This window comes from Lonchura striata, chromosome 7, assembly GCF_050655825.1.
Source record: "Lonchura striata isolate lonStrDom1 chromosome 7, ASM5065582v1, whole genome shotgun sequence".
Lineage (NCBI taxonomy): Eukaryota > Metazoa > Chordata > Aves > Passeriformes > Estrildidae > Lonchura > Lonchura striata.
Genome location: NC_140709.1, coordinates 14,567,194 through 14,705,869, shown reverse-complemented (window position 1 = coordinate 14,705,869; position 138,676 = coordinate 14,567,194). Strand labels below are relative to the sequence as shown.

Here is a 138,676-nt window from a genome sequence, read left to right as displayed (position 1 = left end):
GCTGCTTTGTCATTTTTGAATATCGATGGTGATGGCAGGTTGGAAAAGACCTCTGAGATCATCGAGTCCCACCTACACCCAAACACCACCATGTCAACCACACCGTGGCACTGAGTGCCACCTCCAGGCTTTCCTTAAACACCTCCAGGGACGGTGACTCCACCACCGCCCTGGGCAGCCCGTTCCAATGTCTGATCACCCTTTCGGTGAAGAAATTCTTCCTAATATCCAACCTATCCTGGTGCAGCTTGGGGCTGTGTCATCCTGTCCTTGGCTGCCTGCACCAGCTGCAATCTCCTTTCAGGTGGTTTCAGAGACTGATAAGGTCTCCCCTGAGCCTCCTTTTCTCCAGGCTAAACCCCCCCAGCTCCCTCACCTGCTCCTCACAGTACTTGTGCTCTGGAGCCCTCACAGCTCTTGTCTGGACTCACTCCAGCACCTCAGTGTCCTTCCTGAGTTCAGTGGCTCAGAAATGGTCACAGCACTCAAGATGTATCACCAGTGCTGAGTACAGGGGGACAATCACTGCCCTGGTCCCGCTGGCCACACTATTCCTGAAACAGGCCAGGTGCCATTGGCCTTGGCCATTCGGGCACACACTGGCTCATGTTCAGCTGCTGTCAACCAGCACCCCCGGGTCCTTTTCCACTGGGCAGCTTTTCAGCCATTCTGCCCCCATCCTGTAGCACTGCCTGGGGTTATTGTGGGTGAAGTGCCAGGCCTGACACTTGGTCATGTTGAATGTCATACCCCAGTCTCAGCCCATTTATCCAACATGCCCAGCTTTCTCTGCAGAGTGACAGTCCAACCCAACTTGGTGTAGTCCACAAATTTGCTAATGGTGAACTTGATCCTCTCATCCAGATTGCCAGTTAACAGGACCAGGCCCAACACTGATCCCTGGAGACACTACTAGTGACCAGGCAGATGAGGGGATGTGCCTGGAGGCTGGAAGAGGAGAGATGTCAGGGCTTTCTCCAAGCAGAACACCAGAAACAACAGGTCCATTAGAATTACTCCAGGCCCTTGGAAAGTCTTCCAAGAAACAATCACAAAGCAAATGAAGTAGGTGATTGGGAAAGCCAGCACAGATTTATTAGAGGGAAATCACAGAAGATTAATCTGATAACTTTCTACAGCTAAATGACATTTTCTGTCTACATGGGAAGAGTAGTGGAGGTTGTTAACCTGGACTTCAGCACAATATTTGACCATATTTCCCATGGCCTCCTCCTGGATGAGTTGACCAGATAGGCTGAAGCGGGGGGATCTGTGAAATGGGTAGGGAATTGGCTTCCAGGCCACAGCAGAAGGCAGCAATCAATGGTTTTTATGCAGACTGGCACTAGCAGCCTGTCACAAGTGCAGTCCCTCAGGGAGTAACACTGTGTCCTATGCTGCTCAAGAAATTACACTGGAAGAGGTGTCATCTTGAAATGAGAAAGGAATTTTTTTGCATTGAGAACAATCAATAATTGAAACAACTTCCCCAGGGACATAGTGGGACCCCCATCGTGGAAGGTTTTTAAGATCCAATTGGACAGAATGATAGAAAACCTCATCTTGGCTCCCTTTCCCACAAAGGGTTAGATCAGATGGTCTTTTGAGGTGCTTTCCAGCTTGGGCTGGTTTATGATTTTGTGCACATCTTCAAAATAGGGTGATTACTCATAGTTGCATCAGTTAAAATAAAAGGGCCTCCCAGGGTTTTAATTGTACATAGGGCTTGATCATACATGTCAAGATGCCTTTCCTGAACTGTCATGTTCCTCATGTGGGTGACCAGAGCAGTAGCTGAGGAGAAAGCAGAGAAAAGGCCCTGGGGAACACCATAATCCCCTCCCATCTCAGAACTTTACTACCCTGCCCAGTGGCAGCCCCAGAGCTGTCATCCTTGTCCCCAGACACCATTTTCTCTCACCTGACAGGCCCTTTGGCTCGGGACACTAAAGCCAGCTGGCTGTTTTACAGTTTATTCATTCTTCTCTTCTAGTTAATTAGAAAAGGTTATCATTAAATTGCTTCCTGATTAAGCAGCAGCGACTGCCATTAGTCAGGAGCTTGTCAGCCTGAGAAAAACAAGGCAGGCAGGAAGAGTGAGGTGCAACTCAGCACACACCACAACCCTGAGAGTGCTGTTCCTCACCTGGGAATCACATGCAGGCATAAGCACACCACATGCACGCAGGCACTTCCAAACACACCACTTTTAAAGAAAGCTAAAGGCTAAGGAGACATCTGGGTCCAGGGTTTTGTCCCAGCTTCTCTCAAGCAAAAAAATCAAACCTTTTTGCACGTTTCAGGTCCTCTTGCTGCAGAGCATGTTTGCATAGCCCCATGGGCCCTGTCCAGATCTTCTGCCATTGCCCTTTCTTCCCCTGCAAGCCAGCAGACGCCAGGTGGCTACACAGCAGAGAGAGAAAGGAGTGGATGAGAGACCTTTTTTCTCTCTTTCTTGGCACACTTTTAACTGCCCAGAGCTAAACCAGATCCCAGTGTCACATATGGATGAGAGAGGGAACATGCCGAGCATAACCCCGCAACTGTTTCCAGGCACCTTCTCCCTGCCAGCAGCTACCCAGTTCCAGGTCTCTAGAGATGGCTCCTTATGCTTTGAGAGATCTTGTACCAGCAACTTGGGAAGAGTGAGAAAAGCCCCATCCAAGGATTGTCCCCAGCTCATGCAAATATTGAGAGCAGAGCATGGTTTGCAGAGAGCTCTGGGCTTGCACGGTCAGGCAGACACAGACAGACGTTGAAGCATTTGCTTCATATGGCACAAGTTCAGCGAGACACAAGGAACAGCCCGGCCATGCAGAGAACAGACCTACAAAATGAGAGGCCACTTGCAAGCAGTTTGCTGGTACACTCCAGGTGTCCTTTCAGTCAGAACATGCTTCCAGCAGTGGCTTGGACTCACCCTCCACATACTGGGTCAGGAGCAGAGATGCAGAGTGAAAATCCTGGGAGGGATAGTGCACCCCAGCTCTGCTGCAGAGAAAATGGTTCACATCCTTCCAAAGAAATGCTCCCACCAGTGAAAAAAGTTAATGAGATTCTCACTGTTGTTCTTAGGAGGAACTTTGTCTCATTTGGATCATGCTCTAAACCTCCTTTCAGGGGCTGGGCTGGCTGACTGCTGGCTTCAAATGAGACAGAACTGCCTGTATTGTGCATCTTATATGAGCAGCAGCTAATATCTGAACTATGAGTCTTCCCAAACTCTGGAGCCATTCTGGAATCTCATGGATTATCCTTTGAGTGGTCTTAGGCTGCTCTTTAGAGGTCCTACTACTGTCATATTGAAAATATTTGCCCCATTTTACCACTTTGCCAATACACCTTGGTGGTTCTCCACATGAACAGAGCTCACTTCCTTCCTCTTCGATGTGTGGCCAGCCTGCATGCTCTGCTGGGGCTGAATTGCATGCAGGGCTGCTGTGTGTAGCAATGTTATCCAACAGAGAACTGGAAATCAGCCCAGGATAAGGATCCTGAGATGCCCAGGCTTCTGGGAGGGTTTTGGTAGTCCTTACTGAGCTCAGAGACACCAGTCTTTGACTAGCTGCAGAGAACTTGTAGTTGCACCTTCTAAAATAAATTAATCCCATGTTATCAGTTCATACATAGCTAAGACCAGTCAAGTGGTTGGACTGGGGACATACAGGTCACCTTTTAAGAGAAGGTTGTGGTGCAGGAAAGTCAGAGAAAGGCCTCTGGAATGTCAGAGCTTGTTCCAGATGGAGAAACCTTTATTTTGGGGTGCTAGGGTCTGACCTGAATGCTCTTTACAAGACCTGTCCTCTGTAGGCTGAAGGGTTATGTTTCCTCTGCCCTGCTTTGGGATTCTCAAGGAGGTAAAAGCCGACAAATAGGGAATTTAAGCCCTGGGCTTGGAAGGCCAGGGTGTGCTTGGGTTTGGAGAGGTGCTGACCCTGAATCTCTTACAATTCCCTGGATTTCTTTTCTTAGACAGCTGTAAATCCCCTCAACTTTCCCTCTTCCATTGAGAACCATGGCCTCCTGGCCCATTTGTCAGCCTTAGGCCCTTTCCCTGAGCATCTTTGTAGGACCAAAGACAAAATTTGGACAAAATTTGCTGAATTCTGCTATCCTTGAAACTCTGATGAAAGTGCACCTGCAGAGGCTTTTCAGTGAGTTTTTCTAGCATGAGAAAGTTGCTCCACTACTCTGACTGCCAGCTCAGTGAAGACCACTTCTTTTTCCATGCTTTTTGGCCAGCCAGTGCAAGAAAAATTAGTCACTCTCCATTCTTTTGAAGCAGCCTCTTTTATCTACACAGCTTGTTCTTCCCTGGCATGCTGAAGCCTTCCTGCTCTTGTTTATAGTACAACCCCTCCAACAGATTGCAGGGTCTCTTTTCTGCCTTCTGTCCTTCTTGGCTGGATTCCCCTCCATAGCTCCAGTCCAGAGCAATGGTCTGCACAGCACATGGCCCCTGCTTTGCTGCCAGGCCACTGCCTCACAGAGCTGCTGCAAAGTTGAGTCTGCTTGTGATCTTTTGTGTGATGCAGCCCAGGTGTGAGGGGCAGCTCACTGGCACCCAGAACAAAAATTTGAAAGAGAAAAAAACCCCACATCCTACATTGAGAGTCAAACAGCATTTCCAAGCTTCTGTGCCACCAGCATTTAACACAATATGAGCTGTGATCCAGCTGGGGTGAGGGCACTGGCAATGTAGACTCTCCAGTATCTTATGCTTAAGACTGAACAAAGCACACCCTTCTGCTCTGCATGACTGGTTGGGATTTTTTGTTCAGATGCTCAACAGAACTTTATCTTTGTGAAACACAGTTGAACTGGCAGAAGGGTCGAAAGTTAGAAGGAAAGGCCTGTGTGCACACAGAGACAATTTAACTGCATAAGCTTTATTTCTTTAGGAAATGAGGTTAAATAAATCAAAGTGGCATTCCTAGTTCTATTCTAGAGCTTAAATTATTGGCCTAGTTTTCAAGCTCAGAATAAGCAGCTATTCCTACAGCCTTGTGTTTATATGAAGCCAAGTATTGAGATCCTGTTTGTTAAAGCTAGCCACAGTTCTCTGCCCTTTTTCCTCCTGGTGCTTAAGAGACCCAGAGATATGGAGATATCCTTTAAACAGTAGAATCAGAGGTCACTGTAGAATCAGAGGTGTGATATTACACCAATGTAATATTAGTGGTCCTTTGCTCTTTCACAGGAGCAGCATCTTTCCTTGAAGGACCTCAAAGCATAATCCTGACCAAAAGGAGTTGGCAGAGCACCTCTGGAGTTCTGTGGGGTGCAAGGTCTGATGCCAAGGGGTCTTCCAAGAGACAGACTCAGACCTGTGGCATGCTCAAGACTTTCCTAAAAGCCCTGAGCTTACAGTGGGTTTGTTTGCCATCCTCTGCTGTGGCTTAGATGGGAGCAACATAAGACCAATGCTTGAATTAGGAATGTGGACTCAGCAGAGGACTCTCTTCTACCCCAATCTTTGCTCAACCAATGATGCAGGAAGGTTGCTCTCATCTCAGAAACCTCTGTGAGTGCAATTCTTGGAAAGTGAGCCAGAATCTGGCCTTGACAAACACCACACTTAAGCACATGCTCAACTTGAAGTGTGTGCTTAAGCTTGTTAAGCCTGCTTCTTCAACAGAGAAGATTTTTCTTTGTGTTGGGAATCTCATCTGCTAAAGAGGGAGGAAGTCACAAGGTGATTTGTTTGTTATATTTTGTATAGCAGCCTGATCTAGAAAACACTTGCTGTCAGCTGCAGTATTTTGCTACCAGCTTGTCTCAGTGATTTCCACTGGGCTCCATGGGATGCCAATTATTCCACAACAGGGAGTGCTCTTGAAGTGTCAGGGCAGTGTGCTTGCAAGGTACTGCTGCAATCTGCCCATACGTCTCTTATTATAAACACCAAGGGTCATAGGCAATGGGAGCACACGTGCTTTTTTTAGGGAGGGCATTTCCTCTTTCTGATCCTAGTAAAAATTGTAATAGCCAGATCCTGAGAAACAGCCATAAAGGTTCTGTTTAAAAGATTGAGACTACAGAAAGCAGATGCTCATCAAGTTAAATAAGGAATTTAATTAGCCAGCATTTTATCTTGTTTTCAGCAACATGATGACAAATCGTATCTTAATAAAATAACATTAGGGAGCAGCACAATTCCAGTTCTTCAGGAAATGAGAAGCAGTATAAGTTATAGGCCTATTCCCACCAAAGAAGTCATTCCCATTCAGAAATCTGACAGGCTGTTAAGATGGATAGTGTTTTAGCAAAATGGTCCTCTGGCATTTAGAAAGATTTACACCACTTTTGGCTTTAAAAGGCATAATACGAGGTGGTGAAAGAGGAGTGGCATAAATAGCTTGATGGACTGGTAATGCAATTAATAATTTTTTATTCCTGTTGTGGCATAGGTATGCAGGGTTCTTCACAAGTGAGTAGAACAAAGTTGTACTTTCCTCAGTGGGGCTATAAATAAACAGAGATGTTATACATTGTACAATAAGTAGCACATTTAGTGTTTGTCATATCAAAATTCAACTACAAGTTCTCATTTGATGTTTTGTGTAACATACTGATTCTTGCCTAACAATGAGAAAGGTTTATGAAGGATCTACAGAAAGTTTGCTCATGACCTGGTTTGAGATTCACAAAAGTTTATCTTAGCTCAGCTTTTGGGACCCAAGAAACTACTGTTGTTTGGAATATTTATGTCCAGTAAAAAGGATTACAAAGCATAAAAATGACAACAATTACAGATGAGAAGAATTAGCTTAATTATACAAGAATAAAGGAATTACTTTTCCCATTCAGCATGTCTGTCCACTGAATCCTTTTTTTGTCTGTACCAGGGATCAGACCCAAGTTTTAGGTGACAGATCATGTGATTATCACATAGCTGTCTACTATAAAATGCACATTTTGATCCTAGATTATATATTGAGGCAATACATTTCCCTTGCTGATCATATGCTTTAGCAACAGTTATTTCTGATGATGTATTTGACATTTTCCATCTTTCATATTCAGAAGTTGCTCCATAGAGCAACTGTTCATATTGCTCCATAGAAAGGAGGAAAGTGCAAGAATTGTCTGATTGGATCTCTTTGTCATGCGAGGGTGCACACACACAGAGAGTACAAACACTGAGTTTATTGAATCAAAGACAGACAGTGCCGAAGTGTGGGTTGGGAGTGGGTCTCCTATTTTAACAGGCAAGAAATTTCTTTTAGGATTATCTTGCAGGAGCTTCATTTAAGACTGAGTGTGGAAAAGTGAGGTTTTCTCCTCTCTCTTTCAGTGGAAAAAAATTGAAATGTATTGACCTGGAAAATCCAAGCGCAGAAGCAGCAGCTGGGTTTTCAGCAAGTCCCTTGATTCTTTCCCTGTTGTCCATCTGGTTTCACTGTAACACAGAGAAATCAAGCACTGCCTCTGAGGTCAGGTGAAGTTTGGAAATGGCCACCATTTCCATACAATTTTGTGAGGATGGGAGGTGCTGCTCCATGCTCTGAGAGCACTGCTGGATGTCAAGGTCTCTAAGCAGTGGTGGGTATGACTGCTCATTTGCAGAGCTGTTTGGAGAACTGGACCCTAAGCCCTCCTGGAGTGAATTGTGAAGCAATGCACAAATCAAATCAAGATGCTGACTGAGATTTCATCATGGCACAATATCATGCTGACAGAATTTGAGGCTAAAACCAGTGACATTCATGTCCTACAATGTCTAATGCATTGTAAGGTTGTAAAATGACAACTGAGTCTTGGAGGATGAAGACTAACCCCCATGTGGCCTGCAAATACTTTCCAGTCCACAGACAAGTTAAAGTCCAGGTCTTCAAAATCTTCTGATCAGCACCTGAACTTGATCTCTTAACAGCAGAACATGTAGTTCCCTTTGAATTTGCAGATGCTGTCAGGTTTTATTCATGGGCATGACATCTTGCAGTATTAATGTTCCCTGTGGATGCTGCCACCTTTTTTTATAGATTTTTCACACTTCCATTAATTACTTAATTGGCACTCTGTAGTATAATAATTGAAGTGTATTCCTATAGGGCAGTCATACTTTAGACAGGTACCATCTATTTGCAAGCTGAATTAAAAACAACTGGGAAAAGCATTTTCAGTTGTCCCTGCTTCATCCCTGATTTCAGCAACAAAGCTGATATATTGCCAGGTACTGATCCCACTACCTGGGATTTGTCCAGGTTGAGAACTTATTAGTGTTTATTTGAGGGAAGAGGGAGAGAGAGTGAGAACACAGCTTGTATAAATCAGATTAAAGTATTGACAACTCCTAAGCAATGCTCATTCTAGGAACAAGTTCACTGTGTGATAACACCACTGCTATAAAAGAATTGCATTTTGAATGCATGCCACTCTGCAAATACCTGGTGGGTCATGAGTTCTTGAGGCTTAGCTCCTAGAAGAGAAAACAGGATTGCTTAAAAATTTAAATACTCTAGATGGAGATTGTGTGAATGATTTAATGTGTAGGAAACTTCACAGCTGTTGGACCCTGCCCTAGCTAATGATTCAGAGGCATCTTGGATTAGAGAAGAGTAGAAATCATTGCAGGTGATACAGACTACATGAAAAAATCCAGGTCTTGGCCCAAGCCTAGTGAGCAAAGAACTCCACTGTGTGCCATGAGTAACCTTGGCTTGCACATTTCAGTGGGAAGGCATGGTTAAATGCAAACCCAAAAGCATAAACTCCTGTCTCTTCTCTCTGTGTGGATGTTACAACTATGAAATATAATAGTCAGTGTGTGTTGAGAGTCCTCCTCTCTGCCTGGTCCACAGTTAATGTATGTCTGTCTTTGATTTCAGCTATGGAGCTCAGCTTGGGCTGCAGACATTGGTGCTTTTCTCTTGGGAGCCCTCGATGCACTCAGCAGCAATGCAGCTTTGCCTGCATTTTAACTGGTGTTAAGTCTGGGCTTGGCTTCCCGACTGTCGGCATCTTCTATCAGCACTAAAAAGCCCTGTGTTATTTTTATTTGATACCTTTTTTTTTTTAATTGTCACAAAGCAAAATGCATATGGATAGCAATGGATAGCAGGGTAGTAGGAAGCAGAATGAATATGGGGAGCTGTGGATAGCAGGGTAGTAGGAAGAAAAGGGGACAGCTACAGTTGCAAGTAGAGAGCTCTCCAGGGCTCTACCAGTATCCCAGCCCCTTTCCCCACCCCTCTTTCACACGCACACAGAGGCAGTTGAGCAGTGGCAGTTGGGGAAAGAAAATAGATAAATAAAAGTGTCAGCAGGATGGATTGATTTGCGCTTGGTCTCCTCTCATCTCTCTGCATATGTCTGCTGGTATGTAAAGATCACACAAGCAAGGGAGTTAGCGCTGACCTGGAAAATTTATATCACTGAACATAAAAATGAATCAAGAAGAAAAATGTAGGAAGGAGGTGGTCAGGGAAGAGAACAAAAGGAGATTAATTTTTTTTCCCTTGTACATCAGGATTTCATTGGGACAGTGATTTTACGGGATCACGTGGTGCCAGTGCTACTGCAGGTGCAGCTCTGCTTCAGAGAAAAGAGACCATGTGGGCAGTATCCTGTGCTGAGATCCCTTGAGGTTTTGATCCTTTTCTGCCTAAATGAGGGTTCCTCAAAAGGCATCAGAGCCAGTCAGGGGTAGGCTCAGCAGCAGAGTCCCAACATATGATGGCTCTGAATAGAAAAGACTCCATTTCTGTCTGCACATTCTCCTGATACTCAGGAGGCTTTACCAGTACCTCCACACACCCAAAAAACTTCAGGGAGAACAGGAGAATACATCTCAGTGTACTCTGGGCCAATTCTTCTATGATTTTGCAGTTTTTAATTAAGTCTTCATGCTTAGAATGAAAGTCATATCCAGGATCACCCAGGCAGGTTCAACAGTGGAATAAGGTTCAAATTTGACCTATGTTTTATTGCACAAAAACCTTCATTTTTAGAAAATGCTGGAAACATTTTTCCTAAGGCACCATTCTCCAAGGCATCCTTGCCTCCTTTTCATTACTAGCTTCTACACAAATGCAGGATCTTTGGGGCTTAGTCACTCTACTGTTCCTGCTGTTTATTGCCTCCAACAGGCATAATTCTCTGCTTAGGAGACCTTTGCGAGTTGCTGCGGAGGAGCCGTGGGCTGTTGTCATCCCGTTTCCAGGGGGCAATAAACAGCAGCAGTCAAACTTCCATGGAAGAAAGATTGTGCGATTATTCAGTCATAAAAAGAGGGAAGAAAAATAGAGATATATTGCATGTGTTCTTACTTGCACATCACACAAGGATATGAGAATTGATCTCAAAGAGAGCCGTGCTATGAGGGAAAATAGTTCCCTACGCAGCGCTTCGCTGCTGACTCAAAGGAGGAATTCTCTTTCCTGTGCCTCAGTTTCCCAATATAAATCAAAGGGATTGTAGCTCTTCCCATCTAGCTTAAGTGCTTTCAGGGCCAGGAATTAATTTACCCTTACAGGGCAGGGCAGTAAGGTAGGGTTGTGAGTTTGGCAATGGCGCAGGGAGAGGAGTTTCCTGGGGTTGACAGCTTGTGTTTTCCCCCTCTTCTTGAATGAGAGCACATTGTCTGGGAGGAAGATCCAGAGAGACCACCCTAATCTTAAGATGGAAAGGACTGGTATTAGAGTCAGCTCATCTCTAAAATGCTCCCCCACACAAAAATGTAATTACAAAACTCTTTAACTACATAAGCTTCTAAATCAATTAATTATCTTGGTGAGAAAATGTGTATGGTTTTGAAATCTCACTTTAATTAACATAAAGTACATTAGGAAGCAGTAGATCTGGGCCATCACTTGGACATAACAGTCTCTCACTTCATGTGCTCCTGAGGCTCTAAGAGATGTGATGTTTAAGCTCCCTTTCAAATACTGTGTCTGGGCCACGTGCAAGGCCAAGACCTCCTTTTCAAAACAAAGTTTCCATTCTGAGGTACTATTGGGGGATGCTCCTTAGAAATGCAATGGTCAAAAATCAATTCCTGTTTCCTAAGATCTTAGGATTTCAAGGTATGTAAATCCATTAATTTTTCCCACTCACCGCTCTTCTATTTCCCTCTGCTTTCATTGTCTGCATTATGCCACTTCCAACAGCCCTGCCTTTAAATCCACACTCTTCTCTTCCTGATGGAGCCTTCAGTTCATGCATTGACAGACACTGCACTTGTCCCTTGTGCAAAGGTGTGGGGAGAGGTCACCAGAGTGATACCTGCCAGTGGAACCCTTGTGCACTTACTAGTGACAGTTGTGAGCTTTCCTGTGTTTCTGATGTGTGTTGGAGCATATTCAGGGCAAGAGCGAGAGACAGCACAATATCTTAACAGGCTGTGGGTCAGCCCAGTGCTTTGTGCCTGACATTTACAAGCAGATGTGGAAGCCTACTGCCTTCTTGTGTGAAAATGACGTGGAGCTGGTGCATACAGTGAGGAAATTTCAGCACAGGGAGACACTAGGATGTCCTCCTGAAATGTACTTCAGTGTGCCTTTCTCTCATCTCGATTGTCCCTGCTCTTCTCAAGACCCATTTTATGCAACAAAGATTGTTTAGGAGACACCTAAAAAGGTCTCCTCATGTCTGGGTCTTGGCCTCTATCAACATGGAAACTCACCTACTGCTGATGAAGCTAAGGAGATTTTCTGGCTTGTAAGCAACTTCACTACCTGCACTGTACTTAAGCAGCATGTGTATATCTGCCTGCTAATCCAGAAACAAACTACTGTAGATGGGGAAGCTATCTGGGCACCCTAAGATGTAGAGATACAGTCTCAAACATCCAAATGTTCATTATACGGGAGGAGAATTGTTGCTTAAAAAGGCTCTTAGCTCAGCACAGTATTCACAGGATTCATAGGAAATCTCCTGGACATTGTGGTGGTGTCTCCATGCACTACCCTTTATGCCAGGTACAGATCCTCCTGAGGACAGACTATCAATCTTCCCATGCAAACAGTTGTTTTTTTCTTGATTATGGCAGTGTTGTGGCAGATGATGATCTTAGGGGGAATACCCTCAGTGTTACTGTGTCTGAATCCTGGTAACTGAGCAAATGCTGGATGACATGCTAGATCCTTTCTGTTCACCTGGATTTGGAGAGCATGGGCTATCTCTCAGGATGAGCCCCTAATTGGGTTGTTTAACAACATTGGTTTTTCCCTAAATCCATCAGACAAGTGTAAGCTAGTTGTATGACTCTTGTGTGTCACTAAAATAACATGCATCTGATAATGCAATTAGAGACTTGAAACAAATTTGACTTGACTTAGGAGAGTAGGGGTAATATCCATATTTCCATATCCATATTATACTTTTCTTTTTAATGTGTAATTTTCAGATCCTTGTAGGCTTGAGATTTCATGACAATTACTACATTCCTGGATAGTTAAATCCACTCAGCATTTGGCTGAATGCCTTCTGAAGATATCCTGAAACACACCGTCTATTGCAGCTGCTCTGTTCCAGTCACAGTTCTGACTAGTCATCTAAGGGGACAAGGAATTCCTTTTGTAGGAGGTAGTGTAGGACTTGTTACCAGGAAAGCTCCATGTTTGAATTTGTCTAGTCCTGGAGAGAAGTGCTGTGGCACTGCAAGTTTGAATTTTAATTCCAGAGCCTAAAGAAGGAAAGGTGGGGGCTGTCCCCATCAGCAATAGTATCTTCTCACCCACATTCTCCTGCACATTGACTGGCCTCAAGCCTGCTTTTAGAGAAAGCTCTAAAACAAAGACATGGGTTTCTTCCTGAACCCAGGCAAAAAGATGTGCAGTTGTACTTTGCTTTGCCTGGGGGTCTTCTTGCTGGACATGCCTGATTTTTCAAAAATAAACCAATCCTTTTCTCTCCCCTTTGTAGAGAGGAAGCTTCCTTGGAAATAGAAAAATTTGCTCTGCATCAACTCAGAGACAGACCATGACTTTTTCAGGAAGAGAGCAAGTGGAAGTTCAGTCCCTGCCTGGGGAGAAAGCAGTAGCACAGGAACTCCCTGTGTGCAGAATGCAATGACTTTAGCTCCAGTCCAAGACAGCAGATACACCAAGGCACAGAACCCCAGAAATTATTTGTGATCTCCTCTGAGAAGATTATTCCAATCAATATATAGATTATTTCTGAATGTTTATAAGATGCATTACCCCCACCTGCTCAGCCCAGCTTTCCATCAGCAACATTCTTTGCATCAGCACATTAACAACTGCCCAGAAAGAAAGAGGGATTAAAAAACAAAACAAACAAAAAAAAAAAAAAAAAAAAAAAAAAAGTTACAGAGCTGCTCCCTCTGGCCCCTGGCTGCATCTGCCCACAAGCTTCCTCAACTGAGTTATGGTAATTACATCACTTGAGATTTATTTAATATCTCTGTCCAGGAAAAAGAACTAGGAAGTCTGGCTGTGACAAGCAATCAGAGGGTACTCAGCTGATGAGCAGCTCCCCATCACTGAGAGAGCAGCAGGAACCTTCAATGTATTGGATTTAAGTAATGGTTTGCCAGAGGGATGGGGCCCATGCCACAGCAATCAAAGCTACTCTGCACCATTAAGGAGCTGTAAGTGGAGCAGGAGGCGCAGTGCAGCTATTGACCGAGTAGGTGGGCATGAAAATTGGTTTAGGTAACTGTTTCCTGAGAGATGGAAAACACAAAGGAATGTTTCTCTGGCAGCTTTCTGGCTCCCCGATCCTCTCTGTCCACATCAGCATTTATATTGTCTGTCTCTCACATGCTTGTGCACAATGACCAGTGTGGTGAGTTCAAGCTGTTCAGCTGCAGTCCACATAATGCTTTCCTGCTTGCATTTGCCCTCTCACTATCTCTGACATTTAAAAAAATCCCTGAACTAACAACATAAAAAAATAAATATAAAAATTTGCTTATATGATTTTATATCAAGCTGCCACACAGGCAGACCAAGTATTGATGCAGTTTTAGCCACTCTTTTACTTGCTTCCTCCACCCCCTCTGTGCTGAGCTATGGCTTGTACAGAGAGGTGAAGAGGAGGCACATGAATAGCAATACTTTTTTTGTCCTTGGTGAGGGAGTAGCTAAGGGCAAATGGGCCCACACTGTGCTTTAGATAACCAGTGTTAGAGTGTCTTCTGTGAGACCAACCTGCAGCCTCACACTTGAATCCTTCTATAACAAACAGGCTTGCCAAGATGCCTGGACATCTCCCCAGTCTAATTTCCTAGTCAGTAGCTTGGATGTAAACAACCAAGAGAAACCAGTTATCCACTCTTAGCTGATTGAGTCATGTGTATTTTCTTCCTCTTTCTGTACCCGAGGAGGGCAGAGGTAGTGTCTGCTGGAGGTGATGCCTCCCATAGTTATCCTCCCTATATTAACCTCTTGCTTCTTAGTGGGCTCAAGAGACAATGGATCAGCACTCCCAGAAACAGGTTCTTCTGCAAAAGAAGGTGCTGCCCATCATTTGCTGCACATTGCTTCCTGTGAAGCAAAATTAGGAAGGCTGAATTGGCCTCCTAACAGCTCCTGACTCTCAATGGGATCTCACCAAAGTGTCTTGGGCCAGCTATTTCCAGTGCAAGCATTTTAAGAGAGACACCTTGATCCATACCAAAGGGCCTGAATGCAGCATCCAAGTGTGAAAACATTGGCAGCTGTCCTATTTACCAAAACAGAAATAATACCCGCTCACCTCTGGGAAGCATATGGAGCATTTCCGATTTATTATTTGTTTTATTTATTTTGTCACATTTATCAGCCATTCAACTCTCTGGGCACACAGCCCATACATTAAAACCCAGAGTATAACACAAAGATCTCCTCTAGCCTGAGAATATCCTTTCTGCAAAACCAGGCATGGGCAGGAGGGAAGGATGAAAGATGCTTTACACAAGCAAAGGATGACAACAATATATTTTTCTCCAATTCTATTATTGATGGAACCATTCTGAAAATGTTGGTGACATCAAGAAAAGAAGATGGGAGCAATAAAAAGCATGGGGGGTGGTGGTGGAAAGCCATCCTGGAGCATGGACACAGAGACTCAGCCTGCAGCCAGCCTGTCTCACACACAGGAAGTTTCTAAAATGCTCTTTCCATTATTATTTCTCTAATGACCCCATTAGACACGTATGAAATTCTGAGAAGCTTTAATATGTTGTAGAAAGCCACACTGGCAAATCTGCCCAGCTTTTCTGAGGAAAGGCAGGCTGCACTGATGAATGTTTTAAAGCATCCCAATGTGTAATTTATTTCCTGGAAATTAATTGCATGTACTGGTTTCATTTTCCTGTAGCAAATAATCAGTCTGCTCCTTTTTAATTAGGTAACAACACAGATTCCTCTACTAATCATGACACGGTGTTTTATGCATGTCATGTCTTTTTCTATGGGAAACAATTTCAAATGTTTGTCTAGGGTCCAGAACAACTTTCAAGAGACATGAGATTATTTATCAGCAGTACTGTCTGGGTCACTGCCAATGAAGACCTTGTACACAAGACCACTAGAGAACCCAGACTGGGCATTGGTGCAGGCAATGGCCTCCTCAATGATAAGTTTAAGGAAGAAACCAATTTAAATGAAATTTCAATGGCATTGACATGATGTCAGACCCAGGTGCCAAGAGGTGTGTCTCATCTTGCAGGTATTCACTGGTTCCTGAGCTGAGACATTCCACTAACATTAGCCATATTGCACAGACTGTATCAAATAACACTTTTGGTCCACATCTAACTCAGCACCTTTGTCAGCTCTTCCAGCTAGAATGGCAAATACCAAGTTCCAATGGAGACCTGGGTCTGCATGGACACACATAGCAGGATGGGGTGAGGAAAGCCACTTCTGCTGATGATTGCAGAGAAAAGCTAATGGCCTCCAACAGCTGCTACTTAAAATTTTCTAACAGGCTGAGAGAGTAAAAACTATTGGCCTTGGCATCCATTCATTACTTGCAGCAAAACTCTAATTAAGCAATAGTGTTCAGTCATATTTACCCTCCATTGGGCTACAAGGAACCCATATATCTACTGAAATACACGCTACTGAAACAAAACAAATCTATCAGCAAAAAACGCTGCTGGAGTAAAATGTAATAATGATATCATAGCTATTAGACCGTGAAAACCTCTGCAACAAATTAATCTGCTAGAGAAAAGTTTGTTGGTGGGGTTTCGGCTTCCTGCTGGGAACCTGTAAAACCCGCACCACTGCCCGAGACATCGCCGCACCTACGGCCTGCCTCTTCCCCCTGGAGGTTCCCGTGTGTCACAGGTCCCCGCAGCGGCCGGTGGGGGCTGGAAGCCCGCTTGGAACATGCCGGGGCGCAGAGGCTTCGCCGCCTTCCGGGTGCCCTTCGGCGGCGGGGCCGCTTCCCGCAGGGCCGGGCTCGGTAGGGCCGGTGCGGGGTTCGGCGGGGCCGGTGGAAGCTCGGTGGGGCTGGTGCGGGGCCGGTGGAAGCTCGGTGGGGCTGGTGCGGGGCCGGTGCGGACTCGGCGGTGCAGGCCGGGGGCTCGGCGGGGCCGGTGCAGAGCTCGGCGGGGCCGGTGCGGGGCCGGTGCGGGGCCGGTGCGGGGCCGGTGCGGGCTCGGCGGGGCCGGTGCGGGGCCGGTGCGGGGCCGGTGCGGGGCCGGTGCGGGGCCGGTGCGGGCTCGGCGGGGCCGGTGCGGGGCCGGTGCGGGGCCGGTGCGGGGCCGGTGCGGGGCCGGTGCGGGCTCGGCGGGGCCGGTGCGGGGCCGGTGCGGGGCCGGTGCGGGGCCGGTGCGGGCTCGGCGGGGCCGGTGCGGGCTCGGCGGGGCCGGTGCGGGGCCGGTGCGGGCTCGGCGGGCGGGCCGGGGGCGCAGCGCCGGCGGAGCCTCCCCGCCCCGCCCCGCCCCGCCCGGCGGAGCTGTCCGCGCCCCGTGGTGCTGAAGCCGCAGCGCCCGCCCAGCCCCTTCCCCGCCCCTCCTCCCTTCCTCCCCGGCGTGGGCTCTCGCAGGCAGCCGGCAGCTCGGGGCATCAAAGGTTGGGAAGGGCTCCATTCCTCGCTTTGATTCTCTCCCTCTCACCCCGCCTTTTTGCTTATTATTTCTCTCCTTTATTTTTTTCTTCTTTTTTTTTTTTTTTTTCCCTCAAGCTGGGGGAGGAAGAAGAGCGCGGCCACGTCCCACCCCTCCCTTCCTGCAAATCCCCGCTCGCACTGCAAACAATCTGCCTTCCCCATTGCATCCAAGGGAGATAGCAACAGCAACATCATCACGGCAAGCCGGATGGGAGAGCGGAGAGGAGGCTGCTGCTGAGGGAGGAAGGCACACACGCACACACCAGCTCGATGTTGCCAAAGCGGTAGGAACCGCACGAAAAATAAGCCATGCTGCCCCATGTGTCTGGCGCATTGTGCTCCATCCGAGCCTTTTAGGAGGAAGAAGAGAATTATCTGCTCCGATTTTTTTCCCCTGCCAGCGAGAGTGCGACAGACTTGCGATGGTTGAATGTCAATGCCTGTGAGAGAGAGCAACAGTGAGAGCAGGAGGAGGACAGAAGGGGAGGAAAATGAAGGTGGGGACGGTGGAGGAGAGAAAGAAGGAGCCTCGTCCAATGCATCAAAAGGAGGTCCCTGCAATTGCTGATAGAGCCCTGACCACCTCGCCATCCACAATGGTCTGTACAAGCTGCCAATGCGTTTGATGACGTTCCTGTTTTGTGAAAGGAGGAAACGTGACCATGTAAGATCCACGTTTCCCCGGTCAATTACATGCGAAGAATAGATCCGATTTCGACGTGGGTTTCTGGTCCAGGATGGTAACAGCTTAGGGAATAATACAGCCGCCTTCCCTCATCAATTTCGACCTGATTTTTTTTTTTTTTTTTTTTTTTTTTTTTTTTTTTTGTGTGGTCCAGACAGCTGCTGGAATAGAGAAGGTCAGAATATATAAATATATATAAAATATATATGATATATATATTATATATATAAAAATATATTTGTCTCAGTACATCTGGGATTAAGCTCATTGAATGCTAATTATTTCTTTCCGGACTTCTAATATTTACAATGAAATCTTTTAAAGGCGACGGTAAAATCTGAAGCCACCTGGGAGCACAGTGTTGAAAACGTAGGGTGTTTTCCCACAAACAATGTGAAGGTCTTTTTTGTCAAAGAGGCAATTTTGATAATAACAACGGCTACCAATTTTGCATTTTGATAGCTAGACCAGCTGCTATTTTGTCTGGATGCACACCGGGATTCGTGTGATCGGATTTTATTTTTTATTTGAAGAAAAAATTATTATAAAATAGAAGAAAAAGGAAAATTACTTGAGATGCCAAATACTGTCGAGAGAACCATATTCTCTCTCCTCCCCACACCCACTGGAGACGTGGACCCTTCTTTTTTACAGGCTTAGGAGTTGCGAGAGCAGATCGGGGGCTTTCTCCCGAGACCGCCGCCTGCGCCCCTGGACCCTCGGGCGTGGGAGATTTATTTCCTCCTCCCGCTGATTTCTAAGCAAACTTGTGGAGGGGGGGAAAGGATCCCTCGGCAGCACAGAGTCTGTTTTTTTCCTGGCGTGGATTTTTTTTTTTTCAATTGCCGTCCCCCCCGGGTTGCAGCGGGCTGCCGGGGACTTCGCCCCTCGTCCTCCGGCTCTGCTTTTGTGCGTTCCCCGGCGGCCAGCGCAGCCCTCCCGGCACTGCGGCCGCCGCGGAGCCCCCCCGGCCGCGGGGCGCCCGGCTCCTGCCCTTTTCTTTCCCCCGTGCCCGCCTGCCAAGGAAAGGCACATGTTAATTCCACCCGGCGCGGGCATTTTCTGCTACTGCTGCTGCGGGCTCCTCCGTCCGAGACAGATGTTGCGAAACCAAGGCCTCCTCAAGTGCCGCTGCCGCATGCTCTTCAATGACCTGAAGGTCTTCCTGCTGCGGAGACCCCCCGCGCCGCCGCCGCCCTCCCCGCCGCCGCCGCTCCCCATGCCCGGCGGCGCAGAGGCGGCGGCGGGGGCCGCTCCGCCCGGGGGGCGCGGGCCCGGCTGGCGGGCGGCGGGCGGCGGCGGCGGCGGCGCGGGCAGCCCGGCCGCCGAGGAGTGGGGCAGCCCCGCCGGGGAGCCGCCCGCCTCCCTGCCCAGCAGCACCTCCTCGGATGACTTCGGCAAGGGCAAGGCCGAGGACCGCTACTCGCTGGGCAGCAGCGTCGACAGCGGCATCCGCACCCCGCTCTGCAGGATCTGCTTCCAGGGGCCCGAGCAGGTGAGCGGCCGCGGGCGGTGGGCGCTGGGGTGGGGGCCGCGACGGTGGCAGCGATGCTCCGGTCCGACGGAGCCGGGGCCTGCTGCTTGAGGGGCTCTCCCTGTTGCCCGGAACAGGAGCCCAAACCCACAGAGGCTCTGCTTTCTGCCCAGGCCCCGGGCTCCAGATTTCGCACCTCGGTGGTGTTTCCCACGGAGGTGTGGGGTGGAGGCGGGCTCCGTGCTTTTCTGCTTCCCGGCAGCCTTGCCCCGGGCGCTCATGCCCGGCCTGAGAGCCGGACAGCTGTGGCATGGGAGGAGGGACATGCTGGCACCTTCATGGAGCGGGGCACATCTCAGCAAGGGGGGCTGTTTGGTGCTTTGTGGGCAACCAGTTCTGATGATTCCGAAAGTGATGCAAAGGAGGAGTTTAATGTGCTCTTTGCTTTTAAAAATACAACTTCAGTCTGTACAAAACACGTGGCACGAGACAATCCCCCTTCAGTGTTTCCCAGGGGATAGCTGACAGGAACTGTGCAGGTGCTCCACTGCTTCTGTGCTCCCAGTTGCACTATCTGCAGGAGAAGCATGGCTGGCTACGAGTGTACCTGCTGAAGCTGCAGCCTTGAGATGCTCCATGATACAGACTGAGGTTAGGCCACTGAAGTTTCCCTCCACCACACAGGAGAATGAAACACATGCAACCATGCTAGAATGTAAGATGCCACCCTGGAGCATTATACTCCATATTTAATGACAATTAAAAGCATCTCGTGTATTTTCAGGCTGGCAACTTCCTTACAGTGATGTACCCAGCAACATTTGTACCTAACATGACACATGCAGGTGCAATGAAGGCTGCAGACCTCTACTTGTGGGATCAAGCCCATATGTACAGATAACTATTATTACTCAGGATAATTCCATTACCTATCTTTAATAGGGGATCCTTGTATGAAAAAGTGTTGCAAAGTTCAACTCGACTATTTCCATTTTGGGCACAGATTCTGGCGTGTAAGGTGATACGTTGAAATCTTACACAAAATGGGATTTACCCCAGGTGTTCTTTCCCCTTCATGGACCTGTGTGCTCTGCTAAGGAGAAAACCAGTTCTTATTTGAAAGTGGCCATGCTCTGGCACACATCTTGCCTTTCCCAAAGTTGCCTACATCTGTAATGTAGTGATTGGGCCTTCCCTTATGTTGGTTTGAGGATGGTGGTGATGGGTGCTGAAAAGTGGGGAATGGGCTCCCATTCTTCCTTGGGAGCAGCAGGGTCTGCCACCAGCCAGTCCCAATATCCACAGCCCTGCTGGATATGTCATACCAAGGGTTCCATAAGTCACAGCTCAGTGCTCAATGGACTGTAGCTTCTTTAATGGTTTATGCAGCTGGCAGATAGCTGTGAAACACTGTTTTCACCATAGGCTTTCAGATGGGAGTGGAGAAAAGAATCCTTTTTTTGGAGATACTGTACACCTTCTTCTCTTGCTTGTCTTGTCCCCATCTCTTCTAAAAGTTGGAAGTCATGCAATTCACTTCCTGGGAATTTGCATTATTCCACATTTCTAGTACTCTTCCCTGGCTTGCCATTCTGCCTGTGTACACAAGACATAGGCACCTGCGAGATTGGCTTACGTGTCAGAGCAAATAGAGCCTAAGCACAATTAAAAGGTAGCTTGCTTCCTTGGAGAACATTAATGCTTGAAAATAACTGGATGTTAATTTTCACATTGAAAACCAGTGTAGGTTGCATTGTAAAAGTGAGTCTATTTGCTGACCATCTGCCAGCCTACCTGAGTGAGGAGCTGAGATGTGACTGGCATCTCATAAGACTTTCACCAGGATTTATCTTTTTTAAGTCTCAGTTTCTGACCAATACAATAAGATATTTGCAGCTGTATTCTGCTACTCCTCCTTGAGCAGCACCTTATTCCACAGATAATTTTTTGTTCACCAGCATTGCTTGAAGAGTATTTGAAACCTTTTGCCCCTGCAGCAGCTGGGAAGCACAAGTCATTATGGAGGCCCAAACTGTGGGGTTGAAAAGCACAGCCAGATCCTGACACAGCTTCCTGGAAGTACAGTTCAGAAAAACTGAGCACTGAATTGGTGCAGCTGATGTCAAGACCTGCAGTTTGGTTTATTTGGCGCTTATGTCAATAAAACTCCAACAGGGATAAATCCCACATTCCTTGTGGGTGTGGTGTTTGTTACTGGTTTAGCCTTTATTTCCCATTTTTTTTTACAGCTCAACAGCTGACCAAAGACTCTTCATATTTTGGACCCTCACAACTGTAAGAGTCATAGATGTGCATTATTCTATACCACCCCTGCCAAGATCATAATGAAAATTTATATGCTTGGAAACAAAATCTAATTGCTATTTCTTTACTCTGCAGATTAATAACAATGACCGATCTAAACAGTATTTTATTTACCTGTCAAAACCATCTGAATTTGCTGCAGCTGTGGGCAAATTTGCAGGGCTGCATCACAGTAACAAGAACAAAAGCCTTCATTATAAATTGACTGTTATGCGCTCTAAGCTTATTTACTCAGATAAAATAACAGTGAGTCTCCAAAATATGTTTTAATCCTGTTTTGATATAAAAAAATCCCAACCAAAACAACAGCTAGAAAGGTTTCTTAGTAATCTTGCTTTGTGAGTATGTTTTATTTAATATCTAATGCAAAATAAAATTTATAGGGATTTTTGCTTTAAATTTATGATTGCCCAACATGCATGATACTACAGGCTTATAACTTAAGCTCCTCATGTTGGCTTGTGGCTCTTACGGATAAGCTGATTCTTTCATTTAAATATGTGCTGAGGACCGTAGGAAGGAGGAAAATTCATTATTGTGAAACTGTTCTGATCCTTGCACGTTAGTCAAGAGTAACCAGGGATGCAGGCAAAAGAGTGGATCTGATGACGAGGGGATCGCAGCATCTGGGCTTGTGTTTTGAGGGCATGAAGAGCAAACTCTGCTCAGGTCTGACAGTTGAAAAAGGCATCTGCTTTCATTGAAAATGAGAGCTAAACATCATTGAAGATGAGGGACTGAACTCAGCTCTTGGCAATGGGATTTCCTTTCAGGGACTTGCTTGGCATTTTCAAAGGTTTCAATGACTGAACATCCTGCACCATTGTGTCAGCAAATTCTGAGATCCCGGACTGAGTGGCAAAGCTCTGGGGAGAAAGTGAGGAAGAAAAATGCTAGAGGATTTTCTTCTAATTTGGTTAATGCTTAGTGTTTGTAGAATTTTGTCTGCTTTCCTGAATCTTTGACAATGTTCTGCAAGAGAAAGAAACTAAGATGAGCTCCTCTCTCACAAATGTTTCACAGTATTTGGTATGGTTCCAAGCTGAAAGCAAGTCATGGGGATTACCAGAAAAAGACATGGGTGAAAAGTCCCTTCGCATCAGGGGATAAACTGTTAGCCAACGTCACAAGGAGTTAGCAGTACTGTGAAGTTTAGGATCTCAGAAGTGCTGCTGTCAGCTGTGCTGAAAATAAATAGAAAAATAAATGAAACTGAGATAATTTGGAAAGCCATGTGTTTCAAGGTTTGATTGTTATATTGTCAGTTAGAGTGTGTGCACATCTTTTCGTACCTATCATTTTCAGTCTGCCTTTCTCTTTCGCTTTTTTGGGGAAAGATGATGAAAAGATGGAGATTTGAAAAGTCAGTAGTGATAGATTTGGTGGGCTATGGAGGATCAGAGAGAACAGATTGTAGACTCTTACCTGCGGGCTGGTGGCTTGGACTTAGCTCAGTATTCAATAGAAATGCTTGGATGAAGACTATTCTTCCCACCAAATTTCCTGCTAGGCTTTTGGGACACCAGCTCCTTAATATGAGAACATGAAGACCTTCAAGAAAATTGGAAGGGAAGACAACCTAAATTGGGTATTAAGACGTGCATTGCTATGTGAGATGTAACTGGGTTGTGGAGCTGCAGGACAATGAAAGAGCTAACGTTTAATGAAGTACTATAAAGCCGTGTGATTATTATGAATACGTAGAGTCGTCACAATTAATGATAACACTTCTAAAAGTAAAATTCATCCTTCACATCTGAAGCCAATCTAAAGATCAGGGTAAGACTGACTAGGAGCAGTGTCCTGGGGCTGGTGTCTTGCCCCAGGCAAGCTCACCAGCCTCCTGTGCCTGACCAGTGAGACCATCCCTGCAGGTGCATGTCTGGATTTCATGCTCTTGTAAGGTAATGTCTTCAGTGTGTAGGCACCTGCCATGTTCAGAACTTCTCTAGAATTAAAGTGACCTCAAATTATTCATCCTGTACTAACACACATTCTTGGGGCCCTTTGTAGGTTCAGGGAATAGTCAGTACCATTGAACAGCTGGTCATTAGCATGTGTTACTTGAAATAGCTGCTGAGAATCTAAACCTTTTCCTGTTACAGATATGAGCACAAAGCATCATCAGCTCCTGCATGGTAGGGTCTGCAGAGAAGGCATGAGCTAAGGTGAGGACATACTGCTACTATATAGGTTGGTCTCTCAGCAGCACAGAGGAGTGGAGGAGGTGGCTGGGATACCTGTTTTCTGATTTGCAATGTTGCAAGATTGAGGAAAATGAAGTCCTAGAGTGAGACAAAGAGGAAAAGAGGCAGTCTGTGTCAGAACTCAGAGCAGAAGTATGATAATGAATGAGTGGAAGAAGAAACAACTGTGCAACCAGTATCACAAGTGCGTCCAAAGCCCAGCAAGCTTGCAAATATAGATGTTGGTGCTTCACAGGGTCTGTCCAAACTGGCTAGACCATCAGGACACTGTTTTCAAACATGTTGGATCACATGACAGACAAGTGCAGGCTTCCATCCATGTCCTTTTCATAGGTGTGTTCTCACAGTATTTAGTTCTTTTCTGTTAGAAGGAGAAGCATTCATTAGAAAACAGCCAGGCCTGCTAAAACTGAATAAGTGATGCTGGAAGGCAGCCATTTAGATTTCAATCTGTATATTGTAATTTATGGGAGAAAGAAAGAGAGGATGCTTCCTGTGACATTCAGTCCATCTTTCTGCCTTCCCATCTTTGAATCTTAACACCTCTACAGCTACCTCCCCTCTTTCACCTGTCCTGGGATGAAATCTGTACTGTGCAGACAGAACATTCTTGGCTTTGGCAAAAGCATTTCTTGAGCCATCAACTGAATGGAGCCCAGGATGTCATCTATTTTAGATTTAGTTGCTGTTGCCACAGAGTTGATTGGCAAAGCTCCCATTAACTTCAGCAGCAAAAGTGTAGGCATCCAGTAGCAGGGACCTGACCCCTGTATTTCAATAATGTTTTGCACACAGCGGGGTTTCTATAAATAATAGTGAAAGCCACTAATCCCATTGACTTTTAATTGCTGTGGAAGACAAGGTTTTCACCTTTTGTGCCTGCTGAAACTCTGATGCCTGACCCATTTATTTCAGTGCCACTAGCTAGCCTGAGCTGCAGTTTTTCTTTTCTTTCACTTTTCCCCGTATAAAAGGCTTCATGAAGGAACTTGTCTATGTGTCACTGTTTCTTAAATATACATTTCAGGCCATGATTAACAGTGGCTGATGTCAGTTAGTGACAGAACAAGCAATGCAAAAGCATGTTGCTCCATTGTTTGCATCTGTAGAGTCACTGTTATTTCCACAAAGGCAACACTTGCCTCTGGAAGGGCTCTGTTCGTACAAAACTGAATTGCATTTAGGTTGTCTTTTAAGCAAAAATTCATTCCCAGCAAGGGCCTCCTCTGTGGCAGCCTTCAGCTCACATCGGTGTTTTTGCATTCAAGGCTGGCCCAGTCCAGAAGTCAGGAATGGTTGTGCCAAAAATCTGTGATACTGTGTGTCCCATGTGCCTGCTGCACGTGTCCATTCCTCCTAGGGCTGCAGTAAGACAATAAGATGTACTGTAATTGTTAGTGGTCCATGTCTGTGACCATCCCATCCCTTTTTTATCTGGTTGCCACAGGAATAAAGCCATGTGATGGTATTAGCTGTTATAGATTATGCTCATCAACCCTCCTCCAAACCTACTGGCTAATGACAGCCACATCTAGCTGAGAGTGGAGATCTGAAAGGCATTAAATTCCTGTATGCTTCATGAAAACTAGTTGGGTGAAGACTAGAAAAGCTAGAAATATCCTGCTGAGGGAGAGATTATAGCATTGTCTGTGCTAGACACTGTAGAGTCCGTGGAGGACAGAGCTTCAGATGGAACAGCAGCTGTAATAGGAATATGTATCCCATTAGACAAAAAAAGAATAACCCCATCATGATATGGTTTCCATGGGAAACCAGACTTACAGAATAGCTTGTTAACTTTTTATCTTTCTCCTTTTCCTTTGTTAATCAGAATTGCTTACCTAAAATGAATTGCTTGATGCTGAAGACTTTCTTATCTTCCCCCATCTTTTCACAACCTACCTTTTATCCTTTTCTGATTTATCACTGGTTACAGTAGAACAGATTACACTGTTGGCAGTGGAGAGTGATGAGTGATGATTTTCTTCTGGTGAAGAAAGTAACAGCAGGACCTGGAAACCTATGTAGATAATAAATGGACTGTCCCCATGCCCCTCTGAAAAGTGATGAGATAAACCAAAATTATGGTGGGCAGACTGCTTCCAGTGACAAGGCCTCTATACTGAAATTCTCACACATCTTCTGTCATGTCATTTCTTGTTCTTTACACTCTTTGGTGGTTTTCTCTCACCTCCTCTTCCTTCTTTTCTTTTTGGCCAAAGCCAATTGACGCATCAGAGCTTGGTCCCACTATTTGCCTCTATCTGCACAGGTTCTCCTATGGCCTATGTACCATCAAATCCAAGCCTCCTCTCTGTGCAGCTTGGAACACAGGTGACATCACTCCCAACAGTCACACAAGCCCAACTTGCTTCCATGGGTGGGGAGTGAGAAGTGGTACAAAATGGGAGGATGATAGAAAAAAAAGAAATTTATGTTTTATAATTTCCTACATCTAGTACCTTGTGTTTATCGTAAGAACCAGGCTGTGCTTGGGGAAAACTGTGTAAACCTCATGGAGGATGAGTTCTATTTTGAAGAGATCCCTGAGAAAGTTTTGTCTCCTTTGCAGGGAACGTCCATTTCAGTTGGAGAAATCCACTGTCAGACATACCTTTTTCTGTGGAGTCACAGCTATATGCAAAACAACTTTGCAGAACAGGCGAGAGAAAATAAACTTAATATTCAGCCAGTTTGGAGGTCAAGCACTGGAAATTTTGTGGTTTCTTTGCCATGTTGTTTTTAGGAGAAGGTTACCAGGGTCTGATTGACAGTGTGTTCATGTTTAAGTTAAGGCCATGAGGTCACCTTTCCCATGCAAAAAGTATGTGCCATTAGCCAAGAGGTCAGTGCTAGAGGCACCTCTAAGGTTTGCAGAGCACTGAGCATTTGGAGGGGTTTGCCCTCACCATTTGCAGACAGCCCTGTGGCTGCAGCCTCTGTCAAGCCGTTCCCTGGGATTGCCATTGTAACCTCTGGTACTGTGTAGGTTTAGCTTCTGTTTATTAATGTGTGCACTGATCATGCCCAAGCATGGGGCAGTGCCCTGTACCTGTCCAAAATCCTGACAGAGGCTGATCTAACCAGTATTTAAGGATGGGCGTGGTTGGAGAATCCACCTTTCCTGCTGATGCTCATTTCTTCTTGCCCTTTACTTTTTTTTCCCAAGAAGTAAGTAACTGAAGATATTTTCCAGTATTTGCATGTAAATACAGTGAAAACTCATCCTTTCACGATTTTACAAGTTGAAGTTACAACTGAATCCATAACACTCCTTTTTCTCTAGACCAGACTATTCCCATTGTGCCTTTCCTTTTATGATGTGTTTTCTATATTACTAATCATCCTTTGTGTTATACTTACCAAATGATCCATATTTTGCTATAAATGCACTGGAAACTATTCTCCAGCTGAATCCTTGTCAGTGCTGAGCAGGCAGAAAGGTTTTGAATCCTGTGTAACAGGTAGCAGAAATCATCCATTCCAGGCTAATGTTTGCCCTCTTTATTTATTAATTTATTTAGGGAACAGCAGATGATTATTGATTGTTACTCAACTCATGATCTCTGTGTCCTTCAGAGCTGCTTCTTGGCCAGTGCTCCATCTTGGCTCTGTGCAGTTGGCATTAACTGCACTGGTGGAGGAGCTGCATTTGGCCTTACTGAATTGCATCCATTTTTTCCCCACTAGTAGCCCCTTACAGAGGGCCTGCAGATGCAGTAAGCATTAACTCTGTTGAATCTTCAGATTCTTAATGACTTGAGCTCTTCTGCCTTGCCTCCTGAGGAGAGCTGGAAGAGCAGTTGTGCTTTTCTTTAAGGATCCTCTGACTGACATAGGTAAGATTTATGGCTAGGGTTGGTCCTGCCCACTTATAGCCATGTGGAGGAAGAGTGAATGGATCCTCATTTCTTCATTTCAGGTGTCTGCACTCTGCCCCAATTAAAGCCCCTCTCAGCAAGGCTGAATTTGATTTTCTTGACAGATTCAGGCTTCTAGCCAGTCCTCCTTGAAATGTTGCCCACACCACCTCTCCTGCTTCTCAAGCACTTTATGGATGGGCTGGCTCACATTTCTTCCTAGCATATTCTTGTCACTTGGGGCATTAACCCTATGCCCAGCTTGAGCTTATTTTCTCTCATATCCCAGCTGTGTACTTATGTTGTGTTCATTTTCTTTCTCTAGGGTTGCACAGACATTTGCTCACATCCTCATTTACTGCTTTCATTACTGTGATCCCTCCCTCTCCAATTTCCCAGCACAGGCATTGTCCTGCTTCAGTGGAGTCAAAACCAAGAAGCTCACTTCTTTGACTGATATCTTGATGAAAGAAGTAGTTTTCTAAGAACTACCATGTGCATGTCCACACCCTTCAGTGTTCCTTGTCCTTACCCAGATATATCTTGTATAGTTTTTTACACCATTCTCAGTGTTTGGGAGGGCTAAAAAAGCCCACGTGGAAGGATCTGTTAAAGACATAACACACAGCATCAGCACTGCAGGAATCCTGCTGGCACTTCACCCACATCACATCAGCACCTACCCTGGCAATTTCCTGCAGGTGCTGCACTAAAGCTCAATGGATGGTTTGCACTTCCTGCAAGTCCAGGGCCATGGGCTAAACCTGCCCCTCCAAACACCCCAGTGCTTTTAGTTCTATCAGTCTTCTTCTCTGTCTGTTGTCTTGCATGACCTTGCACTGTCTGATGAATTAAGCACTTCCCTTTTCTTTTTCTCCTTGTTAAGCACACTAGGACCTGTCAGGGCTTAAGGTGCTGGAGAAGTACAAGAATATTATTATCCCATTCCAAGTGATATTAAAAGAACATTAAGACGGATCAGATGGGCATTCAAGAAAAGTAGGTAATAATAAAATACTGTATCAGAGAGAAATAGCAGTTAAGTAATTAAAGAAAGGGTTTCCACAAGAGGCAGAAGGAGAGTTATGGGTGCTCCTGGCCTCCTGACCATTCTTTATTTTAATACTATGATAACCTTTACAGGATGTCAATATGTCAAACATTGCACCAAGAAGTGAAGCAAAGCCTTTTCTTTCCCTACAGAGTTCACATTTTAGGACATAAAACCCTAATATTTCCTTAACATTAAAAAGGCAGGAATTCTTAACAGAATTTAAGGCCAGAGGGAGTTACTGGGTTAGTCTAGTCTGAACCTCTTTGTAACAGAAGTGAAATAAGTTCCCACAATGAAATTCCTGCTTGAAGTTTAATGGTAGTGCAAGGACTGGAGAAGAAATATCTTTTCTTGATTTTCAGATCTCCAACAATGGGAAATTGTTGCAGTGCCCAAGGAGAAAATCTAGGGAAACAGAGAACTGAAACTGTCTTTGCATATCAACTTTAGTCTTTTCTGTCACAGAAAGAACTGTGTACTGTGTGCATCCTTATAAACCAGCTTCAAAAACCCTTGGGCTAGCTGGCAGAGAAGATTTCCCTCATGGAAAAAGTTCTGTGTTTGAAGACAGTTTTATTCCACATCAGATTAAAAGCAAGAAACTTTCAGCCTGGAAAAACACTCATGGGATTCAGCTAGTTAGGAAAAAGCCAGTTCATAGCCTCCTCTGACATATGAGAGCAGAAGTGCTGTCACCTACATTTAACCCACATCTGGAGAATTTTCTCCATAGACAGAATGGCTACATCATTTCTAAGAAATACATTTTTAGAGTCCCCAAAGCCTGAAGTGAGAACTCCTTCATGAAGTCCAGCTTGCTATACTGTCATGACCTGGCCCAGCTGGTCATGTTGGATCATTGTTATTACCTTTCCCACTCTTTATGATTTATTTCTTGCCCTTTTCGCAGACATGTGAAATCTGTGGGAGAGTTCTTGTCCTTCCTATCCTGCAGCTATTCATGAGATTTCCTCTCTCATTTTTTTCTTCGTGACGCCAGACTGGAGTTTCATCTCTTTAAAGGTGTGCTCAGGCATTCAGTGCAAATGTCAGATGATAGTGAAAATTTTGAGTTATAACTCAGGTCAAACAAATTCACACAACCTCAGAATATTTTAGGATTTTAGGGAACCTCAGGAGATCATCTTGTTCAACTTCTATTCAAGGAGCTCTGACCAAATCAGATCTCCAGATATCCAGTCATGCTCTGGACACCAGATTTAATATTTACCTCCCTTGTGGTAAAAATATATGTGCATGGGGGAGGAGGAGGGGCGGTGGTATTTTTGATTTATAATAATAATTTCTTGTGTTTCAAATTGTATCTGTTTTCTCTTATAACCATACACCTTTGAGAAGAGTCTGGCTTCCTTGCTGTACCATGAGGTGGCTGAAGACAGCAGTAAGATCTCCCTGTAGCTTTTACAGTGATTTAGGAGGAGCTGTGCAAAAAAAAAGGATTAAATGTCTGTTCTAACTCTCTGGTGTGGATTTGGACAGGGGCTGAGATTTGTAATGATAGTCAGATAAATACCAAGGGAAAATACTTGCCCATCTATACCTTGAAGAATGAGAACAAACATTGCTAATAATAGCAAAAGCTCAGTTATTTCTCTTTGTCATAGCCAGGACACTTCTTGATCCAATAATTACTAAACCTCAAGGAGGTGATTCTATTTCAAATCTGAGTCTTACAGAAATACTGTTTGTAGAAAACCTTGATTGAGCAAGGACAGTTTTTGTTTAAATTGAACAGAAGGATGAGCAAAAAGAGATCTGTAACTAAGGTTTTCAACTTCACAGAAGCAGATTTTGAAAAATTATGAATCTCTAAAAATATGCAATATAGCAGAAATTTATTATACATTGTCTTATTACTACCAAAACAGCCATTAGTCTCTTTTTAACAAACAAAAGCATTCTGTTACAATTACTGCTTTTTGGAATCTTACAGTAATTCTCTTTCCTACAGGGCATTTTTGCTTTCTGCCTTCAATTTATTTGCCTGGAAAGCTGTTCAAAACCTGTCCCAAGATATGTTTTAATACAAATGAAAAATATTCTCTCTTTCTTACTTGCTTCCCTAAGCATCAGTACTTATCCACGTCAGTTCTGTTTATAAGTTCACAAGATACAATCAGTGACATTTAAACTTCTCTGCCAAACCCAGCCACCTTGGATAAATAAAGGGCTGCAGAACTCTTAAGCTCTTATGAGTTGCCTGAAAATGTGTGGCTGGGTGGGGCATACTCCCCACACTGGGTTTGTGATGCCTTGGAGGGGAGCTGTCATAAGAGGCCCATCCCTACTAGCCATCAAAAAAACCACCTTACTACCAGGTACGATTCAGGGAGAATATACACACTGTTTGGCTCCATTGCTCTGAGAACTTCTGGTTCTGCTATTGTCTTTGCTTTTAATTCTCTTTACAAAAAGGCAAGAAAAAGATCCATCTGCCAGCAGAAGTAGAATTAGCAAGCTTGAAGTCAATATTAGAATATTTCAGAAAACTGTACATTTAGGAAACAGGGAACCATATAGTAAAAGTTCTAGAGGTTTCTCCACTGACCCCAGTGCAGGATCTGTTATTTCAGTCAGCCTCTTTCCAGGGTACTTCACAACAGGATGGTCACACAGAGCCAAATGGCTGGACTTGCCCTTCAGGCAGCACAAAAAGGGAGGATGTTGATGCAGCCCTACCTAGGACTGCTTGAAAACCTGAAGAAACACCTTTGGTAGATGGCTGATAGCAGCAGCTCTTCCTCAAGCCTGCAGAGCTCTATGTGTCACTCCATCACTGTAGAAAACTCAGCTGGAGTGGAGAGCCAGGTGATTGTAGTTAAGTTATCATGACTGGCAGGGATAATATCAGAAATAATTCTGTGCAACTTAATAAGAGGAGGAACTTTGATCAGAGGCATTCAAAGTGCATCTGTCAGTAGGAAAGCAAACTAAGCTGCAGGGACTCTTCAGAATTCCTTATTGCTATAGTAAGCCATAGGGGATGCAGAAGCTGCTACAGGCTTATAGATTTCTGCAGAGCACTCCAATAAGCTCCACATCAGAGATTATTTGCAAACACAAGGCATACAAATGTGTGTTTGTGTGTAACTGAGCTGCTCTGCCTGTGTTTAGAAGGATCAGAAACGTACAAGGTAAAAGTTGTAAAGTTGTGATCTGTGAAGGTGCAGGAGGTTTTCTACCATAGCATGTCTCTGCTTTTTGTTTGTGTTGGATGCAGTTATTTTTCTCTGTAATGGATGTGAGAAGACCTCTGAGATTGGGTTTCTGTAATGAAACAGAAGATAGAGGGGGATTTTCTTGGAGCAGATGAAAACTGAAAAACACATGCTCTGTTTCTCTGATCAGCACAAGGTTCTGTTGCATGTGATGGAGCCTCATTCATTCATTCATTCCTGCAATCCCACTGCCACCAAAAAACCTAATGGCATTCATCGCCTCCTTGCTTCTTTGCATCCCAGTTCTGCATTGCCCCATTTGTGTGTTTCCTTCCACAGGGTTTATAACTTCATCCCTCTTCAGGTGGCATCTCTCCAACAGGGCAATGTAACTCTGTCTTTTCTTACCAGATAATCTTTTGCCCCTAAGTGCTGTGAGTGGAGCAGCAATACCAGCCCTCCTAAGCTACAGGGGAGATTTTCACCTTCTCTAACTACATTGTGAATGTTCCCAGTTTTTCAGCATGCTCTGCATTTTGGCCTGATTAGGCTATTTGTTCTGTTGTATTGCAGAGACGAGGAGCAGTGCTTAGGCACAAGAGAGCATGTTCTCTCTGTATCCTGTAAAATAAGAGAAAATTTGCTCAGCAGGAAATGAAACAACTTTGAGTTCAAAACTCAGTTTCACTGATGACTGTTTTGCATTTTCGTACAACCATCAGTACAGGCCAAGGTCTTTACCCCTGTGTAAATGCTCCTAAGGCTGTTAGCTATTTGTATCCCAGAGATACTGACGAGTCAAAAAGAGGCTGTACAAATCCATGGAGATAGATAAAATCATCAGAATGCCCCCATTTTGGCATGCCCTGTATACCTTTGGAACAAATTTTCACCCCAAGTCCCCTTTCTCAGACTGCCCTGTCCACCTGGTCATTGCTGTTTGGAACCCTCTGACACACCTTCACCTGTTATGGATGGATATGGATAACAGCTCTTCCTGTGATTTATAGCCTTTCAAGGGAGAGAGAAGGAGTTTTGCCAGATATCCATCTACCTATAAATGCATATGGCATAACTGCTGGGACACAGCTGCACTCACGTGACTGTCTTTAATCTTGTTTCCTTTTAAATCACTGTGTCTACATTGCCTTGAGCTGTTTTTCTTCCTCCCTGAAATGTGCACAGCAGCATTGGCATCAGTATCTCCAGTGCACTGCTCTGCCTCTGGACTGCAAAGCCTTGGGGGCTCTTGTGAGATGGTCAGAGGGCCGTGGGGGTCAGGGCTCCCATAATACTCTCCATGGCCTGTCTTCAGAGGTTCTGTGTGATTCCCAGGCAGCAGCCAGCCCGCGGGCACCGCCGCAGCGTGCGCGGATCGCAGCGCTCGCCTCTGCGCAGGGACTGGCTGTGCTGTGTTTGTGGCAGTGTGGGAGAAGGCAGATGCCACGTGGCTGAGCCAAATTGGATTGAGGAGATTAAATGGTCATTTGTGGGTCACGTTTTCCTGCAGAGGGCAGATTGATGCCATTATGCACATCTGGGCTGCGGAGCAGATGCAGCAGGTTCAGCTGCTGTGAGGCACTTTCCTGGAGGACTCTGCTGAGCTCCCTACGGGGCTGGGAACACAGCACACCAGCCAAGAGAGCTCCCAGCTGGGGAGAGCTGCTCTCTGCTGTTACTGATACATTTGTAGTGAGAGATCTGCACTTTGCCTGTTTCTCCAGTAGTGTGTGCATGGCATGGCCAGTGCAGTGTACAACAACTGTACTGAATCACAATGGCTCACAGATCAGGCATCGTGTCTTGTGGTTTTTCTACAATCCACTTACCAGTGTTCTGTGTCCAACCACTGAAAAAGATCTTTCCATCTGACTGGTCATCTGTAAGTTCACCAGGTCATAAAAGCAGGCTGACCTGGAAAGATCCAAGAAGATGGTTCAGAACTTGACTTACGCTTGAGTACTTTCTGACGCTGGGGTGTCAGAGCTGTGACTGTGAAACAGTAGTGAGCCCTTGGTGGATAATGCAAGTGGTAAAGAAAACATCCTGGCCATGCCAGAAGATTGCTAAGCAAATGGCACACTGTGATATGGAGGAAAAGCATATGGCCTGCCTCCATGAGTGCTTGGAGAGGGCACCTCTGCTTTCTGCAGGTTTTGCCTTTCTGCTAAAGAAAAAGAAGTAGACTAAAAGGTGCGGGGAACTGAGTAGGTAACACAGTCCTCTCAGATGAGAGTTACCCTAGGAGGTCAGAATTAGCTAACCCCAGATTTTAGAGTCAGGGTGGCAGCTGGGTCACTGGATAGTAGGTCCCAGCACAGGCAGAGGGTTGGTCTCTGGCTCTGAGAGGATGCATTTGGAATATTTCCTCTATTGGGATGGCTTGACTAGAGGAGGTTCTTCTTCCCAGTTCAAGTGAATGAAAGTGGATGAGTAACAACCATGGATCTCAGCTTCTCCTCTGAGCTTTGTAAACAAACTGTGATTTTGGGCACATCACCAAGGTGGGACACAGCTCTGAATTGCAGACACCTCAATGTGAGTGTCACAATGTAGGTGTCTGCATGTGGTCTGGGTGTTCAGGCAGTGAAAAATCAAGGTCTTGAGTCATGCCCACGCAATGATTTCTTAGTGGAAAACATCTTGAGGTAGGTAATCATGCCCCTAGTGAATGCAGGCAGCGGAGCTGGAGAGCCAGACACCTACATTTGCTCTGCTGACTCACTCCCAGGGCTCTGCTGTCAACATTGACTAGACCTCCATTGATTATACAGGAACCAAGGTATCCAGTGCACACAGAGCTGCTACATCTACACATAGGACCCTTTCATGCCTCCATAAAGCAGACTGGAAGCCTTCGCTTCTAGGAATGCTTTAAGGAATCCTTGCTCGTCTGTAAAACACTGAAATTACTTCAACCTAGGTGCTCTGCAAATGCTGAGTGTTCACATTATTATAAGTAAACAACAATTCAGAAATGCATGCACAACACTGAAGAGAAGTAAACAGATGGGATAAGTTGCCAAGTAAGGCCACGATGAAGTGATGATCAAAAATAAGTGTTAGAGACAGTCTGATATTTTTATAGCAAGACAGACGCAGCCAGGATTTGAAGCATATAGCAATGAAATGGGGTCAAGAAGATGAGCTGCCTTTTCTTGGCCAAACTCTTCTCCTGTTGGGCAGTCCCTTCTGTGCTTAAGCAGCAAGTGCCCTGGCTCATCAGGATAATCATGGTGCAAAATGGCTCCAGTGGACAAGGCAGGAAAAGTGGTATTGTTTGTGGTAAGCTGCTGTGTGGGAGAAAAGTGATTTTAAATACAGCCTTGAAGTCATTGAGTGACACCAGCACTGGGCTGACTTGAACTGACAACTGCTAATTACTGAAAAAAATCTGACTCACTAAAAAACAATAATTGTCTTACATCTAATGGATGGCTTACAATCAAATAAAATGCTACAGTCTTGGCATGGGGGACATGCATAATATGACAGACAGCCTGCAGCCTCACATATCTTTTACAGAAATTGAGTTCAAAAGTTGTGCAAGACATGCTGTATTTTAAACTAACCAAAGTCTAGAAAAGCTTCTCTGGAAACCTAGGCAGAAACTGCATGAGGACACCCTTCTCTTGGCAAAACACTGAAAATCCAGTCTGATGTTGCTAACAGCAAAAAGCCTCTGACTTCTGAAAAGTCACTGTTTTCCATTTTATGGTATCCAGCTGGAATTGCTGCTGGAAACTCTCCTATGGGGTGGAGCATCAGCAGAATGGGTCTTCACAGAGAAATAGTGAAAGGGAGCAATTCTTGGGGAATGATGCAGTAAACATGTGACAGGCACTTCTGAAAATTCATGTATCTGTCAGAATTGATGAAGCTATTTCCTGTTGGTGTGATAAGAATGTATTAAATATTTGTCTGGGTTCATACAAGCATGGATTATAAGAAAATCTCTTCTATATTAAGGGATTACATACTTTATTACAGTATATGCTACCTAAGTAGTATTGGGAACAGTTCTCACATGTATCTGTGCTACAGGGGAACATTAAGCAAAAGGCAAATTGTTTATGTTTATTGTTTAATTGTTTAATTACACCTAGGTGACCCTAGGTGTAATTTGGATGAACCAACGTGGTTTTTGTATTCTTGGAATCCAGAATGATATTTTCACCTTCATAAAGTGGCCTAAGTCAGTCTGAAATCTGATGGTACTGGGGCTCTCATCATTTGGATGTAAGCAGCTCCACCATGCTTCTTGAGCATGGGAGCACAGGGGATGTGTCTCTGGTCTTCTTTTTATCTTTCAGCAGGTCATTTTCAATCTCTGTTTTGGGAGGGAGAGTTCAGCAGACCTTGGCTTTAAATTTCAAGCCACTGGGCCTATTCAACAGACAGAGATGTCTGATGGGAAGAAGGCACTCAGCATCTCTGCAAACAGCACCATCAGTTCAATGTCATCTTTACTTTTTAAAGTAAAAGTTGGCTTGGCTGGCCCTTGAGTTACTGTTCATTATTTTCCCATGTGCATGTAAATAATTCTTTGTTATTGGCTCATTTCTCTTTGTAAAAACACTTTAAGTACAGTTCAACACCAGTGTGGGACGTGCAATTCCCTAAGATGGTGGTGGCCTCCTGTTCACTTCTTCTCTTTTTCTTGCTTTCTTGCAGTCACTTGAAAGTTCTCTTGAGCCCTTGCTTAGCTGGCTCACCCTTGACTCTAAATAGTAACAGCCTTAATCCAGGGAATTTCTCTAATCCTGGGGTGGGAGTGGGAAACATGAGTGATTGCTCTGAGCAGCAAACCCATTTATGCAAAGTGTTTCACTCTCTGAGCAGCATCGTTGAAGAAGGATGAGATTAGAAGGGTATCACTGGCAAAGTGACTAAGAGATTTATCTTATTCATAGGCTTGGCTTGTACTTAAGGAATTTACATTATTGGGATTTTTCAAAAATCTGAGCTGGCTGAATCTATCAGTCTTCCAGCTGTGTCACAGATATCAAAGATTTGTTGTTTCCTTCCTGGTTCCTACCTTGCAGCACCTACACATTGCTCCCACTGCTTTCTCTTGTTGCTTTTCTACACCTGTTTCCATATGTCAGAAGTACCACAGCCTCCCTCAAGTCCCTAAGAGATTATCATAAGGCAACTCAGTGTCAAGACACTTTCCCAGGTATTCAGTCTGTTTTTTCTTTTGCTTAATTAATTTCTTCATTATTTGTCTAGCTAATAGAGTTGGGAAAATGATTAAGGGAGTTGCATCTCTCTCTGACACTGTTATGTCTGAATATGTATAATAAAGGAGAGTCAATGAAGCTTCTAAGTCAGTGATTCCCCTCTAGAGCAGGGGCTGGGACAGATCATAGTATGGACATAAGTATTTGTCTGCATCTGTCCTGAGAGAAAATTCTCAGGCGCTCGGAGCTCAGGGAACCCCTACCCCAGCTGAGGTTGGCTACACCAGCACAAGTGTCCCAGGTCAGAACAGTGAGCAGAGGCCTGGAGTGTGTTCAGACAGACTGCTTGGGAAATTATGTCAGCAAAACCCCACACTCCTCTGCTAATGAAGACTGACACCTTGCTGGGGGATGGATGAGGTGGGGGATGGTTGGCACAAAGAAGTTGCACTGGGTAAAGGCTGCCTGAAGAAAGACATGCAATGCTGGAAGGCAGGACATCCACCATGAGCACAGTCAGGCTAAAGTAAATTCAGAAACTGTATCCTCCCAAACATGGTGTCTCCCTGCACAGCAATTCAGACAGGAGCAGCAGGGACATTCCCAAGGGAAAGAAAGAGGTGTCACTGAAGTTGAAAGAGAAGTGTCACTGAAAAAAAGTATGTGATAAATATTCAGACAAATCAGTGTCGGAGCCTTATCTACAGACCTTTCCTCAGGGTGAGGGTGACTGTCCAGTGCCTTGGTGATGTGTGTTCATGAGCAAGCTGAGCCAGTCCAAGACCTTGCAGCTATAATGAACAGCAGCCTCAGCTCTACATTTCAACCCTTTCCAAGCTCTAGCACCAGGGACCATGCAACCAGGGACTTGATCCCAACATTTTTTTTAAATTCTGATTAGCTTCTTGTTTCATCAGTTCCCATATCTGACCACCTGGTCACCAACACAGGGTTGGTAACAGGGCAGGACAGCACACACAGCAAGGGCAGTGGGAAGGGGGAGATGGCAGCACAGACTTAGGCATATAAACTGTGCCTAGAATTGCATCCCAATACCAAGAACTTAGCAACTCCCTTCTAGCAACAATGAAGTATAAGGCATTTGAAGATACTCTGCAGCAATTTTAAGGGGATTATTCTATGTTCAGCCCAGAGATAAAGCAAACATCAAGCTCAGCTCTTCAAGAAAACAAGCTCCTTGCCTGGCCTGACATCTGAATATCTGTCCCAGGAGGGAGTCCCTTTTACCTCTGTAAAAGGAAAAAGAAAGCCAGTGACACTTTTGGGCATGGAGCCATGCCATTTTTGTTCTTACACACTTTACAGTTTTTCCCAAGTGACACTGAAGTTGTTCCCAGCTCAGGGAGGCAGTGTCTTCTGGCCATCCTGGGAAGAAGGGCTGTATGAGGTGGTTGCAAGCTGCAATTTCAGAGATATCTTTCTTAGTGCCCAAATACTCCCCCAGCACAAATGAGAGATTGACTATCTGGGCTCATCAGTGGGGGATGCTAAAATGCTAAAGGGACAGAAGCACATTATGTGTGAAGAGAGGTGGAGGGATTTGGACATGTTCAGTCTGGCAACAGGAACATTAAAGGGGTGATGCGCTGCCGCCTTCTGCTTGAAGTCAGAACATAAAGACCACAGAGCCAGAGAGGCACAGCAAAGGTCTAGAGGCAATAGCACAAGTTGCAGCCACGCTCATTGGATATGCAGAAACAAACTTTAACATTGAGAGTAGAACAGTGCTGAGACAAGAACCCAGACATATGGTAGGATCTCAGTCCTCTGACATCATCACAATTCATAAAAATGAAGCCTTGAGCAACCTTGAAGCTAGCCCAGGTTTGAGCAGAAGGCTGGACAGAAGAAATCCAGGGACCTCCCAACCTAAATTCTGTGACCTAAAAAAAAACAGGGCCTGAGGAGACTGAGACTGAGAAGTGGCTGCAATGTCACTGGTCATAGGTTTTAGTCTTCTTATTCTGAAGAATGATGTTACAAGGAGAAGATTCTTAAGCATGCAGAGATGTGAGCCCACCCGCTTGCCTGCCTTCAGCCATGATTGTGCCTTCAGCCATCTCAGTGTGTCACAACTTCTGTCTGACTGACCTTTGAACAAATGAGCTGGCCCAGCATGAGAGCCTGTCCTAATGAGCACAGGAAAGCTGTGGCCTTTTGTGCTTGTGGCAGCAGACAGTCCATGACTGATGTCCAGGAGGTGCCTGTGCTCCCCACTCATGTTGTGGTGCCTGGTACTGCCATCCTTCCCTTTGAGATCAAATTAATGTCTAACTAGTGAAAATTTGGGCTGGAAAAGACTGGCTAGATGTGCTGTCTATGCCAAACATCTGCCTTACCTCTGGCATGTACCTCTGGCATGACTCCTGCTCTATTCCCTGGATAACGCACAACCTCCCATACCATCAACATGATGTAGGTTACACCAGGTCCCTCCAGTGTAACTTCAGACCCCTGCACCCCAGATATCAACCTCTTTCCTTTCAGTATTATTCTCCACCCATCTTGCTGAGGCACCCCAGTAACATATTCCCAGTGGCTGTCACCACAGATTCCCACTTAGCAGCACCTCTCTTACACCCCCACTTCCCAGAGCCTTCCCAAGCTCAGTACTGCAAAGTCATCACACTTGTGACCATCCTCACACAAGGATCTTTCTCCTGTGGCACATCCCCACTTCCCTCTTCCTGTAGCTCTCCCAGCCCAGCCCCCCAAAATAGTCCTTCCAGGTGCCCTCCCTTTATCTTCGCCTTCCTCCCTGGCAAGAGTGTGGGAGGAGAAGGCAGGCAAAACCTCACCCTTAGAGTGGGTGTGCTTAATTTGGTGTTTGTTTTCAGTGTGTTCTGCTCATCGCTGTTAAATGGATTTCATTTATGACGCTAAAAGAAAGATAAGAAAAGAGAAATATCTCTGCCTCACTATAGCACCTTCTTTCAAGGGAAAACATCTTTCCTGTTTGCCTCTGGATGCTTGTTTCTGTCTGTGGGATTCAGCTGTCAAAAGGTGTAAGTGTGGTCACCTGACACATGCATTGAAATGCTGCTCATTTTATCCCTCAAAGAAGTAGATGAAAGGTTAAAATCTGGTGCTATTCTGCCAAGGGAGAAAGTGATGATAAAATGCAACCTGCCCCAGTGGAGAAGCCAGGCAAAGAGGGAGCTCTGGACAGGTAGATGGGCTCAGCTGGCCAGGTCTGGCTACCCGGTGTCCCTGAGCATACCCAGCACCAGCAGGAAGGGACTTTATTCCCTACCTGCTTTTGCTGGGGACTGACCCAGAGAGCCCCTGCACTGAGGATGGCCAGGAAATCTTGACCAATTTCTAGCCTGCCCACAAGTCCAGGCTGTTTGAGACCAGTTTGGTATTGTGTCCACTAAGTCCTTTATTTAACCAAAATCGGGCCTCCAAACATGTAAAATAAATTATTCATATTCCTTTAAACAGTGACTCATTTCCTTTTTTAAAAATTTCTCTCCTGTTCTCCTACAATGAGTTAGGATCAGGTGCCACAACTGGACAGGGCAGGTTTTTCCAGCCTCCACACGGGGCTTGGTACCACATCGCTGTTTGCAGGGGAGCCATTTTCCTGATGGTGGCACTGGCTCTGACTCTTATTTAAGCTGCTGTGAAAGGAGAGGCATTAGGGAACAGCTATCAGGTCTCCAGCGAGCCAGACCCCAGCAGAAGTGTGAAACGTCACTGTGCCTGTGGGTGAGAAGGAAGAAAGTGTGTTAATGCTTTCGAGAAGCACCATCGGGCCACAGACTTTATTTCTCAGCCATCCATCTCACAGTCCTCTTCGCAAACCGCAAATAGTAACACCTCCCTCCCTCCCTCCCTCCCTTCCTCCCTGGGAGGCAAAATTAACTATTGCAAAGCCCTCTGGGCGCAGGAAGCCGAGTCCAAAGGGTCTGTGAAAAAGCCTTTCCACAGTGCAGATTCTCACTTGTGACGTACTTCAGGTTTTTCACGGGATTAAAAATAAAGCAAGACGAGCCTCCCCCCAGCGCTCGGAGCTGGGGATGTGTGCAGGGAGGATTTGGGCTCAATGCAGACGCTGCTTTCCCCAGCACGAGTGGCTTGAAGGAGCGAGCCCAGCATCGCATTGTGCTTTTAGCACAAAAGGATGGATTTTGAGGCTCAGTGCAAAGAAGTAGCACTGCTTTTCCCTGCCACCTTCATAATGGCAGAGTGCACTGCCAGAAGCAATTAAGCAGGACGAGTTTTGTTCTCCCAAAGAGCAAGAGCTCTCTCATGGAGCAGTTGCTTCTCACTGCTGTAATGTGGCTTAGCTCAGGAATTTGCAGTGGCTTTTGAAGGGGTGTTGCCAGGCTGGGTACGACCGGCTGGTTTTGTTAGAAAGGGGCTGAATGAGAAGCCAGGGAGGGGCTTACAGGCTGATTAAAGGAAGAGGGGATGGTGCCAATACGAAACCTCTCACCTGGCATTTGGTAGCCTGTGGCATAAATGTCTGCTCTGGCAGTGTGTCCTCCAGCACGCCTCTGGCCACACACCAGCTCCTGCCGGGGCACAGGGACACTGTGCTGTCCCTTCGCCCCAGGGAGACCATCAGGGTGAAGGCATTGACAATTATACACCCTCAGACAGTACAAAAGAAGGAGACACAGGCACACATGCCCAAGATAGCCACTATTAACCTTGCCTCATTTTATATATTTTTACAGCTGCCGTAGATGTCTCGGTGTCTCCCTGGAGGGATGTTAGGTACTTACAGCCCTTTCAGCTCAGACAGAGCTGCCTATAGGAGCTGGTGGCTTTGGCCCTGGCTGCATGAGGCTCTCTCCTTGCAGGGAGGCGGTCTGAAGTCAGAATTGTCCCTGCTCTGAAATGGACTTCACGAGAGTGCAGCTGGGCTTCAGCAGCTGGGTCAGTGCTGGCAGCTGCTCGCCCAGATCTGATTGTAAGCTTGGGATGGAAATAAGACAGAGGATATATAAGCAAGGATGTACTGGGAAGCCCTACAAGAGGAAATAAAGACATTACTATTGATTAATAAAGATAATAACAACAGTAGTTATCTTGCAGCATCAACTAACCATGTTGTGCTATTGCAGGAGAAGGAAGAGGTGCAGAACCCCTGCACACCAGTTACACATCCCATTTGTTCTCACCCAGAAGAGCCAGAGAGAACATGTTTATAAAATGTAGCCTGAATATCATAAGCTAAAGTGACCTGTAGGATTTTCACACTACAGTCAGCTGGGGAGCTGTTGGCAGCAGTCATCTAGAAGTATTTTTCCATGGCATCAGCCCAGAGGGTGGTGGCATTGCTGGGAAATGTGCTGAATTTGGGGAGCTTTGAAGCTGCTTGGAAGTATGTTGCAGGAGATGGAGAGGAATTGCTGTTTGGATTTATGGTAGTGCTGGCTCCCAGTCCCAGGCTATGTAGCAAAATGATCTCCCCCTTTAAGCTATCCCTGGACTCACTGTAGCACCTCTCAGGGCTCAGGGCTGGCACAGCCCCCTGTGGAAATTCTGCACGATGGGATTTATCCATCCCGGCCCAGCTCAGGTCTGCCTTAGTGCCAAGGCAGGGGATGCTCTGCATGGAGCTAAACACTAAACATACTTGCTGTCCTCTGGTTACCTCTCCACCTGTCCCCTTTGCAAGGCAGGTAGCTTTAACTGGGGAAAGAACTACCAGGAAGCTGCTGCTGCTGCATCCCAAATGAGACAATGCAGAACTCAGGTGACCCTAATCCACAGTGCTGTGGGATGGATCAACCCTGACTCAGGTAAGAGTCTTATGTTTTGGAGGGCATGTGCCACTCTGTCCAGGAACATTTGCTTTGTCATCTCACTCCCTAAATCTAATTTAGGGTGGCCTCGTCTCTTAGGCCTCCAATTCCTTTAGTCTGTTTGCAGTCACCCTCCTGGCCACCCTGCTAGTGTGCAGATGTATGTGTGTGTAGTGGGGTGTTAAGCCCTTTAGAGCATGAAATGTGATAGCTGTCCCTGCATGCAGTGAACTGGGGCCGCAAAGGGAGATGGAATTAATTGCACCAGCAGTAGCAGTTGATTGGCACTCAGCATTGTGGCAACTGGGAGGTGAGTCTGCAAAGGGGGAGCCTTATCAAAAAGCTGGGATCAGCTTAATCAGGAGGAGTTTTCTTCAGCTGGTAAGCTGGACAGAAAAGGCATCTGTTGGCATTAGTGCCTGGAGGAATCCACTGGGTTGGAAGAAGTCAGTGGAGGACCATGGCAGGCACTTGTGTGTCGGGTCAGGCTTCCCAGGGGTGTGGAGAAGGACTCACAGGACAGCAGTTGGGATGTGCTGCCTGAGAAACTTGGCTTGATGTGATCATAGGAAAGCAGCCACGGACAAATCCCTGGGATGTGGGCTCTAAGTGAGGGCTTGGGACTGAAATGAAATACCAGATATAAAAGTGAATTTTGGAGCTAGCAATTTTCAGAGGTAGCTGTCCCTGGCAGCTAAGTCGGAGAATAAGGGACATTTAGCTGCTCATCCTGCATGAGGTTCAGCCTGGCATTTCTGCTCCCCAAACATGGAGCTACCAGGAACCTGCTGTGCCATGGCAGGGTAAAGCACAGTGCCAGTCAAAGTTGGTTTTACTGTGTCATAGGCAACACTGACAGCTAATCTCCAACCCCATAGCTCATCTTCATAACCCCAAACCCACTTTGTACAATTCAGAGTCTCCACCAGGGCTGGATCCTCAGTGATTCTGGCTTGGTGTCTTTCCCTCCTTGGTGCCACGGAGAGGTTTTATTGCAAGCAGCAGAGATGTGAGCACCCAGGCTGATCAGTGCAAGGCTGATAGTCACCATAATGACAAATTACCCCATGGCTCTGCCTTTTGTTACAGGGCTATTGCTGCCATGTCGGTGACACAGAGATGAATCATTCTGCCCAGAGGTAGCGCGCAGCCTCCTCCGGAATGGCTGCTGGTTACTCATGCACAGCAGGACTACGTGCTGCCTCACTGTTCCAGGAGGGTCATCTCCAGCTGCCTCTCCAAAATGCCAGAAGGGGGTGATTTGGCCCATGCTGTGGCTGAGCCCTAGATGGGCAAAAAGAGGGGCAGCACATTGTCCCTGTCCCACTATGGGGAGCATAGTTGTGCAGAGTCTTTCCTTAGCACCATGAGGAAACAGAATTTCCATCTTCCATAGAATCATTTAAGTGGATCGCAGTGGGAAGCAGGGCTGGGTAGCAGGGCCCTGTGTTCAGCTTGTAGCTGATTCCCTGCCTGACATGGGAAAATGAACTAGGGCTTGACTGCACCAGAGAATTTCCCCCCTGCACTAATCTGGTCTGGCAGAGGAGGCAGAGTGAGGTGCCAGAATGTTTTTTTTTTTCCTTTTCCTTTTCATCCTCTTTTTAAATAGCAGTTCAGCTGATGGGCAAAACACAGTCTAGAGTAGCATTACAGGCAGTAGAAAATTAGTTCAGCTTTTACCCTCATTAGCTGATTGCCAGTAATTAACATTTTGTCATTAACTACAGATGTTTATGGCCTGGAAGAGAAGTTTGGGTGTCTCCATGTTAGCTCTCAGAAATGCACTGATTATCTCAATTTAATTGGCTGCCTGTGCCTCAGTTTCCTTATCTCCTACAGGGAAAAAAGGTCACCCCTATCCTCTGCTTTACATCCCAGCCTATAAGGGCTGTCAAAAGAAGATGTGCTGCCTGAACGAAGTTCAGCTTTATAAAATGCAGTTTTTCACTCTTTCTGGCTTGCCATCCCTTCCCTTTAATGAGCCTCACTATCCAATAGATCATAATCTTCTTGGCATTGATCTTTCATTGTGTTCAGGGGCTTTATGCCATCTGTTATCTACAAATAAGCATGGATGCCCACTAGTTCATTCATGCCTGATTTTTGACAGCACCTGGTTACAGTAAAGTATCTTATGAACCAGAGCTGGAAACCAGTAGGAACAGCCCTGAAGACCCAGCTCCTAGTCTGAAAAAGCAGGCAGAGCCCAATACCTGGATCTCAAACACATTGACATCTGGGGATGGATAGCACTCACTCATGGGATGCCTCTTTGACAAGCTCCTCTATGTCCCTGCATTTCAGAACAAATCCTTTCACAGTAATTGGTTTCTAATTAAAATAAATGCATTTCTGTAGCAACCTCTTCAGAAGGACTAGCCTCACAATAACAAATTCATGTGTGCAGCCTGGCATTTCACAGGAACAGTGTAATGGGAAATAAAGCCAGTTGGCATTTAATCAGAAGAACCAAAAGAAATCTCTCTCTCTCCTCTTCCCACTGCGAGTGCCTGGGGCACTGAGCAGAGCCCAGCATTGACCTGGTTGTGGCTCTCCTTCCCTCCTGTTCCCACTGCAGCTGCCACAGCCCTGGGAAGCATTAAAGGCAGCAGCACTCTGTGCAAAATGTCTTTCCAGGAGACTGCTTTAAGTGTCACTGAGTGAACAGGGAGAAGTAGGAAAAAACTGGAAAGTCATGCACAATACCCTGCCAGTTTCCCTTTGAGAGTCATTGCTGTTTATGTCCCCAGCATCCCTCTCCCATTCCTCCTGCTATGCCAGGAGCCTCAGCACTCTCTGCTTCTCAGCCCTTCCTCCTCCTCTGCCTACATAGCCATCTACACCTTCTGATGCTCTTTCTGTGAGCAGGAGGAAGCAGACTGGGGATTGACAACAGAGTTCAAAGGCCCTGGGGATCAAGCAGTGACACTTTCTTGCTGCCGCAGTGACTCCGAGTCTCTGTCTGCTGGCTCCACACACAGAGCTGTACACCAGTGCCTCTCCCAGACACTGCTGCGGTCCCTGCAGGTTGAGGCAAAGGCTCTGGCTCTACCTGGAGTCAGTGGCAGTCTTTAACAGAAGGGAACATAGCTGTGCAGCAGAGCTAAAGGCAGCTGAGTGATTTCTGGTTCACACACCAGGCCCAGTGCTCAGCTGCTCTCTGCATGGGTAGGGAGTTTGCCTGTGCCAGCAAAATGCACATCGATGCAGCCTCACACACCGACCCCTCCTACACAGCAGAGTTGGCTGCAAATGCATTTCCATCACTGGATTTATATCCCAGCATTGCCCTGGCCTTGCTATTGCTGTTAATAGGTGTCAACATCAGCACCAGCAGATTTGATAGCCCCCAGGCAGAACTCATCTGAAGGATAGGGACATTGCAGTATCAAGGCTGGCATTGCTCCAGCACAGGATGGGAATATTGGTGAGAGTCCATGGACAGGCTGTCACACTGAGGGGAGGAGGCAGCAGAAGTGAGCTTTATGCAGCAATGTCCAGCACTTCATTTTCTTGCTCTCATTCCTGTTTATTTTCCTCTCCTCCTCTATGGGTGTCACCTGCAGAGTCTTTGGCACTGCTTTTCTGTTTGGTGTGCCCCAGCTTTGCACAGATTAAATGCAAGTGTGGCTGACAACTGCTGGAGCAGCACTGGGAAAGCATGACAGCACAGAGCACACCATCCCAGGAGCAGCCAAGACAAGTGAATTTCAGGGCATCTGGATAAATCCAAGAGGGAGTCCAAGGATTGGCCTTAAGCAGGGACAGTCTGTGGCCAGAAGCTGTGTCACAGCCATGCATAACACCAGGTCATTGGGAAGGAGCAGGACCCCCAGGGCTGCCCAAGATGTGTAGGGCATGTTTGCACACAGCAGGAGCTCTGTGTCTCAGAGCACTCTGTGCTCTTGGCATCCCACTCAGGTGTGGGGCATGGGACAGTCACATCTGATCTAATACCAGAGCAGTGACACTCTTGGCATGACTTCTAAGTCCCAGTGACTCTTAGCTGTTCCTGGACCCATTGCTGGGCTGTCCAGCTCTTCCCTGAGAGTGCTGTCCTGCTGGAGTTGCTTTGAACGAGGCAGGAATCCCCAGCCCTGGATTTCCCTCTGCTCTTGGCAGACAGGCTTTCCTCATATAGCAGAATCCCCAAACACCTACCAGTTCCCTGTGGAGGGAATATTCCTAGGCCGTTTTTGGTGCAGTCTCTGCCTTCTCTGCTCCTAGCACATCACCCAGTCACACCAAGTGATATAGTTGCTTTGCAGGGAGAGAGGGAGCTCCAGAGAAGCCTGGAAAATGTGGTCTTCCTGGCTGTTAGAAGTCTTCAGGATGGGAGAATCCTCCATCAACAGCCTAGGCAAACACTGTCTCCCATGTTGGCAGCTGGTCCTAGCTGTGTGATTTCCAGGAGTAAAGATCTTCAGGAAGATCTTCAAGAAAAGGTGGACCAACGCTGATGAAGATTGTTTTCCTCTGTGCCTTGCACTCAAAGTCTCTGGTGCCTAACCATGTGAACTAAAGCAATTTCCAGGATACCAAGGCACTTCTGACCCTGTTTTTGCATCCTTTCCATTTTGTGTGGATACTCCAGAGTCTAATAAGGAATTCAGCTCAATGCATTGATTTTCCTACACTGACAGTTTGTAATAAGGCTTCTCTCTTTTATGCATTCCCTTATTTTCAAGACACATAAGCAATTTTATCTTAGAATCCTCTTATCCTTGCCAAGTTTGGCTGAAAATGGCCAATGACTAAAAAATTATTTATTGGGGGTTTTATGCAGGCCTGTGTATTACCAAGTATGCATTCTTACAAGCATCATTCCCATTACAAACCATGCTAAAAAGGGGAAGAGCAAAACCTGGTGTGACTAGTCAGGATGGGGGAAGATGCAGCACTACAGAGATGGCAGTGATGGCAGAAGTGAGGTAGCTCTGACTGCAGAGAGGGGAAAGAAGTACATTCAGCAGTGCTGCTGAAGCACTTGGATGTATTTGGCATGCGCTGGGATGAGCTAAAACACTGCAGTTCTGGACAAAGGTTGATACTTCAGGTGTGGCTGACAGTTGTTTTGAATGTCTCCATGCTACATGCTTGTGTATTTCAGAGTTTGAGCTAGAGAACTGGACAGACTGCTGGGGTCCCTGGGATCACTGGGGCAGGTGCCAACTGGTGTGTGCATTTCTGCCAGCATTAGGGTACAAGCACATTGTGCCCCAGGGAAGGGCTTGAGGGCAGGACTGCCAAAGTATCTCAAATGGTTTGCACAAGAATGTCTCTTACAAGGGCTCAGTGTGCCACTGAGAATGGAAAAAGCCCAGGGGACAGGTTATCACCATGACTGCAGTAGCTAGGAGTGAAAGTCCTTGATTTTCTTGACAGTGCTCATGTGGCCCTTTGGTCACCAGATGGATGCCAGTAAGACCTTTCAGCATGGGGAAATTTTTTTCTGTTATTCATAGTGTAGCAGCTTGGCCAGGAAAACTGCATCCAGGTGGGAGATGAAGAGGAATCTGGGACTCAGTGTGAGCCTGAGCAGTACAGAGATCCTCCTCATGTCCCAGCAAGCACAAAAACAGGGAGAAACACATTCCAAACTGGGAGCCAGATGTTCTGGCTGGGTTGAGATGCATTTGCATCCAGGGGAGAGATAGGAAACTCTTGTGCCCCAGAGATTCAGGGAGAAAACAGTAAAAGAAGAGGGGAATGAGCTGCAAGAGGAGGCAGGTTATTCTGGTCACATATAGTCATGAAGCTGTGGTCATGGGTACCTTAGAACACTTGGAAATGGAAGTGGGAGAGGAGACTGTGTGCAAGTGATCAAGAGCCTGATTGACGTTCTCCTGTGGAGAATGTGTGTAACTGCTCAGTGCACAACTCATGGCTGGAAGGTGACAGCTGTTAAACAGACATGCAGAAGCCTTTTGGAAACAAAGGTAAATTCATGGATTTCTTTAAGCAGTTATTTTATAAAACAACGCACTTGGTTTCTCTGTAGTATGAAATTCTGTTGGATTTCCCTCATTTCAGACCCAGTGACACTTAAAATTTCAAACATAACTAGATTTTGTTTAAGACTTCAGGAGTTGGGGGACCTAGTGCATCTCTCTGTAAGTTCTTTAATAGCTAATTGCTTTCACTCCTTCAAAAAAATGCACTTCATTTCTAGACTGTATCTGTTCACCTTCATCTTGCATGTATTGGATCTCATTCTGCCTGTCTACAGGATTAAAAAGCCCTCCACTGTTAAAAACCTTCTCCCAGTGGTAGTACTTCACAGATTACAGTCACGTCACGTCTTCACCTTCTCTTCATTAAGCTAAGAAGATTAAGCTTCTCTCTCTACTCACTAGAGAGACAGGTTTTCCCAAACACAGACTCACAGTTCTGTTTTTCACCTCTGAAATTGTAGGAGGTTTGTGCAGTCAGGGTATGCTCCAGATGGTTCAGATGACCAGACTAACCTCAAGACATGAGGATAAGGTGTAGGCTGAACTCACTCTGAGGTGCTGATTTGCCACACTCTGGTCCATGGAGATGAAACACAATACTCTGTAGTCTTGGAGACCTCTCCTATCCACCTTCTTCCAAGATGTATTTACAGGAATTAGAGGTGAAAGAATATTTCTCAACCAGCTCACCTTAGAGCAGCTCCTCTCTGCATCTGGCAGTCTTTGGGTTAATCTTGCACTTAGAAGTTTACTGATTTGCAGAAATTTCCCATTTGCTTCTTGTGAGCACTTCGTTAAGGATAGGCCCATATGTCCTGTCTGCTCATCTAGTATGAAGAGGATTGACACAAACGAATGGTGCCATCCACAGCCTGATCATATTTGGCATCCTTGAATTTGGCAGAGGCTGTGGAGCTAGCTTAAAAAAGAAGAAAAAGCTGTAAGATGCTGTCAACTCTGCTTTCCTAAATGGCTTATTAGAAAGTACGCTGTAAGAATCTGCTCAGCATTTTTGTGATTTGATCAAGAGTACCCAGGAGGGATGAGTGAAGCAATCTGGAAGGAATAAGAATTGATCCAAAGCCTGAAACTTATTGGAAGTTTTTAAGTTTGAGCAGCTTCACGTAACTGTTCCCATTGCTATTTTCATGTTCTCTTACCTTGCTAACACTGGGACCTGGGTTTCACATTACAGAACTGCTGTAAAGCCAGGACACGTTGTGCGTGATCAGACTTGCCAAGTCTTGAAGAGGATTTCTGCCTCTGGATTTCTGGCCAAACCACACTCCTCAATCACAGGTTTCTCCCTCAGTGTAAATGCACAGTTTCTCATCTTGGCAGTCTGAGAACATTCCGTCATTGCTGTCACCCAGGAGCAGTAGGTGGGATGGGCCTCTGAGTTGGGGACTGAAAGATGTTCAATCCTGCATCTTTGCATGATGTTTTGTCTTGTTGCCTGTGAAGCATGAATTCCTTAGTAGCTGATTTGGCTTAATGTGCTCAGATTGTTGTGCATCAGGTCCCCAGTGCCTTTCCTGCCCTCTTTTCTCTGATTTGTGGAATAAGGAAAGGGATATCCAGCTTTGGCAAGGACTGAAGAGTCCTCAAGACTCAGAAATCTCAATGGGACACAGAATGATCTAATGTGCAATAAGGCTAAGCAGAAAACAGCTCCAAGCTTTAGGGGGAGCAGAGAGAAAAGTATTAATTGGAAGTTACCCCAGTGTCACCAGTCTGCCTGCTGCTTGGGGACCCTTACAGTCCAGACCCAACAGACTGCCTGGAGCAGTGTTACTGAGTTAAGGACCTCTGGTCCCCAGAGTGGTGGAAAAGCTTGTGTTTATCTCAAGAAGCTTGCTTTCAGTCAGAATGGTAGTGACTGCTCCCGCTAGTGGGAATGAAAGTTCTCATGGTGCTTTTAGAAAGGGCATGCAAACAAGTCCTGGTGAAGAGGCATCCAAACGAGTGTCTGGGCCACTTGCCAGGCTGGGAAAGCCACGGCTTCTGTCATCTGCCTAGGTCTCTCCTCAGAATTATGAAATTGTGGTAAGCCTGCCAACACCAGTGGAATTGATGATAAATTACAATTTTAGTGGCAGCCTAATGCCTCCCTGCTTTGGGCTCTAATCTCCCACATTTCCAGTTACCATACGGACACCTCCTCTCCATGTGTCAAGTAGGTGAGCTGGGCATTGAGCAGTACATTTGATGCCTTTATGTGGCACCAGACTTTCCAGAACAACAGGACTTCTCCAGGGAAAGAATCTGCTTTCCCAGGAAGGTGATAGGATGGTGGTTGTGCAGATGAAGCTTAGCAGATATTAGTTGTGGAATTGTGCAAGTAATGGGGACCCAGTTCCCTTTCTGTCCTGTGAAAAGTCTTAGGTGGCAGATACTCTCAGTTACAATGCTGAGACTAAAAAGAATTAATTCTTATGAATGCTGAGAAAGAATCTAAAGAGACTCCTGTCTTTTTGGCTATAAATCCTCGCTGAATGCATTCACCAGTGAATCAAACATGTAACTTAACACTGGCTACATTTCTTGGCGTGTAAGGAGATTACTAGCTGGCTGAGCATGGTGAGTGGATCAGAGTGCTGACCTTTCTAAGTCAGTGCCCCTGTGGTTGTTAAAATGTCCCCTCAGTGTCCCTCTGAACTTCCACAAAACACACCTGGATAGGATGTTTAACCATTTGTACTTGAAGTCATGGGTGATAATTTCAAGCCTCATGAATGCTAATCCCATCCAAGACTACAAAAGGAACTGTATAACACTGAGGAAATCTCCCATGCAAATATTATTTTCTATGCAGCAAGCATGGGTGTTCACTGTGTAGAATCACATTGGGTTGGAAAGGGCCTTAAAGATTTCAGGTTTCCAACCTTATTGCCATGGCTGTGGAGGCCTACCATAGACCAGGTTGCTCAATACCCCATCCAAGATTGCCTTAAACTCTGCCTAAGATGGGGCATTCACAGATTCTCTGGGGAAAATATGCATCTGTGGGTTCACATTTCTTTTTGCACCTTAAAAACAAAGAACATGAGAAGGTTGGGAAACATAGTCTATAAAACTAAAGGATAAGAAAAAGGGAAAAAAATCTCAAAATTATGTGAAACTGAGGAAGCCCTGCATTCTCTTCAGCTTTCTTAATTTCTGAGCACTTTTACAGTAAGCTCCCCAGCTGCAGTCTCCACACTGCTAGCAGAGACCAAGCCATGGCTGCTGTGTAGCGTTTTTTGTTTATCAGGGGCAGGAAAAGACTGATGGAAAGACAGAGTGGCTTGGTAAGCCAATGCACTGCTGAAATCTCCTGCAGACAAGAGATTGATGCTTGCCTTGGGATACAACTTGGTCTATCCAAGTTAAAAGTCTCCCCCATAAAAATAGTCAGTTCAGGAAAGTCTTGTGTAAATCAACCATTCAGAATCTGCAACTCTGCTATTCTTCACACACCAAAACCTATTTGCCAAAAATAATAAATTTGGTGGCTAAGGTAAGAAGAAGGTGGCATGAAACTTAAGCTGGAAGAAAAAGACTTGAGATTCCAACAGTATGTATACAATTCTGTATGTACAATTTCTTAATCCTAGCTGGATTTGTTTGTTTTAGTCATTTGAGACTCATTCACCAGCAAACTAAAAATAACTTTGAACTTATGACTATTTCATAATCTCTGTTCTTCTCCCTGCTCAAAAACTAGAACTATTAATCAGACAGTTAATCTTTTAATCTACATTGAGTTGATGAAATGGGTCTTAATCAGAGTAAAGCCTCCTGTGAATTCAGAGTATTGAAATTTGAGCAAGGTCTAGATCTCCACACACACTCTTCATCCCACCTAAGTAGCCAGGTCAGCTGTCAGGGGGCAGAGACAGGAGATTTGCTCTGGTCCAGCTCCTGCTCTCATAAGCTGTAAGTGCAGACCTTGTCTTGGCTTTGTCTCATCTGTCATGGCCTTGTGGCGAGATGAGAGAGAAGAAGATGTCAGTCATTCAGGTCAGTATTTTAACTTCTACTCACTCTCCAACTGGTGGCTGTCCAGCATGGCTGTGTGAGGATTTCTGATCAGCAGGCAGCTGGGATTGGCTCTGGCTGTAGCTCATTACCTGTAGCCAGTGCAGGCTCCTCAGAGGCCCTGGCAATCCCATTGTACCTGAGCCATCTGCACCAGGCACCGCAACCTCTCCAGCACCAATATACCTAATGCTCTCTGCTAGGAAAAGGCTCTTCCCAGCAAGTGCAGCTGGGAATCAGGCTCTCCTCCTGAGCCTGACCAAGGGACAGCAAGCTTTCCAGCTGGTACTCAAAGGACTTAGAGCAACTCTATTTTCCCACGGAGAAATCACAAGGTCCACTTTAAATGGATAGCTGCAGCCTTCGTGAAATCTCATGAAAACATGGGAAGTAAAAGGTAAGACTGTCATTGGGGTGAGTGGTCTCTGTGAAAAACTTGTCCCCTGTTGTACCCCACTGTTTGTCAGACCTCTCCACCTCAAAATGTCTTCAGCCCCACAAATCAGGATCTGAAAAAGGTAGCAGGAGGGCAGCTGAGTGAGGAGGAGTCTGGCAAGTCTTGCTGGTCAATCCCAGAGCTTCGTGTTTCTCCTTGACTCAGAAGAGGCTCCTGGCTTTCACCAGCCCCAAAGCAAATTTTGTACACAATTATTCCTTCAGCCTTCACATGTGGTAGGACTCTTCAAATGCCCCTACCTCATGTGACATCCTTTCTCTTGGTCATAAGAGACTGTTCTCAAGACTCCCGGCTCCTGCTGGGGCTCTCCAGCCTGCTCCTGCCCTGCTGGCACTGCCTTCCTGGGGAACAGCAGAATTTGTGCACAAGCTGCTTTGTTCCTCATCAAAAAGCAGTTCCCAACTTGCTTTGCATGGACCCAGTGCAGGTAGAAAATCTCTCTCCAGTCTGAGTGAGCCCACGGAAGGGCCTTTAGTTCTTCAGAGCCAAAAACGTGGTGGGTTTGAACACACCCTCCCTGAGTGACCTGCCCCAAAACCAAGCTGTGAAGAAGCATAAATTCTCCAGTCAGTAATGCTGCCTCCACACACAGCATTAAGTGACTCACTGGGCTTTTCTGCCAATTTGTTGGGGGTTTTAAAATGTTTTTACTATTATTTAGCTTCCAAAATTGTTTTTCGTATCCTCTCATCTGCTTTTAATGGACTGGATTTAGTTTTCTTTTCTCTTTTCTTTTTTTAACCCCATATTAAGGCATTTTCTATTTTTAAATAGGCTGTTGATTAGCCTTGTCAAAGTTTTTGGTATGTCTGGGGCTTCTTTTCCATGTGTGTTAGAGAGAGCAGGACAAAAAGAAAGAATAGATGTCTTACATTTATTCACTGTGCCAGCCATGAAAACCATTCCTGTTTAAAATTAACTCTTGTTCTCTCAAACATGCCTCTTACGTCTATGGTGGCAGCTGCCAGAGAAAATGCATTACTCTTCTAGCTTGTGCAGTGAGGTTGTGGCACTGTGTGTGGGAAGGGAAGAGTGTTTTTTCTGGAAGGACCCTTTACCCAAGTGCAGATGCCTTTCCATCACAAAATTTCTGCTCCTGGGATGAGGGACACCAGGAGAAAAGAAGATGGGGTTTGTTCCTCAGGAAAACATGGGGAGGAACAATTGAGATGGATGGTGTGAGCATGTTGCATTTTTAGGCAGACTCTGCTGTCACTCAGCTCTGGCGAAGACTAACGTGCTTTTTTGGTGGAGCAGAGGGCCTCCAAGAGGAGCAGCACAGCCTGCACTGCCCACCTACACAACAGCACATCAAGGTCTCAATCCCATCCTTTCCCAAAGCCTTCGCTAGCTCTGGAGATGGAGGCGTGTGTGGATGAGATGGTACCACTCAGAACAGCTCTCCAAATTACGTCATGGGAGAAAAACAAGGAATACAGGCAGGACAGAGGGAAGAGGGAGGCAGGCAGACTGGAAGGGTGAGCCCAGAGTCAGGCAGGGGAGAGGAGGATGGTAGGATCCTAGAAGCAGAGGCAAAAAGACAGTTTGATGCTGTCATCAAGCCAGGAGGATCAGCTGAAGAGTATGGGCATCCCAAGAACTGTGTGTGGCTGTGCTGGGATGTGTGGGTGTATTTGCTATCTGAGAGAGATTGCACAGCATCTTCATCATCCCTATCTAATATATTGATTGTGATTAATGCCATTACATGGCGTATCTGATTAATTAACAATGGCTCCCCACTTGCGGCTGCTCCTCGCCCAGCAAGTGCGTCAGCTCTTACCCAGCAGATGCCAGCACTGGTATTGCTGATCCCCACAGTGGGCTCCCCACAGTGGGCTCCCCACTGCCCACCATGGCAGCACAGGGGCCAGGGTACAAACGAGGGCTGGAGGGGATGCACAAAAGCCACTGCCACCCCACTGATGACAAATCAAGCTCTGTCACCAGGAGAGCAGGGTGGCTTGTGACAGCAGAAATTATAGCAATGGGGAGGATGTTCATCTGGTCAGATGGTGCAAGAAGCTTGGAGGAGTCAGAGCTGCCCATGTGCAGGGCGTCGCAGCCCTAGTTGCCATCTCTCCTTGTGACATTTCTCTCATGGATGGTTTTTGATAGCTGATAACCTGTTTCCATGACAACCAGCCACTGTTGTGACATCGGTCTTGAAACAAGCTCAGGCTGATGTTTTCAAAGTTCCTGCATGTCTCAAGCAGTCAGAGGGCTGCCTTTGTGCCCTCCCTTCATTGCTAGCAGGCCTCTGAGTCTGGGAGAAGGAGGGTAAAGTTTCACTCTAATGAGGGCAGTGGGTGCCTGGCTACATTTTTATGCATTAGTGAACCAGAGAGAGATTAAAGGGTAGAGGTTCCACTGAAGGATTAGCAGATTTGGTTATTCAACTATCTCTTTAAATTATTATCCCTAATTATAAGTATGATGAAAGTCCACTTGGTGAGGGATTAGAAAAGAGCCAGATGCAGCTCTTGGGGCTCTTGTGCTAGATTTTGGCTCTGAGGAAGATCTCCATGTTGTGCTTTTGTATGCTCCCACTGTGCTCTTTCTTGTCTGGTTGGAGAACAGCTCCTTTAAAGGGGAGCTGGGGCCCTGGTGCTCCCTTTTCTCCCCTCTGAACCATTGAGATGTCCCATGTGTAGGAGAAGCCAAAGGCAAGCGGCGCCCACATCTCCTTTTTGGCTCTTCACCATCTCCACTTGCTTTCATTTCTGACTGCACGTGGTTTCTTTGCTTTGCCACATCACAACGTGATCAGAGTCTCACCATTGTTTCTAAAACCCTTTAGGGTCACATATGCTCCAAACAGTAAAAGTATTAGTATTTTAAATCCACACAGGCTTTACTTCATACAGATCTTTTTCTTCTATGTCATTATTTTCACTTAAAGGGCTTCAAAGTGGTGTGCAAAGGCAAAGCTTGGGATCCTGCTGCTGGAACTCGTGGGAGGGGAAGAAGGTCACTGCCACCGAAGTTGCAACAGCTTACATGGGGCCAAATATTCCAAGTGCTCTGGAAAAGGCTGAGGTGAAGGACAGGGACTTATTCCTAGGAAGAAAGCTGAAATTTGGAAATTTCAGGAAATAGAAACTAACCCACCTATGCCTGTGAAGTTCACATTGAGAGGTTCTAGGCTATTTTGGGTATTATTTTGTGGGTGCTGAACCCCAGTTTCCCTGGCAAGCTAGCTTTCTTTCCTGGCAGCCTGCAGAGTCTGGATTGAGAATCTGCTGTGATGTAGAGCTGAGCACTGGGGACCAGAAAAGGGTCTAAGTTCAAGGGGTTGAACTAATTAAGCTCAAACATCCTCTTAGGGAGTGGGAGAAGCAGCTAGCATCCATGAACCTGGGTCATGCCAGGGTTTTGGAGGTAACAATCCAATAGGAATATCAGACCTTGCCATCAGCTGTGAGAGGAACCTTACAGCCGCATGTGAAACCATGTCTCAACAGCTCTTTGGGAGCCCCAAATCCAGCCACAGCAGTCTGGGTTCTCCCTTACCTGTGGTGTTGTGTTACAGATTTGATTTAATAATTTCTTTTTTTGGGGGTTGTGTCTTTGGGGGTGGGGGAGAGTAAATTGCTGGCAAGAATTCAAAACATGGCAATTAATAGGCTTAAAGTGTCATGTTTTACAAGACTGTGTGCACAACTTACAATAATGGGAATTGTAATTATAAGTTCTCCCAGCTGACAGGGAAGGCACAGCTTTGAGAGTTGGAGTGCCTTATCCAGCCCACCCCACAGCATCTCTTTGGGATGAGGAAGAAATGAGCTACAGAACTTGGGAATAGGATTAATTTAAGGAACAGTTGTTACACAGGCTCATAGAGGAAGCCTGGCAGGTCCAAGTGGGGATCCAGAACCAAAATGGACATCACTGTCACTGTAAAGGCCACAGGGCTTCAAGTTATGTGTTGGTAACCACCCTGGTATTTACCCCCAAATTGTGGTAACTGTGGCTTTTCTGAGCTTCTTGCTGAGGACAGAGGAGAAGGAGATCAGAGGGGAGGCAGGAAACTCAGTGGAGCCACGTGTTCTGCCAGTTTGTGCATCTGGTGGAATAAAATTGTGTGGCATGCAAGAAGCTCTGCAGAGGAGGGACAGCAGTGTGGTGAATTGAAAGGAGGGCCAGGGCCAGTGCCCCAGACACCTGCCCACCTCTGCCTCTGCCCTGTCCACAAGACATGCTGACTCCATGGTCTATGTGTCAAATCCATTTGAGGAGAGAATTTTGTCTTTGTTGACTCTGAAACTCATTGCAAGGACAGCCAACACAAAGGCCTCACAGGAAAACCAAAAACAACACAGGTGAGCAGTTCATCATTCGGGGATTTATTCCCCATAGTCAAGGAAAGTTGGAAGGCAGACCTCCAGCTCCTGACATGTCCACCTTCCTGCTTGGCTGCTTCATAAAATCTCTGCCCACAGCCAGTCTGTGCAGTTGTTGCTCCTCCACCATTCCAACCTGGACCTCTCATGTCATATTTTTGAGGTGCTGGTGGAAGCCTGATTCACAGCTCTCAGCTGAGGGGCTGGGACTACACTTAATGAAAAACAAAAGTTAGGAGCAAATGTTGCCTTGGGTGAATTGGTCAGAGCATGATGTTAATAACACCAAAATTGTGGGTTTGATCCCCGTATGGGCTATTCACTTAAGAGTTGGACTCAATGATCCTTGTGGGTCCCCTCCAACTCAGAATATTCTGTGATTCTGATATAGGTTGTTACATTTTTATGTGACTTTTTTCAGCTAGATTTATGCTGCTGTCCATCGTATTTTGTGTCTGGGGTTACTGCTGCAAATAATTAATAAATAACTGGAAACCTGGGCTGGGTACCTGCATTTAAGCAGAAATATACTCCTCTTTGGACTAATTTTCTGATGGTGAAAGGAACAGGACATCTCCAAACTCCCAAACCCTTAAGCTGAAGGGTTTTTCAACATGTTTTAGTAACAGCATTGAAAGTCACCCTCTTGCTGCTTTAAATGGTTCACAGCTTGCAGGGCCTTAAATGAGTTGTGTATTGTGAAGAATAAATTACATCACAGTGTGTGGAATTGGCTCCAGCCAAAGCATGAGCCCTCCTTTTCCTGAGTCAGCGAGTTCTTCCAACTAACTTTTAAGGATATTAATGTTTAAATGCCATCTGCACAGAGGACCTGGGACTCTCTCTTTTGAATGCTGAGGTCAGTCACTGCCTACAGAATGCCCAGGAGCAGTAAGGAATTTAGTTATTCACACTCCCTCCTTTTCCAGGTAGATTATTGCTTTGTTCACAGTAATATGTTTGAGCGTCTTGCAGGGCAATGCAAAGTACGCCAGGAAGATGCAGTGTGTGATGGCTGGAGATCTGTAGTGGGTCCTGAGTTCTGGGTATAACTCTTAAGTTCACATTTAGTCCCCTGAACAATCTGCCCTTCCTGTACATCAGTTTCCCCAGCAGTAAATTGGAGACAGTGGTCTTCCTACCTCTGAATCCTGAAAAACAGCTCATATGAGAGGGGTTATACTCTCAATGTGTTGCTAATAAATACTGCAATACAAATCATTTGGTAGCCTTACATATAATTATATACTCTCCTTAATTATTGAAAAGCTGTTTTAATAAAACATGCAGCAAATAATTCAAAATCTATTCAAATAAAAAGATGTGCAAAAATTCTTCCTGTAAATATGTGCAAAAATAATTTGCGTATTGTTTAAAAATCAGACCAGTCCTTTGCTCTATCTATAGAATAATTGAATAGAAAAATATTGAAGTTAGTAAAAAGCAAATTAATAATTCACATAGTATTTACAGTCACAGTACACTACATTTTCCACCAAGTGCATGTTCTCTTTCACCAATTGACCAAAGAGATGTTGCAATCTAAGACACTGTGCCTGAGCACTTTTGTGAACTGTTTGGTGACAGGGGGATGCTGCTGTGAGTGAATTGTCAAGTCCAGCTGACACTGGGGTCTATGAAAACTTGCCAAGATGGAAAACCAACCCCTGTCTAGAGATCTGCAATATTTCAGCTCCAGATCCATGCAATGACCTCATTTGCATGATCTGCTTCCTGGTCCTGTTATCATAGACTGAATCCAGTTTTTGGCACACAAATAAATTGATTTTATATTTTTTTTATTGCTCCTAGCTCTGCAATGGTCAGTTTGGGAGGTGATTGTCCTATGTTAACATTAATTCCTCTCTGGAATTGTCTGAAAATCTATTGAATGGCCCATACCAAAATCTGTGTGTTGCTCAGGAAAAATAAGATGTCATTCAGGGTTCTCTTTTTAAGAGGAAATGGGGGTAGAACACAGATTTTGCCAGAGATCTCCTGTGGGATTTTGGTGAATCACTCAGAGCCAACCTGAACTGCCACTACAGTGTGCAAATTCGGGGGAAAAGGAAACAATTGGATTGCCTACTTTCCTGAGCCCCCTGTCTGTTTCTGTGGGGAGCAGTGCTGAGGTGAGCACCTTCAGCACTCGCATACTGGGTGCTCAGGGCTTCACAGTGTCAGCACTGCTGCAGGGTGGGGTTTGAAAGCAGCTGCTCATTGCAGAAACATGAGCATGGGTTGGTGCTGATGTTTCTGGAGTAGCTTCATGGATCACCAGGTTGTGCCCCCAACTTCATCCAGCACTGCAGCATCCCCGCTTCATCCTTGTTCCCAGCCATGACAGGGAGAAGGTGTCCTCACACTTCACACACAGTGGTGCAGGAGGGGACATCCCAAGGGCACTGATGGATCGACCTTCATAGGCAGCTGGGACCAGGCTGGGGATATCACAGTCATAGAATAGACTGGATTGGAAGGAACCTTTAAACGTCAGCTAGTGACCCCTACAATGAGCAAGGACATCTTCACCTACATCAGGTTGTTCAGCCTCATCTAACCTGACCTTGAACATTTCCAGGGAAGGCGCATCCACCACCTCTGTGGGCAACTTGTTACAGTGTTTTACCAGTGTCACCATAAAAACTTCTTCCTTAAATAAATTGTCCCTTCTTTCATTTAAAACCATTCCCCTTTCTCCTGTCACAATAGGCCCTGCTAAAAAGTCTCAGTTTTTCTTAAAGCCTTCCTTCAGGTATTGGAAGGCTGCAGTCTGGTCTTTCTGGAGTCTTCTCTTCTCCAGGCTGAGCAACCCCAGCTTCATAGGAGTGGTGTTCCAGCCCTTTGATCATCCTCAGAAAACTCTGTACTTGTTACAGTATATGCATGTCCTCTTTCCTGTGGTGGGGACCCCAGAGCTGGATGCAGTACTCCAGGTGGAATCTCATCTTGCCCCTATCTGCATCTCCAAAAGAGTCTGAAGTATGAGAGTCAGACTAATCTAATGAAGGCAACCCTCCAGGGGAGATTTTAGACCTGAATTCAGCAGCTTTTGGGTCACTTCAGATCAGCTCCAATCTTGCAGTTTTTCTAATGGCACTGCCCAGGGCACATCTCTGGAGTTCGGTGCATTTTAAAGTGCTAACTAAATCTTGGGGGAGAGGGCCTTTTCAGAGGCTCTTTGGAAAAGTTTTTCTAAGATCAAGATTTATATTGTGTCTTTGCCTTTCTTCAGATGTGGAGCTTCAGTGCTACCTGACTTCTCTGGGAGTTCATCCCCTGTAGTCAGGTATTGCTTCCTTTCTGAAAAACCAGAGCATTCACAGCATCCAAGTGCACAGGGGTTTGGCATCAGAAAAAAAATAGTGCTTTTTCCTTTCTGGCTCACTGAATCCTGGTCAGTGAATGCCCATGTAGGGTGGTGCTGTCAGGAGAAGAGCTGAACTTTGTTTCTGGACCATAGTCCCAAATGACATGGTTTTGCAGGAGCAAGATGTTGAGATGTCCTCACAGCTATGTGTTAGTAGTGCTGGGTTGGAGACAGGGAATTTTGGTTAAAGGGAAAGAAGGAGTAGGTGGTTTCCATGCTCAAGGAAAGGCCAGGAGTAAGGGAACTAGTCTTCAACCAGGGGTTTGGAGTGATAAAGCCAAAAGGATGGAGGTGTTGGTGCTGAGCAGGGGAGAAGGAGCCACATTGACACAACTCAGACATCAGCCCTCAGGGATGCATCTGGATCCCCTGATGAGGGTGGGGAGTTAGTCACTGGAGATCTGCATTAGGGGTCATTTCTTCAATCAGGATCCTCCCATTTCCTCACTCTTTCCTCCCAGGAGCCCCTGACTGACAGCTCCCCAGCAGGGATCTGTGCAACACTGCTGGTCATTCCTTACTGCCAGAGATGTTACGTGCTCACTGCAGATGCAGATGGGGCTGCAAAGGAGCGGGGGGGTGTCTGAGGGACAGGAGGTACATTTTACTCCATCCATCATTTCCCTTCCTTGCTGGGGCTTGCATGACTTCATATCTGACAAAAATGGGTATTATCTCCAGCTCTACGACCAGATTTTAATGAGGCAGTTCTTTTATTTCTGCTTTACATTTATTGAATGCCTGGATGCAGAAACGAGACCCTGCATGAGGATTAAACCATTTTCAAACCTGCCAGCAGTGGCAAACTGGAGCTACCTCCGTGTTTCCTGTCCAAAATCTCCTACAGAGATTGACAGCCAACTAGCCCTAACCCACAGTCATGAATTTCAGCAGGGTCAGGTGGTTTGGGTTGAAAGTTGCTCATGAAAACCAACTTCCTACCCTTGAGGGTTAAGACTATAAGACCACAGAGTATAACAGGCAGCTATGATTTAGCCAATATTGCCTTGCCATCCCATCAGCTGAAGAGTCTGGGTACAGGTTATGATTGGAGACTCCACTGGAGGATCTTAGATGGTGTGGGCTGGTGAGGTTGAGTGTAGAGCTGTGCTCAAGCACCCACTGATGCCAGCAGGAGCTCTCCTCATACTTCCTCAGATGGAAGCAGGGAACGTTGGTTATCCTGATGCTGCAGCATGGAGGCATCATGTCCATCCTGGCCAAAACAGCTTCTTTGATTCATCTCTGTTCATGCATTTTTCTTTGACATTCACATTAGGGGAAAGAGAGGCAAGGGAGAGGGTAGGATCCACATGGCAACACCTGCTATTTTCACTCCTCCATGCCACGTTTTTAGTTCCCATCATCTCTTAACGGCCTGCTCAGGTGAGGTCCTCAGTCATGGCCTTGCCTTGGTTGCAGGGCAGTGCCTGGAGGGAGGTGCTGCAGGCTTTGTTTCTCCTGGTTCCTCTGCAGCTGTGCACTCATGGGTACAGTCCTGGTATGGTCCCATTCCTTAAATCACATACTGTCTAAAGTTAGGGCCTGACTATTCTTGGAAGCCTTAGCTGCTCTACCACCCAGGTGGAACTTTCCCTTTTTTCAAGGGGATAATGATACTTCACTCCTCTGTAGTTTTATTTACATCTTTATATCTATGCAATTATCTCCTTTATATTTTTTTTTTTTAGAGATAGACTCCATTGCCACCATGAGTAAGGACCCTTTACTAGGTCTTCGGCATATATTTATATATTTAGCATCTGCTTCATGCTAATGCTGCAGCTTTCTTTGCTCATGAGGACACTAAATGAAGAGCTGAAGTGACATACGGGTTTTTCTCTTTTGTTCTCTAAAAAATATGACATGCATTGTTCACAGTAAAATTATATTTCAATCAACTAAAACAGAAAAAAACTGTCTCCCCTCCACATACATATAATGCAATTTCAACTACAATTTAAAAATAAGTAGTTATCTCTATAAAAGCTAATTCTATTAGTGTAAACGAGATGGCAACTGATCAAAAACATGTTTGCATTTATAAAAAATTTAAATTCTAGTCAGAGTGGTTGTGCAGCAAGAAGACTAAAAATACCACATCTCAGGTTTTCTGAGGCATAATTTCTGCCTTGGAGATCAGAAATTTCCAGGTGTTCAAGGGAAGACAAGCACACTGCACCCAAAGTACCTTCAGAAACATCCAGAAACCAAGCACTGTCCGCATGATCAGTAACAGCTATGGCCCAGTGAGGAAGTGTCAAGACTAATTCATTTGCTGTGGATGGTTAATGGTCCTCTCTTACCTGTCTTGACTTGTCCCTAAACCAGGAGCTCAGGGAGCCAAGCTCAGATGGAGAGTCTGCAGGGGAGCACTGCACACTAGATGTGATAAATCCCACACTCTGTCTCTCAGTCAAACTGTTTCTCTTGCTGTCACTGCTTCTCTCAATGTTCCTCTTCATTCCAGGTTTTAAAAAAGGCTGATGTTGCTACTATCTATAGATTATGCAAATGAGACATTTTTCCCCAAAAAAATACACCACCTTCTTTCGGTGTGTTTCTAGAAAGCAAGAAGCTAAATAACTAGTTCACCTTGGCTCAGCAATTGAATGGTAGTGGAGACTTCAGGGTAGAAAGCTACAAAATCCAGTATCAAGAACAAGGAACAGTTAATTACTCATCACTTCTTCCAGTACAAGAGCCAAAGGGTGCCCAGTTACCAGATCAAAAAGCAGCATAAGGAAGCATCAGCTGGGCAGCTCACTTCCTTGGGATGTTGCAGGAGGAATAAAAAGAATAAAACACCTGAAAGAGAGATTAGGAGTTATTAAACGCAGTGGTCCAGAAGCAGCTTCTTTCAATGAGCTCTGGTCTGACCCTGCTCTTATGAAGCCTGTGGCTGGAAAGCATTAACCCCAGCCACTGCTGCAGCCCCAAGAGGAACACTAATTAAAACACTTGCCCAGTGCAGGACAAACAGTGCCCAGGAGTGATGGGAGCTGATTCAACAGATATTGGTGGCCTTAGAGGCAATATCATCTTCTCTCAGCAAAGGGGCCCAGCTGGATCCTAGGAAATGGGAAGCTGATCTGCTCCACAGCCTCAGGAAAACCATTTCCTTGGTATTGCTCCTGACTCAGCTGTGGCTCAGTAATACGGTTGTGACCTTTGCAGGGCAGGCACAATCTTTTACTATCTATCTATTCCATTCTTAGGAGAAATCAGCCCATCTCTAAGGCAATGCCTCTCATTGTGTTTGCCATTGAGACGCAAATGGGCAATAATTATGTCTATTGTGGAAAAAAAATAATCCATTCCACTGTGTATTTTACTCTGCATATTTGAAGCTGTTCCATTTACAGACACCCTCCATTTGTCACTCCACTTACAGACACTGATGCAGATGGTCCAATTATTTATTAATCTGGTTTTAAAATATCCTCAGCATGTTTCAGTAGGAGATACTTTCTTCAAGGTCCCAATTTCAGCAGAGTCAAAAAGAGGTTTCCTGTTGAATTTGCTGGAGAGCAAGATTGAGTCTTCTTTTGTCCTTTCTGACCTTCCCTTTCATGTACTACTAACATCTCTTGGACCTGGGAGAAACAGTTACTCTTGCAGTGCATTTATATTTTTAAATGTCTGAAATTGAAGGGATTATGACTTAAATCTTTGCCTGCATCCCTAGAGTGCCTTCATATTCTCACAAGCCATAGACACATGCATCAGAAAAAGCATAAACATTTATCTGAATTGAGTGTTAAAGAGCTGAGTTGATTTTTTTGTTTTGTTTTTATCCTTTCTGCCACCTGTCCCAGAAGATCAGAACATCTGGAATGTTGGCTGCAGGCCTGAATGAGCTAGTTTTAGTGGCAGCCTCTTGGATTTTGCCCTCCTTCTTTACAATTGTGTGAAGCTGACCAAGTTATTAATCCAGTCCAGGCATCAGAGCTGAAGGAGGCATCAGCATGACTCAGATTTTCCCTTGCTGGGACATATAAGATGTCTCACTGCAGAATAAGCCTTCAGACTGGCCACCAGCCATATTCATGGGCTACACTGAAGCCCAAAGGCCAAATTCACCAAGCCACGGGGGATTTGAAGCATCAGTTGGTCCCTTCCTCTGCAAAACAGTAGAATAAAGGTGCTAGGAAATGCATTCACCACCTCATTGTTTTTCTGCCACTATTATTTGAGTGCTGTTGCTCATGTGCTTGCAGGGTAATACACCAAAGGGATGCAGAAAGCACTTCAAGATCTCTGCCTGCAACCTCCCACTGGCTTCACAGGATGAGGTTGGAAAATGGCCATAGACTTCAAAAGATGACAAGCAGAAAATAACACACTCCATAATTCCTTCTTGTGCATCCTGTGAACCTGAGGTCATGGTATGACACTGCCATTGCCACAGCCAGCCTGAGCACACCTGGGAGAAGGACTGCCTTGCACTGAATGGCAGTGAGGGTGTCTTAAAGGTGTGAACCTCTGCCTTAAGTTCAGTGCTCTGCCCACATGCAGGAACAGCTGGAGGCACAGAGGAACAGCACAGCAGGTTTCCCCATCACAGCTCCTTATTTGACTTCATATCCTGATCTGCCTCTCAAAGGTACCCATCATTCAAATCACATCATTGCAAGATTAAGCTCCCTTTTGCTGCACCAAGTGAATAAATTTAGAAACAGTTAATCAGTATATTTGTCTTATACCCATTACATTATTATGCAGTAAATAAGGTTTCCCGGGAATAAAACTATTATTGTGGAACATGAAAGGAGATGTTTGTTTAATTCCCTTCTCCAATGAATTGTTTGGACAATGCAACATTTAAACTGATGAGCAGGAAGCATAGGAATTCTCCCCTTAAAGAGAAGTGGAAATCTCCCTGGCTCTCCCCCATCCCAGCTCCATGGGGTGCATCAGAGCATCACTGTCTGCCTTGGGCCTTGGAGGGAAACACAGACAAGAGGGACAGTGCTCTGCTTTGCTGAAGGAAATCTTCAGCTCATCTGGGCTTTTGTTGCTGTGATTCTTCATGTTTTTCTTTCATATTTTTGGCATTTTGTAGCTAGGAGTTCCCATAATTTAAAGACCCTTTGGCTTTAGGAGTAACTTGTGAGCTTTCCACCTCAAACAGGCTGGTCTCACAAGGCTCCAGTATTTGCCTTCTGGTACAAATAATATTCCTGCACTTGCTGCTGTAAAGTCCTGCACACATCAAAAGCAGAAAGATGATGGTTCCCCGTGTCTGATATCTCTACCCCTGGAAAAGATAGATGATAACTGAGCTCCTTGAGGAACTCTGGGATCAGTGATTTTGAGTGACCAGAAATGTGATCCTGCAGAACAGTGGAAGACAGGGTCTCCCTGTTGTTCTCTGCAGTATTGGTACCTGTGTCTGGCTGCAGGCAAGGCTGGACCAGGGTAGCACAGGGAGCACACCTTGCTTGGAGTGCAGTTTCAATCCAGCAACAGTGCAGAAACAGGCTATACACAAACCCAAGGTGGCTACCTGAGCAGGAGCTTGGGAGCCCAGGCAAAAGAAGCTGCTGACCTGATTTGTCCCTGTAAATACACAAGAGAGACACAGCTCTGGGCAGAGAAAAGAGCTGTTCAAGCCTCCCCAAATTATTCTGCAACAGGAATAATATGAATTATTAATACAGATAGAACTCGAATGAATTTAGAGTGAAACTCGCAAGTTTCCAACTGACCAAGTAGGGAGCTATTGGAGGAACATTCCAGAAGGAGCTGGGTCATAAAACCAAACTGATATTATAATGAAGCAGAGCACGTTTGAGAGCAAATTTATGACATGCAATAACAGGAGGCTGGAGCTGGTGGCTGAAGTGATCTCTTCAATCTTACATCTTCCAATTTCTGAGCACAAAAGCATTCACTCAGTTAGCAAGGGAGACATGGCTGGTGACCACCACCAGCTTCTCCCCACGGCCCAGAGCTGCTTGCCATGGTCTGCTCTCCCTAAGGAGATACTGTCAGGCTAACGAGCAAGGCAGCAAAATCTCAGCACCAAAATCTCCTCTGAAGTCAAACCCAATGGGGCTCTCTTTCTGGAAGAGCCTCCTTGGAATACAGTTAAGCTTTTATTTCTCTGACTGCAAGGATGAAGGTGTGTACTCTTAATACCCACAGAAACAGTAGAAGGCTGTGGTTCATGACACATGGAGGCTGGACCAGAGTCAGTGTGAGGGGAAAACCCTTCCCAGCCCAGAAGAGCATCATCCCAGCTAAGGTGGACTCCTGCCACATTTTTGTTCACTGTCTCCCATTGCTTCTCTTTGAACTTTGCCAAATAATCACTGTCCCTCCTTAATCTTGCAGCTTCCATCAGGCCACACACATGGCAGACCTACCTGTGCTTCTCCAACCTTTTCTTGCTGTTTCTAGCATGGGTATTCTCCTGTGCAAAACCCCCTCTGGGTGTTGCAAATCTGAATCAGGACAAGTTCTGAAACCAGCCATGATCACTGAAAGCAGCCAGCTCCAAACTCACACACATGAGGGAACAGATAAACCTCAAATTAGTAGACAAACGAGCTTATCACCCATTTAACATTATCACTCAAAGCTTCCAATTTGCCAATATACTGTAGTATTGCAGAGGACCATCCTTCAAAATAATTCCAGGTAGAGAGAGAGCTTGCCTGGCACACAGCTCTGAGTATCTCCCAAGTGAAATAAGTACTGTTTCCACCTAAATAGGATCTAATGAGCCATTCAGTAGAATAGGGGAAGGGGAGGGGGGAAAGTCTTTGCCCTGAGGAAAAGCATCCCAAAGAACTCAACAGCATCTCCAGCCTGCTGCTGGCAGTGCTTGTCTCCCAGAAAATACAAGCTACAATAGTTTTCTTAAAGTATAAATGAAAACACAGAATTGCAAGAAGGAAATGAGTGTTTTTAGGATATGGGTTTCATAATTGTTCCCAAGAGTCTCAGTCTTCAATTTCACAGTACCTTATCCTGTCACAGTTGCAAAAATGACTGGTAAAGACATATTATGGTGGATTGCTCCCTGCATTTCCAGGGAGCCCGAGACAACAGGTCAGAGGTGAGTGATGCCTGATCACAGGTTCACAGCAACACAAGGAGCAGCAACAGCACTCCCAACAACCACTTCACAACTCACAAACCCACAGAATTACAGCAAAATCACAGAATTAAGTAAATGCTTATCAGAAAAGCTGCTGGGTTGCAATGGCATGTTTCTGTAATCCTGGGGATAGGGCAGGGAGGTGAAGGTGCAGTCCTGTAGTCCACAGCAAGGTTTGCAGAGAGCTTTCATCAGCTGACCTGATAAAAGTGAAAAATTGGCCTGATCCACAGGAAAAATAAAAACCAAAACAACAAAAAACTATGTGAGCAGACCCATTATTCCAGTCCTTGAACATGAAAGAAACAGTGCTTTGTGGACAGAAAACATATTTTTAGCCCCGAGACCATATCAAACTCTAGAGGCTCAAGAAGGGGGAAAAAAAGATCAGAACTGGCTCAGATCTCTGGTGAAAAACATTCCTTCCTTGTTGGCTGAGGGTCTGTATTCAGGTTCATGGTAGAGGAAGCAAGTCTGGAGCATAAAACACAGCAAGGGTGAGGTGTGTTAGACATAACCTACAATCTGTACACCTACAGCAGTCTCATTTTCTAGTCCTGCATGGTGCAGAGCTTAAAGTCATCTCGAGGGACTGGAATATTGTGAGGGGCTTCTGAACCACAGATGTTTAAAGATGAAGTGTGTTTAGCATCAGGTTAAAAAGCTCATGTCAGCTTTCTACTCACATTCAACCATTAATCTGCTCTTGCGAAATTCTGTACCTGGGAAACATCCAGAGTAAATAAAGGTGGATGCAGGAGGAATCCCAGTCAGCTCAGTTCAGAGCTCACATTTCCATTTGTACCTGGCTGCACTGAGGACAAATCGGTTCCCTAGGGGCTGCCTGGACTGGGGCAAGGGCAAATTCCTTGATGAGAGGTGAGTTTAAGTGTTTTCTGGTCACCACAGGCTGCCAGAGGATTTTTTTTTTCATGGTTTTCTTCTTTTTTTCTTCTACATGAAAATAGCTGTGGTTTAGTAATAAAACTAGATTGCATTTCATTATCAAACACTTCCAATCCATGCCTGGGAATGAGTTCACAGAGCACATCCAGGCACTGCATGACCATGGAGAGGCAAGGAGGGGAGGCTGAGAAAAATCAATGGTCCCTGCTCCCCATGAGGCAGCAAGACCAGTGAGCTGAGTCCTCCTAGAAAGGAGGTGCAGCCTTACACTGTCACTGTCCCAGAGAAACGAGTCCTGCATGGCTCAGAGTTACATATCACAACTCACTAAAGCCAAACAAAGGCCATAACATTGCTGACTGAAAGGGAGCTCAGCCTCCTTCCATCCTGCTTCTAGGGACAGGCTCCATTCTATGTATTTCTATCTTCCCTTGTCCCACTAAATATTTTAGGCTGATTTTCAGCAGAGCTTGTCATGGACACAGCCACCCAAACAGCAGCAGCAGCACCAGAGAGCCAGCAAAAATCTTCCCAAGGTTCCTGTGTGCCTGAAGCAAACCCATACCCAGACAGCTCCCTGCTTTAGCAGAGACTTAAGAAGTACCTCCTCACAGCTGCTCCGAGAAGGAATTCAGCCATGGAGAGTCCCCTCCTGGGCACCCTGGGGTTGCTCTTGGCCACTAGCCCAAGAAGACACCCACTGCCTTATCCAAACCCTAAAATAACCTCACTTTCCACTCTTAAAAGGTGTGCACAGGATACTCAGGTGTGTTTGATAATGCCCTGTGGAAATAATCCCAATGGGCTTTTTCCTGGGTCAGTCTTGGCAAGGTGGAATGCTGCAGCAGCTGCAGTGGGCTGTGAGGATGCTGTGTGGTCTTTGCAGGAGAGGTCTGAGCTGGGGAAGCCCTAGAGTCTCTTTGACTGTATTTTTGGAAGCTAGGTGCCTGGAAATATTTTCTCCTTTAGACAGGATGCTTCTAGGGTTATATGAGTAGTAGGACTGTTTCACCTTCTAGGGCACTTTAGGATCCTCCCTCTGCTGCCTAGTGGGAACTGGGAAGTTTTTCTATGTGTGGCAATCTCCATAACTGACTACCAATGTGTAAAAAGCCTGACTACACCCACACCAAAGATGAATTATGGCATTTCCCTAGTAGACCCTCATTCCCTGTGTCTTTCCCAAGGTATTGTCCCGTCATGTTTCACAGCTATAATATATGATGTTCCTCCTGAGACAACACTGCAGGTGGACATGACATAGGATAAGCAGCTGTCTGTTGCCATCTCCTCCTGACAGTCTGGAATGAAAAAGAGAAATTCATGCCTGTAGAGAGGTGATGTAAAGTGCAGAAGATGGGGAGGAAAGGGGAGGTGATGGCAGAGTGAGGCAGGTTTGAGTGACTGCCTGTGCATATCTGAGTTTGCGTCATAGTTACTGCAGGGAACACGCTGGGTTTGCTTCTGGAAAACAGTGTGCACGGATCTGTGCAAAGCACTCTCGTGCCCAGCCGGCCGCCGTGCGCTGCTGCCCGCCCGCGTTGGCCGCGCCCCGCGCCCGCTCTGCCCCGCGCCTCGCTCCGCTCATGGCACGGACCCAGCTGGCTGCTTCCCCTCCGCCCTTCTCTCCTGTGCCCCGGCCCCAGCCCGCCCTTCACGTGCCCAAGTTACCTGCAGGCTGTGCAAATTAAACCATCCCTGTGGTGGCAAACGTGCCCGTGTCTTTTGGCTCACCTTGAGGAAAATCTCATTCAGCTTATGTCCCTGTTTCCTTGAAACCTATTCAGGTAAGGAGGGAGGCAAGCTCCCCTCTGTAACCATGGGCAAGTCTAATAGCTGCAGGCTTGGATTATTACTTTTTTTCTATTAAGCAATGAATTTAACCAGAAAATGAACCGGTCAGGAGGGACTTGGACACCCTGCTTTCAGTTTGTAATACAACCAGCCCTAAAACACGTGGCAGTGCAGCAGAGCACGTTTCAAGACCTGCCCCCTGTGTGCTTGTGTTCCTCAGCACTGTTACCAGGCAGACTTTCATCTCCGTTATCTCCAAAGAAATAAAGAGAAGGAATTAAATTAAAAATTCAAAACCCGTTGCTCTCCTCTCAGCAGCAGGAGGGCAAAATAGCTGGAGGAGATCCTGAACAGTGAAGCCCAGGATGTAGGTCCCACCCAGAGATCTTGTTCAGCTTCCATGGCGGCTACCAGACCTCAGGAATGTGACCAAGGAAAGGGTCTGGAGGACACTGAGTGTTTTCACTCTCCAGGCCCCGGGGCTGTTAGAAATCTTCCAGCTTCTTGGGATGATTGCCATAGCCTTGCTGGGGGGCACCACTGCTTTCATTTCATACTCGCCCCTCCAAGGGAAAATCTCGAAATGTATTTACTACCTGTGGAAATGTGTGGATACCAGAGATGAAGGCAGGCATGGCTTGGGCAAGAGCTTTGGATGCAGGTGTTGTATCTCTGCCAGGGCACCTGGACCCTGCTCTGCCATCCCTGCAGCGAGGGACTGCTGAGCACTGGCCCTTCCCAGCTTTGCATGGTAGCTGGAGGTACTCGTTTTGGAAACAAGAAATCATCTGCAACTGCTCATTCATTTCATCCAGGATGCAGAAGGCAGACTGAGAATTTGTACATAAACATATTGAAGAGGAGAAGCCCCCTTACCAGGAGGCTGTGCAGTAGTAAGGTAATTTATTTTTCCTTAAAGTTTCAGTTTGCTGTCACAGAACACTGGCAGGGCCTTTGAAAAACAGCTTCCACTTAAGCACCTCTGCAGGTGAACAGGGCTGCTACAGGGATGGGACTTGCCTCCAGAGCAGAACTGGCTGCCCCAAAGCTTTAGGGTGGACATGCTCTGACTGCCAGAGCAACAAAGACACGTCAGTGAAGATCGATGTCCATGCAGACAGGTGGCCTGCCATGCTTAATAATTTTCTCTTCAACAGCCTCATTTTTTTAAGATCTTTACACGCTGTGGACACATGTAGATAAATGAAATCTACAGTTGTCCCTGGGTGGTGGTTAAGAATCTGGTACACAGAGCAAGGATCACAACATGGAGCCTTCCCCAAACCCAGCAGCAGGACATCAGCAAGCTGTGGGAGGGAGAGCTGTTGCCAGGACCCACTCATGCCAGCCCCACATGGCTGTGCTCCCATCACACTGCAGCCATGAGGAGCATCGTGGCTGCTGTAGGTGTTTCCTATTCCTGGAGCATTGCCCTGGAGGGTGATATCTGGATAATGAGTTTCTTTAGTCTTGCCTGAATGCTCTCGGCTCTGCAGACACAACTTCTCAGCGTTTGACACCAAAGAGCAGATGAGTAGCTGATTACACAACACCCTGCCCTGAACAGTTAGTGGGACTGCCTCCAGGAAATACACGTGTGGATAGTGATAATTTCTGTGCTTATCTCTCTACCACCACAATTCTTCAAAGGCAAGAAAAAAACCACTAGGAGCTTTCAAAAACCTCTTAAAATCTTTCTGGCACAACAAAGCCTAGGAGTGTTGTACTAAAAGAACTCAGCTCTTGGGACTTGCAGCCCTGTCCCCTTTGTACTCGTGACATCCAGGGCAAAGCAATGAGAATAGCTTCCCTCTTTTCTCTCTCCAGTGCCCTTCTTCACTCCCAGCTGCTTGCAGCATGAGCAATAGTGAAGGAGTGACGAGTTTTGCCAGAATACAGCAGGTCACTGTCAGGGAAGCGGGCTGGGCATTTCGTGTTGTTCCTGGCTTGGTGCACCAGAAAGTGGAGTAGGGCAGCTGGGTGGAGGTTAGATAGACAATAAAATCTCCACCACTGGAACTCAGGAACAGGTATTTGAGCCTTCCTGTGTGGAGACACAACTTGCTGAGAGAACTTTAAGCTGTTACAGAGGAGATGTGTTGTTTCAGAGAAAGGCAGGCTAACCTGTAGCTGAAGAAGGCCACAGCCCAGTCTGACTGGACATAGTTCACTAAGCTAGACTAATCCAGCTGTGGTAGGAGGAATCTTGCTTGGCACAAACAGCTGCATCTGCATCTGGTGCAGGAAATCCCATGGGGAAAGGGCAGGATAACCAATTTGGCAAAGCACAATAAAGACCAATAACAGAGAGATAATAATTCATGTTTCAATAGGTCATCTTTCATGCTGAGGGATACAAATTATTTTGCCACTGTTTGAAGTTCATCCACCTCTGGAGTGGAGCATAGCTGTGCATAGCATCCAACATTGCCTCAGTGTTGATGTATTTATTAGTATGTAAATTGCCATACTAACAAAGTAAAGTGCCATGATAAGTGAGCCCTATGTAATGCTTAATATCTGTGCTGAAACCTCATATCCCTGGCACTGTTTATATGTGCACATCTGTGTTTGTGTATTTCACTTTTACACACACCAGTCTCCAACTTGTGCAAAAGACTGATGAAAAAAAAAGAAAATTGCCTCTATAGCCCACTTGACTAATGTTACAGCTATTCTTACATTTATTTCTACTTTCTCTCCTTTCTGTTTCATACTTTGCCTGTGAAAGGGAAAGCTGGATTCCCCAGCTGAAGTAGGAAAACACAAGAAGGCTTTCCAGGAGATATATGCAGGCAAAGACTGAAAGGCATGGATTTATGCAGCTTCATATACAGGAGGCCTTTTGCCAGGGCAGCACTGAAAAAATCATAATTAATGTTGTGCAGCTTTCCCTGGGGCCAGTGCCACTGGTACCTCTGGCTCTCTCCTACTGGGCTGCTCTTGACTGGAAAGTTGTCACAGTAGACAAAAGGATTTGGGGATTTAGCTGCCTTTTCCCATGGTGGATTTTTGCTGCATTTCAGCTAAGTGGGCCTGTGGGTTGATGAGCTCTGGAGCAGGCTCCTGCAGTGGCAGGAAGGATGGTTCTGAGAGTCAGCAAGAGCATGCTCCCCTGCCTCCTAATCCCAGCCTTTCCTCAGGGGACTTCACCTACTTTCCCAGGATGCCTTGAAAATAGAAAACAAGTGAAAGGGCAATGTGGCCACTCTTGTCATGGCCAAATGGTGTGAGACCCCCTGCTATTACCCTCTCCCTTATCCCTTTCCTTACTCAGGCTGCTCCATGCTGTTGCTCTTCCATCTGACTCGCAGCCCCCTGAGCTGCCAGCCCTGCAGACACCTCCCAGCACAGCCCCAGGAGTCCTTCCCTGGATCCCAGTGGAGAGGTGCTGCTGACAATTCTGCCTGTTGGGATCCTCAGTGGTATCCATCATCATGGGAGAAGTGCATTCCTCAGGCAGCTGCTCTGCTGCTGCTGGCAGACACCTGCAGAAGAAACCCTTTATATTTATGGCTGGTTTTTAGCTCACTGCCAGTGAAGGCAATTTAGCTTTACTCTGTAGCTGCATCATTTCAAAGGGAGGTGCTTCTGCCTCTGGTGCACGTTTGTGCCAGCGAGCATTTTGACTTTCTGCCAAACATTTAAGTGACCTTATGGCAGGACTGGAAGACAAGGCTTTGGAGCTCCACCACCCTGCTGACCCTGCAGGCCTCTATTCTCCCCTTGGCTGCCTCCTTCATGTTCAGCATCTCTGCTTGCAGGGTTGCCTGAGACATTAAAAAGAAATGCCTTCACCACTAAGATGATAAGGAACTTGATCTCACATAAATTGGGATGTTCTGAGAACCATTTTAATTTCTGTTAATCAGCAGATGAAAAATGAATTACTTCAGATGTCATGTCCTATTGCACGACTCTTGAAACGTTTGGAAAAGCCATAACAGAGTTTCCCAGTAATTGAAGGGCTCTACATGAGTGAACTTTGTAATTGCATATTCTTCTCCCTGTGTCTGGGAGGCAGAAAGGAAAAGTGGATCAGGCCATGTCTTAATGAAACAGCTCAGTCCCACAGTGCTAGTGAAGCCAAAAGTAAACAAACCACGCTCATTATTTTATGTCACAGCTCCCTGGCTGCTGCAGCAGCCATGTGTGTGCTGTCTCCCACCTCACTTCTGCTTTCAGCCCCCTGCCAGGCTATCCTCAGCCATCACCCCAGGTGCACCCAAGGCCAGCAGCCCACATTCGAGCTCAACCTCACACCACAGGAGACACAAACAGCTTTGGAGACAGACGTAGCTTGGGAGGGTTTCCATCTCTGAGCTGCCAGTCTTGACCATCCCAAATGGAGCAGAAAAAGCTCCTGCATAACCATACCCATCCAGACCTGTTGGGACAGTCCCTCCTGTCATGTCCTCATCTCCACTCCCAGCTGGGAAACATTACTTTTGAGTAGTGGAGATTTGCACCTTATTATTGGTTTCCACTTACTGAATGTGCACCTGGCTCCCCCAGTTCCCCACCACGCTGCCCTCAGTCCTGACTGGGGATCACTTGAGGATATTATGGCAAATGACAACCCTCAAATCCTGGCTGCCATCATCTTCTGCTCCTCTCCACTGATGAGCTGCTGGTACCAAGGCAAAGCAGCTCCTGAGCAGTTGCTGCACTTTTGGAAGGAGCATCTCACTGCTGGATGACTGCCAGTAGCACCTGGTCATTTTCTCATTCCTGAAGAGCCCAAGAAGATGAGGCAAATATGACAGAGTAAAGATTTTCTTAGGTCTAATGTTGAAGGGGTTTTCAGCTTTCTCTGAGGAAAAAAAAAAAAAAAAAGAAAAAAAAAAAAAAGACAAAAAGCCTATTGGTCTATTTGTTTCACTGTCTTTAAAAAGTGGGGTCTATGTCTGGAGAGTCAAACCAGCATCCATTTCTGTGTATTTTCCATGGCTGCTCCTCAGCAGCTGATGGCATAATGTTTCCTGAAATGGCCATTAGCTGAGTATATTTATGAAGAGCTTCCCAGAGAAGTAGCTGCAAAGTTCAATTTGCTGAATTATGAGCACATCTTGGATAAGAATTGCATTGTACAGTACTTGCATTCTGAAAGCATTAACTTTATACTTCAAACTTAGAGATAATAAGGAATAATTGCTATATTTTTTATCTATGAAAAAAATAAGTATGTGTAAAAGAATTTTATTTAGATGAGACTTTCTCTAATGAAAAAGCCATTTGTATAAAAAAAAAAAAAGAAAAAGAAAGCCTCTTTAATTGGTTGAAGATTTTTTACAAGAAGCCATGACTTAAGGGTACTTGATTTGTGCTGAAGAGTTGTTTGACTTCATGGTGTCGCATCAAATTTTTCCCAGCATTGCATCCTAGGAAGCAAAATTGAGTTCCCTCTTGTATCTCACACAGAATAAATCTAAGTATTGTCTGAAATACTTTAAATTTAATTAAGAAGAGACAGAGTGAAGCGACAGAGTGGATTTCTTTTTCAGAAATAACTAGAGTGTTCTAGCTCTTTGAAGGGTTGGGGTCTACAGTAAATCTCCAGAAGCTGAAAGCTCTCAGTACCTTGGGTGAAAGCCCAGAAGCTACAGACTGTGGCATTTCTTCACTGGGATGCTGAAATGGCTCCACTCTGTATTCAGGATGAGTCTGGAGCTGAACTCAATGCAACACCCAAGTGCTCAGGGGTGTTCAGGTATCTTGATTTCACATGTGCAGCACTGTGATTTCCATGCACTGAAGGCTCTTCACTTAATCGGTGCTATTATCACACCTGATGAGGCACAGCAGGTGATATTTGAGACACTTGCCTTTTGATTCCTTGCAACCAAGCAACATTTAGTAAGAATTACTTAAATCAGCTAATCAAAAGCATGTTCAATGATATTAGGATGAAGTGGGCTGTAGAACACATAAATAATTTTTCTTGTGAAAATCTTTCTATAGAGAGAAAAGCAAATAAATACCATATATGGAAACCTCTCTGCTCCTTGGGCTATTAATAATTAATTCCTGATTTCTTATCCCATTATTCAGGTAAGGTTCAAGTTTGTTCTAGTGGAACAGTTTTTCAGGATCAGTTTCAGCTGCTTTGTCATGGGCTCACTGGTGGTAACAACAATATGGCAGAAGTGCTTGCAGGCCCCCGTGTTTGCTGAGGAGCTGTTTGCTCTAAGGACTGCCTTGTTCTGATTTGCTCTCATTTGCTTATTTGCTCTGAGGGCTGTCTGTTGGCAAGACCCGTACACAGAGATGGAGTTCAGCATCTTTCCTCTCAGTTAAGGGGGTCCTTAAGGACTGTCCTTCCCTCTCACTTCCCCTGCAGTGGTTGACTCAGGTGAGAACCAATCCCCAGCATCCCTTTCCCTGCTGGCTCCCTTCCCTGGCCAAGTGGGACTTAAATTGAATGGCTCTCTGCGCTTCACCTTTCACTGGCCTGAAACCAGTGTTAAAGTACTTCATAGCTCATTGCACATAAAATGCCCTGTGATTCTCTATTTCTCACAAAAATGCCTTTTTTTTTTTTTATGCTCACTTGAAGGAAATTGGTGTTAAGGAAATTGGTGAGACACCCAGCCCTTCCTGAACCAATTCCCTTTGGTCTTTACCAGTGGTGGCAAGGAAGCGCTCAGAGCTGTTGGACAGTACCAGGCTGTGGGCAAACACATGACCAAGCTGCTGTCAGATAAATGCTGAAACAGCCCTAGCTTGGATTAAATCCTTTTTTTCTTTTTTATAGCGAAAAGGGATTGGGTCATGTCCAAATCTTTTATATTAAACTCTGCAACTTGCCTGTTTTCTCTTCTGTTACCAAGGCAAATGCGCCCCAGCTCCCTGCCAGTTCACATTAGGCTCAGCGGAGCGGTGTTCAGTCACCTTGCTCTGGAAATCAGGGAAGGATTGAGGGCAGAGCCAGCACTCCAGACTGCCCCGGGATGAGTCAGCTCAGCACAGCCTCCTGCCTGAGTGAGCCCCCGCCGCCCCGCTGATGCGCTGGGCTTTCTGCACCCAGGACTTCCCAAGCCTCTTCCTTCTTCTTTCTTTTCTTCATGACATTTTATTCCTTGTCTTCATTTCTCTCTCCCACCCTCCTGCCCTACAGAACTCTTTAAGGCTTTTGCAATTAAGGGAGGAAAAGAAGGCATCCTTTTTCCTGCTCCTTGGCAGAGCTGCGAGATGATCTGTGTGCAGAGGAAGCCCGGTCCTGCTCCTGCCCGGCTGAGTGCCTGGCACCATTGCTTACCCTGTGGGAAGGTGGAGTACTGAGGTTGCCCTCAGGCCCCTCTGACGTGGCACCCATCCCTGTTAACAGTGGGGATCCCCTGGGGCACACAGACAGTGCCATGACGGGTCTGGCGTTGGAACATCCTGCTCAGAGGTGGCAGAGTAGGAGCAGGGCAATTTGGTAAAGAGGGCAGCAAGTGCAGCTCAGGGCCCTCTTGGGACTTTCCTGTTCTGTGTTAAACAGCCTTGACAAGAGACCTGTCAGATCCCTCTCCCCCACATCCCTGCACTGTTGTTGGGCATGAGGGTGCAGGGATTTGACCGACTGTCTGCCTCCAGCACAGCTGAGACTCTTGAGTCACCTGTTTCAACCAAAAAAACCTATGTTTTGACTTAAAACATGGGCAAGCTTTGTTCTTACCCTGATGATCAGCCAGATGAGGTGATGGTCCCTCAGTTCTGCAGTGACAGAAGAGCCCTCAGGGGGAATGGTAATGCTCAGAAAATGGAAAGTCTCCCTTCCCACTTCTCCATCCCACTCCCAAATTCTGAGCTGCCACCTCTGTCATTGTCTGTCTCAGCTGTGGTGACAAGCACAAAACATTGCAGATGGGAAAAAGCAGAGAAAATTTGAAATTTCCCTGTCCGATGGTGAAGCCAGAGGCTGTGGGCATCAGCTGCTCAGCTGGGAAGTCATGCCTCTTGTGATAGTGGTGGGATGAGTTTTCCAGCAGAAGGAAGATGCAAAGCAGGTCCCACCCTGCCCTTCTCACAGTGGTGGCTGCAGCCTTTCATGTTTTCATCAGTAGAGGTGCAGAAAAAGTCTGAGCATCGTAGCAGCCCCAGCACTCCTCACAGGTGCGACAGCAGCAGCCTCTGTGGGTGGAAAGGTAATTTGTGGTTTTTTTGGAGCATTGGGAGCTCTGCAAATGTGATGATTTTTCAGACAAGACTTGCTGTGGAACAAATGTGGGGTTTTTGCTCAGGACCTTGTGAAACACATCACTTTCCCAGCCAGCACCCACACTCCCAGACATCACCAAAATATTCCTGGTGGTCCCAGAGGGGTGCGTGATGGTTTTGCTGGGTGCACTAAAGCTGAGATCCCTGTCTGCTCACACCCAGCCTATAGGCAGAGATGCCTGAGGCACACAGAACAGCTAATACCCATTGAAAATTGCAGAAAATCATGAAAAAGCAGAGCTGTGCCCCCAAAACACCCATCTCAGAGCCCCCAGCCTGACATGCCCAGATGTGGCTTCTCCTTCTTACTGCTGAGAGGAATCCTAGAGAGGGGCCCACACCTCTACCACAGCTGAGCCCTGCAGAGACATGATCCTGACCCAGGGATCTGCCAGGCCAAGAGCTCACGCCAGAGGCTTCAGCCAGGCAGTCACAGACCTCATAAAATCACAGCTAAGCAACAGAAGCAATTGTTCAGAGCTGGATTTTTCTCCTTTTTGGGCTGCATTTTTTCTTGCTGGTGGGATGGGGGTACTCAAAGCACCCCAGGGCACACAGATCTTGCCTGCCATGGGCAGTGCTGTCTCTGCATGGCATAGAGATATCAGGTCTTGCAGGGGAGCTGTGGGATGAGCCAATTCTGGTCACAGAGTTGGCACAACTGCTGGCAGTCTGGATGTTTTCTTTTTCTAATCACTTGCATAGATTTTCCTATAGGCTCTCCAGATTTTAAGGTGGTGCCCAGTTAGGGTATTCCCCCAGCTGGGTCAAGAAAAGTCAGCAGACTTCTGCCAAGATGGAGATTGGGATCAGCACCCAGCTCTGCTGAGGTGCTTGAGGAAATGTTATCTCACCAGAGCCCCCTTCATAACCATGCCCTGTGCTGTCCTGATGCCACCAGAGATCTGGGTCCACTCCTCTCTGGGTCCACATTCTGTGTCAGTTTCCCCCAGTGCTGGAGAATTTCATGCAATGTAATACATATATATACACACAGGTACACATAGATACCTATTCCATCTCTCCTGTTGCCTGTTGCTGGCTGGGACAGTGCTTGTGTACATGGGGAAGCATTTGAGATGCTGGTAATAACATGTTTAGTTCAAAAGGATAGAAGGGCAACTCTTGTAAGTATGTGAAGACAGGGTGGTCATTAGTGCATGTTTATTGAAGTTTACCAGCTGTGTAACAATGGGCTTCTCTTTGCCATTGTACTTAATTTGTCTGTAATTATGTTCCTAATATAGAAATCATTTGGCATTTATTTGCCGTAATAAAACTTCCCATTGCATTTAAACTCAGTGTGAAGATTTAAGTATATTTAGGAGACACAGCTGAAGACCTGAAATTAAATGACCCTTGCTTCCTTTTGTAAACAAGACAAACTCAGATAAATGCTAGCAGTCAGATGCATGCATGCAGATCTGTGAGCAGCAGCAGCTGCATGGACACCCCCAAAGAGAGATGGCAGCCCTTGATGGGGACAGCTCCTCCAGTGTCTTCTCATTGACCTGCTCTGGCCCAGGGCGCTGCTCCTCTGACTGATGCTTGTGCTACTTTGCATACCTGAGCAGGAAAAATGCACAGGTGAAGAAAAAACTGAAGGTCTTAAGATCACCATCAGCTATATTGGCTTTCTGCACAGCTTGCACTGGCTTTCAAAATGTGTGCTGTAATGGTTGTGGCAGTAGGATGTTGGTAACATGGCTCTTTCCAGCTGAGCTGGTGCTCAGGAGCAGCCCAGGCACCAGACATAGGTCTGCACAGCTGGGCCAGCCCAGGAGACCATACCCATCCTAGCCCAGTGCCACTGTCATCCCCAGCCCTGCCCTGTTTAAAGGAGACTGGGTGGGCAAATTTGCTGTACCTAATTTGCAGTGAAAAGAACAGGCCAGGGAAACAATCCCATATCTGTGGCTGGTGGGGGAGCAGCTGCAGCTGTGGATGTGCGGATGGGCTCCCAGCACTGATAAATGACAAATAAAAGCCAGGCAAAACTCTGCCACCAGCGCTCAACAGGGGTGATGCTGCTCCTGACGTGGTTATTTTCTCCCTGGATATACTGAGCACCACAAGCACGCACCAGCAATAATTTTTTGCCCCATCCTTTCTCAGCACTCCTGCCAGTAGGCTTTAAATAGCAGGGGCCAGATAATCATTAACCACTTTGACATATTGCAGCGGGTACAGATTGGGAATTCAGACAGAAAGGACAGAGCCGGAGCAGAGCTGCGCTATTGCATCTCCAGGAGTATTGTCCTCCTCAGGGTAAAGCCAGTTCAGCCTGGCCTTGGCCTTGCTGCTCCTTGAGGCAAGCTCCCATCATAATGAGAAATAGAGAAGAATATTATGTATATAATTTATGAGTATATTACTCTTTCCAGAAGTAGGGAAGAGCATTTAATGCATATGTCGAAATGATTCTGGCTGAGCCAGAGCGCCTTTCCCTTTTTGTTAACTCTGTTTTTTTCTAATTTAGACTTGGATAATAGAGGAAAAAAAAAGAAAAAAAAAAAAAAAAAAAAAAAAAAAAAAAAAAAAAGCAGGTACCCTGACTCCAAAGCACTCTTCAGTGTTTCAGGGAAACAAGATGGTAGTGAGCAAACTGAGGAGGAAAGGACGAAGCTTGCAGTTGGGGAGCATTTCTCCACTAGTTACTGACAAAGGGAAAATGTTGCTTAGACTCATCCCAGTGATGGGATATAACTGTACAATGGGAAGTTGCAAAAATAAATGTTGTGAAGTCAGAAAATAGACCTTCCCAAGGGTTTTTGGAGAGCAGTCCCCAAAGGGATTTGCTATTTCAGCACTGGGGAATATGTTGTGCAGACCCATCTTCTACAAACCTGAAAAAATGGGTGTTAGGGATTTAATTTCCATCTCTAATTGTTGTGATTTGTGTCTCCCTTTGGGTTTGCTTTTGTGTTCCTGTCACTTTTAACAGCAGAGGACTCTGTACAGCAAAACCTTCCTGTGTATCACAGCCAATGAATGGTCTGTTCCTGAGCTCTCTGTACAGCTAGCAATGAGACTCCTTCTCCTTTGCTGTACAAAGGATTTATTCCTTCAATATGCCCCAGTGTCTGTTTTTCTGCTGGTACAGGAGTGCATGTGCACATGTGTGCATGTGGCAGTGTTTTACAAATGCCTGCTGTGGATAGAATTGGGCTTCACAGTATGCAAAAACAGCTGTGTGCCACGTACAAGGATGTAATATTTCAGATGGCTGGAGAAAATGTGATAAATTAAGTTTTTGCTAGATTTGCTAAAATCAAGTTACTGGGGGATTCATCTCCACAGTTGAATACTGAGGTTGTAGGAGCTGGCAGGACTGTGTGTTTGAGCATCATAGGGAGGGAGACTGGGTCCCCGTGGTGCTGTAGGACATCTGTGAACATCTCTTGGCTCTGAGAGAGAAGCTCAGATTTCATAGACTCATTTAGTACAATGCCCCAGAAGCCAACATGAGTCCAGGCTGTAGCTTCAGCTTTTCCCCTCTGCCTTTGCCTGGAGGTTGTTGCTCTTAGTTCCTGCTCCATTCTGCTCCGTTCCTGATCCCTCATCATTGATGCCTCCAGCTGCTCGTTAGACAAAGCCCAGGTCCCGCACTCACTATTTTGAGCACTGCAAGAGACCCTGGTGTGCAGTGAGGTGGAAAGGCAGGGATGCTGCAGATCTGGGAGGATTCTGTATGACCTCCTTACTGCTGGGGCCGCACATGTGTGCTGAGGAGCAAAACTGTTGACAAAATAAGGGACTGAGATGAGAAGGGCAGACCAGAGGCACAGAGCAGTGGTCCTTGTACCAGGCTGGCTCTTGGTGTGGAAGAGGTTTGGTGAGTGAGTAAGCAAAGCAGTTGTGCCAAGTTCTGGTCCTTCCTCTTTTGCAACCTGCCTGGCAGTACCTGCTCTTCTGGGCTCCTAATCACACTGGCAATGTCCTACCCCTAATCACACTGGCAATGTCCCACCCCAGTCTCATATAAGGGCAGAGACATGCACAGCCAAACCTGAGCTCCTCAAATTGGACCCCATGTGGGGAGGTCGAGTTCCAAATGTCAATGCTCATTCCCATGAGCACCTTCTCTCATCTAATCCATCCCTACTTCCCTTCTTCTGGTTTGTCACGTCACTCCTTGCCAGGTGAAAAAGGTTCATGGACCCTACAACTCTCCTTGTTCCCCCTCTCCCTTTGTGTCCCCTCCAATATGTAATGAAAACCAGTAACAAGCAGAGCCGAGGCTGTGTTTGTAATATAAACAGTTATTTACTGTTTTGCTAAAACTTCATGAAATATGACATTTTTAGGTGACCTAGCTGAAACAAATTAAACTATTAACATGTTTACATTAGGTTTTGTAAAAAGAAGTATCACTCTTGCCCAATGTGGTCCTCAGTTCCTCAGGTCCTGAGACCTGATGTAGTCACCTAGAAGCTGGGACTTTCCCACCAGGGTTAGCAAGAGCAGGCTCATAACCTGAGGCAGTTGGAATGGATGTCTTTTACCATATCCAGCAGTGTCCAGTGCCAGGGTCTGTTATCCTGGTGCTCCATCAGGCTAGTGATAAGGCTGATCTGGGCTGTGAGAGCAAATATCTTCTCCCTGATGCTGAAAGGATGATCCAACCTTCCCTGTCCCATAGATATTCTGCCTTTAAAATCTTTTTAATCTTGGAGCACAGCTAAAGAGACTACTGGAATCTATGCTATGGCTTTTAAACACTAAACAGTGAGGAGTAAAATGTAATGGCTCTCTCCTAACCTAAACAACTGTAAAAGGCTCCTGAGCTTGTGTGCACAGAGGAGTTTAGTCTCATGGTGAACAGGATGATAGCAGATAGATCAGAATAATATGGGGGTTTTGTGGATACCGTGTTTAAAACTGCACCAGAAACAAAGGAACTAGCCAGGAGGTTCAGTGTTTCTGCCACCACTCATAACTCTCTGGGTTACAAGCCAGAACACAATTTGTTCTCCATCTTGCTTGCTTCTAGGATGCAAATAGCCAGCCCTGTAGTTCATCAATATGACTGTCTGGGATGGTGGACGGTGTGGGAGAGAAATTTGAGGATGTTTTGTGTGCCTGGGCTGAGCAAGACATCAGTCTGCAGCAGAGGCTGTTTCACAGCTTATCACCACCACCAACCTCAGTTTCTAAAATAGGTAGCAGAGAGACAAAACCCTGAGCAATGAACCAGTGGCATCTGGTTGCCAACAGAGGTATGTCCACTAGTTGGGGTCAGTGTGAGTCCTCTGGAGTGGTAAGAGTTGTGCTCATCTAGCTTTTCCTTCAGTGGTGACAAGGCATGTAAGACCCCAGTATTTGAGACCATTACATCTCTGACAGTCTCAGTTCGTATCAAGCATTATTAGAGGGAAAAGGGATGGAAGCAGCATGATTACCTAAGCCAAACCAGGTAAAAAAGGAAGAAAGTTCAAATGGTGGATAAGGGAGCTTCTGCCATGCTGTGCCACGTTTGCCATGCTGTGGAAGGAGGGAAGCCTGGCTGACGCTGTCTGTCTCTTTCAGGGGGAGTTGCTGAGCCCGTGTCGATGCGATGGATCTGTGAAGTGCACGCACCAGCCATGTCTGATCAAATGGATTAGCGAGAGAGGCTGCTGGAGCTGTGAGCTGTGTTACTACAAGTATCACGTCATTGCCATAAGCACAAAGAACCCTCTGCAGGTAAAGGTACTAGAGACATTTCAAAGTCTATTTATTCTTGTTTCAATTTTTGTTTCTGGGAGCAAGTGGATTTTGCCCCTGTGTGTGTTCCTTCCCTGTGCACAGGGATTCGTATGTCTGAGACACTTAGAAAGGATTGCCAGGGGCTGGTCCAAAGAGGCCTCGTGTTCTGCTCAGTGGTTCTGGGAGCATCCCTCAGGAGTCTGCTCCTTCTGTCCTTAGCAATTCCTATATTCACTTGCCTCCTGTTGAAGATTCCACAATAGTGCTATAACATCTCACAGCCATTCAAATGTGTTCATCCACTGGAGAGCCCAGGTGTGCCTGTCTCCAGGGCCAGGCAAGCACTGCACCATTGTGGGATTTACTGCAGCAGAGCACACAGTCTGTGACTGAGCAGTCGAGACTCCATGTGTTTATAGCTGTGCCATTAATCCTGATCTCCTCCTGCTGAGCCTCTGCTGTGTTGGCGTGAGGGATGGTGGAGGCAGATGGAGGGTTCTTAGAGCTCTCCTCTCTGATCTCACTCCCTTTTTCACTTTACTACTCTCACACAATCATGGCATGGCACAGGAAGTGTTGACTCTGATACTCTGGTCTCTTCAAGCCTGATTCTTGATGGGCTTTTGCAGACGTGCACACAACAGGTAAAGCACATCTTGACGTGTGTGTGAAAGTCATCCAAGGACCCACATTCTTTCTTATCTGAAAAGCATTGTAGTTGAGTAAGTCACAGTACAGACTGGTGATTTAAAATCAGGATTCAGAATGAGGAAATGTGTGACTATTAAAAATGGGATAAATTATCCTTAATAGCTATTGATTTATTGCAGGGGCAATGCCTGAAGATGCATTAATTAATTGCTGCATGCCTTTGCTGAGTATTTTAGTGCCTCAGCTGTAAGGAAGCACATTACATCCAGGCACTTCTTAATCAGCATCATCTGGACTGGAGAGGCATTACAGTGGTTTAGAGACCAGGGTCATGTCCGTCAGGATTTTGGTCTGTCCAGTGCCTGGCCCTCTGTGGGTCACTCTCTACCAGGAGGCAAGGACAGTACTGGTGATGGTGGTGCTAGTTGTACAGGGGAGTGGGGGAATGAAAACTCCTGTTCTCTCCTTTCTCCTTCTCTGTGATCTCTGTGTGGTTTCTTCTAGGCCTCAGGGCACTTACCACAGTGAGGAAAAAGGGACAACCTATTAGGACTCCAGACTTAAATTAAGTAGTGAAACTGGGGGGACATCATGGGGAAACTTTGCTGAGGAGAAGGAAAAACCTGCCTGCTCTCTGAGAGTTCCTACAGCTTCTGATTCAATCTCCCATGAGCCATGGGCTGGTCACATCAGTAGTTTCATCCCAAGCCTCAGACCCAGAATGTTTTAATTTCTTGGCTCTAGCAACTCAGAGCAGATTGAAACACAGGAGGGGAGATGTGGACAAAGCAGCTTTTGTTTATTTCTGGAAAGCTGCTCCATGAGTGCCCTAATGCTTCCTGTGTCTCAGATCAGGCATGCAATGCTGAGCAGCACTGAAGGTTTGTGAGTAAAAAATTGGGAGCCTTTGTGTCAGAACTGCCTTTAGTGAATAACTTCCAAATGCTCTACACTTTCAGGTGGCTCAGGGCAATGAGTCAATGACTTGCTTCGTGTTCATCACTCAGCTAAAATTTGTTGGAGCTGCTCATGGACCAGCTCCCACCTCACACACACAAATTTCAGAGCCTGTGCAAAGCTTCTCTCTCTCTGGGCTCCTGTGTCAAAAAGTGGCCTGATCTGATGGTCTTTGCCATGAACACAAAAACTGAGTGGCAGAAACAGCTGAGTTAGAGAGCTCAGCTCCAGGAGCAAGGGTCCCAGAGGACTGTGCAGATCTGGGGCTTGGAGCCTTCACTGGCTTAGACTTCACAGCACTTCTCACAAAGCGCTGGGAAATCTGGAGGATGGGAAGAAGTAACTGGAGTGAAAAGCCACTTGGCCTGGAATAAATGCAGTGTGTAGAGCTACAGCTGCATGCCCGGGTGCCCTGTCTGGTGCCAGCACAAAGGCACTGCTGGGAAGCAGATGCTACACTGGCATTAATATGCAAAATCCTGTGGGATGTGGCTGATGCACCAGGCCAGGACTTCCTACCAGTACTAAGGGCTTAGAACCCCTGTAACCCATTACTATGAATGCCTCATTTCTCAGTGGCTCTCACCATCTGGTAAGATGCTGAGAAAAGGGGGCAGAGAAGATACAGGAGTTATGATGCCCCAACACTGTATCCCATAAAAAGTCACAGCATGTACAGGTGGGAGGAGCATCCTTTCTGCTTGGTCTGCACCCCACATGTGGATAATATGGGCCAGCTGGACATACAAGTGTATATCAAATTTCCTGACCTTTCTTCTCAGGGTCTGCTGGAACTTGGGCTCAGCTTTATCCTTACAAGAAATCTCTGAATTTCTCAAGCCCAGTTTTCAGAGGGCAAATGCCATAGTCATGCAGTGGTCATGCAGTCGTCATCTGTTTTTTCCAGACCAACCATAATACAGGCAAGGATCATACAAGCTTCATGTCCTTGTCCAATATAACCTATTTGGGTGATGCTCTGAGCCTGGCTAGATTCTAACCAGCAACATGTCCTACCTCTCTCCTGTGTCCTGTATCTGATAGACTGCTGGGAAACCAAATCCAGGCTGCTGGCAGACCCTGGGCTCCCTGAAGCATGTCCAATTGGTCTGAGCAGAGCAGTACATCCAACACCCACATGTTCCCTGGGACCTGCATGTTTGTCTGCCCATTTTGACATCTGCTGCACATTTTTTGGAGTGCTTAGAAGCACAACATGGGCCAGATGTGTCTGGAGACTCATGGTGTGGGCAGAGAAGTTGCGGACGGGTTCATGCATAATTAACACAGGCTCCTTCCAGCCTCCAGGCTATTGCAGTGTTTCATACCAGAGAGAGACCTTTAGTCTTCTGTTTTGGCAGAATTAATCTCTATAAATTAACCCACCCCACTCCCTGCTCCCTGGATTGCAGGCATTTAAGAGGAAAGGCCTTAAAGCAGCAATATTGCTAACCTGCTGTGATTGGGGGATTAAAGTTGTTGGACAACATAGCAGGTGTCCTGCCAAGCAGCAGTTGGCCAGCAACTGAGCAAAAATGTTCCATCAGCTGTGAACAACCAGGAAATCCAGAGCTTTTGTCCATCCATCCATCCATCCATCCATCCATCCATCCATCCATCCATCCATCCATCCATCCACCCCTCCATCCATCCATCCACCAATCCATTCTCCTGCTCTCCAGTTTGCCAGTCACCGAGACAGGAGTCATGGGCTTGGAGGCTTTAAATGCTTCCCTCATTTGTAATACTTGTGTAAAGCCCATGATTTCTAACCCCCTGAAGGCACAAGGGGTTAGAAGCATGTGACAGTACTGCCTGCACCCTGGTGCTGATACATAGTGGAGTAGGTATCTGCCTTGATGGGCCTCTGAAGTGTATTTAATCTATACACTTCCTTTGTTGTCAGTCCTGAACCACATCCACTCTGATGCTCTGATTTTAGCAAAGAGAAAATCTGTTTGAACCAACCTTCCCAACAACTATCTGCAGTCTTGATGAGTTCAGCTCTGATTTACAGTTGTTATCTCCAACTCTTCCTGCATTGCAGGCTGTTTCAGCTCCAAAGATCCCCAGTTATTCAGTGCTGGGGTTGGGATCTGGTCTCTGTTCTCCTCTGGCTCCATTTTGTCCATGGTGATGATCTGTTAGGAGCTGATGAGTGCTCTTACATGGCCTCTTCATCATGACACCCACAACTGCAAGAACAGCTGATCTCACAGGGTGTTTGAATTTCAGCCTGAGATCCTGAGCTAAAAAGCTTGAGGCAAGTTTACTGATGTCTCCTGGTTGTCCCAGTCTGCTGAATCAGTTGTGTTGAGCATGAGCTTTGCTGGTCCCTGCTGAGCTCCAGCTGCAGCCTGCAAGCAATGGGTGCAGTCACTGCAAGAGAGATTTCAGGGCCTGTGTGTTATAACAGGAATTCTCCAGGATGCTGATGCTGTAGCCTGAGTTTTAACAGATGCTGTGGCACATGGAGGAGGGGCATTTTCATCATTGCACCTTTCCATTACATGGCCCTACTGGGCCCTCCCTCCTGCTTTTCTAGTATCTGAATAAACCACAGCATCTGTAAGTGTGCAGCAGGAAAGCCATGTCACAGCAGTGGCTTAATTTTGCTTGGCAGATTTATGTAAAAAAAGCCATCCTCCAGAAGATAATTGATGGCCAGGGTCTTGGGACAGCAGCAAGGGGAGAACCACACCTAAGCTGCAAATGATCCTCTCCAACCTTCTAGGAAAAACCTCCTCTTGCTTGTGACCCTGGGTCTGAGAATTAAATTGCTTACTAGCACAGCTCAGGATATTAATGATGTGTATTAAGGGGACGTGTCAGATACAGCAATAAAAATAAACTGAACTGCCTGAGGCAGGCATGGAGGAGATCTCAGGGGAGTGCAGGAAGGCTTCTCCAGCAAACGAGACTTCTTTGCAAGCTGCTGCAGTAAGACACAGACACATTCTTCAGGCAGTATCTGCCTTGGATATGTTTGTGCTGGTGCTTGGGAAACTTTGTAGAATGCAAGTGCCAAAGAAAGGGAAATACAGATCAGGTATTAAATACTATAGTAATGACATTATTCATCTGTGTTACATTAGCAGATTTTCTCTTACAAACCTCTAAGCAGAAGCACTGGAGCAAGCAGGGAAACAGTTTTGTGTCAAGTACAACTTGCAGGTTGTGAAACAGTGCAGGAGAACAAGTGACATGACTCAAAGGCACCAGTACCAGCTTGGACCCTGACTAAAGCAATCACAAATGTCAGACCTGAGCTCCTAAGAAGCCCTTTCTGAGGCATCTGGGTTGCAGAGCTTTGTGATTTAAACAAAATGGGGAAACAGGGGGAAACAGGTCTGAGACAGAGTGCTGTTTTGTACCTGCAGACATGGGTGGTGTGCCAAAACACTTGGCCCAGCGGGGCGGTAGCAGAGGACAGACAGACAGCTCCAGACAGCTTCTCCAGAATGGTTTGGAGGGTTGGAGCACTTTTCCAGTACAGGTGGCAGACCATCACAGAGAACTGCTCGGGCATGTTCTGAAGCCATTGTGAGTCTGGAGTTCACAAAGGTGATCCTGTTATCCTGTAGGAGCCTTTAAAGCCTTTTGGTACCACCAAGTCCTTAGTTCTGACCTGTTCAGCATTGGCAGAGCATCTGTAGAACTTTCTACCTGCCTAAAGGTCATGTCCCTGACTGACAGCCTGGGTGAGCTGCGTTGTTAAAGGGGCACTTCAGTGCAGCTCAGTGGCTGTCAGGAGCTCGAGTCATTATCAGCTGAGGGGAGAAGGACTCAGCTTTAGGTCTCTCCCCACAAGGTAGGATTGCTTGACACTGTGATCTTGCTAGATCTTGAACATTTGAGCTGGAGATTTGGAGGGAGTGAGCTATGACTGCTGCCAAGTATTCAGACAAAGAGCTGTGGGGGTTTCAGATATGCCAGTAGCAGGACTCCAGAGTTGCTGAGCAGCTCTAGTGGTGACCCAAGGATGATAGGGTCACCTGCCCAGTCCTTGGTCTGCTGGCCATAATGAGGGTGGAGAGGGCTTGGGAAAAGGGGTGATTCTCTAAGGGCTGTTAAGAAATCTGAAAGACATGGTGCTGTGATTGAGGTGAGCTCCTAAGGCTACCAGTGCAGGGACACAGCAAGCCCAGCTCCTGCAGCTGAAATTCATCAGCATGTTCCACTTCTGAACAGTTCTTGGACCTTTCTGTCTGAGCACTCATGGGGGTATCAGGCTCTATCTTCTGTCTCATGCTAAGATCTTATATCTCATATGCTGAGATGGAATTAAAAGATGAAAAATAATGACTCTAGTTATTAGTGGCTCAAGCTAGATCTGGGACACTAAATTGCAGTTCTCAGTGTTGCCAGAGAGAAAATACAACATTTATTACTTCTTTTTTTTTTTTTTTTCTACTGGAAAATATTAAATTCTTCTGCATGCTGGCTGTTTTCCCCAATGTTCAGCTTTGACCCATTTACCTCCTTGCCAGAGGGTAATCACACCCCAGTGCCACCTTCTGAATAGAGTCAGGACTGCTGCTGTGTGTGTCATTGTCACTTAGTGCCAGATGCAGGGGGAGAACCTCCTACCCCCTGGCACAGCTGTCAGACTCCAGGCTCTTCATTATCACCACAGTGAACTTCCCAGCAGCCACTGCCAGCTGAGCAGTGCCAGGCACTGTCCTTGCCAGTGTTTCAGCCTCCCTGTTCCCAGCCAAGGGGAGCAGGGCTTGAGGTTTTGCACTCATGTGTAACTCTTCTGTTCTCTGAGCCCCATCCCCTTTGACAGTGTGTTTAGTGCTACACTTTAGCCTCCCTTTCTCTGCAAAGCCATGGTGTTGGTTGTACATGGCTTCTAGTTGTAGAAAAAACCTCCTTCTTCTCTTCCCTCTGCCTCTCATTGCTACCTTGGAAGGACCTGTTGCTACCAGAGGCCTTACAGTTTGCCAGGCAGATGGTGAGGAGCCAGTCCATTACCTCCTCAAGAGAGAGAAATGATGCAGAATGATTTGGCTGGCACAGGCTGGTGCACGCAGGTCAGTGTGAGGGGCCTGCAGTAAAACCTTCGCACGCAGCACCAGGCTGTGCTCTCTGCACTCTCATTCCCTCTGAGCCACAGGCCGTGGAAGGGGACATGAGGTCTGGGGAAAGTTGCAGGGGTAAAACTGCAACCCCACGCACATAGCCAAGATCCCTGCCCTGCCCACCACATGGATTTAGTCCTGGAGCTCTGGGCTAACAGCATTGCTTGCAGATTTGTCCTTCATTGGCTTATGGTGCTGTTGAGAACAAAGCTGAGGAGCTGATGGGAGCATGGCAGAGCTGCTTATCCCACCCTCAGAAGCCAGATACGTGATGGGTGCTGGGTGTCCTTTGCTCAGCCTGATGCAAAGAGAGGAGTTGCACCATTGCACCTCTCCTGTGGACTCCAGCACCCCTGCAGCATTGGGACTTCCAGGCTGCTCACTGTGTGATCTTCTCAGTGGTACAAAGGGTGGTGGCATGGAGCAGGCTAGGCTGTGGCAGAGTGGGAATGGGCTGTTGAAAAGATTCCTGAGTGTCCCTAGTGCTGTGTTTGCCTTTGGCTGGGTCAGTTGCTGGAGTAGCTGGGCCCAGGGAAGAGACTGGGTTTAGCTAAGCCCAGTCCTGCTTCAGTAGGGAGCAGCTCAGTCAGTGGGGAACAAGCTCTCTCTCTCTGCTCAGCAGCTCTGTGGCCATTTCTGTGGCCAACTACCAAAAAAGCTGGTACTGCCCACCTCGCTGGTGCTGCACATCCATGGTAGACAATTTGAGGGCTGTCTGCCCTTGCAGGATGCAAGCCAAGGAGCAAGGCTGGCAGAGGCAGAGAAATCATCTCCAGTTGCCACCCACAGACCTCAGCCTCCAGCTGAAGCTCTCGTTTGTCCCTCTCCAAGTGCAGCCCTTTTCAGGGAAGTACATTCAGTTCAGGGGTTTGGTCATTGGACTGGTAGTGGTGCCATGCATGCCTGTACAAGCACAAGTCACTTCTTGTCCTTCTTGCCCTTCAGTCAGGGTTCAAAAATCCTTGCAAAAAACATTACTAACTCCTGGCTGGCCTGAGCATTAAAGAGGTATCCAGTACTTGAACTCCCTTCTTGCACTGCAGAAAAATGGGACAAGGCTTGCTGGGTGATCCTGCTGTCCTAGGATATGTTTGACCAACATGCAGGGCACTGAGATCTCACAAGACTGTCACTTCACAGGGAAACTGAATTTGGACTGAATCTAGGCTAAAGATTTTCAACTCTTCTGAATCCTCTGTACCTGGAGGAGGTTGAAGTCCATCTTTGTTTATCCTCCTGCCAGTCCCACTGTGATTTCAAGGGCATGTATCTCACAGCTAGAGGTGGCCTATATACTTTGATGCCAGGAAAAACTGTCTCTTCTCAGCCTGTTTACAGATTTAATTTTTGATTTGCAGAAGATGCTATGGACCATGTCTCCAAGTCTTGTTAAAGACTCCAATTTCTGCTCTTGGTTTTATAGGACAGTTTTCTCAGCAGTGTAAATCTGAGTGGGGAGGTTTTATGCTGGATGACAGAGAGGAGTCTGGGTTTAGGATATTTATAACGTAGCTTTTACAAAGCTATTTGACAAAGTGAATGGATTTGGAGGAGTTATTTCTATTTTTTTCTTTTTCTGAGGAAGAAGCATTGACGTTTACTTTGGAACACAGCCTGAACATGTCATCATTTAAAGGCAGAGTGTCCTAACCACAACAACTTGTGTTGTTTGTAGCACGTTCTGTGGGATGTGCATTGCCACTGTGAGCTTCTACCTAGGGCTGTGATCATGTCAGATCTCACAAAGTGGCACAGAGCCAGCTCATATGAAGCCTTCAAAAGACAGCTTGGTTCTTTGAGATATTTACTCTTTTGGTACTGGGATGTCCTGGATGAAGATGTTGCCTGGCCTCTATTTGAGGGAGCAACTGAACTTTATGGTTGGTGATGGCCATCACAGATCTACTGTCATGAGCGTGTTATTTTTGGTGTCTTGCCTTCATCCATCCTGCCTCACTCAGGTCACTGTGCTTTCCTGGTGCAATGCAGGATTCCTCTCCACCGCCTCTTCAGCAGTGCTGCCAAGAAACCCAAGACCATGCACTATTGAACAACTGCCACGCTCCATCCCAGATCTGGATGGGGCAAAAGCACCTATGCCCATAGGTGCTCTTTGAGATCTCCAAAGCCACCACAATGGTGTAAAGCAGTGATGTACTCCAAGTAACTAATGTCTTCTCTTTTGTCCTTCCTCCCTCCCTCTTGTCCCCTCCCTGTACAGTGGCAGGCCATCTCTCTGACAGTCATTGAGAAGGTTCAGATAGCAGCAGCCATCCTGGGTTCCCTCTTCCTCATCGCCAGTATCTCGTGGCTCATCTGGTCGACCTTCAGTCCGTCAGCCAAGTGGCAGCGCCAGGACCTGCTCTTCCAGATCTGCTATGGAATGTATGGCTTCATGGACATTGTCTGTATAGGTGGGTGATCGTATCTCACACCGCGGCCACGGCCGCCCGCTCACTCACCTGTGGAGAGGAGCGGGACATGGCATGGAGAGCCAGCCCATAGAGGTTGGCTTGGATTGAGTGCCCACAGCTTTTCCTCCTCTTTGCTTTTATGGCCCATTTTTTACTGTTCTCTCAGCTCATCTGGGTGGCCCCAGAGTGTTTCCTTGGCAGGGTGGCAGAGGGACCTGCAAAAATGCCAGAGAGAAACAGATGTTTCTTCAGAGAAAGAAGTGGGTAGGGAGGTCTGGGGAGGCTGGGGAGTCTAAGGTTTTAGAGAAACTCCTTTCCTCCTGGAATAGCTAATTTAGGGACTGCCCCACAGCAGGCATGGCAGGGTCTCTCCACACACAGCTCCTTGGCTCTCCAGCCCAGTCTCTCTGCCAGGCAAGAGTGGTTTCCCCTTCTTTGGGCCACCTTGGAGCTGCAAGTCCAAACGAGGTCACAGGCCAGCCTGGGGTCCTTGTCAGATTGTTGTTAGAGAGCAGCTCTTAGAGGATGCAACTGCCTCACACTGCACAAGCCTAGAGGGCAGAGCAGCTGCTGTGAGCCTGGCCCCAGGAGAGTCTCCCTGGGACCAGTGCAGGTCTGCGGGATGGAGGGACATTGCTGCCAATACCTGCAGCAGCTCCTGAAACATTCTAGTGAGCACTGGCCACCTTCAAATGTGCCCCTGAGTCCAACCAAGCACAGGCCACAAGATAGCTTGTCAGTTCAAGTGACTCTGACAGGAAGCAAAAAAGGGAACCAGAGAGCTCTTTGTGTCTGGGTCCTGACATCACTGTTATGAAGTTAGAAGAAGCCTTCCCAAATTCAGTGGGAAAAGGCAGTCATCTTGACTTGGTGGATATGTGCATGTGTGGTTACGGCCCTTCCAGAGGGAAGAACAGTCTCCATTCCAGCCCTCAGGAGAAGCAGGACAGAGCAGCAACTGGTGGAATTTGGGTGCAGAGTAAAACAGACCCTGTGGCAGGCACAGAATTCTTGACTGCACTCTGGTATCCAGGTTCAAGTGGCTCTTGGCCTCAGCAGCCTTCCAGCACAGGACTTGGGCCTGCCAAGACCAGTTCCTCCCACTGTTGCCACCACTGTGCTAGCAATGAGATGTGAGCTTGGCCTGTAGAGATCATCCTGCTCCTTCTACCACATTTCTCCATGAGCAAAATGTGCCAAAGGGGGTTAAAGAGAGATGAGCAGCACCCATATGTTGGCACAGTAGGCACAATAGGCGATGTCCTCTTGCTGATGGAATTGAAAGTGGAAAAAATTTTCCCTGTGCATGTGTGCTGTGCACGTGTCACCTTGTTGGCAGGGGACAGAAGTGGAGAGTTCTGAGCTGGGCAGACACCAGTAACATGATTAACTGGCTTTGATATAGCTTCAAGAGCTGAGGGGGACTGACTAGCTCATCTGATAATAGGAGGTAAATCATCCCACATAGCAGAGAACAAACCATGCCAGCCTTAAACTGAAGGGGAACTGGGCAGACAGATCAGATTTTAGGTTCATTTGCTTGTTTGTTTTTGTTAATTTTTCTAAGGATTTGGTATCTATTTCTCTTTTCCACCTTCTCTGAGGGAAAAATAAATGTATTTGCCTCTCCGCTGATGTCACCTTAAGCATAATGCCCTAAACTGGGAGCTTTGATTTTTTTTTTCCAGCCAAAGAAGAACAAGCAGACATCCCATTCCCAGGAACATTTCAGAGTCGTGACTTGGGCCATCCCCTTGTCTCATGTTCCTCCCTGCACAGCTGGCAGTCCTTGGGTGCCAGGCATGCTGGCTTTCCCACAAACTCAGAAGCCAGTGGGAAGCATTACAGATGCAGTGAGTTAACATGTCTGTACGTGGGTTCTCTTGCCCAGCCCTCAGCAGCTACCCAGAGCTGGCTCCACTTGGGCTGTGTGCAGCACGCCTGCCCGTGCTGCCAGGCAGCCCACCCATGTTCATCCAGGAGAGGGGATGTTCTGGAGCACGTGAGCTGTCTCCATCCCTGTAGAAAAGCTCATATGTGATGCTGCCAGGCCTCTGCCCCTGCCACCCTGCAGTGTAAAACTTGATTGTATAGTGCATTTTTGCTCTTTGAAATCCCAGCTGTTGCTGCTGCTGCTGCCAGCTCAGCAGTGGAGAGGAAATGAGCTCTGAGCAGTACTAGCTGAGTTTGTGTTCACTCTCCTCCCCTCCTCTTCCTCTTCTACCCAGTTCAAACTCAGTGACAAATGAGATCTTCAGAAGGAGCTGTGACTGCCCTGGCTGATGATGTGGTCATCTTTCTTTTCTGAGTGACTTTTCCTCAGCCCTGCAGGTTTCAAGGGGTGCATTAGCACTAGCCAAAAGGCTGGTCTGTCCCACTGAGAATCAAGGCCAGGTCAGGCCAGGGGAAGGGACTGACCCCAGGGAATTCTTTCCTATGAACACAAGCTGAGTGTTGGGGTTGTTCTGCCTGGGGAAGAGAAGGCTCTGGGGATACAGCTTTTCAGTACGTCAAGGGGCCTACAAGAGAGCTGGAGAGGGACTTAGGGCAAGAGCATGTAGTGATGGAACATGGATTATGGCTTTAATTTGAGAGTAGGGTTAGATATTAGCAAGAAGTACTTTACTGTGAGGGTGGTGATGCACTGGAGCAGGTTGCCCAGAGAAGTTGTGGGTGCCCAATCCCTGCAAGTGTTCAAGGCCACACTGTACAGGGCTCTGAGCAACATGGAGTAGGGGGAGGTGTCCCTGCCCAAGACAGATTGGAACAAGATGATCTTTAAGGTCCCTTCCAACCCAACCCATTCTATGAACATTGCAGCTGAGGTGAATTCCTCATTCATTATAACTTTGTGCAGCTGTGATGGATGCAGCAGTGTCTCCCTAGAAGGCTTGCAGTGAGTTCCTCACTGTGAAACAGCTTTTCTTCCTTTCTTCATCCTTCTTCCAAACCTTACTATCTCATGCAGGGTCTTTTGACCAATGCTCAAAGGCAGCTCTGGAGTTGAAAGTTCTGCTCCTGACTGCCAGCATGGCCCAAATTCTCTTGTTATTTCTTCCTGAGGTTTCGTTCTACTTCTGCCAGTTTAGGATAAAACTTCTCGTGGATAATTACAGTGGCAACAGATCTTGAAATACTGGAGTGTTGTGTGCAATTCAGTGTCTCCTCCTCTGCAGTAGAGCCCTTTTCCTCTTTTGTTACCTAGCCTGTGGGTGGGTAGGAAAGTTTTGGGAACTAAGAAATGCTCAGTCGTGGGGAAAGGACATTAGGTGCACTCAGTTCAGCTAAGGTACAATGCTGCCTGTACATTTTTTTGTAACAGGCTGGGCAGCCTTAGCTAGCAGAATGTGATACCATAGGTCCTGCAGTAATTGTATGAATTCCAGTTGTTTCTTCCTCCAGCTTGAGCCCCAAGTTTTTATTTGTTAGCAGAGGAGCAGAGGTTGAAAGACAAGGTACTTAATGAAGAGCAGATGTGCTGAAATAGAACTCCTCTGTAGTTCCTGGCAGTTTGCACTTCAGTTACACTTGGGTGTCTCACATCCATTAGGCAGCCAGGGACTCTTGTCCCAGAGGCCAGTTTACACACCCTGTCCCTGGAGGTGCTCAGCAGGACACCTCCTCTGTGGAGTCTCAAAGCTGGAGAGTCACCAACTCTGCATAGGTGTGACTAAAATCAAACAGGCAGTCAGCAACTGCCCAGATGTTTTGTGTGATCTCCTCTCTACCAAATCAGTAAGGGATTTAGGCAGTAATTTGCCAAGATAGAGATACCTGTGGCAATTTGCATGGACAATCCCATGGCAGCACAGATCTTTCCAGTGTGGAGTCAAAGATAAGGGCATGGGTGTTTCCTTGCACATATAACTCCCTCAGCACAGATCATTTGGTTGTTGTTATCCTCATTTGTTCTGAAATGGTCAGATCATCTCCCAAGCTGAACTCTCAAAATATGTCTGATTACTCAGAGACCATTGATCCATGGAAAAAAAATCCAGGGGCCTGGATTTGCACCTTTCAGTCACTAACCTTCAGTAATATACTAGGGGTTTTTTTATTTTTCTAGATCTAGAATGCACCACAGAAATAGTTGAAAAGGTCAGGAACCATTGTCTATCTCTTCACTCATGATGAAAACAAACAAAAAAAACAACCAAAGTAAAACTATCCTGCTCCTCATGATCAGTGGGACAGGTGGTATGGCCCCAAGCACCAGAAGATATGTCCATCTGGGCAAGATGGCCTTCAAACACTGTTCTCCCCCTTGCTCTCAGACATCTAACAGGAGAGCAAGAAGCACTGAAAAAGATTGCTTGGGATTTGTGGGAACCTCCAGTACTGGATTTTATTTAAGAACCTGTTAGAAAACATATGTCAAGAACAGGTTGCAGAGAGATGTTCCCAGTTTGTGAAGAAGGAACAAATTAAATGCTTCTTGATATCCAGCCAGCCTCAATGTCTTTGATTCTGATCTCTCTTCCATCTGTGCTATCTCTGGTCATGTCTGTAGGACAGATATGAGAGTTGGATTAAAGTAGAAACTGGTGATGGTGTGAGCATAGGAATTGCTCTGCTGTGAAGTCATCTACAACACAGACATCTGAGATCAGGAACCAGGAAGGGAATGAGAAGTGAGATGGGGACTGTTCATTTGATTAACTGGCTCTCTCCATGGTCCATGAGAGGTAAATCCAAGAGGTAAATCTCTCACATAGCGAGAGATTAGCAAAAACGCGGTTATCGAAATGCACAAATAAGTGGAATGAGCCTTCACAGGAGAGAGTAGCAGCTTAGAGCTGGCCTGTAAATCCTGAGAGATACCTGCCTGTTAATTAAATGACAACCCTTGGAGAGAAAAGGAGAGGTTTGCCTCTCTTTCTGTCAAGGTGCAATTAGGGAAGTCAAAATTTGTAGAGTAAGGTGGCTTTTGGGGTCAGGAGGACAGGAAAGCATCTCCTGTTAAACAAGGAGGAACTCTGCCAGCTAATGAGAGCATGTCACAGAGTAGGCTCAGGCACCCCAGATGGGCTCTGAGGGAGAATCATGTCCCAGGAGGGCCATTTGCAGGCTGTGTGCACAGGGCTGTGGTGGTATGGTTTGTGTGTGCTGGCCTGCTTGGGATCACACAGGGGTATCCCTGATCTTGGTGTGCTGGGGGTTTATCCCCAGCAATGCAAAAGTGATCTGATCTGCCTCCCCTTGGATCACTGACTGATGGGCACTTCTGCTTTGTCTGTGCCCAAGTCCCTGCTCCCTGGCTCACCTTGCCTTGATGCTGACAGCAGTGCACTTCTCCAAGCACTAAATACTTGAGCTCTTTGAAGGTTTTCCCACTCTTTCCTGGGCTGGCCCCTGATGGTATTTGCCTTCAAAACAGCACTGCAGCTCAGCAGCACAAGATAGGCAGAGCAGGACCATTCATCCAGCCAACGATTCTTGTTGGCACACCATGGCAATCCATTACAGATCAGGAAATGTCTGCCTGCTGTTTTTAATCCCAGCTGCCAGAAAGAATAATCAAAAGCATCCAGTATGTCTGACAGCATCTCAGCACAACCATAGGTAATAACATAAGAAATCAATAGCCAATTAAAACTGATCCACAGCATTTGATCTTTCATAGTACAGTGGGAACAGTAATTAATGGAGCTTCCTTGAAACAGTGACAATTCAAGCCTCCTGCCAAGACTAATGGGGTTTTGTTTTAAATGAGCTTTGCTTTCTAGAGGAAATACTGGGCTGAGGTAGGCTTGGGGTGTTATCTAGCCAGGTCACTTGGGCCCTCAGCATTCAAAGGATTTAGGAGTCAAAGTCAAAACAAAATAAAAAGAAACTGAGAAATGAGCTGTCTTCAGGGTCTTGGTCTTCATCTGTATTGATCCCATTCTCAAAAGGAAAGCAGATGTTTTCATTCAGGTCTACACAGTCCCCCAGGTTGCAAAGCTGGAAGAATCACTACTGCAGTAGGGAATCAGTTTTAATTGCCACACCCACATGTTGGCTTGATGACACCCTAAAGGCAGAGCACAAGGCAGAAAAGTTCAGCAAATGTCTTTGGAGGAGAGACCTGACAGCAGCCCACACAGCAAATGTGTGTGGCATTGGCATACCTGGAAGAGAACTGTGAGAATATACAGAAGTGTTCTGTGGCTTTCAGCTTGCCATGCTCTTCATGCACTTCTTACCCAATTTGTGTGTAAACTGGAGCTATCAGGAGCTAATTGGGGTGGCCAGATCCAGGTCATACCTTCAGAGCGGGCAGCTGGGATAAAGCTAGGCAGCAAAGTCACCTTTTCTTCACCATGAACTCTGGTTTGGACAAATTCAGCCACAGTGTGCATGCTTTAAAAACCACTGAGCAAATCATTGATCTATCAGCTGTTCAGAGGCTGTGTAGACAGGAACAATCCCCACAGGGCATGTTATGGGGCTCTCAATCCAGCTGGGCAGGGTCCCTCCTGGGGAGCAATCACTGTGGGCCCTGTACCTGGACCAGCATCAGGAGGAGCAATGCTGCAAAGCTGATCTGACCACTGACTCCTTGGCTGTTAGCCAGGAACAGTGGATGCTTAGCAAAATTGAGACAAGCCACCCTTCTGCCCCTGAAAGAAGGGACCTATTTTTATCCACTGTTGCATTGATTGTTCCATAAGAGAGCAGAGGGGCAGCTGGCACGTGTGCATTGTGTGCTCCCAGCAGTGGGCAGGGCTGCAGGGTGTGCCCACAGGACTCCAGTGCAGCTCTGGCCACTCTCCACAGAGGCAGCACATCACTGCTGAGCAAAGAGACACAGCTTTGGACCTGGCTCTGAACCCTCTCCCTCTTTGCAGGGAAGGAACTTGGCTTCCAGCACAATCTGAGCAGCACCTGGGCTTTCATATGTATGTGTTCAGCTCCACACTCCTTCCCCACATCCATCTCCAGCAGGGTCCCACTGTTGCAGCAGGTCTCCAGAGATGTATTTATAGTGAATAACCATATGGGGCTCTCTGCTCCAGTGGATCAATGTGTTTGGCATTTAATGAGGGCAACATAATTAACAGTTTTTGAGGGAAAAAAAGAAATTCCTTCACCTTGTAAACTGCATCTTGTGCTTTCAAGTGTGATACATTACAGTCAGAATGGTGCCTTCCTGTCACTAAACTCCTTGACAAAATCAAGTGCCTGGTGTCCCTGGGTTAAGTTGCCATATGTGGGCAGAGGCAGGAGTACTCGCCTGCCTGTCACAACCTCTACACTGTGGCAGGAAATTCCTTTGTAGGCAGCTGGTAGGATCTCCCATGCCAGCTGCACAAATTGTGCTATCTAGTAAGGGATGAAAAAAGTCCTCAGTTCTGTGCCAGGCTGTGTTTTTCCAACCGCCTTCTGTCCCGTCGCTCCTCCTACTACAGCCTGCACCCCACAGACACGTTACTCCTGGAGGTGGAAGCTGTGGTCCATGGCAGGCTGCTGTGGCTGTGGCAAGAGAATTCAATGCCATAGTCAAAGATGAGACCACGGCAAGGTCACCCCTATGCATAGTGGATGAGGCTGCTTTGGGTGTGTCCCCAGCTCAGTGGGGAGCCAGAAGCAGAGGTAAGAAGAAATTAATATGAAGCCACATTAATCAATCTCTGGAATCACCTCATAGGGGCTTATTGATGGCTGCCTATCAGCAGAGCCATCTTTCAACCCAGATACAACAGACTGTAATGAAGAATATTGCCAACAGGCTAATGGGCTAAGTTGCATAACCTAGTTCTTCCTGAAAGTTACTCCCTGAAGCAGTGCTTCTCTTCCTGCACCAAGACCCACAAATGATAGCCACAGCCTGAGCCCCTCTGCCCCATGGCAGAGCTGCTTCCACAATATCCATACTAGGCCAGGTGGGACAATTCACTCTGCTCAGCCACAGCCACATGAAGAACCTTTCTGTGTTCTCCAAGGCTCTCTAAACCTTTGCTGCAGGTTTAGACACACTCAGCTCCATTCACTGCTGTCATACTTGTGATGTAATCATTGGTAGATCCCATAGGTGCAGGTAAACCCTTACCTGTCCCTCACCCTCTATCAGCATTCACTCATCTGGATATTGCAGCCACAAAGGCCTTCAGCTCTGGTGGAAGACCCTTGTATATGCAGAGAAGCAAGGAACATGTTTTGCCTTCCTAGAGATCCTGGCTAGTCAGATCAGAAATTACAGACCTTTGTCCTCTTGGCTTCTGCCACCTTTGTTAATTTTGAGTAGTGCTTCTGTGTGAGAGGTGAAGACCTTTGCAGGGGAGAAGGTGGGGTGAGACCTGTGGGGATGTCATCAGGGAGCAGAGAGAGGCTGCAGCACCCAAGGTGAAAGGCTTTGGGAGATCTCACAGAAATCCTGGGTTTGCAATGGATTTTTTTTTTTTTTTTTTTTTTTTTTTTTTTTTTTTTTTTTTTTTTGTCATGGCTGTGAAGAGCAAAGCGGCACAGGACAGGCTGCACCATGGTGTGTTCCAGGAACATATTTATCCCAACAAAAGGCTGGCCAAATTCCAGCATGAACACCCTCTGCCTGACATCCTTGGGATGCCTTCCTGCATGTTGGAGGGGAAAGATGTTCACATCTCACTCCACTGATGCAGTAGGAGCAATCACAATGCACATGCCAACATCTGACATCACAGGCATGTCAGGTCCATTCATTTAGCCCATGTGCCTTACATTACACTGGGGGATGTCAAAGGTGATCTGTACTCACCTTTGTGTCTCTCCTAATTGGTTTGCATTTCTCTTAGTGAAAAAGCACTTAGGTGACTGGAAGAATTGGGCTCAAACAGGACCTGCATCCATTAGAAAATGAAAAAATTTTGAAACTATTCTCATTTTTCCTTACAGAATTTAATTTGCTAATAAAAGCAGAGAGGGAGGCATTAGTTCTACTTTCAATAAGCAAATGTCATGTTTTGATCATTCTTGAATAAAGAATTTTGATTTAACATTTAGAGATGACTGCTCATGCTGAGTATTTCAAATTCAGTGTCAGAATTTGGAATACAACATTTAAAAAAAAATTCTATTCCAAATGAAACATTTTAACCTGTCTGCAAATACACGTGTGTTCTTCCATTCTGGGGAACAATGTGACTTTTTCAGGTCTCACTCCAATCAAGTGTGAAGGCAGATTCCCAAGCCCTGCACAGCACAGTGGTGTTGTCCAGCTTTCCTTTTAAAGGAGTGTCCCTGGAATGTCTGAGGATCAGCATGATTGCACAGTGCTTTGGTCAGAGTAACATTAGCTATGGCAGGGGAAGGTTCAGGTCCCAGAGCTGGAGGAACGGTTTCCATCATGCAAAAAGAATGAAGTGGATATCACGCGTGTCTTCTCTCCTCACCATAAGTATTCAGCTCCATGGACTTCTGTAGGAAATGCCTGAAAATCTGAAGGTAGAAAAGACCCATAAAATCACCTAGAGATCAGTGCTCTGTTCAACCTAGCTTGAAATTATTATTTGCTCCCTTCTTTAAAAGACCTTGCAGTATCTGTCATGCACACAATGAGTGTCTTTCACCTCTTGAACAAAGCCTTTTCAAGATGTGGGGTGTTGCTGTTATATTCATTTTAAATTAGGAAGAAAAAAAAAGGTCCCAAGAGGATCTACCCAGTCCTAGCTACAAAGCAAGGAGGGAAAACTTTAAGACAGCAAGAGGGTATATGAGTACTATGTCCAAGCCCTATCCTTCCTGTTCTGGCACAGTTATGGATGGACACACAAGTGGGGAGTGGTGCTGGAGAGGCATGATTCAGAAGCAAGGAGTTGTTCTGTTGGTGGAGCTCCCATCTCAATTTATTTAGTTGCTTTTTCTAAGAAGAGTCTCATTTATTGCTGCCTGCATAACTGCAGACTGCCCTTTAATCTTCTGCTTTATCATGCCCTGTGAGTTAAATACTACAGGAGTACAAGGGCCCTTTAGGCACAACATTCACTTTGCTGTAGCTGTCCACAGCCAGCTGAGTTTATAGGAGTACTTTAGTTTATGCTTTTATCTATTGCCTGAGCAAGAATTTCTTTGGGTTTCATTTTATCTATTTTCACTGTTATTTCTTGTTTTGCTTGTGGGTGTTTTTTATCACTGTTTTCAGTCAAGGGATAAAAAAGTACTGTTTTGGGCAGTGTAAGAGGAGGAAGCTGTGGTTGGTAGCTTGCATGTTTACAGCTAGAAGTACTGTGGTATCTCCAGGGCCATGGTGTTGCTGTGTGCAACTCCAGGGGTCAGCCCAGCTCATCTGTCACATCTCTGCAGGACAACTTGCATTATTTTCCCATTGCAAACAAACCATGTGGGAGTGCTGAACAAAATTAAATTTTGTTTCCATTGGACACCTCTTCTCAGCTCCTTAATTTGCCTGTGTTTCCTCGTGTTGGATCTTACCAGCTTGGTCCTACAGGGCCCAGCGCAGGTGCTGTGGAGGACATGGTTGAGCAGGGCTGCCCTGGGATGGAGGCAGCACCTCACAGAGAAGATGCATTACTTTGCAGCCATAAAATCTCCCCAAATGCTCCTGCAACACCCTGCCCCCAGCCCCCATGAGCTCCACAAGCCCCATGACAGGCAGTCCTACCTGTCAACTCAATTCATCCTGCTGGATAAAGCCTTCCTTCTCCCACAGCTACAAATGCCATGTCTGTGGGGTGGACAGCTCCCACTTCCAAGAGGAACCTGTGGCATCCTGTACACACAGGAATCACTGCTGCATACTTGTGTCACATGAACTCATGACATATTGCAGTGTCACAGCCTGGAAATTGTTTCTTGCCATGTAGCTCAGCCTCATCCTGCAAAATCACAGTGATTCCTGTGGGAGGGATGCTGCCAGCTGCCACGCCAGGCACTGCCAGCAGTAATAGAAGAGCTGCCTCCTCTCCCCAGCCCCCCACACTCTGCCCCAGCATCACCCACCTGGTGGAGCAGCAGCTGTGGGGACTCCCTGAGGTGCCAGCATGCTGGATCCATGTCCCACCTGGCAGGGCTCTTGCTGACTCTAGGGCTGGGTGTTAAGGGCTGCAGAGAGTTTGGGATGCAGCACAATGACCTGCCCAGATGGGATCTGCTGCTCCTATGGCTCTGCCAGATGGAGTGGAGGAAGCAGGGAAGGAGAAGGGCTCCCACTGCACGTGGGTGGAAGTGGTCCTCGCCCACCAGGAGCTGAGGAAGCGCTGAGGCACAGCTGCCTTTGAACAAGGAGAAATGGGCTGTAATAAACACAAGGGTTTCTGGTTAGTCAGCAGTTGAAGGTTATGGGCCAGCTTGTTTTTGCTGTAGTGACCCAAAATGGAAGAGTCCAAACTTCCATAAAACACTTCCTCAAGACTGGGAACAGCTTCCCTACTCTGGTGAGAGCTCTTCCCTGGCCATGGAGGTACCAATCTCTGAAGGACTCAATTTCAGTTTTGCTGGAGTCATGGCCCTGTGGCCCAGGAGATCCAAGCATGGCATCCCAGTGCTGGGAAAGCTGTGTGGCAGTGAAACCTCACTACAGTGAATGCACTTGGCAGAAGAAGGAGGGTTTTGTCTTACCCAGGTCCATGGGATCCATGATGGCCATGTCATCCAGTGATAACAGCACTCAAGGGAGTCCAGCCATGCAGACATCCCAGTCCTGCTGAGCCAAAACACAGTTCAGATTCAAACATAATCACTTCTTTAGACATTAGAAAAAATGTGCATTGAGAATGATTGATAAGAAAATGCCTGATTATAATCAGCTAATTATTTTTTCCATATGTTAAGCATTCACTTGAGCTCTAATCATTACGAATGCATTTTCAATTTATACTTTATCTCATTCAATGCTGGAAATTGCTTAGTTTGCACACCCACCTAGCACAGTTCCAGCATTATTCAGAGCAGACCTTTGCTAAAAGTCTTGTGGACTAGAGAAATCCTGATCACTGGTCCAGTGTCTTGCAGCTTCCAGAAATGCCTAAAAGACAGCACCACATGTTCCAGGCTAACCGGTATGAACCTGTATGCAGGGTAGACTGTTCAGCTCTTGAAATTCTTGGGACAAAAATTATATTTTGGAGAGTGGAGATGACAGTTATAAAGGAATCCATACTTCCTATTTGATTTCCCCAGAAAGCAAAGGCTCCCCAAAAATTTGAGTGTATCAGTAGTTTGTATGGGAAACGAGTGTTTAATGAAAGCATTCCAGAGCTGAAGAAAAGTAAGATGTGAGGATAATGGACTCCAGAAAAGCAGCGGCAGCAGCCCCAGGGGAGCAGAGCAGTAAGTGTCTCTTGGGAAGAGAATCTGAAGGATAAAAGAGCTGTGAACAGCTCACAGCTGCCAAAAGGGATGATACTAAAGGCACAGCAGCAAACTGTGCCTGTGCAGGGGGAAGCTCAGAAGCGTGGGAAGAGAGCACAGAGGCTGGAACTCTTTGAGGACCCTAAATCAGAAGCTGCAATCACACAAAAGGCAGAAAGAATAACCTTCAACTAATGAAAATTCTCTAGAAATCCCAAAGGCATGGGCAGCTGTCGGAGTTGAGCCCCAAGATGACCATCCAGAGATTCAAAAGGCAAAAAGAACTGCGTTCATATGCATAAGTGAGGAAGAACAGGGCAAGTCTAAGAGCTCAAATAGTATGTGATAACAAAGGGCCAAATAGTTAAATGTTGCCTTTTTTTCAGTCCTCAAAACTTAACTAAAATAATTTTAATGAGGAGAAAGGAGCCCGGGGCAGAATCAGAAAAGAAGAACCTCAAAAATATTCAAATGAGTTAGCTCTGTCCTTGTCAGCATGTCCTAATGAACTTCAGAGGCAGCTGCAGGAACAGTGGTTGACCCATGAGCATTTCACCATCAGGAACTTAAGGAGGATGCAGGAGGTGCCAGGCAGCTGGGGAAATGCAAGCAGAGTACCTAACTTTAAATATAATCTCTATCAGATAATGAAGGTAGGCACTGAGGAAATGAAGGGCAAATCAGCTTAACTGATTCATAGAAAGATACTGAATATTTTTTAGCTAACCAATTGGTGAGCACAGGAGTATAACCAGATGTAATTTGGAAAGGTAATTGCAAAGTGGCTAAGGAGGAAGCTGTTAATTTAATATGCTGTGGCTTGGGCAATGCTCTTGGTGCTTTGCCTTTGGACTCTCCTCCCAGAGAAGCATGTTCTAGATTAAACAACTATAATGCAGGTGTACAGCCAATGGAGAAACTGCTTTCTCAGCAGTTGTCAGTGGTGTGCTGTAAACTGGAAACACATTTCAAGTAGAGAATCTTTTGGACTCAACTCTCTTCAATATTTTTATTAATGACTTAGATAATTAAATAGGATATGCTGTTATAAAATACACAGATGACACCATGCTTGGAAAGGCTGCAAGCACTTTGGAGGATCAGATCAGCATTTGAAATTTGAAATTATCTTGGCAAATTGGAGGAATCAACAAGATGTAATTGAATAAGGAGAAGCGCAAAGCATTACCCTTAGGAATGAGAAATCAGAATCCCAAATGCAAGCTGGACCAGTCACACTGCTGAAGACAGTGACATACCAGTTTATTTCATCAGGGAATCAAAAGGCAGGTGGGCTGTTACAGTGCTGATTCTGCATCCCTCTGGTTTGGGACTGCACCCTGCTGGGGAGTTCACCTGCAGAAAAAGGGAGATGAAATGAAGAGGTTCTGGAGATGATGAACAGAATTGAGGAGAAGAAGGACCTTACCTCATTCCCAGCCTAGTCAGCTCCAAGGTTCACAACTCTCCTCCACATCAGCCCAAGTGCAGAGTTGCTTTGATGCCATGACATTGTTTGCAATAACAAAACTACCTCTCCCTGCTCCTTGGTTCACCCTCTTTCACCATTTCCTCAAGAGCACAGCTCTGCAGTCTTGGGCATCAGCCAAAGGAGCATCTAAGTATGCTAGGCTGTTCAGAGAATTTGTCATATTCAGCTGGAACTGACCTGGGCACAATGGTGAGGGATGCCGGATGCTATGTACCCCTTTCCAAGCCTGTATTTCCAGGAACAGATCCTTCTGCCTCTCTTTTCCTGATTTATCATCAGCCACTTTCCTATTCTTAGATCAAGATAAAAGGTGACTAAGGATGGAGCAAATAAGATAAGATTAAGGCAAAAAGATTAGTGAGGGCTGAGCTGGTGGAGCTTTGGAAACAAAAATGCAGAAATTTGAAATTGTCACAAAAGATTAAAGAAGTCACAGAAAGGGAGGGAAGGGTTTGTGTATGCAATGATGTCAATAGAGAGAAAGCCTAGCAAATAAAGTGTTATTTCCCAGAAAGCTTGGTTTACCTTGGCCTGAGTCATAACTGCTGTGGAGGCAAACATTAAGCTTTGATCACAGCTGCCATAATCTTCCCCTGACACCCAATAATGAAAGCAACAGAAACAGGCTGAGGCATGGCAGCTGTCTGGCTGAGATGAAATCACATTTGAAAAGGAAAACAAAAAGGCTAAGTCCTGCTGAAAGTGGAAACAAGAGGTGACAGGACAGGGTGTTTTTGAGAAGGTAACTGTCTGGAATGGACTCTGATTTTTCCTTCTGTAGATAATATGAGTGTCAGTGTAGGGATGATGTGCCACCCACTGTCAGCAGAAGCTCTGTTTTGGTGGTTTTCTTTACTGGCAAACAGGTGAAACAGTTCCTTCCCCAAAAATTTTACTTGTTTCTTTCAAGAAAATGCCTGGCAAGTGTTGGAATAAGAGGAAGGTTAATTAGAGGCTGAAAGTTCTGGGGAAAACATCACTTGGTGGCAGAGGCTGACCATATTCAGGAATTCACTGAATGTCATTTCTGGGAAACTGCTGCTCCAAAATTACTTTAAATTGAAGGCTCACAACCCCCTGGGTTAATCTGACAGGATGGCGGTACAGCAACTGCTCCCTGCTTCCCCATCCAGAGACACAAACACAATTCCCGTGTTACATCCGCCACTGTTCTTCCAGCAGTCCTTCCAGCCCTTGGGCTGAGGGCCTTTCTCTTGATCAGTTTTCTTACAAGCCCACTGATGCAATGCACCTCTGTGTCATCTAATCCCAAGAGAGTCCAGCTTTCAACAATTTTCAAATCAAGGAATTTCATCCAATGCTGGTCCAGCCAGGTCACTACATGAGAAAATGGAAATGAGAGCGGTACACAAGTGCCCACATTCCATGGGAGTTTCACTTCATCAGCACTACAAACTGGGGATTTTGTGAAGCACTCAACAATCTGGACCAACAAGTTTGGTGTATATGTAACTCACATAAATTTTCCTTCTGAAGATTATGGTTTTCACAGAGGATCCACTGAGAACAGATTTTGTGAAGTAGAAGAGGGCGAGATAAAATGGGGAGGAGTAGAAAAGGACCAGGATACTCCCAGAATCCATCTGAAACTCTGCTATAGACATTTCTGTGTTGAGGACTGCACAAAGAGAGAATCACACCAGCCTGCAACCTTACACACTCACACAGGGGATTTGGCTTACGGAATAACTGCTTCTAAAGGGACACTTCAAGTTGAATACAGTCCTTCCTGAAGGACTTCCCACTCAATTCTGGCCTTTAAATGGAACATTTCACCTCTGTCAACAAGAATGATTCTTGAGGGGAGGGGTGTTCTTGTTAAGGGATGCACAGAGCTGAATGTAAGAATTCCAATCCTAATTTATCTGAGGCAGAGAAGATTTGTTTCAATGAGAGCATTAAGCATCCTGCAGTTTGATGTTAACTGATAGACTCTTGCTTACTCTTGGCACTTCCTCTTGTAAATGAATCACTGTTACTTCTGCTTCCATGCCCACCCCTCCACTTGGTTTCTTCTTAATTTTACAGCTTCGTAAGCTTGACACTGGGAAATCGATAAGTAATTTAGAGCCCAGTAAATACAGATAAAAAGAGGTTATTTTGTACTTTTATAAATATTTGGAAACCAAAACTATCTAAGAAAACAGCTGCTCAATTGATTCAGCAATCCATCCATCAGCATCACACAGTTAATTGCATTAGATCATAAACATTTATAATTAGAAGGCAAACAAACAAGAATTTTATAAACAGCCCTCTTGAATCAGGCTGCGCATTAAATATTTGTGATAAGGTAATTAAGAATAGATTTACAGTCGTGGCTCGGTGTTTAATACTTTGTAGAATGGATTTGATTCTATGGAGAATGTTCTACAGCCAAAGAGAAAACATTTGATTTTGGCTCTTTTATCCCAGGCTTAGAGTGGTCTCTGAGAAACACTGAGAAACTGATCAGAGTGGAATTTCATTCATTACTGATCAGACAGCTCATTTAAATGTATGTCTAATGTCCCTTGTCATGGGCTGATCCACTTCAGGCATGCTTCAAAGCTCTATCTCCTTGGCTGGATCTGCAGGCTTCCCCTAAGTCCTGCTTTTTATAGTTGATGCTTTGATCAGACCACGTCAGAATTCTCAACCATGTTTCAAAGCAGGAGGGAAAACCCACATTTTCTATGATGACATCACAGGTTTTAGTTATAAAAAGCCAGCAGCACTGCAGGGTTACAGCTGTGCAATCTTAGTGGCCTCTGGGAACCAGAGGGTAGAGCTCTCTCATACTGTAGTGCCTTCCCTGTCCCAAAATAGTCAGATCTGCATACAAGCTATCCAGTGGAGTTACTTCTACAGCCAGTGAGCAGGCTCAGCACCCATTTCAGTGAATGTGAGTCCCCCTGAAGCTAATCTGGGATCAAGTCAGCAGGGCTCCTAATTATGCTTAGAACCATGGAGACTGGAATCTCAATCTGTACTGAAGCAGTGATTTAAACTCTCTAATATCAGATGCTGATCCTAAGAAATCAAGTGGCTGCATCCCATCAGTGAGTAATGGGGAGATCAGCCCTAAGGGTAAGATGACCTTCAGGTATTTTGGGGTCTGATGTGGCACAGTTTGTCTCCAGTAATTATCTGCCATCAGAAACTAGAACTCTCTGGAAAAGGTAGGTGGTGGGTAAAACTGTAGCATTTGATTAATCGGGAAGAGCTGTAAAACATTTTATTCTGTGGTGCCCATCATCTCTCTACACGATGTTGGTCAAGACAGCCCCTTTGTTTAGGCATGAGTTTGATTCTTGTGAGTCTTGTTCATGTATTTTTGCTTGCAAGAGGAAGGAAAGAGAGCTACTCTTCTTAGAAAGGTTTTTGATAATCTCAATCCTGACCCACAATGGTGAATCCTTAATCATTAAGGACAATGAAGCCTTCCTTGTGCTAACTCACCCAGTCCTGCCTGCTGGTCTGGCTTCAGTTACCTGGGACACAAAGGCACTTTCCTAAGAGACAGATGGCTGCAAAGCAGGGACACTCAGACTCCCCTCATTCCACATAAATCCCATTCTCTAGCAAAGCTTGTGAGATACATTACAGTGTGCCAGCTAAACCCATCTACAGGAGATGTTGCAGCTTCCTTCAGCCTCAGTGGAGAAGACTTGTGTTGCAGCTCCTGCCAGACCTAGTGCTTCCACAGGGTCTAGCCAGAGTCTGCAAGTTCAATGATAATAGCAGAGCTTAATACTCAAGTATTGCCATCATCCAAGCAACTAAAATTATTTAGTTCCTTAGTCCTCATGCAAGGGTGGGGAGGATGATGGAGACAGCTGGGAAATGTGATAACTGCTGGGCTGCTGAGGGACCTGAGCTGCTCCTTCTCTTATGGACAGAGAGACCATTACCAGTGCCATATGCTGCAGCCCAGAGCTGTCCTCAGACATCAGTCCTGTGCCTGCAGGTGGGCAGCAGGACACAGGCACTGCCTGCACGCTGTGCACACACTGGGAGCCTCTCTGCCCTTTTTGTTAAGTGTGCTGAGCTCCCCCTCAAAGGAGGGAGTGACGTTTGATGGGGTACCTGCTCTGCAGTTGAGCAAAACTTTGTCTTGGTATAACAAACCACTTACAGGTACAGACAGACCTCTTTTTCTGCTCAGTTGCTGCCTCTGGCCTCCACAGGTGTGTCTGCTGTGCTGCTGTGTGTGGGGAGAGACACGGCGCTGGTGCAGCAGCCGTCACTGACACATCAGCTGCAGTTACACCCCCTCCAAACACAGGCTTGAGTCCAGTGAATCATACCTATGCAGCATGCAAAATTAGCCCAGTGAGAGAGAAACCTTGGGCATTTGTTGGTAAACAGATACTCTTTTGCTGTAAGAGCATAACTCACTGTGCTCCATTTACGATCCATTTATCGATGGCTGAGATAAAACTGTAATCCCTTTAATTCAGAGTAAAGAGGGATCCTGCAGCGGAGGAGCACCAGTGCTCTGCCTGTCAGTAATTAAAATACAGGATTTATCATTGAGAATGCACTGGCTGGAGAGCTGAGCTTAACCAGCTAACTGGGGGGAAATGCTGGGGAAGGTTTATGGCTCTTTCTAAAGTTTTGTTTGTGTTTTATGTTTATTTCTTTCCCCCTTCCCTCCAGGTCTAATAATACACGAAGGGCCCTCGGTTTACCGGATTTTTAAACGGTGGCAGGCGGTCAATCAGCAGTGGAAAGTGCTGAACTATGACAAAACAAAGGACATGGAGGAGCAAAAAACAGGGACCAGGACAAATCAGCGCCCCTCCTCCCAAACCACCCACTCGTCCTCCACTGGTGGTACAGCCACTAACTCCGCTCCAGCCGACAGCGGGGCACGGGCTGCCGGCCATGCCACAGGCACCCTCTCTGACCACCACTGTGCTTATACCATCCTGCATATACTCAGCCACCTGAGGCCTCACGAACAGAGGAGTCAGTCTAGTAGTAACAGAGAGCTCGTCATGAGGGTCACGACGGTCTGAGCAGAGGAATTCAGGAGGCCTTAACACGAAGTGGAGGAGACAAAGAACTCATAAAGCAGAGGAGCATGGTGTGCCTTTTTCTTTCTCTTTCCTTTTCTTTTTTCTTTTTTTCTTTTCTTCTTTCAGTAACTGCACAAGATATAAGAGGCGGCACCTGGCCAGCTAAGGAAAAAAGCAGGTGGAGGGAGAGCTGCACACTCATGCTAAAGAGGTTAATGTTTTCCAGCCTGTTTAAAAAAAAAAAAAAAAGAAAAAAAAAAGAAAAAAATAACAACACAAATCACAAAAAAAACCAACAAAACAAGTGCAATACAGACTACAAACTGAGTAGGCAGAGTTCTGGGGAAGCAGAGGAACAGACGGTTTAGCATGTCTTACAAATCCTATTACCTGGAATAGGTAACGCTCTGTGCACAGCCCCGTACACACACGCACCCGCACACAAACACACACGTAGTGTGAGATTTATAAAAACATGGAAGGGAATGAAATATTTGGAGTAGTTTTATTTTCCAGACTCCAATTAACCAGGGCTATGAGTTGTTTTGTTTCATGAGTCACTGGAGCCTTGTTTGATTTACCGTGGGGTACCTGAAGTGAAATGGCTGGGGATTTTTCCGTATTGATTTACAGAAGATGGATTGAATCATCTCACTAAGAAAATCTTAACAAAATCCAGGCACACCCAAATTTCACCAAGAAGCCTGTTTTTTTCATAATGTTCCTGACAAGGGGTTTGTGAGGGTAGAACTGGGAGGGGGGAGGGTGCTCCATAACCTTTATTTGACGTATAGGCATTTTTGGCAAATTTTGTACAAACGTTCCACAGGTGTTTCAAGCACAAGTACTGGTGTGATTCATGCCTTCATAACCCCAAATCCAGCATCCAGACCTTGCCACCCACACGCATCATTTTCCATGCAGACATTCCAGGTTAATTTCCTTCCATTTTACTCTAATCACAAGAAGCTGACCCACCTTTGGTGGGTTTCTGCTCCCTTGCTGATTCAGACACTCATGCATTAGAGATGTACCTTTTTTTTTTTGATGTCTGTATCTCTGCTGCTCAATTTGCAACAGTCTCACTCAGTCTTGTAGGCTGATCCTTTCACATCCAGTCTGTTAGTTTATTACAGAGTCTATTCCATTCAATCATCCAAAAGAGAGTTAGTCTGAAGAGGGAGCACAGTTGCAGATTGACTGTGTAGCACTTCTAATAAGTCTCCTTCTCTGGGATATATCCTCGGAGGTATCGGTTGCTCTTCAGGAACATTCTCTTTCAATGCACAATGGCTGAATCATTTGTGGATATTAAAGGGACACTGTCAAGTACTTTTTAAATAGTTTTTAGGGTTTGGGCTTTTTTTACTCTTCCATTGTTTGTAATATTCTCTTACAAGCTTGAAAATAAAATTTCTTTCCCTATCGGTTTTGTCCTTTTCCATTTGGGCATGTATGGTTCTCTCCACTCACCCCATTCCTTTCACCATCCGTGTCCTTCTCCTCACCTTTCTTCTGCGACAGGAGGAAATCCATATTTATGATTTCCTGCTGACTGTCCTCATTCTATGGAGGGTATGTCCCAAATCTATGGGGTTGAGTTATTTTGCAGCTGCCACAGAGGAAGCATAAGAGCAGGAACCCTAGAAATACGGAGATTAGCTAGGATTTTGAGGAGCAAATGCTCAGCTGTCACAAAACAATGACCCCATAGTATTCAAGCCTGAACCTAGCTCCCTCCAAAATCAAGATAATGTCTTTAGCCAAACTGCATCCATTTAGCAACAGTGCCAAGCAACGTTGCACGATGGCTGAATGCAGCTGCCCTCCATCATCATAGGAGCACCTCTCACACCTTCTGTGGAGACAGGGCAAACGTGGGCTACCAGCTCCTTTGGCAGCCAGGCTGTCACAGATCAGGTGTTTCTGGACTGGAGAAGGTGGAAACTTCAGCCTCTGTGTTTGAACATGGCAGCCATCCTGCAGCGTTGAGGATGGAGGTTAGCAGCTTAAGGCAAGGTCGTATTTTTCACCTCGATTACTTGACAGTGTCCCTTTAAATATCAGAATATAACGGCACAGGTACTTACTTCTCTGGCAGAGAATGTGGGAGGTGGAACACTGTCCGAGAAAGCCAGCTTACTGAGGACCAGTGTGAAACAGCATGGTTTCTGAGGCCACTGTACCTTTGTCTGACCAGATTTACTATCTACCAAAGAGTGCTTTTGGCAGAGGGGAGAAAAGAGATGGTGGTGGGCAGAGCGAGAGGGAAGGGGCAGTTCCAATCATTTCTGAAAGTAGCTATCCCCCAGAAGGAAGGTGTTGCAGTGAATGATCTCTGGAAGAACTGCTTCAGTAGAGAGAAACCTGGCCAAAGCAAGCAAACACAGCAGCCTCTCACCCCTATGCCTGTTCTGGAAGCTGTCCTCTTTCCAAGAGATGAGTAATTATAGTGTTTTTGGGAAGGGGGAAGCATACACAGATGAAGGGACAGCTGTCACCCATGATGTCGTTTCCCTCCCTGCCCTCCACTAATTTAATATGGAGAAGTCAAATTCCTTTAATTTGGCTAACAGATAAAATGTTACGAGGTCAGAAGCACAACTTGCTGTGAAAGAGTGGTGTACTCTGAGCACACAGGACTCTGCATACTCTCACTCCAGCTCTGCCACTGACTCTGTAGCCTTGGGCTGTTTGGCTCAGTCCCCCCTCCACACAAAGGGGGAATAACAATACGTACCTACCTCACAGGGGTGTTGTGAGAATCCACGTTGGTAAAGCCTGTTGAAGTGCTAAGTCTACCACCGGTAGTGATGAGGTGTGTGGTGGGGGTGAGCAGCGCTGCCCTTTTGCTGGTTACAGTCCGAATCACAGCGGGAGTCCCATCGGCCTTCTCCTGCTTGGAGACCCTCCTCGATCGGAAGCGGAGGCTGTCGCCCGAGTGCCCTCTCCTCCATTGCATGACATTTTAAGCGGCTGTGAGGTGCAGGATAGTGACAGACATGAAGTCCTACTTGACCAGGGATTTGCTACAACGTTTTCTATATCTGTGGGGTTTGTTGGTTTGTTTTTTCCATATATTGTGCTTAGAAATAAACTTTCCACTTAGGGCTGGCGGTTTGGGGTCTATTCTGTTGCATGGCAATGTATACAAGTCTTATTGTCTGTCTTACTGTGCAAATGATCCCGCAGCCCAGTTTCAGAGATGGGCATGGTCTGAGCCTTTTCACAGTGGCATAAGACTCAAAAGCCTGTCTAGACTGTTTAATATTTAAACAACACTATGAACTTGTCAATTGTATGTGTTCTGTGCAATACGAAGCATGTCATTAGCTGGCTTGATGGGCAGAGGGGCTAAAGGAAGGTCAAAACTTGTTCAAAGAGCTTCATACATGTGCCAGCATGGGAGACAAAAGGGCTGCCACCAGCAAAGCAGCTTGGGGGAAGCCATTGGAAACTATTTTCAGAAGAGTTTACTCCAGAACATGGTACTTCTGAGTTTACGAACTTCTAGGCTGCCAGCCTGAGAGAACAAGTGCAAATTTAGTATGGGGGTTGGGGTTTTGAATTCCCTTTTTCTTTCCTGCTCAAAGTTTTGATGGCAGAAATATTGAGGATCTCTTCCTTTCATAGCACAGTTCTCTCATCTCCCACAATCTCCTTGTGCCGTCCCCTTTGTGCTACTATGCAGGACTTTCAAAGGTGCAAATGGAGACAGTACGTTCCCGAGACATGAAAAATAAGTTGAATATTGGGTGATATTAGCAGATAGACTAGATGGGGCAGAGCTATGCTACAGAGGCATCTCTTCTTCCCCATGTCTTTCTTCTAGTCTTGTCTGCTGGGTCCCTGAAGAGATGTTCCCTATACTTTGTTACGAAGCTGTCAGATCACCTTCCACTGACAAACAAAGCTTGCAGAGTTTGGCAGCTGTTTCTCCCAGTGGAGAAAATTCTGGGTCCTATCACTGTTGAGACCCCTCAGTTCTTGGGCTTTGTGGTCCTCCAGCATTGTTTGGGGGTGGTCAGTGTGGAGGACTGTGTTCAGCCATCATCAGAAATCATGTGTGTATGGTTCTGCTCAATCTTGTGATTTCTGCCAGTCCCCTGATTTTCTGTCAGCTTTGACAGGTCGTTCTGGTAATGCTTTTCTGGTTATGCTCTTCAAAGGTGTTTTGCTCTGTGTCAGTTGCCAATGCTGTTCTTGCCTACTGAAACATCAGCGCTGGCCTCCAGCTTCCACAGCTCTTCCATTCTTGCTGTCCTGTCTCTTGGTAAATACTCACTGCCAAGTTCAAACCCTCTTCCCCTGTGCCTGCAAGGGGTCAAGTACATGCACTAACCCAAGGGTCACCAGAGAATACAGGGGATGTTAAGAGTCTGTATCAATAAGTCAAGCTCTGTAACCATCAGTCTTTGATATATATTTACTTTGCCAATCTCACTGCCTGCTGTTAATTGGTTGCTACAAAAAAACTACAAATGCCGGCTAAATCCATATACCCATATACTTTATTTCCAATTTAAAATGTAAAAAACTATGGGCTGTTTTTCTGAAAAATCTGGTATGCTCCCTGTTGTGGTTTCCCAAGCAAGGTGGTGAAGAGGTTCTTGTTTTATCTTCCCATGATGGGATGGGTAACGTAAGGCAAGAGAAAGTCAGCAGCTTAGATTTGAGTCAAGGGAAGTGTTGGCTGTCCTGTTTTCACTCATGGAGACAGGAAAATACTACTCATGCCTGCCAGATCCCTGGCTCTTCTCAAAGCCCTTGATCTGGCAGCAGTAAAACACTAGAGCCAATGGCTGTAGCTGGAGGACCTTTCTGAAGACTTTCTAGTTTGGAATACCATCCTCTGTCCACCTGTAGTGGTCAGTCATTCAAGCATCCTCTCTTTCTTTTCCTTAAGAGAAGATTTTGACTAAGCAAAGAACCAATGCTCTTCAGTGTAGGATGAGGCTGTACCATTAGCACTTCCAACCTGTGGTACATTCACCAGGATTCCTGTCCATCTTCTTGTGAGGATGCATGGTCAGAAGAACTGCTCCTTCTTCTCTTTTATGTTGGTCAAGCACTTGGAGGAAAACAGCAGTTGAATTGCCTTAGGGACTACTGACTGAGTATCCCGATCTCCCCTCCACCATCACCTCCCCTGTGACTGCTCCTTCTCATTCCTGAGGCAACAGATGCCTCATCCCCTTGCCATCCTTAGACTTTGGCCCTGAAGATTTCATGAGCACACACCAAATTCCTCCCAGAGTAGTTTTAAAGTCTTCTGAATCCTTTGCGTTTCTAGACAGGCAAATTCATTCCATTGATAAACAATGACATTCAAATCCTGAGAGGAAAAGCAAGTCTAGAAGCCTATTGCATTGACCTTCACCGTTTCTTACATGCTAAAGGAAATATGGTGAAAACACCAATTGGTTTCCTCCATTTTGAAGCAATGGGCCAGTGGCTCTCGGAATATTTCCCTCAATAATGCAAGTCTGACATGCAGCAGTTACTGCAGGCAGTCTTTGATCTCACATCTATCATGTCGGATAAAAGGAGAGCAGAATCTGACAGTTCTGTGCTGTTTACACAAACATCAAAAACTATCTTAGTTCATTATTCAAATTACCTCCAGGTCAGTGGGTGAATTTCTCCTTTGATGAAAGAATGATGTTTTCTCTTCCAGAACTGGAATGGCAAGATAATAGATATATAAACATATACATATCTATTTATAAATGTTATTCTGGAAACATAAAGAAGAGATAAAAACCTAAATAAACCTAAACAATACTTGATTTTTGAATAGGTCTTGACAGAATGCAGGGAGTTGCTGTGTGGAAAATGCGACATAGGGTTTGACTTCAGGCAAAGAGAAGACAGAAGAGGGAAATACTTTTAAGGCACTCTTGGCCTATCTTTAGTTCATGCTCATTATTGTATAGCATTTAATTAAGACCAAAATATGTGGAAAACAGAAACTCAGCTCCAGCAGCAGGAAACAGACTAAAGACCCCTCAAAATTATCTGAGCCTTAAACAAGCACAATGATGCAAAAGCACAAACAGCTGCCATCTCAACTGCTTGAAGAGATGGATTTCTAAATGGGACAAGAACTCAGACAGAAATCCTTTTCCAAGCCACATTTCCCATATTTCTTACTTAAAAAAGGAAAAAAAAAATAGAAAATTAAAAAGGAGTATTTTGATACCTAAGTCTTAAAGAAGTAAGTAACAGTAGAGAAGAGGTACTAAGAGAAGATGCTCCTTTCTGTGTTACATTATGCATCAAGATGTGCTTTGCCAAACAGAATTAGGATATCACATTCAGTTCCCTGATCATTCAAAGAAAGTCTCAGTGACTGAGTCTGCTCAAGGAGACTTCCTAGAGTGTAGCCTGCTCCAGAGTACCAGAGCTCCCATCTGGATGAGCTGGCATCAGGCTGTTTGCCTCCAGCTGCACTCTTCTGTGGCAGGATCACCACCTGTTGTTAGCAAGTCACTGTTGGGCAGCTTTGATCAGCTGATTAAGGTTATGATATTAATAATCAAAAAAATTGCACATGCCCATCATGTGCACATGCCCATCATGTGTGACCTGTCTCATCCTTCCACAGCTCAAGTTGATGAGAGCTACTCTGCTCTTTGGTCTTCATCACAGGAGAGTTTTCCTTTAAAACCAGCCTGCAACACTTACCTGGGAGATTTTCTACTACTCTTTAGAGAGGTTCTTTTTCTTATAAGGATGAACAGACTTCTGACTAACCCACCTGATCTTATTTTCCAGCTAGAGAGACAAAAATTAATGTTCTCTGACCAGCTGATCTCAGTACCTATGTTCTTATGAGGTTATATTCCTCCTCCCCTTTCACTCACTACTCCATAATCTTCTCTTTCCTTTGGAAAGAGATGATTCATTGCTACCAAATGGTAGCAATCTCTGAGATGGGAGCCCTTCTACTCCTTGCTAACAGGCACACAAACCTTCCTCCCACCTCTCTAGACTGATGGGGCCAGCAGAACCCTTTTTCATGGAGTTTCACTTGATCCAGAAGAGCAACTGCTTTCAAGCATCTCCTTCACTGCTATCAAGCTGTGGGATAATGGCATGGGGAATCTTTTGTTTCTTAGCCTCAGGGTAACTACAGTGGGTGATGTACCTGAGCCAGAAACACAGTGAGGACAAAGCACTTGTATTTTAGATGGTGGTAAACCTGGGTGAGGCTTGTTCTGATCACAGGAGAGCAAGAATCTTTGTCAGCTTCATACAGTAGCAAATCAAAACGGCCTTGTTCCCTCGTGGTTTTGGCTCATTTACATCAGCTCTCCATTATAAACAAACCCTTTTGTAGGCAATGCAGGCCAGGCCTGGGGAGGAATTCTTCCTCATTCCAGAAGCACAACCAGCCCGTAGCTATGCATCAATCCCTTCAGGACTTTTGCCCCTGAGAGGCTGAGTGCAAGAATGGAGGTGGCTAGCAGGCATGGCAAGAACACTTCCCTGGATCTTCATCCCCAGTGGGCAAATTTTGCATCTCTACATGTGAGTCCCCTTTGAAGTCACTCCTAAGGCCTCCTTCACTACTACAGGGTCTGCCCAGGAGAGGAAGCAGTGTCTCTGCATGGATCCCCCAGGGCTTTTGCTGGGATCCTCATTCAAGCCTGCAAGAAATCACTATGTTCACTGAAGGCTGATATGAGTCAGTGGTGCATCCATGCAGAAATACTCTCTGAGACTACTACAGAGATGTCTGTGGGGTTGGGAGGGAGGGGGTGGTTTTGTCCAGGGCAGGAAGCACGGGGAAGGGAAGGCAGCAATGTAAGGAAAAATCAGCCACAAGGGAGGGGCTGACTGAGAGGAATGACCATGTCGACTGTGTTACTGTCCCGTCATTCTCCTGAACCCAGAATGGAAACTTCCAAGTGCTCTTCATGAGCTTACGTTTATTAGAAAACTATTCCTGGGTGTTCAAGATTGTTTTCTAATGAAAATATACATAATAAAAAAAGGAAATTAATGACTCTTGGTAATCTTTTCCTTTCCTCTCTTCATTTGTAACATATTGTGAAATTCACCTCCTTTCTTATTTGTTTGCTACAATAAAAACTCTTTCTGGTCATAATTCACACAGGGTCTTACACAGTAAACTTTTCTATTTACACATCATTGGAGAAGACTTCACGTAAGGAGATTTGAACAAAGGGCCAGGGCTCAGCATGCCTAGCACAATGTATTAGCACTTTGACTTACCATTTGTTTATGGCATTAAACAGCAAAAATCGTTTACCAAACATCACTATAAGATTCCTGTGTAGTGTCAAAAGAGAAGCTTGAGGCAACCATGGTAAGTACATGCAGCTGTTTTCAGAGTATCCACCCTGATGTGCAGTGTCCTTCCCAGGGACTGTACAGAACCGCCCTCAACAGAGAACAACTCCTGTCCAAAGAGTGCTGGAGTCAAACCTCTCCTCCAGGGCTGTATCTTCTACAGATTGCTGTGGAAACACGAAGATACAAGCAATGATCAGAGCAAACATGCACAGGGAAAGGGAGGACACTGCAAGCAATCACCACTGACATGGTTGGAAGGGGATGATAGGCTAGATCCACAGCTCCTCTCCCAAGTGCACGTGGCAGCCAAGCTGTACCCCAGGACACCTTCTGAGACTGCCCCTTGCTTCTGGGGTGCCTGCTGAATGCCTAGAGCATCACTTGGCAAGGTGATGTGCCCAGAAGCCCAGTGCCATCAGCCACACAGCCTTCCTATCTCAGGAGGAAAGCAGAGGCAGTGTTTCAACAGAAGATTGTCACAAGGAATTCTGAAAACTTATGCCAAAAGGTCACTGAACTTCCCCAAGCTTGCACAGGTGAGGATACTGCTCTGTAGAGTTAGGCAGTCTGTTCCTCATCCATTCCCTGGAAGCACATAAGTTCTTTTCTTCTCTCACTTTTTTTTTTTTTTTTAAATATAGATCTATTACAGTAAGTCTATTGAAATGTAGACAGAGACAGAGAAGGAGAAAAGAACAAATAGAGAAAAAGGAAATAGGCAGGACAAAGAGGTGCCTGTAAAGAAACAGCTCTGCTAATAAGAAATAAGGGACAAAAAAGACAGTGGAAACAGGGAGAATAGGGATAGGACTGGTAGAGAGAAGGAAGACACATGAAGAGGCTTGTGGCAATTATTGATTACTGCAGTGATAACACCGATGGTTTGGAATAAAGAGGATGAGATGGGTCCTAGAGGATCCTCAGGGAAATGAGGAAGAAGCCATGAAACATGGACAAAATGGACTTCTCCACCCAGTCTTCCTATGAGTCCAGTGCCAAAACTGACTCTTTCACAGACTGCAGCCTGACAAACTTCTTGCTAGATCATATCCCCTGATTAACAAAAACCTGCATCACCCAGGCTAGACAAACACAAATTACTGCACACATCATCTTACCTCAAACCCAATTATTCTTAATAGAATGTATTATTCCTAATTCAAGGTGGCCTCCAAGGGCTAGTTTTATTCAGTGCACACAGCTGCATTGCTAAAAGCCATCTTGTGCCCTGCACCTGCTCAAAATAAAAGTTTTCAATTTCCTACACCAGCCAACCACGGCTCTGCTGAACTGTAGCAGCTGTAACACACTGTGGTCTTTGCCACCTCAGTGGATTTCAAGAGAACAGAGATACTGAAACACTGGGTTGCTCTACAGATATAAGGTATCCTGTAAAACTGGGAGATTTGAGTGATATTGCAGCCTGGATTCCCTCACACACAGACAAAGGAGTGTTGCCAAAACATTGGGATCTGAGCTCAAAGTGTAAAATTCACTGCAGAATTGCAAAAATCACAGGCTCAAGAGTAAAAACTTTAGAGGTAAGGTGGTGACAGGAAGATGTTTTAACCACTGGAACCATGGAAGTATTTTGTGTTCAGAAATGGAAGGAAATTTCAAAACTTAAACTACAATGAATGTAGGTATAATCTCGATGGAAATATATTTACCTGGATCTTAAAGAGAAAATAATCTTGTTTAAGAACTTCAAGCAACAAGTCAGTGCCTCCCATCCAGAAGTACTGGCCACTTCCAGAGGCAATATAGCAGCTGTCCACTTAATGGCCAGAGGATGCCCATCTCTAAAGAAGATGACTAACAACTGTCTGCAATTACAGTGGTAAAATTCCCAATGTAATAGAAGTCTATTAAATAAACAACAAGTTTATTAATATTGAATGAGATCACCTAAGGGGCTGACAGAAACCTGACTGAAATCAGCAGTGTTCTTCCTCAGGCTTGAGTGGATGCATAAGATCAGGGTTGCGCCCTTGGGGCATTTTGTTTTCCCAGCTCCTCAGTACTTTTCTGGTTTTGCAATCCAGAATCAAGAGCACAGGAGAGCAGTAAGTGGATCAGCTCTGCGAGGTCAACTGAGCCTGTGTTGCTGCAGGATTTGCAAAAATTACTATTTTAACCATACAGCCCCTCCTCCCATGTTTCCCATTGAATTAAGAACACTTAAAGCATCACATTTGCAAAAGCCTTGTGTGAATCGACACAGCTACACCCAGTCATGGCTACGTGTATAAACATGTGCCTGTGTGAGGTGGCACTGCACAGGCACACACAAAGTCAGAGCAAGGCCAACTGAGATGACTCCTGGCATGCATTGCCTTACTGCCCCATGAACTGGCATGAGCCAAAGTGGAACCATAGTTAGGTACCTGCATCTGCAGGGGGAAAGAGCCTGTTCACAGGCAGGTATGGTAATCAGCTGAAATATTCCGAGTTCTTACCAAGGTCAGTTACATTTGTAAACGAGGCCAAATGTAGCTCCATGCATCCAGGCAAGACACAGTCACAGAGCTGCACACCTTACAGAGAACAATTGAAGTATTTAATTCTCATTTCAAGTATAGCTGGGAGCAACAAGCACTGATTACTTAATCTAAACAGTGCCCTGGTTATTTAATGCATTGAATAACAACAGACACCCATAAACGTACTTACTTTATGTACTTTTTTTAATGCCCAAGCCTTCTCTCTAATTTTTGAATGCTGCGAACTTTATTGCATCACTAAAGCCTTATCAGACTTTGGAGCAGTCTCAGGTCAGAGCATAATGGATCATTTTCAAAGCTATAACTGGTGTACAAGGAGGCAAAATCATTTCACTTGAGTGCCACTTTCACATACAAGCCATGTCTTTTCCATTCAGATCCAGTTTCTTGGTGGTGAGAGATGCCAGGTCTGGAGCTGTCTCTGCTCACAGCACATGGAGTGACCCTTGAAGCTCTCTTTGTCTTCAATCTCCAGTAAACAACCTCTGCCAGCTGAGAAATGCTTAATCTATTTCCACCTGCCTTTGTACGTATTTAATGTAGTCATCTACAGCACACCCAAATTTATACATCTAAAGGCCACTTGTCAAATTCTAAGCTTTCTTAATAATCATCAGAGAAAAATAGGTGCCTCCTAGGAATTATTCATCTCAATTGTGTTCAGCACCAAACTGCCCACACAGTTGTCTAGTATGATGTGAGATGCTTGACTGGCCTCCATTGTCTCAGTTTTAAATTGACACCTATCTGTAAAGTTAGGAAAAAAGCACCCACCCTTCTTTTGCATGTACCATGTACCTAGCAGTTGCATCAGTCATTTTCCCCCCAACTGTATTAATCAGAGGAAGCAAGTTTGGCTGCCCAGGCTGAATACAAGACGTGGTCCCCAAAGCAGTTGTTTCTTCACTTACTGAAAAAGGGAGAAGGAACCTATGGTAACTGTTAGGTTCTCCTACTGTTAACAGTCAGTGTGAGACTTCAGCTACCAAATCTCTCAGCTCTGCAGCAAATTGTGCTTGGGGTCTACAGATCATTATATTTATTGCTTGAAACCTGCCTCCTATTCTCAACTTTGGTTCTGAATTTGCAAAAAGCATAAAGTAAAATACTGTTCAACATTTCCTAGAAGTAAAAAACAAACAAACAAACAAAAACAACAAAAAAACAAACAAAAAAAGAAAACAAAACAAAAAAAAAACCCACCAAAAACCACTTTCTAGGCCGATTTAGCACCTCAAATTATTGTTGCCTCCTGAAAATTCAGGCCTGAATTCCTAAATACTCAGGGGAAACACAGGATTTTTTAAACAGCAAATTCTTCAAGGTTGTGAATGAAGCCTGGCAAAAAGTTGTTCTCTAAACAGCAAGGCAGCTAGTCCTATGCCTGTCACCATTTGTGACTCTCATCATTACAGCATATCTTGTAACAGAAGCATCTTTCAGAGCTTTAGGGAATAGTTTGTTTTCTTGTTTAAAGCCTGCAAAAAAAAAAAAAAAATCCTGAGAAAACAGAAGAGGAAAGGTAGAAAGAGGCTGAGTACCAGACAAAATGGAGCAAGTAAAGCCACCATAGCCAATAAGCTGGACTGATGGAAAGCACAATTCCATGCTACAGGACAGCCTCAGGAATAGAAATCATGCCTGAAAATGTTTAAGTAAGGCATTTGTCCGACAGCCAAAGCAAACAAGAAGAGGCACAGGGAGGTGTCTGAGGCTTTAAAATACTATTCACAAGGTTGAAGGAGATCAGAGGCTCAACAAGGTAAAGCTGCTGGTGCCCATTAAATTTTGCAAAGTAACAAATCTGTGAAAGGGATTCACTCATGATCTCACACAACAAGGAACTGATGTTTTCAGGGAGAGCTCTGCACCCTTGGGCTGCCTTTCTCAGCTACCAAACAGCAATGCTTCTCTCCTGTCATTTGACCTCTCAGCCTCCCATTCTGGAAAGCCAAGACATGCTGTTCTCCTGCAGGGAAGGAGCAGATGTCACTGGCTTCCTATCCCCACTAACAAGTGAGCCTTGGGCTGAGCTCTCAAGCACTGCTGGGATCAGTCCTGACCTGCACACGCACATTAAAGGGTACCAGCAACCCTGTTCCTTGCCATAGACTTGATTTGAGCACACTGTATTACACTAAAACTACAGCCCGGGAGGCATTTGAAACATCCACAGTACACTCTCAGCAATCTGTTTTTGAACATGTGTAAAAAGACCCCATTACTTTACCTCTCCAGAAAGAAAATCCACTGCTTTCTTTGGCATCTGTCTCCACACTTCTTCCACACTTTTCTCTGCCCTGTGGTGGTGGTAATTGCTGCTGTTACTGAGATGCATGAGATTATGCAACTGTCTAACATTTTGATTTAATCAGCATGGGGAAAAACCTGCTCCAAATTCTATTAATAACTACCAGCCAGCTCTCTCCTTCTCTCCCTCCCCAAATTCCCATGGAAGGAGGATCACAGACAGATCCCTGCAAGCACAAACTATCAGCCTGACTGGATCAATAACATCCATGGTGCCAGGAATCTGCAGTGAATTCTGGGTAATTAATCTGCCCGGGAAAGACAGCCTTAATTAAGAACAGCCAAGCTGTTCTTTTCCCAAACCTTGTGCTTAATAAAGTCACAGTATTGGTTTGGCTGAGAATTTTGGTCTAATTTTTAATGGGTTTTTTGTTCCTAACAAATGTTTTGAAAGCAACAGTGCAGGCAGCAGGAAAGTCTTCACACAACAGTCAGAGCTACAAATTCTTTGCCTTCTTGATGCCACATTAAAGGTGGATGATCTCATTATTTAAGAAGCCTCAGTGCTGGAGAGAAGCACTGGCCTCAGCTGGGATGGGCACTGCTGTGGAGAGGTTGCCTCCATCCGTAAGGGGCCACAGTTGAGATAAAGCTGCGACCTCCCCTCCACTTCTTAGGAAGAGCACCCAGAACAGAAGTTTCCTCAGTAGGCCAAAGTCTCTGCTTTTTCACAACCCTACAGGCAATCTGGGAAATACCATTTCAGCCCTAACAGGCTGCAAGCAGCCATTTGGATATGGGAAGGTGTGCAGGTCACTCCAAAGTTCCTGAAACAGTTGCTGCCACAAGATCGTCAGAAATCCTCCCAGGCATCACATGATGATTTAGGAGGAGTACTGGTTATGTTTCAGATACACAGAATTTAAGTTCTTTGGTTTTTTGCTTCTGGTTCTACCTTAAACTCTTCATTTCATGCATAAGTGTATCTATAGCAACACTTATTCCAGTGTGCTCAGGACCTTTTTCTGGTGCCAATGTCAATTGGTACACACTCTGCCAAGTCTTATTCCTCAGAGCAAAAAAGGCCAAAGGGTGGCCACATCCAAACTGTCCATTGCTCCTGACCTGTGTCAACGCCTGAATTTTGTTTGGTACCCTTATACTGAGAGCTTGGGCCAAAAGCAGGTCAAAATCTGTGTTACCGACTTACCAAGATGAGCCTGGGAGTGTTTCCTGGGCATCTATTCATGACAAGGATGTCTCACATATTCTAAAGACCCAAGAAATTCCTTCCAATCTGGCACTATATCCCAGCAAGCACTTGGTAAGCTGCAAAAAAACCTGCCTGAAGCAATTTGCAGAGTCAGTTTTGTGGGCCTAAAAAGGTGTGTTCCAGAGACTTTCAAAAGGATCTCTAATTTTACCAGCCCTGCACATCTTTGCAGGTCAGACTCTACTCACCTGTCTGAAGCCAAAGGGGGCCTCCATATTTATTGGCAAAAATCAGCATTTTCCCTAATGGTATCCTGGACAGAAGGTAATTATGGTAAAGGCTGATGATTTAACTCCTACTATGGGGACAGCATTATGACAGCTAGATTAAAGTTATCCTTTATATACCATCACTGAGCAAGAGAACATGATAATGAATGAGTTAATTACACCAGCATTTGAGGCTGATACTACCCATCTGTTGCTTTGATTAATTAAAACTTTGATGGACAACAATGAAGCCCTTCTCAGGTCTGAAAGCAATTAATTGCCAAAGTCCTCAATAAATCTAACAGCATCACTGACTGAACTGGCAGAAGAGTCCACTGTGAACAGCCCCAGAACAGAGACAGCAGAGCATATAATGGAGTTTGAAGCATCTCCAACATGATGCATTAATCTTTCAGTGTCTCTGGGAGCTAGGGCCTTGTAGCTTTAACTTCTTGTTTAATCACTTTTTCTTTCCTCTCAGCATCAGAAGGGACAGTCTCAGTAAAGGACATGAACTGCTGAGGAAATTAAGGGCTTTGGCCCTTCTGGTCCTTTGTCCAGGTTCTCCAAGTTGTAATGAATGGGTTGCATTTTTTCTCTTGAGTGTCTGTTCTCCTTCAACTAGTTGTAACCAGTCCTGAAAAAGAGGGATTTTAGAAATGCAATGGGAAGCCAAACTCTTCCAATGCTTCCTGGGTTCAGCAATCAAAGAATGACAACAATCAGCAGCAGTTGCTCAGAAAGCTGTGGCAAACTGGGCACCTGTGGGCAGGTCAAGGAAAGACTCTGAGAAACCAGACACAAACCATGTGTCCTGATTCCATCAGAGCAAAGACAGGGCATGACAGAACCATCAAATATCCTGAGGTGGAAGAGACCCACAAGGATCATTGAGTCCAACAGGATGAAGCTAATCAAGGCACTTTCTATTGTGAGCAATCCTAGACTCCAGAACTGCTTTCCAAAGAAGGCAGAAGAGGAAAGCCCTAGTGCACAACCCTTTAAACCCAAAAAATGTTCTCACTGTACTGCAGAAAAAATGCCCACAGCCAGGGGAGAGGAATTAGTGCTTTTCACTTTTTGCCTCCCGTCTACACAGATGTTTTACAGAGCACAACTACAACACGATAGGATTTTGAGGGAACACCACAAAAGTCCATTTTCTTGTGCAAGAAACAGAGGTAGAGGGTACCAAATCATCTTGAAAGCCAGTGCAGCTCACACATGTTAGTTTGGAGACCTTACAAAAGGTGCTGCTTTTTCAGAGAAAGAGGGAGAAAAAGCCTTTCCTTCAATTTTTATCCTACTTATGCATTGTTAAGCAGTTCTTGCATTTCACCTCAAACAGTAACAATTGAGGCAATAAAGCTTCTTCATGCTACAGATCCAAGACAATGATTAATAGCAATTATCAGCAGTGATTAGTTAATATGGCCATAATGCAACAATCCCACTGCCTGCTAGTAAATTGGAGGCATCAGTGCATTGGGTCATGCCAGCTGCTCTCATTAAACACTGCCTCACTCCTGAGGACAAGAGGACAGTCCTCTGCAGCTCAGCTCAGCACCATGCAGCTGCAACTTCCCATAGCTTCTCAGGCTGGAATAAAACAGCAAAAAACAGACAAGCACCAGCAAGTTTAGACATGCTGAAGGAAATACAGAAACCACTGCTTTATGATCATAGAATGGTTTGAGTTGGAAGGGACCTTAAAGATGATCTAGTTTCAACCTCCCTGCCTTCCAAGCCCCATACAACCTGGCTTTGAACATTTTCAGGGATGGGCCATCCATAACAGGCAACCTGTTCCAGTGACTTGTCTCCCCCACATTAGGGAGAGGGTGATTATACCCAGGGTGCATGGCTCTTATTGCTGGGTCTTTAGTTCAGGAATTAAAAAGGAACCATGTATCAAGGGGTAAGACACGATCCAGGTAGCAGAGGACAACAAAACAGTTTTACTCACAGGGTTCTTGTTTCAAATTACAGTACCTGGTTCTTACAGTGTTTCAAAATGCAAAGTAACTTCTCACATACAAGTAAAGTAACAATGGACTCCTTTTCAAGTTAAAGAAAAAGAGGAACACAGTCAAGGAAAGAAATAGAGCTGAAATGGGGAAGGTACTTTTCAAGAGATGCTGTGGCCATTTGCAAATAGTAATAACTCTTACCTCCATCTGAGCAAAGGAGGGTGAGAGACAGATGCCACATACATACCGATATTTCTCAGGAGAAGAATGGAAGAGAAATTAGAACAGACCAGATAGTCAAGGATTAAAATCTTGGAAGACTAACCAAAACACACAAGGAGCTGTTATTGCTCAGGTGAGCTCCAGCTGCCTCAAGGTATATTTGTATCATGCAGAACAGAAGCATGCAGAAGTGCCCTAGGCATCTCACAAAAGTCAGCTAGGTCAGAACTATGCAAGTATCTCCTCAGAACACTGTGCTCCTCTGAGCCCAAAGGGCAAGAGGAGGTTAATCTTCCACCAGTGCATTTGAAGGCATCTTCAGGAAGCAGATAATGTGGCATGTCTCTGCAGATCATTGGACGTGACAGATAGGTACAGACGTGTGCATCCACTGTGGACTGAATCCATTACTCAACCTAAGATTTGGGTCAGATTTTCTGACTCCACCTGCAGCTCAACTAAAGACCATTCCAAAAACCAGAGAGCAAGGATGTGGTAGGGATTTGGGGTTTTCACATCTCTTTGCTTTCTAACCCCTGCAAGTATTACATATTTAACTCATCCAATTATCCAAGAGCCCTTCCCGTGTTGTCCAGCCCCAAAAGACTGCACATTCAGTAAAAATATGAGAAACCATGCTCCAAGGACAGGGATTTTTTTTTCTTTGTCCCAGTTTTAGGTTTAAGCCCATTTCACATATCAACTTTTAATGTTAAAATTTTAGTTCCCTCCAAAAAATCATGTTAGAAGAAACACTTTTTATAAGAACATTAAAACCTTACTGCACACTGTGAAGAGAACCATCATTCCAGGCTGCCTGCAGTATTTGGCCATTACAAGGTAAGATGGGGATGTGGGTATAACATTAGCTTCAAATTTCTTTCTTACCACTGTCAATTTGAGGTAAGCCCCAGTGTTATTTTTACCCACTGTATAGACCAAGTACTACAGAAGAACTTGGTGTAACCTGCCACACTGCAAAACAAGTGTCATATTGAATTAGTGATTCTCTACTACACTTCTGTCCTGTTCTTCCACAAGCAGGCACATAGTAGAAGAGTAATAAAAAAATTCAAAAATCACTTTCTAACTCCTGTTTTATAAATCAGTTAATACCTCCAGTTACATAGCATTATTGTCATGGACAATCAAGAGAAGTACCAATTAGCCTGGCACAATGGACAATTGCATTCTCAGTTCTCAGTGTCAGGAGAATATTTCATTTGTACCTTCAGAAGCTGTGTGAGAAGGAAGAGGGGAAAACAAAACCAGCTCTTCTCTGATGCAGTACAGTTCTTGACTAACCAGCCACTGCAATGTAGCTGCCTTATTTTTGTCATATCTGGATATGCAGAGAGACTTATTTTATTCACAAGAATATACAAAATAAGCATCTCTCTGATGAAGTCAATGAAACTGTATTGGTATGCAAACCAGCAAAAATAAAATCAACAGTGACTCCAAAAGCTCCAGTTGCACATACTCTGCTCCAGGCCATCTCTTTTGCAGAGTAGGTGGAGCAGTATAATACAAGCAGGTTGAAACTTTTGTTTTAGGATCACACTTTTAAGTTGACATCTCTGCAGCCTGTGCCAGCTTTTGGTCTTGAAAGTGTATATAGGGATGCTCTTTCCTTCCTCATGCCAATGTATAGATCAATATGAACCTCTTTATTCATCTAATTATAGCTGCAGGGGGGCTCTTTGCAGCTCAGGTTCATTTGTCTCACTGTGATGTTAATACAATCAGGCACAAGAATCACTTCATTAAAAGATCATCTATGCTTGATCTTATTTGAGCTATAAAAATCATTCCTTTGTCATGCAAACTGTAGGGTCTAAATTGCCAAGCTAAATGACTCACTGTAACACAGGAAGCAGAGTTCAGCTCCAAAGAGCAGCTGCCACTAAGTAAACACAGCAGTTCCACCATGATTCAGATGGAGGATCTATCCACTGTACAGATAAATGGCCTCTCTGCAATCAGGTACAGGGAGGAAATGAGGAGTACATTGAATGTAAGGTGCAGAGTATCTGTAGCAGAACCCAGAGCAGAGCCAAGCTGTCCTTTACTGTAAAATGATGTCCTATTTAGTCCACCTCCCTCCTCCTTCCTACTATATATCTCTCCAGAAGTGCAAAATAGAGGATTTGTTTGTTTATAGTGTGGTCAGACAAAGGCAAAGGGCCTCTTTTCTAAGCAGCTGGTGGCCCAGAGGTGATGAGACCTGCAAAGGAGGCTGAGAGTGTCCCATAAAATGCAGCTTTAGGTTGGTACTTCATACTCACCTTCTAGATGCATCTTCCAGCTGGTCATCCTGTGAATATACCCTTATACAAGAGTATCATCTGCAGTGATACAGACACAGACTAGAGATTAACAGCCAACAGGAATCAGGTAGAGGAAGGATTTCAATTTTAAATTCTGTTATTGCTAGAAGATGCTTTAGCCTCTTGAGTAGAACAGACAAAAAGGGGGTAAGGGAACAGCACAACAGCCCACTTCCACTGGATTTTTTTCAGATCTAACCTATTTTTGCAGACATCATCTGAGGACACCTACCCTCAAGGCCTGTGGGTAAAGAACAGTTCCTTTGTTAATTTTGCAAGGAAATCAATGCAGCCTTGGGACACTGTAACATGCACACAGAATATGCAGGGCAGAGCACAGCCTTTGCCACTGCCTGTGCCCCAGCCCAAAATGGGCATCTTCAAAATCCTCCACAGGAACAATCTCGCCCTGCCTACATCTAAGTTTCTCCCAATACTGACCTGTGTGCATACTGCCTCTCTATATTATAAGCCACTCAGCTGAAAAATAGGAGCAATATTTGTTCTTTTGAAAACCTCAGGATGAAAGTAAGCTGTTACAGCACTCTCTGTGCCACTAAGTTATTAATAAATACACAAAGTCCTGAAATCTTTTTAGCAGATTCTCACTGGAAAAAAAACTCTACAACCTGTACATGCTATAAATTCAGCAGCAGCAGGGAAACCTGAATTTTTAGTTCATTAATCATACAAGTTTCTGGACATGAATTAAATACATATGCTTAACACCATAACTGTTCATATAGCAGCACCATAATGTGAGTTTTTTCACCTTATCATCCAAAATTATTTTCAGGAACCAGTGATCACAAGTCAGGGAGAGATAATTAAAAGTCACCAGGTTGACACTGGCCTCAGAGAGCAGAGATTAGTTGTACAGCAAGATGAAAAGCTATCCTGGAGCAGCCTAGCACAACAAATTGGCAAGAGGTCTACCATGCAGCATTGGAGAAATAGTTATGTCCCCAAAGAATGGTACTTTGGAACCTCATTGGTACCGTTCTGGAGAAGTGACTTTTGAAAAGCCATTATGACAGAAGGATTTGAGGGGTGTCATTCCAGTCCCCAAGAGTCAGAATTGGATGGCAATTTCCTGCAATTAATGGTTTTGATTGCCAAACCTGTAAGGGCAGTACACATTGCTGATCTTATCTGAAGGTAAGAGCTGGGAATGAAGCACAGCTGCAAAACAGGCTGGAGGGAGAATCCTATGGCTTGGCTTCTGCAACTTAGCAGAACTGCTTCTTCAGCTGATCTTTGACTTCAAACTCTTATATGCTTTTTGAGTTGTCTTTCCCTTCTTTTCCTCTCTTAGTTGCCTCAATGCCTTTAATTCGCGCAGAGAAAAATTCATGCTCCACAAACATGCCTGGCTTGTTGGGTACCAAAGAAATCTAGAGGAAGAGCATTCACAGCAGTTGTGCAAGCTTCTCTGCACTGTCACCAGAGCATTTAGAACCTGATCAACCAGGCTGCCAGTCCTAGGTGTACCTGGGGATTTTGCCTCAATATCATCCATGCAGTCAAAGCTACCCAGAGGAAAATTGTAGTGCAATGAAGACATCAACTTCTGCCCCACTGGCTGGTTTCGTGCTGTCTCTGAGAGTACAAAGGAAATCCTCAGAGACTTTAGGAAATCTTTGTACAACAAAGTCTATAGCCAAGGGTACATTACCTACAGGTGCATTTGATCTTCTAGAATTGGAAAGTGGGGTTGATTGTTTCTTTAAAGAAACACTGCAGAGGACTAGATGACTTTTCAAAGCCCCTTCCTATGCCACAGTTGAGACGGCCACATACATAGAGTGTCACCATACAGTATCAGAAGGCTCCAATCAATACAGAGTAACACCTTACCTCATCAGAAGGATGCAAGGATCTGCCCTTCTTATTCTTTAGCCCTTTTTACACCCTCATGTTCATGCAGTGCCCCTGTGTGCCCTCTGTTCCCTTTGGTGGTTGCTCAGTGCTCCTGGGCACTCCATGGCTCATTGCTGTCAGTGCTGCTCACCTGCTGCTCACAGCTGAGCCCACTGGGGTGAGGCTGGGCCACAGCCCCACTCCCAATTACCACAAACTGTGTGCCCACCACACCTTCCAACCCAAACTACTCTATGACTTAAAGCCTAACAAAATATATAATTACATCCAAATAATTCCTGCCATTCTACAACTACTGTGTGAATGATAGAATTTTCCTCAGTTTCGCTCATCCCATAGGATGAGTTTTTGTACCAGCCACAAATCATTTGCAGCATGGCCTATAGTAATTTTTCAAGACCAGACACTGGCAACCTAAAGACCAGATTCCATCACAAGGAAATTCCTGCACAAAAACTTCAGCAGTTAAACTTCAGAGAAGGGTATTTTTTTGCTTTGGATACCTAACATATGTTTTCTCTATGTAGTTGTGACTTGGCGTTTCAATTCTCTCTACTCCACAATAAATCTATGAAACTGCCCACAGCTCTTCTGTGAAGAACAGAATAATCTTCCCTTGAGGAGTACACAGCTGTCTAGAAGGTGAAGCTGGTCCTGCCTTCCAGCACACATTCAATCTGTAACATATATCAATAACGTGGTTCCCTTGATTTCCAGTGGTCCCCTTGGGTATGTGTCATTATTGTATTTTAAGTTACAGTGACCTGTGGGTAGAAAAAGGTCATTCTTGCATGTTTTTCTCTCCTCACGTTTGTTCTTTTTCACATGTCCTTTGTCTCATCACAGTTCTTACTTCTGAATCATCATCAGCTTTAGGTTAACAGGGATTATACACAATCTCGTGTGTAAACCTTAAGCTGTGAGTCATTCGAATGCTAAGGCCTATATTACTCCTATTTCCTGAGGACTGTGGAGAAATCTCTTGCAGACAAGCTACAACACAATTATCTTGTCTTGCTGGACTAACCCTATTCCTTCTACATTGATTTTGTCACTGCTGCCCAAAGGGAACATCATGACCATTTGCATTTTTAAATAGGTCAGTGTGTGTGTGTCTGGGAGAACTGTAAGTAAATGCTCATTATGTAAAACAGATCATTCTTTCTGGAATGTGAAAAGAGATATAGAAAGGCTGTTCTTTCCAATAATAAGCTTTGAAACCTCATCTGTTTCCTCTCCTTGCCTTCCAAAGTTATTAAGTGGAATAACTGCTTCTCCATTTCTCCACAGTACCTCAGTCTTTGTCTTTTTAAAGTCTGCCTCTCATATATTCCTGGTGCCTGTGGGACACTTAATGGAACTCCCACTGTTCCATTTCTCCTCAAGACTAATGATCATGTTCTCCTCATGCCCAGGGAACATCACAATAACTCACTGCTTTTTTTTCTTCATTTATTCCCATCCTCCCCAGATCTTCTGTCATAAAACTTTTGCACTGACATACCTTCTGTATATGAAGTCTTTTCCAACTAAAGTCCATCAAAAGTCTTTCATCTGCCTTCCCTGGGAGATATCATAAGTAAACAACTTTCCCCAATTACAGAGTGAGAATAATCAACAGGCAGAGATATTTTTGGTCAGAGCATGGTGCTAACAACACCAAGGTTGTGGGTTCAATGCCTGTATGGGTCACTCACTTAGAAGTTGGACTTGATCACCCTTGTGTGTCCCTTCGAACTCAGGATATTCTGTGAAACTTTGAATAAATGGCCCCTAATGAGCCTTCAACAGAACTAGAAATAAAACCCTACTGTTGCTGTCCTCAACTAGTGAACCATATTAGATCTCTTACACTCTTAAAAAATAAAACAATGAGAAAATTTAAATGCAACTATGGAGGACACAGCCTGTTTCTCTTACTGTTTAATTTACAGGTTGATTTAGATGTAACCACTGAGGAGTCACCTGTTATAGAATTCACCTCTTCTGGAGCACCTCCTTTATCTTTCAAGAAATCTGACCACCAGATCTCACAGAATTTTGAGCCACCCCTTGTGACAAAGCCACAGACTCCTTACAAGCAACATGAAGTAAGCCCACCCAGCTAAACTATGTGTATTGTCCCACATATATATCTGTGTAATTGCAGGCATTCCCAAGTTTTCGTTTGTTAGCCAGCAAAAGTACTAAAGACAGAAACCTTCCTTATCTTTGCCTCTTCAAGACATTTCTGCATTAAATGCATTATCCAAAGATAATGCTACTGTTGCTACTCATCAATGGCTTAATAGCTACAAAACACACTGATAGTCCTGGTACTTTAAGTGATAGCATATAAAACAAAAGCAAGTTCATTAAACATATCCAATTTCCCTATCACCAAACAAACTTTCCTTCCCAAAATCTTTATTCCTCTTACTCAGGGAGAAAAGTGATATATACTTGCTGGCTGATGTTATCTTTGATGAATTCCCCCCAGAAAAAGAAGTGAATCAGCAAGTTGAACTGCTAGAAGATCAGATGTTAGTTAAAGGTGGGAATTCAGATGATATGCAAATTTGTACAGTACCCAGCACAGTTCTATGAAAGGTGGATTACTATCATTTATGCTATGCTCTTCTTGGAGAGCATTTAGCTTCTAAACCTTGGTGTTCAACTGAAACGTAGAGATCCTACAGCTTGCGACTACTGAAAGTTCCAAGGAGTAATAGGGAGGAATCTACATCACAATCTCTAGACAAAGTTTATATGAATTCTCAACTCACCTTGCTGAGCCATTTCTTATCCTTTGCAGGCAGAGAAATCACCTTCTCAACATTCAGGACAACTGTGGACTAGGAGATCAAATTCACACAGGACTCACACGGTATTAAGGCATCACAGGAAAATGCTCTTGGAGGGCTCTCACCCATTCAGATCAGGGCCTTCAATGCTGGCCTGCTAAGGACCAAAGGAAAAAAATTCTCTCCACCCCACTCCCTCCTTTTTCAGTAAGTAAAGGGTCCCTAAGCATTCTGATACAGCTCCTGTAACTCTTGTGAAAAGTCAGCAGAGGGGCTATTTCTTCACACTGCAGATGTACTTACTCCATGGGGAGAGAACATTTGTCATTTGACTACTTGCATTAGCAGGCTGGAGAAGGCATTCTTATACATCCCAGTCATACAAAACTCCAGCAATCAGGTACTAACAGCTATTTTACCTTTCTTTTCCAGGCATTATGTCTGATCCACATGCTTCAGGCAAAAATATCTGCACCACAGTTGGTCTCCTCAGGGGCTTGTGCTCCCCTTATGCATTGTCTCAGACAGCAGACAGAAATCGTTTCTAGTTTTACCCTACATTTAAGGTATTTCTGTTTTCTGATAATATCTTTAAAGCTGAAAGATTCACTCCCTTCTGGAGGAAAAGAAAATGACAGTTATTACTGCCTATTATTGTACAGTAAAATAGGAAGAAAGGATAAGACAGAGTTAGAACTCAGTAAGACCATGAAGAAAAACAATCCTTTGGTTTGATATATTTAAAGCAACAGAGAATGTATTTCCATGGTCAACCTACTAATTCCATTACAGAGTCCCCAAACTTTCACAGCAGCACATATAGCTGAGTTGGTGCATAGGGAGAAGTCCTAAGAATTAACATACTAATAAATATATATGTGACCGAATCTGAGTATGTTTTAGTGCTGCAGAATAACTCATTATTTGGTAACAGCAAAAAGTACTGTAAATATTTCAGGTTACTGGCAAAAGAGATGCTTTTGATGGTCAACTGTTGAGACTTGTACTGGGAAAGCATCAGAAGGAACAGAATTTTACTATATCTTAGTCATGTTGTCTTCACAAAGTTAATTGGGAAGAAGCAGATTAATTTCTATCCAGCTTAAATCACTAAAGTACAGTATGTGCAGAGTCAGATGGGCAAAGAATCTATTTTAAGGCATTCATCTCACACATGCACTAAAGTTATGCCTGGTCTGTAAAAACAAAATTGAGAGGTTTTCTAGTTCCTGTTTAGTTCTTTTATTTTCATAAAAGCAAGCACTATTCCAGAACAGTTGAAGAGAAGAGGCAGACATAATCTTTCCACTTATCAAAACTTGCTGCATGGAAAAATATGATCAAACTTTAAGCTAAGCTTTGTTCAAATGTTTTCCAATTAATTTTCTTGTAAAGAGTATCTCTATGCCAATTTTTTATGTGGAGTTCAATGTGGGTTTTGATCCTTTGGGAAAGGTAAGAGACTAAAAATCACAGCCTTGCCTTTTTTAATATATCTATTTCAGACCTTCATATCAGAATATGATAGTATTACAAAAGAAAACTTCACCTATTCTGGTTTCTTTTATTTCCTTTAATATGTGATAATCTATTCCTCTAAAATTTTCAGGATCAGTAGGCAAAAGAATAGTCCAAACTGGTACAGAACTTACAGAGCTGTCCTCAAAACACTGCAGAGAAATGCTATACACAAACTCCACCCCCCAGAAAGGCAAGTCACCTCCTGCAGAAGTCAGCGCTGCCTTACTTTACCAGCACCTTTAAGTGGTGAGGGTTTGTTGAAAGAACTGATTTATTTATGTGGTAATTCTTCAGAGAATTAAGAAACAAAGGCCTGGGTGGGCCTTCAGTCCCCTGCTAGTACTGTGAACATTTTGAGCTTTTAAAAAATCTTTGTAGCCCACATCTCAAAAGAGACACAAGAAAACTTGGAGATTTCCTACATCTGACATCAATTCACAAGTGCTCCCAGCTCCAATACTGTAATGGTACCAAGAGAAGAAGAGAAGAATGAAGATGGAAGGGGAAAGGAAGCAAAGCTGAAAATTTAGTGGAAATGAGTTTTCCATTGTCACAAAGCAACAGCTAAATTTAAAGTGCTTATTTCACACTGACAGCGGTGAGGCTGAACAAATCCAAACCCACCCTTACAAGCACAGCAGCAACATCTACCACTGTATTTGCCAGCTTAGCAACATGCAAGTCAGAACTCTCCTTTCCAGATTATCCCCAACCCTACTGAGATCACAAGGGAATTCCTCCCTTGCCTCATGTGCAAATGCAGACTATAAAAATGGCCTGTGTCTTTAGAATTCACAATTGAGATAACTGATTTTCCTTCCCTTGTTTTCTAATTCCAAAGATCCTGCTCCAACATCAAACAGACAATTCTGTCAAAACCCAAACATGAGAAAAGTTAGCCAGATGTAAATCTACCCTGG

The 138,676-nt window shown here is 45.4% G+C and overlaps 1 protein-coding gene across 2 annotated transcripts; it reads left to right on the top strand.

Moving 5' to 3' along the window:
- Positions 1-18,486: 18,486 nt before the first annotated feature.
- MARCHF4 (membrane associated ring-CH-type finger 4) lies at positions 18,487-112,719 on the top strand. Of its 2 annotated transcripts, none has more exons than XM_077784956.2 (4): positions 18,487-19,190; positions 84,444-84,605; positions 93,516-93,708; positions 112,130-112,719. In XM_077784956.2, the coding sequence occupies exons 1-4, from the start codon at positions 18,729-18,731 to the stop codon at positions 112,489-112,491; spliced, it is 1,179 nt and encodes a 392-aa protein (XP_077641082.1). In that variant the 5' UTR covers positions 18,487-18,728; the 3' UTR covers positions 112,492-112,719. The 2 variants fall into 2 exon arrangements, with proteins under 2 accessions (XP_077641082.1, XP_021381857.1); XM_021526182.4 differs by having other exon boundaries at positions 18,606-19,190; positions 84,444-84,599.
- The last annotated feature ends 25,957 nt before the right edge of the window (positions 112,720-138,676 follow it).

Excerpts from the sequence above, each read along its gene's own strand:
- MARCHF4 (XM_077784956.2), top strand. The coding sequence starts at position 18,729 with ATGTTAATTCCACCCGGCGCGGGCATTTTCTGCTACTGCTGCTGCGGG. Across the intron at positions 19,191-84,443 it reads GCTTCCAGGGGCCCGAGCAG|GGGGAGTTGCTGAGCCCGTG; the intron begins GTGAGCGGCCGC and ends TGTCTCTTTCAG. Across the intron at positions 93,709-112,129 it reads CATGGACATTGTCTGTATAG|GTCTAATAATACACGAAGGG; the intron begins GTGGGTGATCGT and ends CCTTCCCTCCAG.